Source organism: Glycine soja, chromosome 7 (genome assembly GCF_004193775.1).
Source record: "Glycine soja cultivar W05 chromosome 7, ASM419377v2, whole genome shotgun sequence".
NCBI classification, from domain to species: domain Eukaryota; kingdom Viridiplantae; phylum Streptophyta; class Magnoliopsida; order Fabales; family Fabaceae; genus Glycine; species Glycine soja.
In genome coordinates this window covers 7,791,509-7,901,691 of record NC_041008.1, presented here as the reverse complement: position 1 = coordinate 7,901,691, position 110,183 = coordinate 7,791,509, and the positions used below count along the sequence as shown (strand labels likewise).

The 110,183-nt window shown below is 31.9% G+C and overlaps 10 protein-coding genes and 1 pseudogene across 14 annotated transcripts; 5 read left to right on the top strand and 6 right to left on the bottom strand.

The window, feature by feature from the left end:
* Positions 1-3,753: 3,753 nt before the first annotated feature.
* Positions 3,754-10,345, top strand: LOC114418541 (probable plastidic glucose transporter 2). 4 transcript variants are annotated; one of them, XM_028383956.1, is made up of 14 exons: positions 3,757-3,947; positions 4,521-4,746; positions 5,115-5,226; positions 5,330-5,397; positions 5,488-5,620; positions 6,131-6,230; positions 6,309-6,421; positions 6,510-6,603; positions 7,557-7,710; positions 7,840-7,983; positions 8,076-8,149; positions 8,466-8,554; positions 9,163-9,277; positions 9,505-10,345. In XM_028383956.1, the coding sequence occupies exons 2-14, from the start codon at positions 4,665-4,667 to the stop codon at positions 9,685-9,687; spliced, it is 1,461 nt and encodes a 486-aa protein (XP_028239757.1). In that variant the 5' UTR covers positions 3,757-3,947; positions 4,521-4,664; the 3' UTR covers positions 9,688-10,345. The 4 variants fall into 4 exon arrangements, with proteins under 4 accessions (XP_028239756.1, XP_028239755.1, XP_028239754.1 ...); XM_028383955.1 differs by having other exon boundaries at positions 3,754-3,947; positions 4,650-4,746; positions 7,557-7,983; XM_028383954.1 differs by having other exon boundaries at positions 3,754-3,947; positions 4,646-4,746; positions 7,557-7,983.
* Positions 10,346-11,048: 703 nt separating this feature from the next.
* LOC114418542 (cyclin-dependent kinase F-1-like) lies at positions 11,049-14,031 on the bottom strand. Its single transcript, XM_028383957.1, has 2 exons — positions 13,459-14,031; positions 11,049-12,321 (listed from the first exon to the last, which is right to left on the bottom strand). The coding sequence occupies exons 1-2, from the start codon at positions 13,924-13,926 to the stop codon at positions 11,392-11,394; spliced, it is 1,398 nt and encodes a 465-aa protein (XP_028239758.1). The 5' UTR covers positions 13,927-14,031; the 3' UTR covers positions 11,049-11,391.
* Positions 14,032-21,477: 7,446 nt separating this feature from the next.
* On the bottom strand, positions 21,478-25,106 carry LOC114418539 (rac-like GTP-binding protein ARAC7). Of its 2 annotated transcripts, none has more exons than XM_028383951.1 (8): positions 24,792-25,106; positions 24,353-24,440; positions 24,144-24,253; positions 22,773-22,836; positions 22,604-22,668; positions 22,396-22,461; positions 22,094-22,200; positions 21,478-21,807 (listed from the first exon to the last, which is right to left on the bottom strand). In XM_028383951.1, the coding sequence occupies exons 1-8, from the start codon at positions 24,891-24,893 to the stop codon at positions 21,780-21,782; spliced, it is 630 nt and encodes a 209-aa protein (XP_028239752.1). In that variant the 5' UTR covers positions 24,894-25,106; the 3' UTR covers positions 21,478-21,779. The 2 variants fall into 2 exon arrangements, with proteins under 2 accessions (XP_028239752.1, XP_028239750.1); XM_028383949.1 differs by having other exon boundaries at positions 21,478-21,810; positions 24,792-25,100.
* A 4,949-nt stretch (positions 25,107-30,055) lies between these two features.
* On the bottom strand, positions 30,056-31,918 carry LOC114418538 (peroxiredoxin-2B-like). The gene is made up of 3 exons (XM_028383948.1): positions 31,660-31,918; positions 31,066-31,145; positions 30,056-30,493 (listed from the first exon to the last, which is right to left on the bottom strand). The coding sequence occupies exons 1-3, from the start codon at positions 31,812-31,814 to the stop codon at positions 30,240-30,242; spliced, it is 489 nt and encodes a 162-aa protein (XP_028239749.1). The 5' UTR covers positions 31,815-31,918; the 3' UTR covers positions 30,056-30,239.
* Positions 31,919-34,677: 2,759 nt separating this feature from the next.
* Positions 34,678-36,620, top strand: LOC114418537 (DNA-directed RNA polymerases II and IV subunit 5A-like). Its single transcript, XM_028383947.1, has 2 exons — positions 34,678-35,284; positions 36,303-36,620. Exons 1-2 carry the CDS (start codon positions 34,790-34,792, stop codon positions 36,426-36,428), a joined length of 621 nt encoding a protein of 206 aa, XP_028239748.1. The 5' UTR covers positions 34,678-34,789; the 3' UTR covers positions 36,429-36,620.
* Positions 36,621-37,371: 751 nt separating this feature from the next.
* On the bottom strand, positions 37,372-40,079 carry LOC114418536 (bark storage protein A-like). The gene is made up of 5 exons (XM_028383946.1): positions 39,794-40,079; positions 38,866-38,933; positions 38,522-38,677; positions 38,003-38,254; positions 37,372-37,884 (listed from the first exon to the last, which is right to left on the bottom strand). The coding sequence occupies exons 1-5, from the start codon at positions 40,008-40,010 to the stop codon at positions 37,546-37,548; spliced, it is 1,032 nt and encodes a 343-aa protein (XP_028239747.1). The 5' UTR covers positions 40,011-40,079; the 3' UTR covers positions 37,372-37,545.
* Positions 40,080-46,693: 6,614 nt separating this feature from the next.
* LOC114419916 lies at positions 46,694-47,773 on the top strand. Its single transcript, XM_028385731.1, has 2 exons — positions 46,694-46,716; positions 46,879-47,773. The coding sequence occupies exon 2, from the start codon at positions 46,899-46,901 to the stop codon at positions 47,559-47,561; it is 663 nt and encodes a 220-aa protein (XP_028241532.1). The 5' UTR covers positions 46,694-46,716; positions 46,879-46,898; the 3' UTR covers positions 47,562-47,773.
* A 5,217-nt stretch (positions 47,774-52,990) lies between these two features.
* LOC114419699 lies at positions 52,991-53,527 on the top strand. Its single transcript, XM_028385447.1, has one exon. It carries the CDS (start codon positions 52,991-52,993, stop codon positions 53,525-53,527), a length of 537 nt encoding a protein of 178 aa, XP_028241248.1.
* Positions 53,528-53,914: 387 nt separating this feature from the next.
* LOC114418534 (bark storage protein A-like) lies at positions 53,915-55,940 on the bottom strand. The gene is made up of 5 exons (XM_028383944.1): positions 55,692-55,940; positions 55,477-55,544; positions 55,235-55,390; positions 54,497-54,727; positions 53,915-54,381 (listed from the first exon to the last, which is right to left on the bottom strand). The coding sequence occupies exons 1-5, from the start codon at positions 55,900-55,902 to the stop codon at positions 54,043-54,045; spliced, it is 1,005 nt and encodes a 334-aa protein (XP_028239745.1). The 5' UTR covers positions 55,903-55,940; the 3' UTR covers positions 53,915-54,042.
* Positions 55,941-63,970: 8,030 nt separating this feature from the next.
* Positions 63,971-68,346, bottom strand: LOC114418532 (transcription factor bHLH68-like). The gene is made up of 9 exons (XM_028383943.1): positions 67,933-68,346; positions 67,450-67,747; positions 66,890-66,967; positions 66,547-66,612; positions 65,846-65,911; positions 65,520-65,576; positions 64,913-64,957; positions 64,614-64,658; positions 63,971-64,487 (listed from the first exon to the last, which is right to left on the bottom strand). Exons 1-9 carry the CDS (start codon positions 68,145-68,147, stop codon positions 64,353-64,355), a joined length of 1,005 nt encoding a protein of 334 aa, XP_028239744.1. The 5' UTR covers positions 68,148-68,346; the 3' UTR covers positions 63,971-64,352.
* A 27,345-nt stretch (positions 68,347-95,691) lies between these two features.
* LOC114417719 lies at positions 95,692-102,964 on the top strand (annotated as a pseudogene).
* Positions 102,965-110,183: the final 7,219 nt, after the last annotated feature.

Genomic DNA, 110,183 nt, shown 5'->3' with positions numbered 1-110,183 from the left:
TGCTTGGGATTATTGATATATATTTTTTCGATATAATTATGTTTTTCAGGTTGGATTGCTGAGTGCATTCATTATTAAGAAGCTCTATATTTTTGGTATAATTAATTGTGTATTTTTCCTTTTAATTTTTTTAAAATGAAACAAAACAAAAACACCTTAAGGGTCATTTAATGGAGAAATTGTGATTGTTGATTGATATTTACTATTTACCATGAGATGAATGATTCGTTGGTGGATAAATACTATGTTCATTTAACTTAACTTGAATTTTCTATTATGAGATAATTTTCTTCTTTTTTCTTGATTATTATATTATATTTATTTGCTATTTTGTGTGTTTGTGACATTATAAATTTGATTTTTCACATTTGTGACAATGTCACGTTTGTTTTAATCAATTTTATATCTACATTAGCAGGTAAGAAAATCATATACTATCACAAAACAAAGAGAGAGGTGGACAGATGAAGAACATAAGAAGTTCCTTGAAGCCTTAAAGCTATATGGAAGGCCTGGCGACGGATTGAAGGTATAATTAATTTAGAAATTTCATATCTTAGGCAAAGTATGCCATAAAGATTCTAGCAACACACACACACACACACACACACACACACATAAAATTAGTGAATCAAGAAGTATGGTATAAGTTCTTGGATCCTTTTATTTTCCTCACAGAACATGTTGGTACAAAGACTGTTGTTCAGATTCGAAGTCATGCTTAGAAGTTTTTTCTAAGGTTTATTGTTATATTCCAGTACCTATGATTTACCATGTTTTCAATATAGTACTATGAGTCACACATGAGTTAAAATTCTATCGACCTTATACGATGGAAAAATGCATATTTCCTTGAGGGTGAAGTTGAAGGGTTCACCTTAAATCAACTCTTTCACATCTCATAAATACATATCCAATATTTTTATATTTTTAATCACAATATTATTATAAATATTCGGTTCTATTTTTGTATTATTATTATTATTATGTCGACTTTAGCTGAAGGTCCTTTCTTATGTTGTGATGACAGGAGTTGCATGCTTCTTTCTGGTCACTAATGTTTTACAAACCTGATCTCTCTCCTCTCAAAAAGTAATTTTTTTTGTTGCATGTTTGTTTTTTCTCACTTTGAAAATTACAATGCTTGCTAAATAAATTACCGAATGACCCATGCATATAGCTGAACTATTGAATGAAGCAAGCCTAATCATTTGGGATGAAGCCCCCATGGCTTACAAATTTTGTTTTGAAGCACTTAATCAAAGTCTAAGAGATATTATTAAGGCCAAGTCCAGTCCTGGTAAAATCTTTGGAGATAATGTGATGGTGTTTGGTGGAGATTTCCGACACATTCCATAGTGCCTCTCATTTTAAATCTATTTTAATTTCCATACTACTTATTAAATTATTATCGATGTTAAATCTATTTTAATTTCCATACTGCTTTTTATTTTACTTCTATCTTGCAAAACAAATTAACATGCATGCTAAATAAATTACGAATGACCCGTGCATATACACGGGTTACGGACTAATTTAATATGAATGCCAAGTTACTTAACAATTTTTCTTATTTACTTCCCTACTTTAATTCCAAAAGTAAAGTGTCCATAAAAATCGGGAGACTTTTGCTCATTCTCTCTCATGAGGTGTTTATATAAAATTGTGGAAAAAATTTGGCTACTTGGTATGCAAAGTTTGGGATATGAAAAAAGGATGAAGAAAAGGTTTTTTTTTTAATTCTTAAAGTAGATTTTGAGAAGGCATGTAACTCAATAAATGGGAAGACCTTGGATTATATGATGAGGAGATTTGGATTTTGTGATGTTTAGAATTCTAACAAGAGTGTGTGTAATTTTTTATAACTTATCAATTGTTAACATTTTAGAAGGTTTCTAGCTGTGATCTATCATATGTTCTTAGATATGTATTAACAATTTATTTGATTATACGTGTGAGAATAGTGGATGCATGTTTGAATTGAAGCACCTAATACTTGTTTTAATGTTTTTTTTTTTTTTTCATTTTGACATGAGTTTAATGTAAAATGTGCATATGTTATGCAAATCCAACACACGCTGAGAAAGTCTTTGCTCATTCCTTGGCCATTAATGTTAAGAAGCCCAACAACCATCTAAAGGTTTCTAGTCCCATGTTGGAACCTAGCCTACTACCAAGTGACCACCTAGTCGAAGTAGATATCTAACTTGAAATAGAAGTCACTAGATTACACCTATAAATATGTAGACTCTTCTCAAAATTAAAGTATTATTTTCTCCTCCATAACTTGTAATATTACTGTTGAGGTGATTATTTACTTTTAGTATTGTAATCTTTAAAGATGAGATCACACTTCTTCTCCTGGGTTTGATGTTTGATTTGATGTTGAAATGAGATTTAAGTATATTTTTGTCATTTTAATTTAGTGTTTTTTTCTTTTAATTTCTATAAAATTATTTTTTTATTTTAATCTTTGTAAATTATATTTATTTTATTTTTAGTCTTTAAAACATTTTAGATAATGTTTTGAATGATAAAAAATATCATATAAAGTGTCACAAGGATAAAAAAATAAAAGAATAATTTATAAGGATTAAAAATAATTTACAAGCCCTAAAAATTCAAGAAAACGCAAAATTATAAAAACTAAAAAATATTTAAAGCTTAAAATATGACAATGAAAGTGTACCAACCTAAAGTAACTATGCATTATTTTTGTGTTATTTAGAAGAGAATTTGCAAGTAACTCCTAGAAACCTACCCCAGATCAAAATTCAATGTCCCTACCTACTAAAACAAAATGTAAGCTAAGCGCTTTTACAGCACCAAAAAATTTCTCTAATGCAACTTAACAATGGAACAAATATTTCTACAACAGAAAACATCTACAATACAAATATTGACTCATGTAAAAAATAAAAAAGAAAATAGAGGAAAAACATGGTGGGAAATGATGCACGTTGCACGAGGGCGTTGGCGTAAGCGGTGAAAGCAAGAAGAGGAAGACAAGATCGGACCACGAGTCTCCGCAGTGGGTCTCTATTCTCTTACGCAACAGAGACTGACACTTTATTTAAAGACACCATCAAGGACACGTGCCTTCATCGTAGCCCCTACACGGAATCACCGTCCATTCCCTTCTCCCACTCCCACTATTCCGTTTTTCTTTATTCATAAATATTCTCCAATCTTTAACCATTAATTAAGGGTTAAAAATCATATTATTTTGTTACTAAGTTATAATGTTTAGAAATAAATTATATTTTTAATTATTAATTTAACAATAAAATTGGTGAATTATATGGAGAGTAACAAGGATAATTATTCCCACAAAATAAATATTTTTTAATAAATATTTTTTTGTCCCATAAAAAATAAATATTGTTTCCATAACATAATTTTTTAATAAAATTATTGTAAATAATTTTGAAAGATAAAAGAGAAAATAAATTAGTATTAATTTTACTTACTTTATCTTTTAAATTTTGCTATTTTTTATTTTTTATTATCATTTTTAATAAAACATTTTTTTTGTTTAGGAAAATATTAGATTATTTTTTTGTTTTTATTGAAAAAAAAATCTGAATTCATCACTGAATTTGTCTGTAAATTAATTTGTGATACCTTTTGCATATAGGTAAAAAAAAAATTAATCAATTTGTCACACTGTCAGAAGAATTTGATTGTTTAGCCGTTAATGAATGTAATTTAGTTGGTTATTAGTAGTACTGTTTCTTGAGCTAGTGCCGTCTCTCGTTCGCGATCCTTCTTTTTCTTTATTCCCCCGGCGCACGATAGCGCCATCGCTTTCGTTTCGCGGTTGGTAACCGTCTCTCTTTCATCACCGTATTTATTTCCATTCACAGAACCAACAAACTCTCTCTCTCTCTCTGATTCTTCTTCACTGTTCTCTCTCTGAGCAAAACCGAGGATCCCTCATAGTATTGGTGCGTATTCACTTCAGCCATCACTTTTTCAGTTCAGATTTCCTTTTCTTTTCTCTTTTTTCGTTTTGCTTGATCTCGATTCAGTTTTTGTTTTTCTACTTCGTTTTACATTTTTTTTTATAGTAACTTATCATAAACTCTGCTCTGTTGCCTCTTTATTTTTTGTTTTTATTTTATTGCTTTTTGTTTCTGAGAAGAAAAAAAAAAACAGAGGAACTCGTTTGCTGCTTAGGATCATCAAATTTTCTATAGTGTTCTCTGCTAAAAACATATGTGAATACGTGATCAAGGTTAATGATAAGGATAACGAAGGAAAAAAAAGAGTATGTTATTTTTTTTCCGCGATGCATGAACCAATTGATTGACAGAGCAATCGAATTTCTAGCGTTAATGTAGTTTTTTTTTTGTGACTTTTGTTTGAATAGGTAGGGTAAACTGATGGTACTGTGGTTTGTAAGTTCTGTAGTTTGTAACGCATTACTGAGTGATGTTTGAATCTATTTGATGAAGTTAAAATTGCAAAATAGTGTTGTGAGTGTTTGAATTCAGCATCATGTCTTTTTATGTATGCAGCTGCCAGCTAGTGCCCGAGTTTCAGTTTAAGCTTGGATAGAATGGAACTATTAAGATTTTACTTTGCTTTGAAGAGTTTTCATGTGATATATTAGTTGAAGACTTTTTTATATTAATAAAAAAAGGCAGGTCAAATATTGGCTAATGTGGATGGGGCATTCATCTATGTACAAGCGCACTCCTTCGAGAGATAATTCAAACATGGAGGACGTGGAAGAAAACTCAGGTATGCACCCTTTTTTGAACCTTTACTGATGTACTTCGGGCTGTTTATATGACATCTGTTAATTCCATTATGTTGTGAAACATAGCATCTAAACTAAAAACCTTCTCAATGAAATTTCCTTCCTGTGAATAATCCTTTCAAGATTTCATTATTCAGAACTCAGAAGAATTGGCAATTCATGTAATCTTGAAAGCGACAATAGCTACGCTGTTGCTATTGTCTCTATTATCGATTGTGGATAATTTGCAATTGAATGCAATTCTGAAAATGATAGTAGAAAAGATGGCCTGGGTTTATGATGTACTGCAAATTTTTTGAGGTCTTGAATCAAGATGATAATTGACCATGCTGTTTTAAATGCCTGATAGATCTTTTAGACATCGGCCTGGACAAGGGAACCTCAAATCCTTCATTGATGCTTTCTTTACCGCATGTACTTGTGGCGACCATTTCTTCATTCCTTTTTGGATACCATCTTGGGTTTGTTTCCTAATTTCTTCTTCTTGGTGCACTCTCTTGGATTCCTTGCTTTAATCTAGAATCTGTTGAAGACTTAAATTTTGATCTTTTTCATTCTATTCAGAGTTGTTAATGAACCACTTGAGAGCATTTCTGTGGATCTTGGTTTCCGTGGAAATACATTGGCAGAAGGTGACAAAGAAGATTCTGAAACCTTTGCTTAATTTCGTTTTCTATTGTAAATGAATAAATAGAATTGATTTTTTCCCCTTTCAAATGAAGGTCTGGTGGTGAGCATATGTCTTGGTGGTGCCTTGATTGGATGTCTACTAAGTGGTTGGATTGCTGATGGGGTGGGGCGTCGTAGGGCTTTCCAATTGTGTGCTCTGCCAATGATAATTGGTGCTTCTATGAGGTTATACTTCCAGTACCAATATAATATTGTTGAGTCATTTTGTTTTTCTCATGGAATAGATGGAAACTATCCTTGCACTTTATTCAACCACTTCGTAGGTTTCTATTGTTTTTCTCAAGGTTTATTTGTTGGCTACCGTGGAAACATATAATAGTTTATTACTTCATTTTTGTGTCCTCTAACGTGATAGCATATTAACATATTTTTACTTCTTTCTTGCCAATCTCAAATGTACCTGACTGCCATCTTATGGTTTCCATATGGCCTCTTCACCCATTATGATATTTTCTTGTTTCCTCGTTTGTTCTAGAAAAGAGCATAAGCCTTTCTTCTTTCCTATGTTTCCTGCATATAATGTCTATAATAATAGAATGACATAGCAGAGCATTTCACCATTTTTATGAAAACTGATGTGTATTTCACTTTGGTTAAATGACAGTTGTTTACTTTTATGCTTTCCAATATAAATTCTTATGAATAATTTCTCATTGTAAAATTGTGCATTTTCAGTGCGGCAACAAACAACTTGTTTGGCATGCTTGTAGGAAGGTTGTTTGTTGGGACTGGCTTGGGCCTGGGCCCTCCTGTTGCCTCTCTGTATGTGACAGAGGTATGTAAATCACTAAATTGGTGCATCTGTCTCATTGACTAGACTGAAAATTTACTTGATTATTCTCTTGAATGGCAGGTTTCTCCTGCTTTTGTGCGGGGCACCTTTGGAGCTTTCATCCAGATTGCCACATGCCTTGGTCTAATGGGAGCTTTATTTATTGGAATCCCTGTCAAAGAAATATCTGGATGGTATCATATGAATCTTACTTCATGTCATGATGTTATATATTATTTATTCATGATGTTTTAAAAATTCACCCTGAATTTTTTCACATAGGTGGCGGGTTTGTTTTTGGGTATCTACCATTCCAGCTGCTATACTTGCCACAGCTATGGTCTTCTGCGCAGAGAGTCCACATTGGTTATACAAGGTTGATACCTAGTCTAATATTATTTCATCTTAGATATTATCTCTTATTATCTTTTCATTTGTAACTTACTGTTTCTATATTAGTTTGAACCCCTTGACGTCTCAATGTTAAGCGATGCTAACTAATAGTTTGTTGAGGATTTCTTTGTCTTCTGCATCCATCTCTTTTATGTCAACAATTAAGTGCAAGTATCAAGTATAACAATAGAATACTCCGAAACATACAATTCCTAGAGGATTGTATACGTATTCTTTTGGTGTTGCATGTTGAACCTGTCTATGCTGATTTAATTTTTAGCTTGTTTTTTTTTCTTCTAGTGATTGCATTTAGAATTCAAACTGAAGTGGAATCAAGATGGAAATAATTGCTCTTTACTTGGTGGTCTGCCTATTTTTTATATTTATTCTCTCCCCAATCCCTCATCTCGCCCTGTTCTTTTTTAAACTTGCCAGATTTAGTCTATGTCTTATGCTTTGTTTGGTAGAGTGGAGATGGCGAAGAAATAGGGGAGAGGGAGAAATGAAAGAAGTGAGGTTGTTTGATTGTGGGAAATAGGTGTGGAGAGGCATGGCGCAAATTCCATGGCAGTTTTTCTTTTGCAATTCAAAACCGCTAGAAAATGTGCATTTATTGACTTTTTTTGTTTGTGGCGGTTTGAAGCCACTAAATTGAGCATTTAGTGACGGTTATTAAATTGAGCATTTAAAACCACCACGATTTTTAAAAACCATAATTGATTTCATGTTTCTCATAATTGATTATGTGAATAAAACTTGATTAACAAAGGATTGTTTCATTCTTTTTCGATTTCTCTCTTTCCTATATCTTTTCTATTTCTCTCAAACCAAATGCCTGTATATCTACACTCTCTTTTCTATTTCTCTCATCCCTACATCCATTTAACTTTTGATCCTTTACTTAATCCTTGATTATTCCTCTTTGTTTTGATGTAGCAAGGAAGAACTGCTGAAGCAGAAGCTGAGTTTGAGAGGCTTCTTGGTGTATCAGAAGCAAAATTTGCAATGTCAGAGTTATCCAAGGCAGATAGAGGAGACGATAGTGATAGTGTGAAGCTGTCGGAATTGCTTCATGGTCGTCATTCTAAAGGTATGCATTTTTCCTGGTTTGTCTCTGGGATAGTTGTGACTTGTGAGTGTATTTGCCATTGTTGTTATCTGGTCACTGGTTTCCTTAGGTTTCCAAAAGTTATTTTTTATTCACAAGTTCGTTTTGCAGTTGTTTTTATTGGATCAACCCTATTTGCTTTACAACAGCTATCTGGTATAAATGCTGTGTTTTATTTCTCTTCAACTGTTTTTAAAAGTGCTGGAGTGCCATCAGACATTGCAAATGTCTGCATAGGAATTGCCAATTTGGCAGGTAATGCTATCTTCTGGTTGCCAGGATTTAAATCAAAGTTATTCTGTTATTCTATTCTCTAATGCTAACCCCCCTCCCCCCATTTTCTTCAGGATCTATCGTTTCAATGGGTTTGATGGATAAGCTTGGAAGGAAGGTTCTACTTTTCTGGAGTTTCTTTGGCATGGTAAATTATGTATAGATGTACTTATAACACTTGGTTTTTTTTTAATAGATGTTCTATTATGTAGCATATCATTATAGGGTGATTATCATGCACTTAAAAATCTGGGACACATGTGGTAGTTGTACTATTTTAAATCCTGACTTGGTGTTTGTGGTAATGAAAAGAGGGATGTTGTTTGGAATATGAACTAGTGCAAGTGCACAACAATACAAAATTGAGGGAAATTCCTTTTTTGTTATGGTGTTTGAATTGCTTTTGAGTAAAAGAAACTTTGCTCTTAATAAGGAAGTTGTTTGTTTTATTTTTTACTGTATAGGCAATAGCAATGATCCTTCAAGCCACAGGAGCAACTTCACTTGTATCAAACATGGGAGCTCAGTACTTTTCTGTTGGTGGCATGTTCCTGTGAGTATGCAACCATGATTACCAATATGGATCTTGATAGATGCATTTATGATTCAAATTATTAATAAATTTAAAATAATGTTTCTACTTGTGATCTGGTCACCGTTAGGTTATGGGTGATCTTTCAAAAGATAATTATGAAGGATATCTTCTATTAAAAAAAATTATTTAGGCAGTCAAACTCAAATAAACAAGTGGGAAGTGTAAAGGCAATAATATGCTGATGATTTTAGTTGAACTTCTTTAGTTCAGCAAGAAATATTTTAGTATTGATATCATTGTCTGAGAAACCATGGTGCTCTGCCTGTAATTAACAATGTTTGGTAATTATCATCAGCCAAATTCATCGAGTACGAGTGTATGACTGTATGAGAGCAGCCTATTACTCTGTATAAGTCTTTGTATACATGACAAATGAGGATGAAATGGCAATAAACTGAAACTTCTTTCATTCGTCCAATTATGTAATGTCCTCATTGTCCACGATCTAGCAGCTCTATGAAGTGTACAATTGTCGCTTGGAACATTCACTCTAGATTATGAGTGCATGCAGTGCCTTTTGGGAAGACACTGCTGGAATATGAACACTTAATCTATACTTCATGCAGGTTTGTCTTAACATTTGCTCTCGGAGCTGGCCCAGTTCCAGGTCTCCTTCTACCAGAAATCTTTCCTAGTCGAATAAGAGCCAAAGCCATGGCAGTCTGTATGTCAGTGCATTGGGTAATTTTCTTCTGCCGTTTCCTATTATAAAATGGTATCAGTTGGCAGGTTATGTTCAACGGTTTTGTTCAATTATATAATGTTGCCGGATGGTTGAATCAAGAAAATGTAGCCTGCTGAAATTCCCTTCTTTGCAAACTACTAAAATTGTTCTCATAATGACTTAGAAGGATGGGAAAGCTCGTAATATGGAATCCTTCTCTCATTTGATTAATGGTCTTGTACAGGTGATAAATTTCTTTGTTGGACTACTGTTCTTGCGTTTGCTGGAGAAACTTGGTCCACAGCTGCTTTACTCTATGTTTGCTACCTTTTGCATCATGGCAGTAATTTTTGTAAAAAGAAATGTGGTGGAAACCAAAGGGAAGTCACTTCATGAAATCGAGATCGCACTTCTACCCCAAGACTAGAGCATCTTATGAAGCTCTATTCATTGATTGCTCTAATTCTGCATACTTCCAGCTGAGCAGATTGTGTTTCATCTATTATGGTTGACCTTAACAGTACAAGGGGAAGCTCAACGCAGGAACTATGCATTGTTTTGCTGCAATATTTGTACGAAAGAGGTTTAGGTATTATGGCTAGCTGTGATGTAGTAGGTGGTACTATTAGCGGCTTACTTACGACACGACACCCTTCTGTTGTTACTCGAGCCTTGTGATTCTCTGATTTGGCATCCACTTAAAGGGAGACATAATTCATCAAGGGGGATCTATGCATCCCATAATATTTCCTTAAATGTACTACTTTATGTAATATTATATACGCTTCTGTACGTGACATTATTTTTAATCGCTTGAATTTTGTCCCATTTTGGATACGAAGTAGTCTAGCGTGTAAATTCTGTCTGCAGAGTTTATCGATGGGCGAAAGCTTCGTGAGCTTAAGAAATAGCTATGATCCGTAATTCACCTCATGAGGTTGATTTATGTAAATCAAAAGTTGCCTCCAAGGTTAATTGGTACTTCCACAAAACTAGTGGAATAATTATAAGAATCCTGAATCTGAGTTTGGTAGTTTAATTCAACATTGTATTCGGCTGTTTCATCAAAATCCAACCTTTTCCAAGTTTGTAAAGAGCCAAGTAAATGAGGTTGTGCATGAGTTAGCTATGGTGGCACCATTTTTTTCCTAGTCTCTATAGTTTTAATCTTATTATTCCTTGTAGCAATGAAATGAGATGAGTATGTTTATGTCAAAAAAAATAAATTATAAGAATCCTACTTGATAATAACTTCCAAAATCTTCAAATAATAGAACTCATTCGCTAAGGTAACTGATCAATAGGAAAACAAAACTAGTATTTTTGGAGGTTACTTCTCTCGCAATAAGTTTATTTATTTTTTATTTTTGTCGCCCAACTCTTACAATAGCTTTGAACCTGATTTTGGGCCTTGCTGTTTGCTTTCCCTTCGGTATGAATGAATGAATTAACAACAGAAAATAAAGAATGTAAAATTCCCATTTTAGCCTTGAACTACAGATACCGATATATTTAGGTAAAATTACTACAACTTATTTTACTTTTTAAAAAATTAACGTGTCCATCACTAATTTTTGAAGGGACCAATTTTTTGATAAAATAATTCCTGCATTGAATTCGAACTAGTTGAGTTAGAACTAGTCATCTTCATTTCATCATTCGACTTAAATTAGTCATTATACTTGATGTTATTGCTTGGTCCATAACTTAGCCTTCTTTTTTGTTCCAATTTTGAATTGTAAACATGAAAAAAAGCCAAAAAAAAAAAAACTTGTGTTGCCAGAAAGAAAAACAAAAGACACAAGCACGTTGGTGGAAATTGGGTTGTAAGGATCTCTTGTCCCTGTTACCGGGTTACAGAATTCTGGCACTTAGCAACAGTTTTACATCAAGGATAACATTACATGGTAAAACAACATTTATATTCCTCAATTATTTATCATTTGTTTACAATTCTTGCAAAAGAAAAAATTTCTTATATAAAAATTCAACCGTGGATTTCATTCAGCAAACAATACCAATCGAACAGCAAAGGACAAATTCTGTCCAAAGAATACGATGCACCTTGAATTAAATTTTTTTTATATACTAATAATAAAACAAAATTCAAAGTGCATCATATCCTTCATGTTCAAGGGATCTGTATAGATAAATCAGAACCAGTTGTGGTGATATTCAAGGTGCCAAACTCCTCCAAATCAGAATCAGAACCCATTCCATTGTGCCCACCAGGGGAATCCTGGTCTTGTCCATTTCTAGTCAAAGGAACCCGCAATTCAGAAATTGGAACAGGAAGAGGTTCTTCACTAAAGTACTTGTCCTGAAGCAACTCCATAGCTGTGGTTCTCTTTGCTGGATCATAACAAACCAATCTTTGCACTAGGGAAACTTCATTAGGGGAGCAATTGGGCATGCATGCTTCAAGACCACTTGGATTTTCCACATTACCCAATGAGATTGATCCATAATCAGGAATCTTGGAACAACCAGGCCAAGTTTCCTCATTAATGTTTCCCAATACACTTACAATTCTGCTGAGCTGATCTACATCACTTGTTCCAGGAAACAATGGCTTCGATGTTAATAGCTCAGCAAAGACACATCCCAATGACCAAAGATCAACCTCTAAACCATAGTCTGTAGATCCATAGAGTAGCTCAGGAGCTCGGAACCACCGAGTTCCGACACATGATGTGAGACAACCAAGTTCATTTCCTCCCACCTCCTCAGCTTCATATGTAAAAGAACCCTTGCAAAGATCATCATCTATGTCACTCGTTGTGCATGTTGCAAGACATGAGGTGTTTCCATCATAGATGTTTGTATCCTTATCAGTGTCATAGGAGTAGCTCTTGGTTTTCATCTCATCCAAAACTCTGAAATATTCTTCATGACTCACGGTTCCCTGATTTGGATTTTCATATACAGTTTGGTTTAAGTTAACTAATTGAGAAATAGCTTCAGGATGTTGGAGTGAGCTTTCACTATTTGAAGCATCATCTTCATATGGTGGCGGGTTCTCCTGGGGAGCATCAAATCCAGACTCCACTAGTATCCTTGCCTGAAAAAGTAGTAAAATTTACATTCATATATGTATGGAAACAGACAAAATAAAGAAAGTAAAATGTGTTTTAAGTGTCTTAAAAGTTGATCAAAATTGATTTTAGTTCTTATATTTTAAAAATGATGACTTTACGACATGTATTTTCTGAAATGTGGTAAATTTCTTCCATCCTTGAGTCAAAATGAAGTATAGGACAACTTAACAAGGGACTAAACCCACAACAATTTAGAAATATAAGGACCAAAACCATTATTTTTTAAATATAGGGCTTAAAATCAATTTTGACCGCATTTCAAGGGACCTAAAACAAATTTTATACCAAAAAACTAATCTCAGATTTACCTAAACACTAAGTCAATTCAAGGATTAGTCTTCCACCAAGAAGACCAAAAAACACACCAAAAAATTCACCCAAAAAAAACATACACACCAAACTTACCCCGAATAGAAAAACACCTTTCAATCACAAATTATTGTATAATAAGATAAGATATTGTATAAGATTGTAAGTTTCCTGATTTTTATAATATGTATCTTAAAAGTTATATATAAGATGAATTTTGATTGGTTAACAAATCATGAAAATTAACCTCTATTCCTTTTTCCTCGATCCAAATCCAAAACTTTTTTAGAGAGAGAGACAAGAGAACCACCAACTAAAAGATTCAACAACAAAACAGAAATCATCTATATTTTCAACCATGGGTAGAAGCCAATGCCACAGAATTGCGATCGATCACCCACGATTACTGATCAACCCAAACCACATCACACAAACAAATCCAAAAAGTGAAAAAAAAAAAACAAAGCAAGTCACGTAACAATCAAGTGACCAACCAACACACTCACACACACGAAGCCCAAAGTATAAAAAAGTAGTAAAAAACTAAAAGGGTCCCAAAGTATAAAAAAGTAGTAAAAACTAAAAGGATCTTCCTAACTAGGGATTAAGAAATATTTATCGTGGACATGGTAGTGTAGATTGTAGAAAAAAAATCATGAACACCATAATTTTATAAAAACAAAAACTTTTCACCAATGTCCAAAAGTTACTTATTACTATTTGTCAAGCTACAAAAGGCCCAAAATTGGATTGAAAAAGAAGCTGAAAAAACTTGATCCCTTAAATTAAACCTGTCCAAAATCCGCTAACTTGAGCACCCCATCATCAGAAACCAAGAAATTCGCGGGCTTCAAGTCCCTATGCACGATCATGTTCCTATGACACTCATCCACCGCACTCAGAGCCTGCACCATCCACCTCTTAGCCTCTGCAACACCGACACCACCTTCTCCGATCACGGTGGCAAGGTCGGTTCCGAGAAACTCGAGCACGAGAACCGCGTCCTCGTCCTCGCGCCAGAAGAACTCGTGCAGCACGACGACGTTTCGGGACCCTTTTAGAAGCCTCAGAGCCTCGATTTCGCGCGAGGCGGATTGGGAATCGTGAACCTCCTTGAGCCCCACCGCGGCGCCGTCGGAGAGGCGGCGGGCGCAATAGACGTCGGCGTAGACACCCGACCCGACCCGGCTGAGAACCTGGTACTTGGCGGTTATCTCGGAGCGCGTGTGGATGCTCCAAGTCTTGGGTGGAGGATCCATTGATGTTTGAATAGAGAATTTGGAATCAGTGAAAGGAAGTGTGTGTGACTTTGACGATGGCTGTGGACAACAACATATGAATGAATCTTTGCTTACTAGACCGGCCATATGGTCTTTCTTTGGGTTTTAACTTTTTTTTCTTAGACTTTCTTCCTCTTTTTTTTGTTTTTTATGTCTTTTTTTTATTATTAATAATATAGAAAAAAATTATATACTTACCAATCGTAACACATCACATATAATAAATTTACCGATTTTTTAAATAATTATATTAAAATAATTAATGATAATTTTTGTTATTGAATAATAATATAAAAGAGTCATTAAATTATATCCTAAATTGTTGAATTTAAGATTTAGGAAAATGTTTCTTTTAAGTTTGGAATTGTTTCCTACTTATTTCGTCGGTTGCACTTTTTCAGGTTTTCTAACCCACATGTTCGGATATTCATGTAACTTAGAATTTTCGAACTTTTTTTGCATTTTAAAAAAAAAAGAATTGAACTTTTATTTTCTTGTATGAACTTTCAATAATTGAACCTTTTTTTTACACTCAACGAGTATGTTTTTTTTCAGAAATAGGATTATGCTTTATGATTCATAATCAATATTGAGCAATACATTGGGGGACATGACTAAAGACTTGGAAGCTAGGATAAGTAGAAGCCACTTTTGCTAAAGCATGGACAACTTCATTGGCTAGCCTCCTAACAAAAATCACTTTGAAGGTATGATTACATGACAAAAATAGATTGAGATTTGAAAATAATGGTACCACATTCTGAACTGTCTAGGTTGGTGTTATTCAGCTTATCGACAATGCCTTTACATTACATTTCAAAGACCAAAGGAGATTAGAAACTGAAGAGAACTCGATAGACAGACAGTTTCTCCTTCCATAACTTCGAAGCAGGAGGTGATGCATGAGCAACTATCATGTTACCTGCATGATCGCGGATACAGCACCAAAGGCCAACACAATTCGAATCTTTGAAGAAAGTTGCATCAAGATTGCACTTGAGGTATCCAATAGCCGGAGGCTTCCACTGCTGCCACCCAGAATCTGCTATGGTTATGGTGCTAGTTGACTCACTCACATTATTCTACACTCTTGTTCTTGCTTCTCTCTCCACAAACTCCATCAATTTTGTGTATATTTAAAGTATTGTACCCAAATTTTGTATATATATATATTTATATATATATATTTAAATATATTTCCTTTAAAATAATGGTTAAGGAATAAAAATGAGTTTTATTAAAAGTGTTAATTATTAATACACTTTTACTATGGTTTTTAATATATTATCAATATAACTTTTAATTAAAACTTTTTGTTTGTGGAAGCAATGTCCTTTGAACACTAATTAATAAAATCTCAAAATATATTACTTTCTGATTTAAAAATGATTGTTTGTGGTTTTTAAAAAGTAGCGTTGAAACATGCTATTCTATTAAATAATTTATGCAAGTTATTGATTAGTAGTTGATTTACGATTGGTAGGTGTATGTCGAAGGTATAGTATTTCAAGTTTAGAAGCAATATAACTGAGTAAATAAAATGGGTGGTGTTATAAATTGATTAATCTTTTCCGTACCAAAATATAACTGATTAAATTAATGTTCAAATGGATAAGCAAAAATTGATGGCTTTTTTGTATTCAGTAAAAAATTGATGGCTTTGTCAATTTTGCATGCACATGACAGTTTATTTATTTTAAAAAAATCGGGGACTAATGTACTCTGCGTTTAATTAGTTTTTATGATGTTGAATTTTTGTCTAGATTATTTCAATATGTTTTTTGTTTTGCCTAATAGTTGTCCTTTTTGTCTAGATTATTTTAGTTAGTTATCCTCCAACAACAGTTTACTCCTAAACAAGTTTTTCACACTTATTGAATTGAGACATTCAATCAAACTCTGCAATCAATGTTACTTTCCAGATAGTCAATCAATTACAGTATATGAAACTAGAATCTCATACCAAAAGTCACTTTTTTTTTTATAGAACCAAAAGTCACTGTAACTTTTTTTTTTCCTACAGAACCAAAAGTCACTATTTATCAAGGAGGACCTGACCATGTCATCAATTGGATACATATTCAGTCATTACAAAAGTAAAAGTTAATTCAACACATTATTTTTGGGGAGAAAAAGAGTTACAAGTCATGCCAGATAGAAAATATGGCATAGTGCAGTTCTTAAGTATAATACTACAATTCTCAACTTACTGGGATTTGGCTTAGAGGAAGCATACTAGGTATGCAAGACTTGAAACTTGAAAGATAAAAATACTCTAAAAGAAGTTTCTGATTTGATTTCTGCGAAAAATATCTCCATGGCTACAATTTTTTGATAAAAATAAAATACTAAAAAGTGTGAAGTAGTTTTAATTTAATTAACAATATTGGTATCATCAAGTCTTAATGTATAACTTTGGTAAAAACAAAAAAGTCTTAATGTATAAGTATATTAAATATTTAGAGAAAGGATTTTATCACTTTATAATAACTTTACTAAACTAGAATAAGATTGTTTTTTTTTTCATATATCTATTATTTGTATCAAGAAAAAAGTCTAATTAATATTACGTCTTAGTTACCGCACATAGTTTTTTGTTCTTTCGGCTAATTGCTTATTTCACTGTTTTTGACAATTGCCTCTGTACCCAATAACCTTTTAGTTTACCAAACTTGAAACTAATACCAAATGATGCTGCTTTTCAAAACGATGTTCCCTGCATTGTTATTTATGACACACCAACATCATATAATGACAATATCATCAATGTGTGGGTCCTTGGGAGCTTGCTGACACATCAGCACGTGTGACATAATTCTCCCCCAAAGGTGCCACAGGCCCACAGACCTCCACTGCAATCACATGGGCTCCTCGACGTTGTAACAAGTGATTGCCAAAAGCCCACAATGATATGGCTTTTCCAAATCATGATAAGGAATCAGTGACAGGAAAACAGACTCTGCTGGCAGCAGGAGATTCAAGAAGGACACTCTTCAATTTCTCATTAATACTTAACTATAGCACCATTCTTTATGGTAATAATAATCTTATTCTTTTAGTTTAATTTATCAAAAATAATTGAGATGATAAATCACCTTCATTGCTCATTGCATCTATTTGGATGATGCTCTCACCAAGGTTTTGAGACTGCTTGATCAGAGACAGACAGAGAGCTTCTTATAATTGGTGAACTTATCTAGTCCTAAAATCAAGAAAGATGAGCATACCTCAAGTATTTTTATTTTTCAGAAATATCTCAAGTAACTTCTTAATGTGTGTTTTTGTAGTTTTTTATTTTCATTTCTCAAAAATATTCTTTCTTGGATATAATCTTCTATAATTAAGAATTACAAGGTGGTCAAAATTATAATTTAAATTTTTTTAATTTTATATTTAAATCATTTTCCCCTCTTTTAAATCCATGTATGTGTGACATAACAAGGTTATCAAACAAATACCTCCGGTAGTCATTAGAATAAGCGTTCACGTTTACTATCTTCAAATAAAATTATCTTCATTTTATGAACGATAATTGCTGGAAAAAACAAAAGTTTATTACACCGAATAAAGTATCCGGTCAGGACGACTGAACACCTCACATGTCCAAATTAAACACACCCTTTGACCACATATCGACATATGCCGAACAGTACATCTCGACCTTCGGCATATGTGTTAACTCATTTGTAAGTGTATCAAATTGCTACAAGTAGTAAAGTGAAAATGGAAGTCCGAGTAACTTAAAAAATGAAGAGGAAAAAAGAGACAATAGAAATAGAAATTGCATTCAATTGATAGCAAGAGAAGTTACATTACAAGGGTGTTGACTGTTAGGCTCCCAACAGAAGGGTTTTAGCCTCTCATTGTCATGAGAGGCTTTATACTTTAGGGACTGATGTGGATAGAAGAAGAGGGATGGATAGAGGAGGAGGGGATAATGAAGATAGAAAAAAGATTTCTCCTATTAGAGATACTCAGACTTATGATGTATTCATTAGATAACTCTGAGTCTCGGTGTGTGTTTCTCCTTTGCTTCCTACTTCTTTTATAGGCTTAAGGTAACTTAAAATTTACGCAACTTGGCGCTAAGCAGGCCTTCTGGACTTAGCAGGTATGGTGGTGATCACGCGCTTAGTGTGGGATTCACGCTAAGCACGCCTTTGGGCTTCTTTATGGGCCTTCTTCGAGCTAAGCGTGAGATGACCGCTAAGCGAGGAGACGCACTGAGTCTATCTTGTGCGCTAAGCGAGCTGTCCCAATCTCCAACTTTTCTTCAATGTTTTTTCTTCAAGTTTTTGCATCAATTTTCCTCCAAAGCACTTGAAATTTTCTTCTTTTGAATCCTGCTGGTAAAAAATTACAATGATATTAAATTTATCATTATTTCATTAAAAACAACAGTGAAGTGAAGGAATTCTAATCATTCTTAGCCAAAATTGATTATCAATTAAACTCAAATTTCGTAGTTATCAATAAGCAAACAACAGACACCATTCGATCATAATTATCATCACTAAATCCACTTAAGAATATTTACTAAATTAAAGATATCTAAGCATGATTAGGAAGAATATTACTCAATCGATAATCATGATGTGACTGGCTAATAGATCCTAAGTGCAAGGTTAGTATAAAAATGGGTGAATCCCGAACTCTCCAGGTAAGGAGACTAATTCATTCTCACATACTCATTATATATCATTGATAGTTCTGAATCGAACCCTCTTTTAAGTGTTGGAGTATCTTTTGCAGGTAGCCTCTCCTTCGCTCTGCATGAATACTCATGCACCTGAGATCTCAGCAAGGAATGTCAAGCAGACGATCCTTTGGCTCAGTAGATTCTTCGGCACAGCAAGAGACCCTTCGACATAAGAACAAGTACCCGTTCCATTTGTGACAATAACAGTTACGATGCAAATTATTGAATGGATTAACTTGTAAAAAAAACTTTTATTTGATACTTGGATAGATTTTTCTCAATTTGCATATGGAAAAAGGTTTCTCACAAATTCATATGGAAAAGTGATGTATACTTTTACTCACCAAAATCTTATGAGGAAAAGGGATTAAGTAGTACTTTATCATGTTTCTTAAGAACAAATTCCTGGTTTGCAGGAAGCTGCTATTAATAAATACCACACATTGCATTTACAAACTGTATTTTATATTCAAAACACTAATGTGGGCATACACATGCAGCAAAGTAAATTATTCAGCATGTACTATAAATCGATTCCTAGATTGTCAATGACAAGAAAATATAAATTGTTGCATGAAACATGTTTTGATATAGTACGTGTTTGGATCAAGAAAATATATTTTTTAACTAAAGCAAAAATTACTCACATATTTAAGTTTATTATACTAAATCACGTTAACAGTTTCAAACATATTAATCAAAGCCATAATCAAGTCTAACTAGCTCTAGACTCAAATTTGATGGTTTTATATGTGTAACCAAACAAACTCATCAATTGTTATAAAAGTGATTCCTAAATTGTCGATGACACAAGAATCAGTAAGGAATCCAGGGGACATTTTGGGATACATAAAAAAATTTAAAATTTTAAAAATATTAATAAAGAAAAATAGAATTTTGAATTCATATATACTTAATTTTCTATTAGTTCTAGATGGTATATCTAGTGTTACATATAAAATTAATAATAAATATTTTTATTAAATTTATTATTATTAAATAATTATTTATTAAAATATTAATCTTTTTATTAAATTTGTTATTATTAAATAATTATTTATTAAATTTTAAATATTTAAATAATTGTGTAAAAAAAATTCTTAACCCCTTTACTAAAGGTACGTCCTGACGAGAATATAAGGGGTGACGTGATTATAAATTAGAAAGTGGTCTTTACCTGTGATGAAAAGACACGAGTCCGAAGTCTTAACCATGCCTCTTAAGTAGCATATCTTTCACTTAGCATTAAAATGTGTCATGTTATGTCTTGCAAGGGGCAAAGTAGTTATGTACTAATGAGATATCTTTGACTACCAAAATAATATCAAATATTTTTTTCACAGGCTTTTTAAATTTAATATATATATATATATATATATATATATATATATATATATATATATATATATATATATATATATATATATACAAGAGTAAAGTACCAGATTAAAAAAGCATTACCTCTTCTCCTACATGATACTTGAAGTAAAATAAATTATGTAGGCTGAAACATATTAAAAATTCCTGCTAAATAATCTCTTAAATATTAAACTCTTCAAACTAGTCCTGGGAATATATCAACTTAGAGATTAAACTAATAAATACACTTCAAGAATTACTTCAACTAGTTAAATAAGTTATAACTAAGTTTGAGAACAAAATGTCTTATTTACAAAACTCTAATATTCTAGGAAAAATACATAACCATTTGTCATTTGTCTTAGTTACTTCATAAAACACTACAAACTACTAAATTAAGTTTTTTTTAATTAGATCTAATTTGATTAAACAAACTTTTAAACAAGTTAAATAAGTTATAACTAATTTAAAAGTATTTTCAATCACACTCTAATAGTGTGTTTAGTTACACATTTGGGATGTGGTTATTCACATTTTCAAGCAAAAACTCTCAGATATGGCTTCCTCGTTCTTTAGCAAATTGGTTTCTCCCAGTTGTAAAGTGTGACCACACACACACACTAATAAGTTGCTTCATAGTTCACTTTTTGTTCTCTCAGTTAGTTTACTGATTTAGCTGTTTACCCTATTGCACTAAAATCATACATATGTATTCTACCTTTTCAAAATGATGTCCCCACACATTGTTATTTATGACACACACCAACATCATCAATCCGATGAGGTTCAGTGGGGCCCTTAGGACCTTGTTGGCAAATGTGACATAACTCCCCGAAGGTGCCACAGACCCTACAGAAATGAAGACAAGTGGTCACATGGGCTCCTCGAAGAGGTAAAACCAACCAAAAGCCCACACTTACATTTCTGCCACCCTTTCAAATCACAAATTTGGACCAATGACTTTAAAAAGTAAAAACAGGCTTTGCAGATAGCATGAGATGAAAGATAGAGTCCTTCATTGACTGTATCTCAGTTCTCATTTACACTCTCAGATTCAATACTCATAACAACCAACACATGAAAATGCAGAACCAACTGCAGACTCAGAAAGAGACATAAATGGATGTCTTTTTTATTCTAATGCAAAATGTCAAGGAATGAGAAATTGTTCTTCATAGTTTTCTAAATGACAAATGTTAACTTAATCGTTAAGAAACTAAAAGGGTAAAACTTTTTATTGGGATCTGTAGAATTATGTCACACATGATTTTTATTTTTTTTACATTTTCCTATAATTTTTATAATAAATATTTTTTTCTTTTAATTCTTTAATCAAATGTCCTAAGTTAGCAAGACCCTTTATAAATTAGCAGGAGAACAAGTCAATTTTCATTTTTTTTTCCCTTTAAAAGTGGATATCTTGAGGATTTTGGAATGCTGCTGAGGAATCATTATACATCCCTTTGAAAAGATTTATAGGGGCATGAAGAAGCATTTCAAGGAAAAAAATAACAAAAATTGGTAATATATAATAAATACATAGCACGCCTAAGTAACAACTGAGAATGAAAAATTCCCTTCACTGTGCCTAATAGGGTCCTGTAAACTGTAAAGTGAAAATAACTAGATATTACTATCTTACACCAGTTACAATACAAGCATAAGGATACATTTAGACATTGTGATCAGATGTCAGGGTTTCCACTCTTGGACCTTGAAGCTTTTGCAAAACAGCATCCATATCAAAAGTAAGTCACGGTGCAATTGATGTTTATTAAGCAGCACAGCCTCCACACATGATACTTCTGTCAAACAGTAAATATACGTGTTAACAAACATAGTCAAATGTCACTGGTGTGTGATGAAATTTCAGAATGAATGGTGGGAATTTGCATTTCAAATAATAAAAAGACACTTTATGATAAATTATGTGTTTCTCTTTTCAAATAATAGCAAGCTTAAGTAGTGATCTAAGGTCAAGGATTCAAGGGCATTAACATTCCTAGTTGAGACTCAATTTAAACGGGTTCACTTTGCAAAAATCAATGACTATAAGTATGATTCACAGTATAGGAGCAAGGCACTTACACAAATGAGCAACCAGACCTCCTATGCCTTTTCTTCCTAGCCATTTCTTTCCTCCTTGGAGGTTGGAGAACAACCTTAATTGCAGTGTCAAACACTGCTTTGACATTCTAAATCATGAAAACATAACTATCAAATTCTGTGTGCCAAACCATCACAAACCATCATATAGGCTAAGTTTACTGATTTTAATAATAAATATTTTAAAAGTCATATCAACAATAATTTTTTAAGTGATAGACAATATAAATTTTTACACTAATAGTGCATAAAAATTCAACTCATTAAATTTAAACTCGCTATACCTGTTGAGTCTTTGAACTGCACTCTATGTAAGCTGCTGCACCAATTTGTTTCCTCAGTTCTTCCCCCTATTAGCAATGTGCCACGATTGATAAATGATATCCTTTTCTTTACTTATATATATATATATACACACACACGTAATACATAAAGTGCTTCATACTTGTCAAATAGAATAAAATGAAAGAAGCTAATGTAAAGAATATAAACCTCAGCAGATGTTATGACGCTAGATCCCATGTGATCAGCTACATAACCCCGGTCTTCACGAAGATCTAGAACCAATAATTCAATACTTTATGTCATTAACTTCTTCCCTCTATTTAGTTAGAAAACCAACAAAACAAAATTACAAAATTTAGCATGCACTACTGCTTACCTAACTTTGTACCAACAAGAACAATAGGAACATTAGGTGCAAATCTACGCAATTCCGGCATCCACTGAAACAGAAAAGAAAGAAAGCAGAAATGAGTAACTCCCAATAGGGGGAGCATAAATGCAAAAGTTTAAGTGCACATAAATGCTATGTTGAAAATTGTCCATTATTGATAACTCCCAATAGGCTAATACAATGAAAAAATGCACGCTCCATAGTAGTAAAAGTCACAGGCCTAAACAATAATATAACAGCTACTCCATGCTTAGGCTTTGTTGGAATATGGGAAGAGAAAATTAGAGCAATAAAATAAGACAAATTTGTTTCCTTTTCTAACTCTTCCTCATAGTAATGTCAGAAAATATTATCTTTAGGAAAAATTTGTTTCCTTTCCTTCGCCTTGACTCATGCTCGATCTGAAATTTAATTTTTGGAATGTCAAACCCACATGTTATAAACCCATGTAAAAAGAACAAAACTAGAAGCCATAGCATCAACTACCACTAGTAAAAAAATATATACAAAAATCAATAGTTATAAAAAAAATGTTGGACATGATATTAAACAGTTATGAAATATAAAATTACTGTTTAACAATTAAGTCGTATGTTGCCTTAGTACCTTACTGGCTTACCCAAAGTGAATTGTCATACATTTAGTGCTGCTAATTTTAATGTTTGAATATCATGACGTCCAATTAATGTTAGACAATTTACATTATAAAATAATGTACCCATTTAATTATATATTTTTCCATTTGGATCAGATTGAACCGTTTGTTCCCCACCCTCATTCCTACGGTCCTGTTTCTTTGCCTCTTTAGTTTTCTAGGGTGATTTCATTTTCCTATCTTTATGTAGCCATCAATAGCCAATATAGTCAACAAAGGCATTGTGGCGAAAAAGACTCTAAGAGGAGAACATTAACCAGTGATCATTGGAGCTCCTTTCAACCAAATACTCTCATTAGTCAAATTGATTTCTTTGGCCTGTGATCTTAGTTGAATATTGAAGCCGTTAATATATTTGGTACATTTTCAAAAATTAAATTGCACACTTTTACATTTGTAATTTGTAACAGGATACTTCACAAATATTGCAAACAACATTTTTCTATAAAAAAAAGGCAAGGAAGACACAGTAAAAAAAGAAATTGTTATCCTTCAATTCGGTTTTATGTACTACCAAAGAAAATGATTTTCATCGTAAACTTTCTTCTATATTTTCTATTTTCCTTTCGTCCCATCTTATCCCCTCATCCACAGGAAGCTTAAAGGAAAAAGACTCTCACTTTCAAAAACTTGAATCCAAAACTAAAAACAAGAGAGAATAATATGTAAAACAAGAGCAAGAAGAGATAGATATGAAGAACCTTCTTGAGAACATTTTCATAGCTAGCTCTGCTAATCAGTGAGAATGCTAAGACAAAAATGTCTGCTCCTCTATAACTCAATGGCCTCAACCTGCTGTAGTCTTCCTGGCCTTTTAAACAGTGAAAAATGCAACAAAAGGTTAGAGAAAGATGAACAACCAAAACACAGTTTCAGGACTATAAAAGCTCAAGTGGGAAGCTCCTAATACCTGCTGTGTCCCATAGCCCCAAATTGACAATGCTTCCATCCACAGCAACATTGGCACTAAAATTATCAAATACTGTTGGTATGTAATCCTGCAACCCAAATAAAAGAGAAACAAAAAACACTAGTGAGCTAGATGATAAAAAGAGAAGGGTTTCATTTCATCACCAACAGTTGAATCTTATACAAATCAAATCAGAGATAATGAAACACATCAACACACAGGAACAAGAACCCAAATGCTAATATTGTGTCTAACATTAAACCTAGGTACTATTCAACCCCAAAAACTCATCTTGTTCATACAGTGTGAGTTTGAATATAAAACACCATTCAGACGAAATACCTCCAAAGTAAAAAAAAAATGGTAAGAAAACAAGGCAACTTAGTGGATAAAAGAAGCATTTTTGATGGATGGGGTCTTTTTTTTTTAAGGGACTTACAGTGGGGAACTTGTTGCTGGTGTAGCAAATGAGCATGCAGGTTTTCCCAACAGCTCCATCTCCAACAGTAACACATTTAATGAACTTTGAAGCATTCATCATATGAACACTGTTAGCTAAGACTAACTCTTGTGTTTTTAATACAGAAAAGACCCTCAAAAAGTTGAGTTTGAAACTAAGAAAGTGGTATTTTGATTCTCTCTGATCTCTCTGGGGTACATTAAAGGGTATGAGATGAGATAAATAGAAAGAGAGAAAAGACCCTTCTTATAGTTTCAAGAAACAAGACATAAAAAAATAGTGAGAGAGAAAAGAGTTGAGCTGCAATGCATATAGTGTAGTTTAGTCAAATGGTGTTCGTTGCTGCACCTTTTCGTCCCACTCAATAAATTTCAAATCCAACAGAATTTTTTTTTGAATTGCACAAATGGGCCCCTCTCTCAAACGGTACCTATGCAAAGCTAAAGCTCTTCATTTGTTGGTTTCCAACTACATCTCATTAGTGACTGATAATTGCTCATTACTTGCTCCACGATACAATACTTACTGCAAATTAAAGTCAGTGTTTCGACATTCCAACTGTATCCTGGGCCGGCTAATAATCATATTTGAAATAATTTGAATATCATGCTATTTCTGTGAAAATTTTGCTCTACGTATTTGAATGCATGATTGAACACTAATAATCCATGACAATAAAGTAGATAATAAATTCTGCACTTTAGCTATACATATTCTTTATCTATTTTATCCTTCAAATGTTATTGCAATTGCACAAATTCTCATATTTTATTCACCATCTTCTTAGGACATTATCACGTGTTCTATTTTGATCTTTGTAGTCGGTAGTATTAATGAAATAGTCATATATATATATATATATATATATATGAGAACATCTCTCGTATCATAAATTAGTCTTAGAAATTAAGTTAAACTCATTCAAATTTTAAAATAATATTATAGTTCATTTTAATAGATGTTGTTGAACCTATTAAACTATCTATCAGTTATAAAATCGTTATTAAACCACTCATATATGTTTAATCTTGCAAACTTCATATTCCAAATGCCTAAATTTTAGTATGAAGAAGTGCCTTAGAGATTCAATGTTTATTAGTGTATATAAATGAAAATAAACTTTCACCTCATCCACACAGAGAGCTTTTGAGTTAGTATTTAAACACAAAATTCTAATAATTTCATTTTTATCATTCAGCCTTCTCCCTCTTTCTTTTATTTAAAAAATAAAAAATGGACACAAACACAATAGTATCAGTCTTCCCACTACTAATAATAATTATGCGTTGAATCAAAATTAAACTCACAATTACATAGCAAAAATTACAATTAAATGTTGTACTGTTTTCTTGGCTATCTCGCTTTTGACTCATTATTACTTGGAGAAGAAGAATTCCAATTTTGAGACATGAATAAAGTTGTGACAGAATAGAAACGACGAACAAAACGCACACATGTCAATACTCAACAGTCAACAGTAATATAATAATGACTACATATTATGAAAAGTTTAAAATATTTGTTTCGGTGCATTGATAGATAGTAATTTAGTCCTTAATCTAGTTTTGCTAGAGAAAGAAAAAAGAGGGAAAAGGACGATATTCACAAGATGATGGTTAAACAAAAATAGGATAGAAAATGTGGATAGTTTGTTGTCTCTGTAGATGAACGTGCATAACATTGGGAGGGATGGACCCACGTGTCTACTACCCCACCACCACCAGGTTTCCAGAAAAAACTCACATCCCGACAGATTCAAATTGTATTCAACCGTTTGAAGCTGTTGTTTTGTCCGAATCTGAACACTGCATCTGTCTCAGAAATAAAAGCAATACCTGAAGGTTAGGTAAGTTCTTCATATCCCGAATTAATCACATGGATGAATATATGCTTGATGATTTTCAGTTATATTTTCTTGTTCCTATGTGCAAACATGTGATGTGAGCATACAAGTATTTATTTAACTGATGAGTGTAACTCAATAAATAATAGGGTCAAGTTTCATAATAAAATCTGATTTAATTCTTCCTTAATATATTTTTGAAGTGATACCAGAAATTAAAGGGTGACTAAACATGAGACTGATAGTTAATCTCATAGTCGGTAAAAAAAATTTGAACATGTAGAAATACCTTGTATTCACCAAAGAATCAAAGGTCTTAACTAATTATTACTATTTCTTTGGAGCATGTAGATACAAGTTTGTCAAATATAACCCAAAGAATTAATTTTTTAAGGATACCTTGGATTTTACTAAAGAATGAAAGGTTTTAATTAATTATTAGTATTTCTTTAGAGCATGTAGATGCAAATTTGTGTTGGCTTACTAGTTAAAGTAACTCCTTAACTAAATTATTATCATTTATATGAGAAGTAAATAATAAAATAAAAATAAGTTCAGTTTTTTTTCTTCTATAACTAACTTTAATTTGCCTAAAGCGTGCCATAAGAAAAATCAAAACTAAATGATTCTAACTTTAGTGTCTTGAGTTTTGACACCAGATTAAACATTTAGATAATGTAATTCCTAATGTTTCTTTTGCTTTTATACTTCATTGAGATACATTTGGCAATATGGTTGCTTGTCTCAACCTTTTTGTCATTAGCATAGCATTTTTCAATCTAGTAAAGAAACTTTTAGATATTCTTTCTCTCAAATTTAGAGTTCTGAAAAGTCTTTAATGAAGTTGTTAATGATCATCAAGCACACTCAATTGGATTGATACCACTTCTCAATTTTCACCGTATTAAGAATTATTTATCGTGAAAATGGATTGATCTAACTTAAGTGTCATATATATTCAATTTCAAGAGTTGAAAACAACTTCAACTAACCCCCTTCTAAAGCTTAATTAGAGTTTGTACCATTCAATAATGGAATACCATAAGGACATTAGCAACAATAGCACTTGAAACTAAATAAGAAAAAAACAAAAAAAAGTTAGATGTAATCCATATTGGAAAATAAAAGACCCAAACAAAATATTAACATAATATAATTAAGGATTAAAATAAATACTTGAATTCATAGTTATTAATTACTTGATTAATGCAAAAGACTTACTCTAATAACAATCATGAACAAAAGGGTTTGTTCTCATGATTTTTTTTTTAATTAAACCATTTTATTCCTTAAAAGTACCTTTACAACCCTTTAGGAGTGTATTTGGTTTAGAGAATAAAAATAGAGAAAATAAAAATAGAACAGAAAATTTTAAATTAAAAATAAATATAAAAGGTGTGGGTCTAAAAAAATGCAATACTCCTCTCCAATATTATTTTTGTCCTTCCTTCAAAACATACCCTAAATGGAAAAAAGAGAAATAACTTCACAAGTTGATATCTTAGGGACTATAGTGAAAATTTCTTATTTATGGACTCTCCTAAGATTCTAATTTTGATGAAGTGGACTAATAATGATATTCACTCATTAAATTCATATCCATTGGTAATCTAAGGAATTCACTTAATCATATAACACAATATATAATTATTATTAAAAGGAGTTTACATTGTATAACGAGAGATACTAAAAAGGTTAAATTAAAATTTCTAGAGTTGATAGCAATGTAAAATACTAGTATGTGAGATCACAATTTACACCGTACTACTCGAATCCAGCTTAGTGTGCCCACAAGAGCCAACACTATTAATCAATGTCAAATCAGGACATTTAAGAATTTTTTAAACTTATATTAAAGTGAATTAATACCTGCAATTTCTTGCTTACTTTATAATTTTTCGTTGTCATCAGAAATGCAACATCAGTACCTATTTCCTTTAGCGTGGTTTCATTAAAAGAAACAGAAGAATGTTGACGATCATCCGAAAGTCTGAATTGAATTCTGCTAAAGTTATGAATATTCCTACAATCAAACATTCAAACCGGATTTCAACAGTATCCAAACAGACACACTATCTGATTACGAGGATGTTGAACATTTTTTTTAATAAAGTAACAAGGTAAATTCTGCAACCTGGTTCAATGAAAGCAGGCCTATTTCAATTGACTGAAAACCTTTGTAGATGAAACTATTCACGACAAGTTTCCAAACTAAAGTGCTCGTGGGTTGTCGCAACTAGCAATTAACATGCATGCGCACTTTATTTCCCCATGTTTGCTCGTCTAATGTTAACATGTCCAACTTTTGTTAGACATTATTACAGTGGAGATTGGAGTAAAGTTTGGGTAGCTAAAAGGCACATGCATGGTTATAAAGTTCAAAATGCCATTTACGCAAAAATGCACCAAATATTTGGACCCATATAACAAAACTTTTTACGAAATTATCATAATAAAGTACAATAAGTTGACATCCTGAACAATTCAATTGTAATTTTTCACTTCCTAATTCAGAGACTTAAACTAGAGAGGCAATAAACAGAGAACGTAGACTAATAAAAACTAGGATGACAAAGTTGAAAATAAGAATACAAAAAACATATAAGAATAAGAAAACAAGTTGAAAAAAAAAAGATTATATAAAAAAGTTGAAAATAAAAATAAGAGAAATTAAAATAAAAACTGCTAAATGAGTTACTAGAGTCATCAAAGGGTCGCTCAAGGTGATGGAATAATTGCAAAATTAATAGAGAAAAGAAGTGAGACACAAATGCAAGATAAGAGAGGAAAGAAGGGAAGCATAGGACAACAATATTTTGGACACTGAAGTGTCTACACCTAAAGAGATAAAAAAAAAATAGAGATAAGTAATATAACAGTGATGCATTAATGTTATAAGAAAAATCAAAAGTTTATGAAAAGTGTCAATCAAACGTTTCATTTATTTGGATATCCAAAAATCATCACATAGTTAATTATGAAATATGAAAGAGTGTTTTTACAAGGTGAAACATCTTTTTACTCAAAATCCCAAAATTACCTCCATCAAATCCTCTCTAACATTAATATTAGAGGGCATTCTCTGGATTTTGAACACCTACTCACTCTACTTAGCCGTATAGCGCTGTTGCAGACGCTACAATGAAGTGCCATACCAATGCATTTAGCGGCAGCAGACGCTACAATGAAGTGCCATAATAATGCTGCTATAGTGCACAATTGACAAATGTACAAATGCAGATTTTACATCGACCCGTCTTGTGAGGCACAGTAATTAATAGGCCAAATATTGACCAGGCCTTTTCAGGTTGTATAAGTATCCAATTTTACCTTTCTCTTATGAAATGAAGAGTTTACTACTATTTATACCAAAACAAGCAACCATCAAACTTGGCAATAATTGACAGCATTTGAAGCAAGAAATCTTATTTATTTCCATAATATGCACCATATCATGGTCCTTTCCAGAGCACATAACACAATTACATCTATGAAAAGGGAAAGGATTCTAGTATGTTCAGGCATCAAAAGAGTCACACCACACATTAAAGACGGCAAAAGAGCAAAGAAGAGGATTCAAGGGTTTAGAGGGCCTTGATGATCTCTTCAGCACTGGAGATGGTGAACTCTCCTCCACTTTCAACATTTGCAACCTTCACCTTGAGGTCTTCCACCAGCAAAGCAAACCTCTTTGAGCGGACGCCGAGACCCTTGTCGGTGAGGTCAAGCTCAAGACCGAGGGCATTGGTGTATTTGGCTGCACCATCAGCAAGGAACTTAACATGCTTGTTCTCTGGGAACGTTTTGGCCCATGAGTTCATCACAAAGGGATCATTCACTACAAAATCAAAGGCAATTTCAGATTAGCTATTTAACAAACGAACTATCTTCAAGACTTTGATTACTAGCACCATGAGTAGTTTCTTTTGTAGCTCATAGTATGAGTATGGTCCAACACATTTTATTCACCACACCACACAAAAGGTCAGTTCAATCCATGGAGAATTCTACCCATGTTAAAAGCAAATCAACACTCAATAGCCAATAATTATATTAACAATCAAGCAACAGACTATTTGGAATCCATGTCTAAAAACAATATGGAGACTCAACAAGTGCAAAAATGTTGGTAAATTTCAAGGCAAGTACCTTGGAAGTTTAGATTAAATCATGCAGCAATTGAGAAGAATTTTCAAACACAAGTCAACACATACCACGGTATACATCACTTGGCCGCCATCATTATTATCAATTGATTGAATAATCGACCATCCCAAGTCAAATTAACCAACAAGTACACCCCTTCATATTCTTATGCTAACATTAATTCGAATTACACATAATGTGAAAATAACTGACCACAGGCATGCACACATGGAGGGGGAAATTATGATATGTTTAGAGTCTCACCGCTGATACAGATTATTTCGTCCACACCCTTTCCTTTCAGCTCTTCTGCTCTCTCAATGAAGCCAGGCACGTGCTTCAAGCTATTACAGATTTACAGTTAGATCAAAATGTTTAAACACCACCATCTCTACTTTAGGAACACAAAACCCTAGTAACAATCGAAACAAAAACAAAGTACCCCAAAATTTGGGGATTCAACACTAAATCCCATAATATAAGCATCATGAGTCATGACCCTCCAATATCCAATTCATCATATCACTCCCACGATTTTATTATTTTTTTTTTCAATTTTTCTCCCTAGGAAAACAGATTTTTTATTTTTTATTTTTGCTTTCGTTGACACCAACAAATTTTACTGAAAAGGGAATTTTTCACTTAAGAAAACAAAATTCAAAAGAAAAATAAGAGAACTTTGAGTACCCCAGTTACAAAAATTCACTTGGATCAACAAAGCAACAGTTCATATCTAAAAAAATAGAAACTTTGGGGGTAAAAATGCTGAATCTCAAGTACCCATGAATCTGTTTCAGTTTATTTTCTGGTTAAAAATTGAAGATTGGAAGTTAGAAAGTGAAAAGGGAAAGTAAAGACCTGCATGTAGGAGTGAAGGCACCGGGAACCCCAAAGATGATGACTTTCTTGCCGGCGGCGAGAGAGTGAATAGAGATAGTTTGGGGTTTGTTTTCTTCATCCAAGTAAGCCAAAATGCCGTCTGGAATGACATCTCCCACTGCAATTGGAGCCATGATGCTGATACTGAAAATAACACTGTGCAATGAATTTTGTGTTGTTTGTGTTTTCTTACATCCTCCACAAAATCCAGCCCAACTTATATAGCAAGTAGTCCCGTCTTTTAATTAAATACTGTAATCTGTTGTATTAACTATTAAGGGGGTTTCATGAAAATTTGAAATATAAATTATTAGGCTGTGGCCAGGGTAACCACCTTAATAGGTGATCTATAATGAATTATAATTTTGAACCATTAAATTAATTTAATCTTATAGATTAAATTATAGGTCTTTCACATCATATCTCAACTCTCTCACTAGTTCTATGGCCAATATGTTCTTTGATAAAAAATAAAATAAACGTAAAATTGTAAATTTGGTTTTCCTATTTATCTTAAAATTTGATTTTGGTTCCTTTATAATTTAATTTATGAATTTAGTTTTCTAATTTTTTGTAATTCCCTTATTTTAGTCCTTAACTCAAAAATTGGAAATTGATGATTAATTGCTTATCTTGACCGTCATGTGTCACGCTTTTATTAGAGATTGACATTAATTAGGTACACGAAACTAATGTTCAATACACGTGACGGTCAAGGTAAACAATTAACAGTCAACGTTCAATTTTAAGGTTTGGGACTGAAATAATGAGATTAAAAAAAATGGAGGATTAAATTTATAAATTAAATTATAAAGAGACCAAATTTACAATTTTGAAATAAATAAAAAGACTACATTTGCAATTTTACCAAAACTAAAAGACCTTCTTTCGAGGAAAATGACATAGTTTCACCCATTGTCTAGGACAAAAGTGAAGTTGTATGGCAATGGAACACCAAAGTGGTAGACGACGTTGCAGAAGGGAGAGAAGAGGGTGGGTTTATTTGACGGTGTTGTAACCATACCTAAGGGTTTCTTCAGTGATGGTGACCTTCATTTTGAGAACCACCATTGCCATTGACGTTTCGAAGTTTGTCAAGGTGTGAGAGATTTGTAATTCTATCACCCATTGATATACCTCCATTACTCAACTCAATGTTGAACTGCTTTAAAAAAATTATGTATATGAATGATTTTGATTTTCTTATAGTTTATTCACATGGATTTGAAAGCTTGCATTTTTCATCAAAGTTTATCCCCTAAGTAAAACAAGAACACAACATTGCAGAAGGGAGAAAGGGGCGTAAAAGGAATCCAAGTGTGGATTTGTTGTTTTGTTTGGGCATCTATTGGGCTTCGCATGAGTGGGACAATTATGGTTTTGATTTGGTGATTCTCAGGGCTTGAGATAGTGGCGTTGTCCAAGGCCCATCGGAGCAGAGGTGGTTCATGATGGTGATCTATCGTATCTTCTCATCAATAGAGGGCTTAGCCATGAAGTGGAACTCGTTGACAACAGAGATAACGTCGGAAAAAAGGGTGGGGGTGGCAACGAAAAAAAATGTTCCATTGTAAATTGCCTTTGGTGGCAATGAACAATAGTTGTTGAAAAAAGATGAGGAATCTAGTGTGAAATGACCTACTGTAATAAGATTAATCTAACAAAAAAAAATGATCCATTATGGATCACTTATGATACTGATCTAGTGAAGTAATGATCAAATTATTAAATAAAAAGATTGAAAAGTAATTTTTTTCATATATTAATTTCTTTCTTATTTCTTATACTATTGTTTTGTTTAATAAATATTTATATGAAAATTTTTATTGTCTGGTATAATTTTATTTGATTCGAGTAAAATTATCTCTAACAAAAGATAGATACTATATTTATAAAAAGGAATTAGTATATATTTACAAATTAAAATATACCACATTATAGTTAATAAAAAATTATCATATGTGAAAATCTTGTTACTTTTATATTATATCTATCTTTTTTTTATAGGAATATTATATTATATCTATCCTAAAAATTATTTAATATGGTTTTTTATTGATTAACAATGTAATTTTTTCATGGTTATAATGTATAAAAAGTATACTCTTAACATACCCCACTTGTTCTATTATAATTGTTATCTAAAAGAAAAAAATTATCTCAAAATAATTATTGTTTTAACTTTTTAAAATAACATTAATTATCTTTTTTCACTTATATCCCTTGTACTATTAATGGTGAACAACATAAATTATAAATGAATTAATGATGATATAAGATTAATTTTATAAAATTACTACTTTCTTTCATCTATTTTTTTCTTGGACGGTGTAAAATAACAATGCAGTAAAAGAAAATCTCACGTTATACCAATATTTAGTTTCAATAGAGTAGGTGGAAAAAAAATATTTCCATGGGACAAGAATACCTCTTTACGAGTAAAATTTTATATATACCCTCTAATTAACCACTAACTCCACTACCCTATCATTTTTCCTTCATGATATATGCTTAAAATTTTTTCAATCCCTTCATTCTTGTCCAATTAATGTCCCCATTTAATTTACTGTCAATTTCATTCCTACAATATTTATTTTTTAATAGACAACTATTTCTCCTCTTTTAATTATCGTATAACATATGAGGAGGAAACAAAGATTGTAATGAGACTCATTTTTATAATAAGAATATTTTAGTAACCATAATATATATTCTTATTAAAAAAAACTCAACTAAACACATGTTTTTAATCATCCCTGAGATATAAAAAATAGTCTCAACCAATCTTAATAGTTAACAAAACATATTTTTCTAGTAATGCCTAGAAATAACATTGTGAAGAAAAAATATTTCCAAAACAAAAAAAATTATATGCAAAACAAATGTCCCGCGAGTACAAATTAAAACCAATAAATAAGTAGACAAGAACTTAATGAAGTTGGAGCGGTTGGATCAAAACCCAAAATATATTAGACAAGAACTTAATGAAGTTGGGCCGGTTGGTTGAAAAGGCGTGTGTGTGTTGATCCCTATTTATACTTTAGGGCTAATAAGCTTAAAGGGTAGCGTGTGTGTTCCCATTCCCTGTGGTGAAAGGCTAAGGAGGAAGATGGTGCTTTCGGAGGAGGAAATGGGTCGTCTGTACCGAATAAGGAAGACGGTGATGCAAATGCTTCGGGACAGGGGTTTTCTGGTGGGTGACTTCGAGATCAACATGTCGAAGCATGAGTTCAAGTCCAAGTACGGCGAGCACATGAAGCGCGAGGACCTGGTCATCAACAAGTCCAAGAAGGACAACTCCGGCGACCAGATCTACGTCTTCTTCCCCGACGAGCCCAAGGTCGGCGTCAAGACCATGAAGACCTACACCAACCGCATGAACTCCGAAAACGTCTATAGAGCCATCCTCGTCACCCAGACCAACCTCACCCCCTTCGCCCGCACCTGCATCAGCGAAATCTCCTCCAAATTCCACCTCGAGGTCTTTCAGGAGGCCGAACTTCTCGTTAACATTAAAGAGCATGAGCTTGTCCCCGAACATCAGGTTCTCACTGACGCCGAGAAGAAAACCTTGCTCGAGAGATACACTGTCAAGGAAACTCAGGTAATTCTCTTTTTAAGGGATTTATTTCACATTTTCTTAGTTTAAGGGTTTCATGTACTTTCAGAAACTAAGCTCGTCCTTGGTATCAGTGTTATCTGTTTTCACTTTCAAAGAAAACAGACAATAAGACTCAAAATACGTTTTCTTAAACTTTAGAAAACATTTTTTCTGAAAATATTTTAAGAGCAGGGATAAAACTGAAAACAACGAATCAACTTTTGCCGGCTTTTTTTGAAGAGGTGAAAACACGGTGTCCTGTGTCCGCCTTCAGAGTATTTTCTTGTCTGTACATGTTCTTCAAATCTTGAAAAATTTGAAAATAAACACTCAAATCAAGTGTCGACTAAACTGGCTGTTTACTTGATTATTAATTGTTTTAGTCCCTTGGTGTTCTGATAGACGACTCCCTCATATGCTATCCTACACCTAGGTAGAGAAAGAAAAAAGAGAAAAATATAGGCATAATAGGATTTATGACTTGATAGGAAGAGAGAGATACAATGAAATGAGAAGTGTTGATTAGGTCTTTAAAATGAAGAGTGATTCAAGTATGATTATAAGGAGTAAAATGATGGAGCATCAGTAAATTCAGATACTGAAATGACATTTTTTTTAAATTTTTATTTTGGGAAACTCAATTGCATGAAACAAATGCCTTCCAAAAAAAAAAATTGCATGAAACAAATGAGTCTGGGAATCAATTTAGTGTGTTACTCAAATTTTTACTTTATTTTACTAGAATGCACTGATATATATATATATATATATATATATATATATATATATATATATATATATATATTATATACTGTTATCTGATCATAGATCATCATTGTATGAGAAAACTGTTCTAATTGGTTGACAGTGAAAGATTTTAAAATGTTAAAAATATTGAAGTCAAATTTCATTTTCTGCATTGGGTTGGACTTAGGATTGCAATTCTAGTATTTGCCTACAACTTTCTGCTGAGATATTGACATGGTGCTTTATTCCTAATTTTTGTGGGGGTGGTTCTCAGCTACCTAGGATTCAGGTCACAGATCCTGTTGCAAGATATTATGGATTGAAGCGTGGACAAGTTGTCAAGATTATCCGGCCAAGTGAAACTGCTGGCAGATATGTGACATACCGATTTGTTGTATAAGAATTTGCTTTAACATATTTGGTTATACTGTCATAGTGATGGATAGGGATATAAAGCCTTCTTTTTGCAAGGGGGGAACTCTTGATTTACAAGGAAATGAAATGTGTGTTTGTTTCTGTTTATTATAGACTATCAAGTTCTTTTGGTAATTTAGTGACAAGGAGAGCGGAGGGAGGTTCATTTCTTTTGTCATTTCTGTGCATGATGTTGTCCCGAGTCTTTTATAAGTTGGTGGGTTCTTCCTGCTCCATAATTATCTATTTAACCATATGATTTAGGTGCAAACCTTACCGGAATTATGATAAAGTCATTCTCATGTCAATTGAGATGAAATTCCTTCATGAACGATCTCGAATTCGTTTAGTTATACACACATAGGAGCATATTAAAAGTGAGAGTAAAATGAATTGATTTTGACCATGTTGTCATACATGGATAGTGAAGATTGGTTTTATTCAAATCTAATTTTGATCATATATATCTGTATGTCCATTTGTAAAGAACCCTCTTCCAACTATTCCTTGTTGCCGTATTTCATGTCATTGTAAAGGGAACAACCATCATGAAGACATGAACTGAAACAATTGCCAGACTTCAATTAACAGTGTGTTGTCTGGGAAGTAGAGATGATTTCTCATTGTAAAATTCAAAGTTTTACTGAATTATGTCGGTTCCCATAGTCCATCAGAGTGGCTGTTATGGCCTATGGGGATTGATTTCTTATGTTGTAATATTCCCTGTTTGCTCCTTGCATATGTCTCTATCTGTGTTTTAAGAAGTGTCAGCTTCTTGAACTGTGCTGCATTTTAACCTTTTTAATGACTATATGTATCTTTTTTTTATGTCCTTGATTTGGAGCAGGAGTGAACTTGAACCCCCTTTACAACTGTTTTGAATCCCATTTATTTAAATTAGTTCAATATGAAACATCTAGACTGCAATATTCTCTTCAAATGAACTGAGTTTAGCATATCAAAAAGTCTTAACCTGTTTGGTTATGCTTTTATTTTGAAGTACGATGGAGTGCATACATGACATAGACTTTTAAAATTTTAACACATTATTTGCCCATCTCAAATACATCCCTTGTTAACATTTTTTGAGAAACACATTAGAGCTACTGATTTAATAAGGAGATAAATCTGACAACAACATCTAGAGCGTTTTGCGATGCTAACGAGGCAAACACATCCACTTCATTAGACAAAGTAGAACTGTCACCAGCTAAATCAGATAGTGATCTAATGGCAATGAAGGGTTTCTTTTGTTGGAGACAGATTAAAGCAACGGCAGCACTTTCCATGTCAATAGCAGTGACATCAAATTTAGAGTGCAAAAACTCTCTGTAAGCTTTGTTGTCAACAAACACATTAGCACTAACCCCTTTCTCTACTCTCACCACAATAGGCCTTCTTGGCAAGCAAGTTGTATTGACACAATTACTTAATTTAACATTCTGTAGTAAATGAACAAAGCAACAACTCAGGTTAATTAGATTTTATTTTATTATTTTTAAATTTCCTTTCAGAATTAAAAAATTAAAGATGAGATAATCAAGAGGGATTGAGATTCACCTTGAGCTCTCTTGCAATCTCAAAGTAAGTTTTGTCAACTGAAACCCAAAAAGCATGTTGCCTAACTTCAGCAGTTCCATTCACGGGGAAAATTTCCTCTGCTTGAAACCAGACGTTGTTCAGAAGATTTGTCGCTGACTTGGAATGTTTTGTGTTGTTATTGTAATCGGCAAACTTAAGATAACCAAATCTTCTGCTATAATCTCCACTGGCTTCTAAAGCTAGTGCATCCTTAGGACCATCTCCAAATCTCTATTCAATTGAATAAAAAAAAAGTCAAATTAAGTTATAGTAGGTTTGGCTGGTTTAATATGCTAGTCTTTATGCCTGTTTACGTATATAGTAATTGCTTTTGACATTATGAATTAGAATGGATATAACTTTCTTCTTTTCTATTTATCCTAGAAAAGGTGAAAATAAGGGCAGAGGCAATAAAGGAAGATAGAAAATTAATCTCCACTTTCATTATTGTGTAACAAGTTGTGAACGAGAGAGAGTCAATAGACATTAACGCCTTACCTGCCAATTCCAAAGTCCCGTGTGAGCCCAATACTGGGGAATAGTAACATCTCCAATTTGGAGTTTAGGATTTGCGTTTCCTGCAATTCCATAATGAACAACTCCTTCTATATCTAACAGAGTAAGCAACAATTGGGTAGAAATGCCTGCATTTAGCTACAACAAAGAAACCAAAACTTTTTTTTTGAAAAGCCAAGTGAAATTTATTAATAATGAAACTTAGATTAGAACACAAGATGTGTCCATTTTACGCTACACACTGATACAAAGAATATTGACAATTTTTTTTCTTCATATCTAACAAAAAAGTTTTAAGTAAAATGCACAACATAAACTCAGCTTACCATACTCAATCCTGTCATCACAACTATAACTCTCTTTTTTTCCAATACACCAATGCGAAAGTGTTTTCCTGCAATGTATTGTGAAGTTTACCAAATGAAAAGAGATGAGAAAGATCATGCATGAAATCTTCAAAATTCTACTCCGGCTGAATATGTTCGATCTCTAGTGCTAAAGAGATCATCAAGGCTCTTTCAAATTCTACTCCAGTTGAATATGTTTAAATGATCAACAGTGGATTCAAATCCTTCACACCAAAAGAAACTAACAAACTAATAACTAATAAAAAAAATAACTATCCTTTTTCTCTCAATAAGGTCCCGATCATAAGCAGAAAAAATCAATCAATCAGACTCAATTATCAAAAAAGAAAAAGCCAGCTTTGCAATAATCATTAACCATAAAAAAAGCTAAAGAATTAGCGTGGACAAAATATGAAGTAGAGAGAGTATACTTGGATGAATAAGAGGCGCAAAAGCTCTGTAGTTAATTTATATGGTCAAGAACACGTAGCCAGCCACTTTAGCTGCAGTGCCTATAGCTTAATTCCCAAATCTACAACTTCACGCTGAATCAACTACAACGAATGATTTTGAAATTGTTGATTTATGGCTGATGTGTCTATTTTCATGCAAAATTATCAATAATGATTATGGGGGGAGTTGCAGAGAGTCTAAAAGGATTCAAAATCAATGCAGATTTGTTTCAGTTCATGGTTACTAATTATCAACTAAAACAAGAAAAAGAGATATAAAGTTGATCTACTGGTTAATGAAGAAAGGGGAGATTGTAGGTTCAAATTCATCTACTAACAAAAAATCAACCATTAACATTTGTTGATATAAAAAAAAAACAAGTAGAAGAAAGGATATATATTTGGGTAGAAGCGTATTACAATATAATTGAACAACACATGGTTGTATAAGTTACCGGCAAAATCAAAGTAAGGAAACTTGTTATGTGGCACAAAGCTAGGTGAACGAAGAAGAGGATTCAGCTCAAAGGCATTTGGAACCACTATACCAACGTATGGTCCTTCCCTATTGATTTTGCTGATTTCTCTCCAAGAAACTTCAGAAACTGCACCATTGGCACTGATTGTACTGCCCAATACCAACACAAGTAAACCTAATAACTTCATCTTCATTCAATGCTTATGTCTTTCAAGTTTTCAAAAGTGAAATGGTTTAAAGCCCCTTGATATAGGGCATGGAAGTAGAATAGTCAACCAGCTAGTGAAAGATAGATGATACTAACATATAGAAGAAACATACAAAAGGAAGAAAGTATAGCGTGTCATACAAAAATGTAAGTAAAAAATGTGGGGTTCAATATTAAAATATTTGTTTGGAATATAAAAATTTGTTTAAATGATAAAGTGTATTTTAATAGCAACTTAAAATATTTCATTATCTTTTGTTATTGAAAAACTCAACTATTGATTAAAGTTATTAAGAAGTAAGGACTGTAGAATTTTTTTAAGGAATGGTTAATTAAAATAAAAACTTAACTTGATTTGGTGTTAAAACTTAATTAAGAGAAATATATAAAATTGGAAAGGCTCATAATTACATGGTCTGGGGTTCAATTTCAAGTTCATGTGTATGAAAAAAAATGTTTGAATAAATTAGCTCTTTAAATAGATATCAATATTTCTAAAAATTAGTGTTTAGCTACATGCTGAGAATTATCTCCGAATTCATCCGAAAAAGAATAGGTTAGTCGACTCTCAAAGAATAATCTTAAATCCATTAAAAAAATATAGATCGTAAAAAAACTTCACATTATTGCAACAAATTGCTCAAGAAAAAAAATTTATAGAAGTAATTGATTTTGATTAAAAATAAATTAATCTAGCTTATAAGGGTGAGATTGTTTTTAAACTTTAAAAAATAACAAAGTAAACACTTTTTATATAAGTGTCTTTTTAAGAAACAGATAAAATTTATTTTTTAAAATAAGCAGAGAACTATCTTTTTAAGCCAAAACAATTTACGTAAACACATTTTTAAAAAAAATAAAAAAATGACTTATTTTATTAAAATAAAGGCTTATTTTAACAAAAACAAGTGGATCCTAATTTAATAATCAAGGTCCTAATATATTGATTATATGGACATAAGAAATGAATCAGTCGTTAATAAGTTAAACAATCCAATTTGATTATACTACATTAATAAATAAAAAAATAATGTCCATAATAATGATGTTTAATTAAAATAAATATTTATTTTAATAAAATAAATAATTTTTTATTTTTTAGTGTGTTTGTCTAAACTAATTTTGTTTAAAAAATAATTTTTTGTAGAAATATGAGATTGATCGCATGGTTAGAAAAGAAAAAAGGAAAAGAAGAGAGATTAGAAGTTTAAATCCCACCCATTCACATTTTAACCAAACTAACTGGTTAACATTAAAAAAAGTAAGTAATTTTTTGAGTATTTTAAATTAAGAAGTAAATTCTTTTTATCCAATATATATTCATGATTGACTTAATTAACAAGATAATACATTTTAATTTGATTGAATATTCTTTTTGGGTGGGTGGTGGGGGTTATTTTATCAGTTATATTTGTTAAATTCTATCTCAACATTCTTTTTCTTTCTCACTTCTGTTTTTCTTTATTTATATGCCTATTTTTTATATATCTGAATTCTTTTTTATTTTTATATGTTTGGGGGAGGGGCGGCGTTCAATGTAGCGTGCTTTGATCATTCAAAGTATTAGTAAAAGAATTGACTGTCTTTTCTGCATAACTTATCCATTCAGCTGATTGGGAATAGCGTACGTGGTTCAATCACCCAAAATATTCTTACTTCTTACAACAATTTCCTTCTCTATGTACAACTCTTACATTCAACTATTGACTTATACAAATGTCTCTAACAAATGAATATTAATATTGTTAATAGAATTAAAATAATAATTGTGTCCTGCAGTTGTTTTTTAAATACTTAGGCGTGTTTGGTTTGATTGTTTTCTGTTTTCATTTTCACTGAAAACAGAAAACGGTGATGAAAATGTGTTTGGTTGGATTTCTGAAAACATTTTCAGTGAAAATGAAAACAAGAAACAACCAGAAAATAAAAACAATAAATTCTCGTTTTCAGTGTTTTCAGTTGAGAACAGAAACCTCATTTCGGGTAAAATGAAATTGCGATGACAATAAATATAATTTTAAGCAAATCTAAAAATACAAAAAGACAAGAAGTCAATACATCATAAATTTTCAGTATTTTTATTTCATAAAAACAGAAAACAAAAAGTCAAACCAAACATATTTTCAGAAGTCTAATCTTTTAAAAATGAAAACAGTTTTCTGAAAATGAAAACAGAAAATAAAAATGCAAACCAAACACACCTTTAGAATCTTATTGTGTTGTTAATTATACAAGTCAATAATATATGAAGATCAAGGTCGATTAATAAATATTCCGTGCGTTCTGATACCAATACTTCACTTTTAATAAACGAAATCCGGTAACCTTTAAAAAAAATCCGGAAAATAAAGAAAGATATAATTAAGTATAATTAAAAAAATATTTACTTTATATACATATACATTTATATCTAGCATGTCTGCATGTATATAATTAATTTTTTTTAAAAAGATATTAATAAACATAAAACCATAATATATATAGTTAAGAGAATTAATTTTTGAATAGCTATACAAAGTTGGTGTAATTCACTAATAATTAAAACAAAGTACTGTTTACCTTTCCTTGTCAATGGTAAATGTGTTTCTTTTATGATCGTAAATTATTTTTATGATACGAGAAAATTGTTTTAATTTTCTTATTTGTTCACAATGTTTTTAATGATTATTTCTTTTCTGTGTTTAACGATTAAATAATTAATGTTCTCTCCACAAAAATTTAACTCAGTTAATTAAGAAGCTGATTTTGTATCTAGTTTTTATATTGTTAAAGAAACTTAACAAACACTCATCCGAGATATAAAAGCATACTTAAGTTGAATGTATAAAGTTTTTTTTTTATTTTTTACATACTTCATTATAATAAATTATATATATGAAAGTATTATTAACTTTAATTTTGTAATTATTATTTAATTTTTTTTATTTAAAGTGATTTCTAATAGGTTGACAAATATATAATCGAATTTGGGTGCTTATTATATGATAGTTTCCGATGCTAATTAAGGCGGCCTAAATATGGAAGAATTAATCAATAATGAAATGAAAAAAAACAATGATACACGAACACAAAAATAGAGAAAGGTGATTTCGAAAATATGATAGAGAGTTAGATGCTATGCAATTAAATTAGAGTGCGAAGACTATTCTGCTATCCAATTATAATTTAAATAAACTTTAGTAAGAGTATCTGCATGCGACAAATAGTTATTAATTATTAGGTGGGTTTTTTTGACTAAAAAAAAATATTAGGTGGGCTTTTAAAGTTAAGAACCTAGGTTTATTATTAAATAAAAAAAGAGGATGACACGTGGATGAACCGTTCTTATATAAACTAGACAAAAAATAATTGTAATAAATGAAATGAGATGATAGATTCAATAATTAATTTCCATTTCATTCTGCCAATAATTCATATAATGTCAACTTACATTTCTAAAAAGAGTAAAATATATTTTCAGTGAAACTTAATTTTAGTGCAAACTTCAATTTTGATTATAAACTTTACAGAAAGTAATTGATTTTTTTTTAATTTCATTTTCACTTTAAAAGTGAATACAGTCTCTAACGAGAAATGAAAATCATCATTTTCTTGAAGTTTAAATATAAGTTAAAGTACGATAGTTAATACTATTTTTCACTGAAATTATAGCGTCTAATATCATATTTTACATAAAAAATTTCATTTAACGTTTTCCAACGGGAAGGATGGTTTCAAATAAGCCAACTCAGCCCACCCATGCATGACGCATTCTTCCAGGAAATACTAGTCCAAAGTCCAAACCATGCATAGTTTGTGTTGAAGATATATATTTTTGTAATTGTATAATATTTTATTTTTTAGTTTTTAAAATAAGATTTAGTAAATAAGTTAGTTTTCTATACTTTAGGAATAAGTCGGTTTTGATGGATTAGCTTAGTCAATAAGTGATTATTATCTTTAAGGAGTAAGTTAGTTTTAATATTTTGTTTTGCTAATATTTTGTTATCTAATTAGTTTATCTTTTGTTATTTATTATATCACTGCTGAGAATAATTTAAATTAGAATAGAATAATTCTATTTCCTCTGCATACATATTGTCTCTCTTCTTTCCTCTATTTTTTTATAATTTTCTCCCCAAAACCAACAATTGGTATCAGAGCCTTATTTTTACGGGACCTGTACCATGGAAGGTGAAACAAGTTTTTTCCACATAACTCTTCCAATCTTTGATGGAGAGAAGTATGATCTTTGGGAAGTGAAAATGCAATCCTACATGGAGTCTTTGGATTTGTGGGATGCTGTGGAAGAGGATTATGAAATATCTCCGCGGCCTGAGAATCCCACTATGGTCCAAATTAAAAATCACAAGGAAAGAAAGATGAAGAAGGCAAATGTGAGGTCATGTTTATTCACTGGTGTTTCACAAATGATATTCATCAGAATCATGACTCTTAAATCACCCAAAGCAATTTGGGATTATCTGAAAGAGGAATACGTTGGAGATGATAGAATACGAAACATGCAAGTGCTGAATTTAAGGAGGGAATTTGAGCTTCAAAGGATGGAAGAGTCAGATATAATCAAAGAATACTCAAACAAATTGTTGGGTATTGCCAACAAGATAAAGTTGTTGGGAAGTGATTTTGCTGATTCGAGAATTGTAGAGAAAATTTTGGTAACGGTGCCGAAGAGGTATGAAGCATCTATAGCTTCATTGGAGAACATAAAAGATCTGTCAAAAATCACATTGGCAAAAGTGCTACATGCCCTGCAAGCTCAAGAGCAGCGAAGGTTGATGAGGCAAAATCGTGTTGTTGAAGGTGCTTTGCCCGCCAAACATCATGAAGTTGATGAAAGTAAAAAAGATTTTTTCAAGAAGAATCAACCAACAAGCAGCGAAAATAGTGCAAACAACCAAAACAAAGGTAAGGATAAAAAGAAAAATTATCCACCTTGTCATCATTGTGGCAAAAAAGGTCATGCACCTTTCAGATGTTGGAGGAGACCAGATGCAAAATGTAACAAGTGCAACCAGATAGGGCATGAAACGGTGATCTGCCCCAACAAAAATCACCATGATGAGGGAGCTCAGATTGTTAATCAAGAAGAAGATGACCAACTGCTTGTGGCCACATGCTTCTTGAGTAGTGAATCAAGTGAAAGTTGGTTGATTGATAGTGGTTATATGAACCACATGACATATGATAAGACTCTATTCAAGGATTTGAAGCCAACTAATGTCTCAAAGGTCAGAATTGGAAATGGTGGCTATATTCCAGTAAAAGGAAAAGGAACTGTTGCAATTTCAACGTGTTCAGATATCAAATTAATATCAGATGTTCTTTATGTACCTAACATTGATCAAAACTTGCCAAGTGTAGGTCAGTTGATTAAAAAGGGATTTAAAGTGTCCTTTGAACATCAACATTGTTTTATCTATGACATTGTTGGCCAGGAAGTTCTAAGGGTTAAAATGAAAGATAAAAACTTTTCATTTGATTCAGCAGAGGAGGAGCATACAACCTATTTCACTCAAGTCACACCCATGGAACTCTGGCACAAGAGACTTGGTCATTGCCATCTTGAAAGAATGCTAAACATGAGAAAAATGAATTATGCAAAAGAAAATTTGAAGAAGTTTCAAATGGAGGAATGCAAATCTGTTAGCACACCAATGAATCAAAAGGAGAAGTTTAGCAAGGAAGAAGGTGTTGATAACATTGATGAAGGATATTATGGGAGCTTGATTGGATGTCTAATGTATCTCACTACGACAATGCCAAACATTCTATTTGCTCAAAAGAACAAAACTGGAGTTTTTGTTGACAATCAAGTAGTCATTGCTATTGCAAACAATTCCGTGTGTCATGGGAAGACTAAAGATTTCAACATCAAGGTATATTATTTGATAAAGATGCAAAAAAGTAGAGAAGTAAACTTAATTTACTGCAAGTCTAAAGATCAACTGGCTGACATGTTTACAAAGTCACTACCTATCAACAAACTTGAAGTCAAAGAATTAGAATTTGCAATTCCAAAAGCAAGGAGGAGTGTTGAAGATATACTTTTGTAACTGCATAATATTTTATTTTTCAGTTTTTAAAATAAGATTTAGTAAATAAGTTGGTTTCCTATAATTTTGGAATAAGTCAATTTTGATGGATTAGCCTAGTCAATAAGTGGTTACTATCTTTAAGGAGCAAATTAGTTTTAATATTTTATTTTGTTAATATCTTGTTATCTAATTAGTTTATCTTTTGCTATTTATTGTATCGCTGCTGAGAATAATTTGAATTAGAATAGAATAATTCTGTTTCCTCCGCATACACATTGTCTCTCTTCTTTCCTCTGTTTTTTTATAATTTCCTCCACAAAACCAATAGTTTGTGTTACAGGTGCTTAGAGTAGGCTAGTAATTAATTTCTTGTAGTTGAAGGGTGTTTATGCTTAAATCAATCTATCAAGTGAAAGAATGAAGAATCAAACAGCTAAAAGCAATGGCACTAGCTAGACAAAGAAAAGTGGTTTTGAAAATATGGTAGAGAATTAGATACTATGTGAGCAAATCGATCTGCGGAAGAATAACACACTTCCCAGCTTGCACTGAGAGTGCATGCATAGATTATTCTGTAATATATGTGTATTTATAATTTCGGCATGTGAACATCCCAATTAACCCTGCTAACCAGAGAAACCCATTATTTTCTCAGTAAGTGCACATGCACATACAATGCATTAATATTCCTCATATTGCGTACCCTTCTTCAATTCCACTTGAGTTATTCTGTGTTGCATGATCTATATATAAATAAAAAGATGGGAAATAGTATTCGTGATGCTTTCAATAATTCTCGAATTCCTTGTGATATAGAGCTCGGGAGATCTGCCACCATGGAGTTGTCCACAAAGACGAGGAAGAAGTTCGGTGATGATGGAGGATTTTGGGAAGATTGGTATGTCACATACACCGTACATGGCCAAACTTGTTCCCTCTGCTTAGTAAGAGATTATGACAAACACGATAATCTCAATAAGGTATCCTTCATTCTCCTAGACCTTGGACTTGGATTTAGGACTTTATGCTTGCACATAGAAACAACAAGTGAAACAGGTTTTCTTCGGATAAACTCGACACAATCCATCCCGTGGACGAAGACAAACAGAACGGTTGATGCACGGGACGATGTTGTGGACACCAAGGTTTACTTGGATGGCAATGCAAACCAGAGGAATGATCTTATTGTTTTGGAGTGCAAGAAAAATAGCACGGATCATGATGAAGAGACTAATGTGGTCACTGTGGCACACTATTTTGCTGATAGTAGAGGAAGAGCTTTTAACATAGATGATGAATTAGGTATTGGCCTTTCGGTTGTGGCAAAGGTTCGTGTATCCAATGGCCAATTAGATATAACGGTGGAGGGTCCTGAGCAACACCCTGCATCTGCATTATTTTGCATGTTTGATCAAGTCAATAGAACAGGGATTTGGAAGCCTACCATGTGCCCTCATTGTGCACAACCCAGATCTTCTGCCTCTGCTCCTGCAGCATGATTTTGCAGGAACCCTAGATGCATGTCTAAGTTGTGTCTGCATGCAACCTACTAGCTAGTGCTTTGTAACCTTTGTTTCTTTAAGTTTCCTTTCTTTGACAATAATAGATAGATTACAAGAGAGGAAATTAAAGAGGGATCTATACTAAAGTGACCAATACAGAAATTTGGAGTTGTGGTAATAATACTCATAAAATTTTGTAGTATTAAAGATGTTGCATGTTATTTTTTAAAGTAAAAATATATATCAATTTTTTCTTTACGAGTTTTTATATTTCAAAAACAATAGATAATTTTCTCATTTTCATATCCCATTTTTTTATGATATTCAAGAATCAAGATCTATCATTTCAGATTGAGGAGAAAACCAACCACAATATAACAGGCAAACCACAATATATGCACATTTTGCAAAGTTTGTTTTCAAATTTTAGTTCAGCAAGCTTAGCTTTTAGATACATGAATATCCTTCGAATATGAGCCTCGGACAGCAAGGGAAAATAGGATTAACAAGCATAAAAAAATGAGTTGCTTGAAGAGAAAAAAGTAAATTCACATGAAAGCTTTGAAATGGTTTTTCTTTTTTTAGAAATGTGAAAGTAAGTATAACCCTTTACATTTTGCACGAAAGAGACAAGGAAATTGTAATAAATAATTAAGTATCACTATCACAAATAACTTGATTATAAGTTAAATAAAATGTTAAATATTAAAAAGTGATAATGGAAAAAAGAAAAGAATCCAAATATGTATTGATTTGCGCATTTTAATTTATATTAAGATTGAGATTATAATTATAAAATCATGGTTTAATTATCCATTTAGTCCGTATAGTTTTTAAACTTATCCATTTTAGTCTAATAAGTGACTTTTTTAGTCTTTGTAGTTTACCTTTTAATTCTCAATAGGTTCTTACCGTTAAAATTGTTTAACACCGTTAAATAATGTTTGTCAGGACCTTTTTGTTGCTCTTCTCGCACCGCACCGACGACTGGTGTGTTTTCGTTACTCTTTTCGCACCGCACCGCAAAACTCTCTCTGCATTTTCAATTAGAAAATCCTGTAACAAAATTTGTGGAAAACTTTACTTCAATCCTTTTATCAGGTTCTGTATATTGTATAATATGCTTATCATACCTCGGCCAATAAATCCTCTTTAACAAAGAAGAAGATGAATTTTGAGCCCAACCCTCATTACTCCCTGCCAATTCCCATTCTTTTTGTTGACTCTACCGGATAATGAGTTTGGTCAAACTTAATTTTGCCTCTGATTTGGGGCAAGTATATTGTATAGTTGCACATACTTTGCAACCACATCTTGTAGTTGTTAGAACCAACATTGATGTTATTATTTGTGAGTTTGATGCTAGATCTCTTCTTCCTGTTGCTCCTCTACCAACTCCATCAGACAGTAGAGAGCATTCTACCATATTTGTAATTGAAAGGGAATTGAAGTTATTAAATTTTTAGTTAAACAACTCTCTAAATCCATCACTTGGAAATAACAGCTCCTCGTCAGAAACAAGAAGACCCAAGAGAGATTTTTTTGAACCATTAACTGTCAAGCATCAAGCAAAGGAAGAAGCACATTAGTACTCTTGTTCCACATGATTGGTATTTAGTTCTTTCTGTCAGCAGTTCACGAAAGTAAGTTGCTACTAATTTTTGCTACAACTCGATTGATGTTCTTTCCTGTAAAGAAATGAAGACCCACTTCTGCTCATGACCAAATTCTTTCGAGGTATGATAAGCAAACTGATAACAGGATTTTCTAATTGAAAATGCAGAGAGAGTTTTGTGGTGCGGTGTGAGAAGAGCAAACACACATGTCATTGGTGCGGTGTCAGAAGAACAACGAAAAGGTCTTGACACACATTATTTAACGGTGCTAAACAATTTTAACGGTAAAAACCTATTGAGAATTAAAAGGTAAATTACAGGAACTAAAACGAATAAGTTTGAAAACTATAGAAACTAAATGGATAATTAAACCTAAAATCATCATATAGGGGCAAAATAGTACTATTTGTATATTTATTAAAACAAACTAAAAAGGTAGTGCCCCCACTCTCTATAAGGTGGATTTGTTTCATGGTAGTTGCGCTTACTCTCAAGTAGGTCATGACTTTGTTGTTTTTTTTCCTTTAATTTTTGGATGTTTTTCTCAAGCAAAATATTAAAATGAATGGTCAAATAAGTTATTTATTTATGTTTATCACATAAGAAGTAGGAGGAGATGTTACCTTATGTAACATAATGATGGTTTTTTATATTGGTGGTAAAAAAATTGATGACAAAAAATACTTTTTTACATCATTTGTAAGATCAACCGATGAAAAAAATTCTTTTAAAATATTCATAAAATAACCAATATAAAAGATTATTGTACCACCACATAAGATGATACATCTTGTATCTTATATAACAAAAATAATCCATGACAAAACAAAAATAATCCATGACAAGTAAATAACTTATTTGATCACTCATTTTGGTATTTTATTTTAAAAAAAAATTAAAATGATAAAAAAAGTCATGCGGTGGCAGTGATATATATGTAGCATACTATTTTGCAAATTATATATAGCACAATAATTTTTAAAGTGTGTTTGATTTAAAGGCTGGAAATTAAAAAAATAAATGAAACTATAATGTAAAAAGTGTGGGTCACAAAAAAATACAAAATTTTTCTCCTTCCTCCTTAAACTAAACACAGCCTTAACATAGCCGAGACAGATATTGGCCTTTCTGTCAAAGTGTCAAAACATTCTGACAATCCGAAGTTTGGCAAAATGTTTTTTGCAATCTGACAGTGATGGTGTTATCATACCACCACGTCGTAGCAGCTGGCAAAATGCAAGAATTCTAGAAATATTTCCAATAATGGAAGGTTCAGACTTCAGGGGGATCGAACGGTATTGGTAATTTCATTGACACGAGTTACATGGATTTTAGAGGAAAATCATAACTTGATGTAACAAAATATATGTTTACTCTACTCTTGTGCTTATAATCCCTTTTCCATTGTTAAGAAGTAACTACCAATTGTGTTGTCAGTCTCACACACACAAGACAGCGACGATCTTGGAGGAACAAAATAAGTTTAGGTGCCTTTTCCATTTTTGTACACAATAATTTATATATAGCCGGTTTATTATCCATGTAGATGTCTTGTGTCTATTTGTAACCTACTAATGTTTGCAGTTTTGTTTCTCAATAGCAGATAGATTACAAGAGAGGCAAAAAAAGGATACCATGTTTTACCATTCATGAACGTGTTTATATCTTGTTTCGTTAACTTTGTTTCTATGATTACGACTTTGACAAGTGTATTGAATCTTTGCATGTAAGATTATAGAATCGTCGTAAATAGTAGATTAAACAGGGTATTGATTTTAGCTAGAGATCGAGGAATTAGCGATTTACAGTTTATCAAACACAATTTTAGTAGGAACCAAGATAACATAATTTAGGATTGATTAGTTTAAAGAAAAACAAGAATTGAAGTTATAAAGAAAAAAAAATAAAATATATATATATATATATATATATATATATTAATACTTATGTAACTTTGATAATTATTATATTATTTCTAACTACTACTGAATAATATTTTTATAAAATTTATTGTTATATTAAAAATTATTTGTATTCATATAAATTAAAATTAACATAATATAAATAATTTAAAATATTAATTATTTGATTATTTTTTATTATTTAATTTTGATAAAATTTGATATAAATAATATGACGTCCTGAATTAAGGGTTAATCATATAATGATCTAGAATATTAAAGTTAAAAATGTTATCTTTTATATATATATATATATATAATAATTTTTCATTTTGATCTTTAAATTAAAAATTTATAATTAATTAAAATATAAAAATGAAATATAATCATGTTTTGACTAATAAGTATGTGTGATACATATTTAGTGTTTTAAACATAAATCTCTCCTACTGTAAAAAAAAAGAAAGAAAGAAAGAAAGACATGAATCTGTCCTCTTGTTGGGCATTAGATGAATGATTAATTAAATGCATTCATGGCTTTAAAGTAGTGGGTACGGGCAATATAGCATGTTTAAAGATGTGTAACGTGCTTACTCTAAAGAAATTTTAAATTGTTCTTGCTAGCTCCTACAAACAAAACTATCGTTTGCATGCAAATATTATTTATTCAAAACAATTCCGACTTGCCCGGGGATCAATTATCTCTCAAGTAGCGTTACGATTTTAACTCCCCGTCTTCCTATATGTACCGTTTTCAACTTTTACTCACAAGATCATTCATTATGTAAGAGGTCTCATCAAAATTACTGAGGAATTATTCATATACAGTAATTTTATCTTTTTTTTCCACCAATCACATTTCATTATTTCTCTTTATTTTTTTTATCACACCATTTATTATATTTATTTATTTGTTCTCTATTTTTTTCTGTCTTTCGTTTTCTCCAACCTAAAGTGGGGTGGACATTTACAATTTTAAAAAATTATTCATCCAAATATAAAAATTTATAAAAAAAAGGAGCTAAAATACTTTTTTGCCTCTTAATTTTTTATTTTAGTTTGACCTCCTAAATTTAAAAAGTTTCATCTTTGATAGTTATATTAAAGTATTTTTGTTAGATCAAGCTATAATTCTCTATCTCTGTATATATAAATTTTGGATTTTCTATTTTAACATGCTAGAACACAAGAATACTGACGCAAAGAAAGATTGATTAAATGCAAGCACATAGTACTCGTTGATGAAAGAGTGATGTCGTTAAGGTGTCTGATAACAATTCAGCGGATACCAACACAAGCATTTTGCTATTCAACGGATACCAACCCAAGCATTTTGCACGTTTTATTATCATTACCATTAGTGACAATATTCACAATTTTGTTATAACAAATTATAGGATATTTTGTAAGAAAATCTATAAATAAGGAACAGAGGAAATAAGAAAAGAAGAGAACAATTACCTCAATTAGCTTTTCTTAGTTCCTTAGCTTAGAATAAAGTAGCGCTATTCGTATCAATTGATCCGACCTGTCCCTTCTCTGTCGTTCTTCAATGGCAGATGCCGACCCTCTCGACGCTAGCCTGGACCGGCTCGAGGCAGCCATGACCAACCTCGTCGCAATGGATTTCGATCTCCATGCATCTCACCTTCGTTTAGACGCGCTCCACGCTTTCATGCTCTTCAAACTAGATCTCATTAGCCTGAAATTGAATACCCTAATCTCCCGCCAACGCTCCTCATCACCTTCTCCGGTGCAATCACCACCGCCACCGTCACCATTGTTTCATCCTTCAGCGCAACCACCACCACCATCACTACCGCTACCGCCGCCACCACTGTTCCCTCCTTCAGCGTAACCACCACCGACATCGCCAGCTCCTCCGCCTTGCTCTCACGTGCCTCCTCCCATGGCTGGACAACGAGATAGTCCTATTATTGGAATCGATTCTAGCATCGTCGACTTCCCTGTCAGTGTGTGGCAGCACCACCGTGCCAACATCAACCGCCACTTCCAGTCCATCCAGCCGTGGCCTCTGCCGCTCCGCACCAACACCCGCCGTTACCGCAAGATTCCCTACGACAATGACATCTTCCTGCTCGGGGACGCTGCCGTTGCGCATCGGATTCGTCCGAGTTGGATTTGGATTCTATTCGCTACTGCGACTCCGCTTTGCTCCGTTCATCATCGGCATCAACGTTCGCCGCCACATCCATCACCACCTCCTCCACCATCATCTCCGCCACCGTCTTTAACACCTCCCTTGATTGCTCCACGGCGCGGGTCACACACCCACTCCTCTCCTTGGCCGTTCAGTTTCGTGGCACGGGTCACACACTCGCTTACTGCTTCAGACATTAATAATGTTGGGCCCAAACCAGCCCACAAACAAAGTAACTTTCCTAATGTATCTCCTGTTTTCGCTTGTTTTATTGTCCAACCTTGAGGACAAGGTTGTTTTGAAGCGGTGGGTAATGATAGCAATTCAGCGAATACCAACACAAGCATTTTGCACATTTTATTATCATTACCTAATTAGTGGCAATATTCACAATTTTGTTATAACAAACTATAGGATATTTTGTAAGAAAATCTATAAATAAGGAACACGGGAAATAAGAAAGGAAGAGAACAATTACCTCAATTAGCTTTCCTTAGTTCCTTAGCTGTAGTAGTAGAATAGAGTAGCACTATGGGTGAGGGCAACGTGAAAAATACACATATTTTAGATGGTGGCATATCAAATTTTAATTGGTGAGACATAAATTGAGACATAATTATGAACTAAGTAATTTGGATCCCTTCTCTCGATGGGCTATAATTTTACCATATATTAGAAACTCTTAAAAAGATTTTGGTTATGCATTTATTTTCTGGTACACAATAGTGTACGCGAAATCTATGAATTGGTAACACATTATTTGAACCACCCTTGCTTTCCCTTTAAGAAAGACACTAGAGCTACTGAGTTAACAGGGAGATGAATTTGACAAGAACTTCAAATGCATTTTGGGATGCTAATGAGGAAAACACATCTACTTCGTTGGACAATGCAGAACCTCCACCAGCTAAATCAGATAGTGATCTAATGGCAATGAAGGGTTTCTTTTGTTGGAGACATACTAAAGCAACAGCAGCAGTTTCCATCTCAACAGGAGTTGCATCAAATTTGGAATACAAAAATTCTCTATAAGCTTTGTTGTCAACAAACACATTGGCAGTAACCCCTTTCTCTACTCTTGTCACAATAGGCTTCCTTGGCAAACAAGTTGTGTTGACACAACTTTCCAACTTAACATTCTGTAGAAAATAAATAACGCAACAAGTCTTATATAATGAGTTTTTTTTTTTTTTTGGCATTTTCCTTAAGAAGTGAATTATAGTAAGATGGTAAAGTAGGTTTTTATTAACTTACCTTGAGCTTGCTTGCGATTTTAAAGTAAGTCTTGTCAACTGGAACCCAGAAAATCTCGTGCCTAGCTTCAGGAATTCCATTCACGGGATAAATTTCCTCTGGTTGATACCACACTTTGTTCAAAAGATTTGTATTTGACTTGAAATCTTTTGAGCAGTTATTGTAATTGGCAAACTCAAGATAGCCAAAGTCTCTGCTGAAATCTCCGGATACATTTACTTCTCCTAACCTCTGCTCAATTAAAATAGAGAAAATCAAATCAAGTTATTATATGTACTATGATTAGTCTATTATTATTTCAATATATCTTTTTTAAAAAATTTCTAACCAAAAATGATTGGAATAACTTTGACCGTTAAATACTGTCTGATATGCCACTTGGACCATTTGGTTTGTGTCAGCTGTAGCATCGATCAAAGCTTGGTTTGTGGGAAAGTTAGTGGTTGTTGCATTATTTTAGAAGTCACCTTAAGATTAGGTAGGGGCTGAAAAATAGTATAATGGTTCTTACACCTATTGCATATATATAGTGATTGGTTTTTAAAATCATGTACCATTAAAATGGATATAAATTTCTTCTTTTTCATATAATTCTAGATCGAAATTATATAAGAGCATGTGTATAGAGAAAAAAAAAGTTAATTTCAACTTCCTTTGTTGTCCCAAGTTACTGTATATAGAGAGGATGGAAATGTCAGAAAAAGCAAATAAAGATTAATATATTATCCAACATAGTACCTGCCAATGCCAAAGTCCTGTGTGGGCCCAATATTGAGGAATAGTAACATCTCCAATCTGGAGTTTAGGATTTGCATTCCCTGCAATTCCGTAATGGAGAACTCCATTCACATTAAATAAGGTAAGCAGCAATTGGGTGGAAAGACCTGCATTTAGCTACACACAAACCAAAAGACTGAAAATTTAAAAAAGAACTATAACAGTGAAAGCTTATGTAGAATTTAGAACAAAACCATGCTCACCATTCCCAATCCGCACATAACAACAATAACCCTTTTCTTTTCCAATACACCAATGCGAAAATGTTTTCCTGCATTTTAAAGTTTACCAGTGCAAATACAAAAAATGAGAGGAGCCGAGAAGCATTAAGAATGTACATTAATTAATTATTAAATAAACATTTGCATAGAAGTATCAATTATGAAATGATTGAACAACACATGGTTGTAGAAGTTACCGGCAAAATCAAAGTAAGGAAACTTGTTATGAGGCACAAAGCTAGATGAACGAAGAAGAGGACCAAGCTCAAAGGAATTTGGCACCACTATACCAAGGTAAGGCCCTTCACTATTGATATTGCTGATTTCTCTCCAAGAAACTTCAGAAACTGCACCATTTGCCATGATGCTACTACCCAATAACAACACAAGTAAACCCAGTAACTCCATTATTCTCTTCCAATGGTTATGTCTTGCAATTTCTCTCAGAAGATAAATTCCTTTTTTATATATTAAAACAAACAGGCTCGTGGAAAATGCATTATTGGTCAACCGCGTGAAAGATAAAAATATAATGCCCAAAATAGGCTTTGAATTAAAAAAAATCCCAATTGATGCCCACCTTTAAAATAAAATCAATCAGGGTTGATTAAAAAATAAATCATGATTAATTAGAGAATCAATGCTGATCTGCTTGCATGCGGGTAAAAGCAACGTACTCGTTTTATTTTTTCCTTTTTCAGTCCACGTTATATTAGTTAATTACCATTAGCTACACTCTCTCTTTCTTTATGGAAACTACTCTTTATTGAACTCTATGCATATATTATATCACAATTAATTTTCTACTTTTCTACCTTTTGCTTGCAAACATATAACAAGGATTGCTTTTGAATGTGTGTTTAACAAGATAAATAATTACTTCTAACTTGTTTAATTAAAGTGCAAATATTTGGTAAAACTGTAAAATAATTTATTTTATTAACTTGTTACACTTTTTCAAAATACTACTTCACATAGCATTTGAATCACTTATATGCTCTTAATTTATTCTTTTTCTTATTTTTATTCTCACAATTTTATTAGAGCTTCTCCTTTACTTTCCTATATTAAAAAACCTTTATCACTCTGTCTTACTCACTCTCATCATATCATTCAAATCTCATTTCTTTATAATATTAAAACATTAAAAATATGACATAAATTAATCTATTTCATTTCCATTTAATGAAAATATTTTAAAATGGGAATGAAATTTAAAAAATATATAAAAATTCAAATATTATAGAAAAAAATAAAGAATAATATGCAGTATTAGTAGTTTCATAAGTATGGGTTGTATTTTACTAGATAAGAGTAGATTAAAACACGACTATTATATTAAGAAAATTTTAATTATTTTTTGTAATTTTAAGATACAATTATTGTCCATTCTGTAATTACTAAATACAATAGCTTTCTTTAAACATGGTATTCGACCGGTTTGTACATATAAAGAAAAAAGGGAAAAAAACGACAAGATAAGTATTGGAAAAGCTTTATCCCCTTAATTAAGTAGATTGATAATCTGAATCAACTAAGATTAATTTTAAATGTTTAAAAACAATATCAGAGATTAAATATGACATTTTTTCCCTAGCTGCACATTCTCTTCCTTGTTTTTCCTAAATTACACCAGTTTGGAAAGCAATTTCCAATCTACACCACATTCTTTATTCAACGGGAAGTGGGGTTGTGGCCACCCCGACTTCCCAACGGGCCTCTTATTTTCTTTTATTTTTTTTGTTTTAATTTATATGTTTAAGTTCTTTTAATTTAAATTATTAAAATAATACATAAAAATTAAAACTTTTAATAATAAAAATTATTAAAATTATCTAATAATATATTTACTTTATTAAAAAATTAAAATTTTTAAAATAATTATTTTCTCCAATTTTTTATTAAAATAAATTTTATTAGTTTTTAAGAGATATATATAGATAATGAAAAATAAAAAAATTGAGAAATTTATAGTATAATTTTTTAGTTAGATGTATGTATTTTTTTTAGCTAAATTTATGTGTTGTTGAAATTTTTATTTTGTTATATAAGTTAATTAAAAAAATGAGAAAATTAGTTAGTAGTATTGAAATAAATTAAAAAACACAATGAATAAATAATTGATACACATAAAATTAAACAGATGATAAACAATAATAACAAAACATACTAAAAATACAATTGTAACATAAATATGACAAAACTAATGATAGTTAACAGATATTGTGCAGGAGATATATCTTCTTTCTGGTTTGTTAAAGATAATTAAAATTTCTATTGAATAGTTTCGAGTAGTTGGACCGCACTAACACCTTTAACACATTATTGTCATTTTTTAATTCTATTATTTTATATTTGATTAAATTTTCTAAATACTTAACATGACTTTGTTGTCGAAAAAACAATCATCTGAATCAATGTGTCTTTCCTCCTTGACTCTTTTTTTTAAAATCAATTAAAAATATATTTATATAATATAATATTTGTATTATTTTAATAATTTAAATTAAAAAATTAAACATATGAATTATAAAAAAATGTCCATACGAAAGTGGGGGTGGTGAAGCCCTACTTTCCATTGAATAAAGAATGTCGTGTAAATTGACAATTGTTTTCCAAATTGGTGTAATTCAGGAAAAAGCAAGAAAGAGAATATGCAGCGTGGGAAAAAAAAACCTTAAATATGACTATTTATTCTAATATAAATTTTTTATCGTAAATTTAAAACATAATTTAAATGTTTAAAAATATTTATTTATTATCAATTTTAATTATAATATATATATATTTATTATAAGCTTTAGTTATATTAAATAAATATTTATCTATATATATTTTAATATATTTTCGCTCTAACAACAAGATATATGCATGAGCTTGTAATAACAAGCGTTTTATCAATCAAAACATTGGTTTGACACCAGGAAACCTGTCATTGAATACAATACACAGGTTTTGAAACTTCTGAATACTATAATCCACCTAATATTTGAATGAAACACTGACATAAGAATGTTGATTTATGTTGTATGACATTTGACGCTAGCTAGACTATTTTATTTTTAGGATGCCACTTTTTTAATTGTACAATAACATCAAGCAAGCATTATCGTTTAACGCGAGCGTCCCAGTCAACATCACACTGACAATAATAACGTAATAGTTAAAAATTATTATGATTATTACTTGTACCCTTAAACTGGAAGAAATTAAACAACAATATGACTTGTAAAACCAAACGTCCAATTCAGTTTACCTTTTCTGCCTCAATATGAAATTCCGTGTTAATTAGTTGATTGTTATCTTATTTATCTATTGTTATCTTAATTTCTTAAGAACCGTATTTCAACTAAAACCAAGTCCGTTTTGATTCTAAAGTAGCTAGGTTGGAATCCTTTAAATCCTAGAATTATAAGGTAATGAACTTATTACATCCAGAAGACAATATTTGAAAAGGTAATTTCATTGCTTTTTTGGGCCAAGCAGAGACCATGCATTAATTAAATAATTAAATGACCCGAAGCCGAATAAAACCAAACATTACCAGATATTACTACAACCTGCTTGAAAGGTATTGTGTCCATAGTACACTTGTGTGAATCCACCAATACAATAATTCGTGTAATTTTCACTGAAGGAGTCTTGTTATTCTATTTGGGCTAAGCATCCCCCACATGTAGTTTACTGCAATCGAAATGCAAGCCCAAGGAAGCATGTGGGTCAAAGTAATTGGGTTGAATTGACGAAAGTAAAAGTCTGGGGCTGTTGCTTTGGACACTCATCATTTTTGCTGGGACACCCCTCTCTCACAGTGCATTCTATAAGAACTTACTAATGCTAAGCCATACAGTGCGGGGGTTGAGTCCTCTCTCATTGAAGAAGGAGGTGGTCGGCAATTACTCAACTCCTAAAGATGTCCAAACATCCGCGATTAGTGATACAACTTTTACAAGGATTCATACATAGATACAACGTTTATTAGATTAATAAACTAATTATGTTATAAATAATTAAAATATTTATATGTAATATTAAATTTTTTCATGTATATTTAATGCACATGTAAATTTATATAATAAATTTTGTGATAATTAATTTTTATCTAATAATTAATTTTTTTACATATATAAATTTTAAATAAAAATAATAGATTTAATAAAAATTTACATATGTAAAAAAAATATTAACATAAATCTACTAATTCATTTTTTGACTTTATTATAATTAATTTTGATCTAATAATGTATTTTTTACATATATAAACATCTAAATACATCATTCAATTAAATACCAAATTTGTTTAATTTTCAATCACTGTAATAAACATCTAAATACATCATCCAATTAAATATCAATTTTTTTAATTATCAATTATTGTAATAAACATCTAAATACGTCATTCAATTAAATATCATATTTGTTTAATTTTCAATCACTGTAATAAACATTCAAATATATCATTCAATTAAATACCAAATTTCTTTAACTATTAATTACTGTAATAAACATCTAAACACAACATTTAGTTAAATATCAAATTTATTTAATTATCAAATTTTGTAAATAAATTAAATGTATAAAAAAATTTCTAAATAAATTATAATTTTTAAAAAAATTCAAAACATACGGATTAACAATTCGTATGATTCTGTATACACACCACTTCTCTTCCGGCGACAAAAAAACATCGAACTTCACCGTATATTTGTAAACAACGCATGTATACTACCGACAACAATAAATGCTCACAAAAGAACGCTAACAGAAGCAAGTTTCACTAAGTGTGGTTTTACGAAAAGAAAAACACTGCAGAAATGACAAAACTAATATGTTATTTATAACCAAAAATACCCATAAGGATATTTTCAGTATTTTGAAAAACGCTGGGTGTATGAAAAAAAAAGTTAGGTGCCCCAAGTAGTTTCCAAAGTCTGGCCCATTGCTGTTCTTTTTATTTAGTTTTTCTTGGCATCGCATTATGTTAATTTTTATTTTTAGCTTTTCATCCTTCATTCTAAAAACTCTTCAATTATTTGACATGTCCTAGCTAGGTCCTATTAGAAGGTGAAACTTGAGCTAATGATCAAAAGAAAACAAGAAATATACATCACATCGAGGGCAGATGCAAACGGGAAACAAGAAAGAAACTGTGATGGACGATGCATGTCACATCTTAGAAGATCAAAAACGAAGAATAATTGGGTTGTGGAAATGACGAGGTCTCGCGTGGTGTTGATATTTGGGTCTAATTCTTTACCTGCAAGATGATATATGCTTTGCTTTGTCAACCCTATGCCGGTGCCGACCATCATTGTTGCTACATTTTTCTCATATATTTTTTCTTGTTGGGGCCTCATTTGTTCCTAAGGGCAAACCAAGCATGGAGTTTCTATCAACATATTCTTGCAAAGAAACAAGGATGTTTTTGAAGGGAAAGAAAAACATGGCCAAAGGGTGTACACACTATTTTGATATATAAAATTAGATGTAGATGGTGGGTTGCTATTTCATTGTCGGTGACCCTTATTAGATGTTGTGTGTAAGATTAGATATCGTTGATTTCATACATAAATACTGGTTTTCAAGTCACGTGTAGCTGTTTTGTCACATCCTTGGTAGTTGATTCATTTGTGTCTAAACAACTCGGAACAAAAGGACTTTAAGTTTCAATTATTGTTGATGATCACCTATATGTGGCTAAAGATAGATATGTAGTAGCCTATAAAGCCTATTGCATGCTTGTATAAATTATTATAACCAATGGCTTAAATTTGTAAAGTGGTTAGTTCTTTCACAAATTATTAATGCGGCATTGTGTTTGTCCAATCAAGTTATTATTAGTCCTTGTCATCATTATTTGTAATTAAAAAAGGAAAAAAAAACTAAATTTGACACGATATAAAGTAAACAATGTGTGCTAGCTTTAACTCTTTATCATTAATTGTACAATTTTATAAGTTCTTTCACTTAAAATGTTCCAAATTAATTCAAATAATTTTGGCGTGATAGACGTAAATATACCTCTATAATGTAGAATTTTTATAGCACATAAAAAAATGTTCATGAAACAAACATTTAACATATCTAAAACTACTTTAATTTTAGACACTTTTTTTTTCATTAATATCATCTTACACTTCATTACTCTTTCAATTCTTCTGTTTCTTAGTTGAATTATGATTCTCTCACCTTAAACTCATCTTATTTTTTTCTATTTCTTTCTTTTGTCACATTACACCATTAATCATATTAATTACTTTTTTTTTTCTTTTCTTATATCTAAATATCTAAACTCTAACTTAAGAGATAGGGATGACAAAGCCGGCGAATTTGAATTTGTCTTCACCTACTTTCAACCCGCCTTAGACATAGCGGATGAGTGTACGGAGTAACCACCAATTATAATGGAATGGGAAACATAACCTACCCTGCTCAGAGGCACTTGGCAAGTGTACATGCCATCTGCGAGTCATAAAATAGATGGTTTGCAAGATGACTTGGCAAAATTTGTAAAAAAAAAATCGTCCTAATATATTCCAAACATTCTTTGTTATCGGTGTGTCTTTATTTTTACTTTTAAAAAATGATAAAAGAAAAAAAAAAGTTTGTGTATATGTAGAGACTAAAAGAGATATGAAAATACCTGTACAAGGACTAAAAATGATGATTTTTAAGTAAAAACTTAAAAGGTAAAATTTGTATAATTATATAGACTAAATAAGTAAAAAAAATTCAAACATAAACTTTGAATGATAACTTGTCTTGTGATCATCTCAAACAAAAGAAGGCATGTTTTTAATTTTATTAAATAAAATGAAATATGATATATATTATTCCAATCTTCAATAAAAATGAAACAGATACTATATTTTACTATATTATACTCCCATCACCCTATAATAATTATCGTGTGAGAAAAAGAATAATTTTAAAAATAATTATCATTTTAACTTTTTAACGTAACATTGATTACATTTTTTTTTTACTTATATCCTTTAAAATATTATAAACAATCTACAAAAATTAAAAAAGAATTTATGATGATAAAGTTAATTTTATAAAATTATCATTGTTTCGTCTATTTAATAATTTTCTTGATTGTGTAAAACAACCTACAACAACCATTATAATGAGATGAGTGAAAACTTAGATATGTGATACTTGTTTGATTATTAATTTTACAAAAGATAAAATTATATTAAAAAATGATTTTGACAAGTTAAATTAATGATTAAATTGTAGGTCAATCTGCATTGACCTGCCTTCAACCCACCAATTTGTAGGTCAGACAAATTGATGTGTTTAGTCACCTTACTCGTACTTGCCCGTACTTGAGTTGACAGGTTAACTCGTTTTGTCATTCTTATTTGTAATTATCAATTAATATTTTTCCTTTCTTGTTCATCACTTATTATATCTTCTAATTTTCTCTTTTCTCTTTTCATCTCTTTATTTTTCGGTGTGTTCATCAAATCTTTTTCTTATATGTAATATCCCTCAATACAAAAAGAGCAATGATTTTTTAATACTTAAGTTTTTCAAACACCTAATCAATAGTCTTCATTTCTTTCTATTTTTTTATTTATCACAAAACAGACTATAGGGTTATAGCTATCAGAAAATTTACTACCTGAAACTCTTCTTTGCTTTGAATAGGAAAAATCCTTGAATACGGGTGAAGGCAAGAAACTATATAGCTAGTGTTTGTCCTAGCTTGGCAAACTAGGGTTAATTATTAAGCTCTAACCGCTGATCCATATGCAATAATATAGAAAAGTGCATTCAGTGTGTAATTGATGCATATTCTATAGGGGCTTTTTTATCCTTGTATAAGGGTTTGGAGTACCCCCCTAGGGCTCCTTCACTTAATAATTTCTTTGCTTATAAAAAGAAAAAAAGGAAAAATAACTATAGACAAGGGCAGGTGAGTATGTATCTGCGTGTTTGAAGCGAATATATGAAAACTTTTACGTCCATTCATCCACGTTACGAGGAGGATAATGAAGGCAACCGTAAAACAAGATCAACAAGCAAAAGTTTGTGCTGATCACTTCGACTCTTGATTTTCAAATGCTCGAGTACGGTACTATATGTGCCCCCTTTCTTAACTTTTTATTATATATACAAATTAATGACTCGTAATTATTTGTAAATAATTAACGATGCTGTGTCAATAAAATAAAATAAAATAAAATAACGATGCTGTATGCAAAACGAACGATTCATCAACTTGACTAAAGAACTAAGTACTCAGAATATTAGCCAAACTTTCATGGCGCGTATCTCAGACATGATCAATGTAGTTAGTTGGATTTACTTAAATCGATTGATCCTAAAATTATGGCTCGAGACGTATATAAGATGCTTTGATCTGCTTAATTATTAATATAACGTTCATGACTTTTTATCTTTACCAAGTTTACCCAAAGAGACAGAATACTTTGCTAACTTGAAACAGTAATAACAACATATAAGCTAGTGAGCATAATGGTAATCAGTTCAATTAATGCTGCTAAAAAAGTAGCATTCAAATGATTAATCACACAAATGTTGCATATACATCGAAATATAGCGCATTAATTAGTACCATCATCTTAATTAATTAAGCTAAATGAGAATAAAGAAAACTAATTAAGCTTGATTTCCATGAATTATGAAGTCTTCAAGGGCTTGCAAATACTGTCACGGCTAGCTAGCACACATTTTATTCAGGAATAATGAAGTATAGCATCATGAGCAATCAGCCTTAGATTTTTTTAGCAGATTGACTGCTCATGATGTTATATCATTTCCATGAATTTACCTCTATGCATGCTACCATATTTATATGTATATGCTGCCCCATTTGTAAAAAACTCCTAACGAAAGCCCCCTCCTAGGGCTGGAGCCCAATAATCTGCTCCATTGTCACTTCCAACTTGCAGTGTGCATGACACTGGCACCAGACACAACCCTCTACTCCTCAGCCCCTTCTTTGGTTCTTCTTGAGTATCCTAATAATAATATTAACCATATAACATTCAATGCAAGTGGGGTTAGAATAATAAGAAGAAAAAAGCTGTATTGTAATTATAAAAGAAAATAAATAAAACTTCATCGAACTTTATGAGAACAATTACCGGCTCTCCAGCTGCTTTCCTCTTCAAGCAGTTTTCATCCAGCAGCTACACCAGAAAGTAATATTTACAACATGAGAATTTAATGAGCATACTTTACATTTAGTAATGTGGTAAAACAAGCCACTTGTTTTGATTCTTTAACTTAATAAATAATATTATATCTGATAAAGCTGATTACAATTCTCTTGTATGCTTTTTTTTTTTTTTCATTTAATAAAAGAAATGTAAGTTTAACTGGTGGCTTCTCTGAGAATGCAAAATCCCTAAACCCTTTTAAATGGATCCAATGAAAAGCATACCTGACCGGGGTCTTCAGGGAATATACATCTCTTCTCTCCTTGAACCTAGCATTAAATAGTTACAATCATCACTCAATTAGTATCACATAATTACCCATTAATTAGTACCCTCGTGCACATGAAAGAGAAGAAAGAAGCAGAAAGGGGGGGGGGGGGGGGGGAGAGAGAGAGAGAGAGAAAGTGTGAAAGTGGTTATTCTTGCTTTGGGTCGTGAAAAATGGCTTTATATACTTAAAATATTTGTCCCTTTAAAATATTAAAAAAAACATTTTAACAAAGATACTTAATTTAGTTAAAAAAATTATTGTATGATCATGATTAGTATGATTAATAATGTATTTTTGAAGCTGTATACATTATGTTAAAAGACGAATAATATGAGACAAGCAAAGTATATGCTAATTTTTATCAGGATAACTTAGACACAACAATATAATTAGTGTTGATTTCTATATAAAATCTACAATGATTTATTTCGATATAATTTCTAAACCTGAAATTGATAACAATTATAAAGATAAAATGCTTGTTAAATTGGATGGAAAATAACACCAACAATAATTGCCCTTTTATATATAAACCAGAAATGGGTTTATGTATTTCTTACAGAATGTTGCTGCCTCGTGTTCCCTGATCCACCGCTCAAGTATGGTAAGCTAAGAGCCTGCATCCAACGACGGAAAAAAAGATGGTATTTAGGAACTTAAATAATTAAAGAGTATGTACGAAGAATACAATTGTGAACACTTCAATTATTCGCATGACATTTTCTCTTTGTAATAGTAATTTCTACAATATATATTATTTGCTTTTTAGTGTATATTTGGGTGTGAAAAATGTATATAGATCCAATCTCTCTGTGTGAAATGGACCATTAGGCTTTAACAGCGTGCAGCATTCCATCACTTGCTCGTGGAGGAGGAGAAACATCACCTCAATTTGACTCTGAAGGAATCTGATATACCCAATAGCTTCTAACAAGACAGAGGCCGTGTCAGTCTGCAAAAGTGAAATATGCCACACCACAACGTTATTCCCACTCATTATTTATAATATTTTAATTTATGCTATAAACGAACCCTTTTTCTTCTGTAAAATAAATAATGCAGAAAAAGTGAACAATGAAATGAAAGAGAAGGAAAAAATTATAACTAAAAAAAGTGTCATTTCCAGTTTTCTTAAACATGTGGATGGACAAATTTTTATTATTGGATTTTCTATATAAAGAATGTTGAACGTGTGTGTCTATATATATATATATAAATTAATTAAGTTTATGCACATTTAATTTTAAGAGGAATATTAGTAATTAATATATTTTTTAATACCCTCTTCGATTGTAAGATAAAATTTATCAAAAATTAAAAAATTGAAAAAAAAGTCATTAAATACAAAATGAAACCAACATAAATTATAATTTCCAATAAATTTTGGCAAACAAAACTATAACATGTATAAAGAGTATTTGAAAGGAAAAATTATTAAATGGTTCATCTATCAATCTCTATTTGACACATAAGTGTGGACAATAATGGTCACAAATGCCTAATAATTTATCAATTAATTAAAGAATTGTTAAAGTGTATATGGTTAATATTTTTTAATTTTAATTGAATAAGCTAGGATCTTATTACCTTCCCAAATGGGGAAACGAGCTGATGAAGGGCCGTAATTCTCTCACCTAGCTTTTCCTTCCTAACCTGAAATTGAGAAGAGGAATTAATATACATGTGTCGTACACGCACATGCTAAAAATTTGGTTATATTTTGTTGTTTCATTTGGCTGGTTTCGATTCTCATTGAGAGACGGTAAAATGACGATGAAGCAAGTGAAAAAGAATAATCATGATTGGGAATTAGACAACCAAGAAAGACAACAATTACACCCCCACATGTGTTTGTGTGTGCTTATGTGTGCTTTTATGCCTGATAGAGAGTTGGGGGTTGGAAGCTTCTGCCTGGTAGTTTGCATTTTACCTTGAACGTAGTCTGCGTTGTAGCAGAGGGTTGAACCCTAGCTTTCTTGAGTGCCCCACCAGCTGCAGTGCTGTTGCACTTTGAGAAAGAAAGAAATTATTTTGGTTAAATATAAAAAAAAAAAATTGAAACAGAAAAGTGAGAATTTGTGTATTAATTATTTGTAAGGTTCATTAATTAATGTAAAAACAATGGTCAAGTGTATGTACTATATCACTCATTTTAAACTAAAGTAGACTATAGAATCGAAGTAATTAATCATGTTTTCTATCTACAAGATGTAGAAAGAATTAAAAAGAGAGCCAATTGTGATTCGAACCAAAAAAGATAGGGAACGATCTTGGGAAATATAATAATTTTAAATACTCTAAAATAATAAAGCTTTTCTCTGGCCAAATTTAAAGGTCTTAATTAGTAAAGTTTCATGAAAAGTGAGTTTGTGCCTCTCATTGACCAAGAACAAAAGAAAAAGGTGATGAAATAAGAAAATTGGGCAGATTCTCAATTAGTCATGAAGGAACCTTAATGGAGAGTGCAATGAAATCTAATCTCTTCCTTACCTCAGAAGATAGATCTGGTGGTGGATGCCTTGCATCTGTCTTATTGTTAGAGAAATCTAACATGTTGCTACTGAAACTTGTTGTCACACATGATTTTGGAGACCAAGATGGCTTTGATGACTGAAGTTCTTCGCTTCCATGCCCATATGCATAGCTGTTAACCAAGTTTTCTTGTTTAACATCAACAAGAGAAGCGTTTGGAGCCTGACCTAGCATTTGATCCTCCCAGCTCTCCAACTTCTTAGTCTGAATAAACTGACCCATCCCAGCCTTACCTTGTTCATCCACCACTCCACTCCTATAACCAAAACCATATATGCCAACAAGGCAAAAACAATTAGATTTTGATCCTTCAATAACCAAACATATATAAGCTATTATAATTAACAAGGCTTTCCATGCAGCCATGTTAACGCGCGTATGTGTGTATGTGTGTGCCTGCATGTATGTATGTATAAGAAAGAGAAAGAGAAAGAGAGATACATAAGTAGCTGGCTCCATGACTCTGGAAGATCTTGATTCTCATGCCAAGAAGGAAAGGGAAGAGAAGTGGGAGCACAAGGGATAGGAAAGTTGTTAGGAGTGGACAAGAAAGGAGGAGCTTGTGGAGCCATGCTATTGATATTGATGTTCCACCAGTTAGGGTTTCCAGTCATCATTTGTTGCACTGGTGAGCTCTGAAGAACACCTCTATTCATGCCTTCTTTCCCTTTGAGGTTTTTAGCTGTTCGCAAAGAAAGATGAATTCTCTTTCTGTGATCTTTCTCTTTCCCTTTCTTAGCTTGATGTCCCAACCCAAACACTGCCTTTGTAGAAAATTTGAGAGGTCCTCCTTGGGTTGATTAAGTAGGGGCTTGGACCCGTTTTGAAAGAATTTGAATAATAATTATGGAGTTTTGAGAACCTTTGTCTTTGTTTACGCTCTTTTCTTTCCTTTTTTATTGCTTTTATTTTCCCTTTCTTTCTTCCTTTTGTCTTATTTCTTTTATTTCCTTGCTTTTCTATTCCCCCGCTTGCTTTTGCTTTATCTTAAAGTGGGACAGAAAAGGTGGTAGGAATTCCCATAATTATAAAATTGCAAAAATATGTTGATATCCCGCTTGCTTTTGCTTTATCTTAAAGTGGGACAGAAAAGGTGGTATGAATTCCCATAATTATAAAATTGCAAAAATATATTGCATATCAAAAAAAAAAAAAAAAAACTCTGGAGAGCATGATTTTTCTATCATATCTACCAACGTGGCGCACTATGAGGGCCTCATACACTACAATAAGTCATTTAAAGATGAACCTCTAAAATTTGGAAAAATTAACTTGTACAAGCCAAACACTCACACCTTATTCGTGCTTGACTCAAAAACCATTACTCACTCATTAAGTGGTCATGAATTAATGGATTTAGTATGTCTCACATTTTTTATAAATTAAAAAGTTAAAGTATATTAGGTCTAATTATTATGATGAATTGCAAGTCATCATAGTGGGTTGAAAATTCATTTTTTTTAATGAATGTAACAAATAATAATAAAAATAATCAAGAGAGTGATATTTTTTAATTACATATCACTTTTTAATTTGGATAGAGAAAGAGACATAAAACAAGATAATAATTTCAATACATTATAAAAACACAAAATTATATATAAAAAATACAATACAATTGTTTGGACCTTTTTAAGGAACTGTTTATATTAAAATTTCTATATTTCTATGTGTTTCTTTCTATAATTAGACACGAGAAAATGTTGTTTCGTATGTTTCGTTCTATATTTCATTTATGATTTTTCACATATGAGATGTGATTTAAAAAATCTAATTGTTATATAGCTTCTATATCTTCAACGTAATCCCTTCTTATATTAACATGTTTCCAAACATGCTGGCTAGTTATGCATGACTCGTGTGTGTCGACAAATTAAACATAATATTTCCTATTTTCATTTATATTAAATTATGAATATTAAGGATTTTATATTCTCTCGGATGAAAATTTATTCCCGACATGTCTTTTAAATATTGTTACATAAACTAAGAATTTTATCATAACAATTTATGATTAGATTAAAATGTAAAAAAAATTACTGTTAATGTATTTTAACTAAAATCTTTTTAATAAAATATATATGACGTTTGCTTGAAGTTATCAATTTTCCTTTACATGTAATTTTCTTTCCTTTTTCTTTTTCAACAATGTGGTTTGAAAGTATATGTATAATCCATTGTAAAAGCCATAAGTAAGTCAATGAAATCTCTTGGTTAACGATTCTATCATTGACCAAATGAAATACAAGTCAATGACCAAACTGTTTATGACGAGAAATAGGCTCTTGGAGTAACTTCAAATACACGTATAAGCATATTGTCAATATGATGACTGAAAAAATTACACAACTCGATCAAGTAATTAGGTCACTATATTTTAATTCAACTGGTTAGGCTGATCCAAATTTTATAACAGAAATTTAAATTTACATATTCTTGTTCATGGCCATTAGTCCTCCTGACGTTTTAATTTGTAGATTTTGAGCTTATGTAACTCGTTTTATTTATCCTTTAAATGTACATGAAACTGGAGACAAATCTACTTACTTTACTATTTAAAAAAACAAATTAAACAATATGCAAATAATATATATGGTAACACGAGGATGCCAAACGATGAAACTCGAGATAGAGGAGAGGAACGTACAACTTCAACTGACATCACACTTACCAAAGAGGTCAATATCTAGGGCATGACATCGCTCATGTTTGTTTCTCCAAGAATATATTTACCAGTTTCCAGGAATTTAAAACTATCACCAAAAACTTTAGACATTCTTTTTGGGTATCCCAATTTAGAATCTCCTTTCCAAATCAGCTAAAGTAAAATCCATCAAACATGATTATAACTTTATAAGGTATTTTTATATTTGATAGTTATTTTCTTCATTTCTTTTTTTATCTGCCTAATTTTAAAAATAATTTTATTTGTTTGTTTTAAAATTTAAGATAAAATTAATTATTATATTTTAATTATTGTTAACATACTTAAAAGATTCAACTATTTATTAATTAGGTCAGACGTTGTTGCTTCCATTTAACTTCTTTTTTTAAAAAAATACTTATTGCATTTCATTTATGATAGTTGCTTCCATTTAACTAGTGACATTAATTAATTATAAATCTGATAGATTTTATATACAGTATATGTCGTATATTTACTCATAACGTCCCAGCTAACGTGTTAAATACAGATAAAATTAAATCAAGAGTTAAGAGTATATTAACAATGTCTTATTCTTGATTGCTTGAATATTTAAAAGATGAGATCGAAGATCCTGACCATAAACAATGTCATGACTCTAGAGAATTTTCTTTTCACGAGTTGTTGAGTATTGGGTATATATAATTTGCCCTTTCCAATATGGAATTACCCATGCATGTTGAAAAGGAAGAAAAAAGCCCTATTTTCAAGCACACACATGCATGCGACTTCTAATTTCTATGAACATTCTTAATCGAATACTATAAATAAAAAATCAATAATGAACATAAACCAATGGCGGAATTATTCCTTTGGCTAGCAAAAGCCATCACAAATCAATTACAATAATATTATTGTGGAGTTCAATTCCACAGGCAAACATTCCCTCGTACCGCATTTTGATGTCACTAACAACAAACAAACCCTTAAATTTCGAGCTAATTTAGACTGTCATGACCAGAGACTATGGGGGAACAATTTATAAATTATAGAGATGATGGGGGCAAGGCCAATACATGAACTGTCAAAGAAGGAAGGAAAGCTAGAATGCTACAATAGCTGAGAATGGTCTTGTCTAGACCTTAATGCCCATATCTTTGTCGTAGGCTCTGTGTCTTTTCTAACATATTCTTTGCCATCATTTTCTTATTTTATTTTTTTTGGCTTTCCTCCATGTCTTCCCGAGAAACAAACAACTGTGATCAACATTTCCTTCTTGTCCTCACCTTCTTCGTCATATATTCCCCCCTTACAACCTTTCTCTTGTCCCTTATTTTGGTATTTTTAATTCCGACTTGCAAACTATTGCTAGATTGATGCGTCTCCATGATCAAATTATTAGCATTCGTTTATGGTCTGATTTTTCTACTAAAATTCCCCCTCTCTTCCTCCAATGATGAATTCCATATCGTGCCTATTATACTTTAGCGCTTGATATTTCTTTATAATTATTTAGACTCTATTGTATGATTTAGGCCATTTTTCTAAATTAAGTCAGGGCCAAATACATCCAATCCTACAATTAATTATCATTGTTAATATATTTCAACTTGAATAAGTCTAATTTTTTAAATTATTAAAATCACATTTCAAAGGCAATAAGTGTAAAACCAATTTATCCCACTTAGCCGAAATTTTGAAATATATTTTTAAAATTAGGATTTTTTTTTTAGATCACGTGTATCCTTCACTGGAGGAGTAATGAATTCATTCATTAATTAGGGGGTGCCAATGCACCTCCTCAATTTTAAAAAATAACATAAAAATACATGGAATGGAATGTGTATATTTTGCCTCCTAATTTTATATACTTGAACTCCTACCCCTATTTTTCACTTCTTTCATGATAATAATTATTGATTATTATTTTTAAATAGATTATCCCCCTAACTTAAGGTCTCAGGTCTACCTTTACATGAGAGATAATCTTATTTAAGTCGAGTGGCTAAAATCACTATGGATGACATTTTTTTTCCTCAAAGTATTTAACGTAGCTGCGCACATCCAAAATTCAAACTCAAGAATATCAGTTAAGTTGAAACAATCACACACGAGTTGATTTATGTGTTTGGTGGTCAAAACCTTGTTTTCAAACTTATGTTTATGGTTGTTTATGTGCTTGAAACAACTCCTAAGTTTAGTGTAAGAGGTATGTTAGTAGCTATTCATGAGTTAGTTTTATGTTGAATATTTGTAAGGAAATAGCGCCATACCTCCAATTTATGGTTCTTTTTGTAGGAATTACATATTTTTATGTTTAGTGTGATTTTATAGAGTAGATACTCCCATTTTGTGAATTAATGTTGAAACCACTTCAGTTTCAGGCCAAAAGAAAAGAAGGTTCAAGTAGCTGATGACTCGCTTAGTGAGTGGCATCCGCTTAGCAAGGCATACAGCTCGCTTAGCGGGTTGGGAAACCCTAAAAGAGAAAGAGTCAGAGATGTGTTCGCCCAGTGCGCAGCCAGCCAACCCATCGAGGATGGTGTCTCTTCTCGCGCTTAGTGTGCCTAGTCTCGTTAAGCCAAAATTCACATACTCTCGCTTAGCGAGCTAGTTTCGCTAAGCGAGCCTTCGAAAGCTGAAAGGTCCAAGAACCTTTAAAACAATGAAGTTGGGGGAAATAAAGGGGGAGTAAAAAACAGAGCACAAGGAGAAGCTGTTGCGACAGAAAGAGAGCAACAAAGAAAGCTTAGGTTAGAGGAGTGAAGTTTAGGGTTTAGAGGCTGTAGGAGACATCTTCAACCAACCTTTGCCATTTTCTTTTACTCAAAACTCAACCTTTCTCGTATTGAGAGTATATTGCTTGTAATGGAAGGTTAAGCCTCTTTGTTGGGAAGTTCTGCTGAAACCTTGATGTAACACTCTTTCACTATGTATTTAATGTTATTTTTATGTGTTTATTGCTTCTATCTATGCTTATTTTACATGTTTTTGGCTTGATCACCCATTTGTATGTATAGTTAGGATTTTTAGCATTGGGAAATGTTTTAAAGCCTTAGAACTTGGTAAAACAAGCTAGAAATCTGTATGTCTAGGAATGGAGTGCAGTGATCTAATTCATATTATGTTGTAGACATAATGCAACTCTTTTAGACTAAGTTTGTTAAGGAATCAATGACGAAGTTTAAAAAGGGTTAGACTCATTCACTAGAAGGATCTTGGTTTGAGTAATTTCTCAGCATTAGAACACTAGGACAACGTTAGATAGAGAAAAATACATTTTAACATCAAGAGAAATTCAGTAGAACGACCCAACGCTTTTTACTTGACTGTTTTCACTTCCAAAATCCTAGATATTTAGTTTATATTCATGTAGACTTTAGTATAGGATTCAAGTTGATATTTACCTTGTTTTTAATCCATACAAATGTTTGCATATTGAATGTATAATGTCTGAGTGAAACAAATTCCCTGAAGATACGATACTCGGTCTTACTATTTTATACTACTTGTGTGAATCGGTACACTTGTCGACCACCGAACAAGGTACTATGATACGAAATCAGAGTGTGGTAACGGAAGCAAACAACCAATAACGAAGGTACTAGGTACCACCCTTATTAGTCGAATTCCTTTAAGTATTTTTGGTATTTGTGTGTTTGGGTTTTTACGAAAATCAGCAAGGAAAAATAAGCAATATTAAACTACACCAATAGCTTAATACGAGATTAGCACTCAACACCAATTGAGCTAATCGGACTATTTTCAAGACGACGCTTGTAAATAATCGGGCGAAAATGTAAACACAATTTCTAATTGGACTGAATTGTTCTTGTTTTTTGAATGATCTGCAAATGATCAAATTACATCCATATATGGCCGAAAAACAGTAAGGCCTAATTAAACACAATAAAACTAGTAATAAAATGCAATTAAGGCCTAATTAAACACAATAAAACTAGTAATAAAATGCAATTCTTAATGCAATCAGCTCATGATATTCCTTTTCCATAATTAGCCACACGCCTATTTAAGGCCTTGAATGTCCCATTTATGCTTCTTTTGTAACCATCTTGGAAAGGTTTTGAATGGCTGAATTTTATTTGTCTTAACTGATGAAAATGCTTAAAATAGCCAAGTAATTAAACTCAGCCCTTGATGAGGATTCCAAACAGCCCCCACGCCATTAACTTCCCTTTGAATGTCACTTGTGTTGATTTTCAACTCCTCTTGGTCAATTTTCGTACCATCCCCTCCCCCTTTGAAAGGAATTGCCCTCAATTCTTGAATACCATCATCATCTAAATACGGTGAGAGATCTCCAACATTGAAAGTAGCATGTACTCCATATTCTTCGGGCAAATCAATCTTGTATGCATTGTCATTGATCTTTGATATAACTTTGAAAGGACCATCCGCTCTAGGCATGAGCTTATTCTTTCTCTTGCTTGGGAATCTTTCTTTTCTCAAATGGACCCACACAAGATCACCTTCATTGAATAACTTAGGCTTCTTATTCTTGGACCTTTGCTTATAAACTTCATTCACGGCCTTGATTCTTTCTTGCACTTGATTATGTAGCTTGATCATTGCTTTGAGTTTGGCCTCTGCATCTGGATGAACTAACTCCTCTTTTGGCATAACTATCAAATCCAATGGCAAGTAAGGATTCACACCATAAACAACTTCAAAAGGAGAATGATTAGTAGCATATGTAGGGGACCGGTTGTAAGCAAATTCAGCATGGGCTAGCTTCAAGTCCCAATCCTTTTGAGTCTTACTAACCAAACCACGCAGCAAAGTACCAAGAGTTCTATTAGTCACCTCGGTTTGTCCATCGGTTTGAGGGTGATGGGAAGTACTAAACAGCAACTTAGTACCTACTTTCCTCCATAATGTGTTCCAAAAATAACTTAAAAACTTTGAATCACGATCGGAAACAATAGTTTTAGGAACTCCATGTAAACGCACAATCTCACGAAAGTACAAATCAGCAACATTACTAGCATCATCGGTTTTGTGACAAGCTACAAAGTGTGCCATCTTTGAAAACCTATCCACAACCACCATAATAGCATCTTTACCTCGCTGTGTTCGGGGCAAAGCCACAATGAAATCCATACTCACATCCATCCAAGGACCACTAGGCGTTGGCAAGGGAGTATACGCCCCTGGTTTGAAAGAACTCTTTGCCATGTGACAAGTAACACACCTGCTAATGACTTTTTGCACATCTCCTAACATCTTTGGCCAATGAAAGTGTTCCTTCAAAATCTCCAAGGTCTTTGTAATGCCAAAATGACCAGCCAAACCTCCACCATGAGCTTCACGAACTAGTAACTCACGAATTGAATGCCTTGGGATGCAAAGCCGATTCTCCTTGAATAAAAATCCATCTTGCACGATATACTTTCCAAATGCTCCATTCTCACAATTAGAGTATATTTCACCAAAATCCACATCTTCTTTATAATAATCTTTCAAAGTCTCAAAACCAAGTAAACGAGTTTCAAGAATTGAAATTAAAGCATACCTCCTTGAAAGTGCATCAGCCACCACATTACTCTTACCATCCTTGTATTTTGAAGAGAAATTAAAAGATTGAAGAAATTCAACCCATTTAGCATGCCTTGGACTCAACTTCTGCTGCCCATTGATATACTTCAATGACTCATGATCTGAATGCAATATAAAGTGATTAGAACGCAAATAATGATTCCAATGATCAAGAGCTCTCACAATGGCATAGAACTCTTTGTCATAGGTGCAATAGTTCAATCTGGCTCCTCCCAATTTCTCCGAGAAATAAGCTATAGGCCTTTTGTTTTGTATCAAAACAGCCCCAATGCCAACTCCACTAGCATCACATTCAACTTCAAATGGTTGAGTAAAATCGGGTAAAGCTAAAACAGGAGCTTCACAAAGCTTTAACTTAATCAATTCAAAAGCCTTTTGTGCTTGTTCATTCCACCCAAACGCACCCTTCTTCAAACATTCGGTCATAGGACTTGCTATAGTGCTAAAATTCTGGATAAAGCGTCGATAAAATGATGCAAGACCAAGGAAAGATCTCACCTCCGAAACTGTTGTAGGGCTCGGCCAAGTCTTGATAGCATCCACTTTTGTTTGATCAACGGATACTCCATCTTTAGACACCACATATCCAAGAAACACCACACTTTCAACCAAGAAATCACACTTTTCCCTCTTCCCATAGAGTTTTTGTGCTCTTAGGGTCTCAAATATTTGTTTCAAATGAGTGAAATGCTCCTCTATAGATTTGCTATACACCAATATGTCATCAAGATAAACAACAACAAACTTACCCAAAAAAGGCTTGAGTACTTCATTCATGAGCCTCATAAAGGTGCTAGGTGCATTTGTGAGCCCAAATGGCATAACTAGCCATTCATATAGACCATGCTTAGTCTTGAATGCCGTCTTCCATTCATCACCTTCACGCATTCTGATTTGGTGATATCCACTCCTTAGATCAATTTTTGAGAAGATAACCGATCCATGTAACTCATCAAGCATATCATCTAGTCTTGGAATGGGAAAACGATATTTGATGGTTATGTTGTTCACTGCCCTACTATCAATACACATTCTCCATGAACCATCCTTCTTAGGAACCAACAATGTCGGAACAGCACATGGACTCATTGATTCACGCACATAACCCATGCTTATCAATTCTTCAATTTGCCGTTGCAACTCCTTTGTCTCCTCCGGATTACACCTATATGCAGCCTTGTTTGGTAATGGAACTCCCGGAATTAGATCAATTTGATGCTCAATCCCACGGATAGGTGGCAAACCCTTTGGTAGTTCACTTGGAAACACATCTTCATACTCACCCAAAACAGCCTCCAATTGTTGTTTAAAAGGAGTCTCTACATCGTCTTGTCTAGCATTCTTTGCAACCAACACGTAGACTAATTCACCATTATCAATAGCATCCTTCACTTCATTTTCAGTAGCAAACATAGTGAGACTAGGCTTTTTACCTCTTTTTGTAATCATGGAACGGACTTCATTTGATGCCATTGGTTTCAACACAATCCTCTTGCCATTGAAGTTCAATTCATGCTCATTGGACCTTCCTTTATGCGTCACATCCCTATCAAATTGCCAAGGGCGTCCCAAGAGTATGTGACTTGCATCCATAGGTACCACATCACACAAGATTTCATCAACATAAGATCCCATGGTTAATCCCACACGCGTCTGCCTTGTAACATTTATGCTACTTCCATTGTCCAACCAATGTAGCGCATAAGGCTTAGGATGTTTTGTTGTGAGCAATCCTAATTTAGACACCATTTCAGTTGAAGCCGCATTGGTACAACTACCTCCATCCACAATGATACTACACCACTTATCTTTCACTTGACCCTTAGTGTAGAAGATTTGATTTCTTTGATCTCCTTCCACGGGTACAGCCTTGACTTGCAAAGTTCTTAGCATCAAGGTATCATACATGGGAGGTCCATATACTTCTACCTCATCATCATCATCTTCAACAATTTCAACTCCATCACCTTCAATATTGCCACCAGATTCTTCTTCTTCCTTCATCAACTCATCACGCATGCTAATTGCTTCTCGGAGGGTCACAACTCGTTGATTAGGACAAGCCCTAGCAAAGTGTCCAAAGCCTTGACACTTGAAACACCTAACCTTTGACAGATTAGTCTCCTTGGCCGTGGCAATGGGTTGTTTAGGAGCGGCCTCACTTTGTTTCGGTTGATTCTCCATTGGTTTAGTGCTAGGGGCTGGATTTGCACTACCCGACACACCTCCCTTGGACCAACCACTAGAACTCCCAGCATTATATCTACTCTTGTTTTGATTTTCAATCTTCAAACACAAGGTGCACAAAGTGGTGAAATCTGTGTAGTTACATAGCTCAACAGCAAAAGCTATGTTCTTATTCAGCCCACGAAGGAAACGACTCATTTTTTGCTCTTCATTTTCCTCCACTTCACCCATTAGGCATAGGTTCTCAAACTCATCAATGTATTCAGTAACACTCATTTTGCCTTGCACCAAATCTGCAATCTTTTTATACAAATTCAGTCGGTGATTTGATGGTACATATCTCTTGCGCAACTTCTTCTTCAAGGACTCCCAAGAGTGGATTTTCTCCTTTCCATCTCGTGTCCTTCTAGCCTTCAATCCCTCATACCACAACGATGCACTTTTGCTAAGTTTCAGGATAACATATTTGCAACGTTTCTCATCATCAAGATCCTTGAAGTCAAACATTCTATCAATCTTGCGCTCCCATTCTAGATAAACCTCCGGGTCTGCACTACCATTAAATTCAGGTAGTTCGGTGATTTTGAACTCATCCACGTTTGGACGTGGTTCACCCCTTCTAGGCCTCCATCGTTCATCTCTCAAGTCAACGTTCCTTAAGGCTTCACGCAATTTGTCCATGAAATCATCACTGTTGAAATCCATTGTTGTCACGTAACACGGAATCAGAACCGTGCTCTGATGCCACTAATGATACGAAATCAGAGTGTGGTAACGGAAGCAAACAACCAATAACGAAGGTACTAGGTACCACCCTTATTAGTCGAATTCCTTTAAGTATTTTTGGTATTTGTGTGTTTGGGTTTTTACGAAAATCAGCAAGGAAAAATAAGCAATATTAAACTACACCAATAGCTTAATACGAGATTAGCACTCAACACCAATTGAGCTAATCGGACTATTTTCAAGACGACGCTTGTAAATAATCGGGCGAAAATGTAAACACAATTTCTAATTGGACTGAATTGTTCTTGTTTTTTGAATGATCTGCAAATGATCAAATTACATCCATATATGGCCGAAAAACAGTAAGGCCTAATTAAACACAATAAAACTAGTAATAAAATGCAATTAAGGCCTAATTAAACACAATAAAACTAGTAATAAAATGCAATTCTTAATGCAATCAGCTCATGATATTCCTTTTCCATAATTAGCCACACGCCTATTTAAGGCCTTGAATGTCCCATTTATGCTTCTTTTGTAACCATCTTGGAAAGGTTTTGAATGGCTGAATTTTATTTGTCTTAACTGATGAAAATGCTTAAAATAGCCAAGTAATTAAACTCAGCCCTTGATGAGGATTCCAAACAGCCCCCACGCCATTAACTTCCCTTTGAATGTCACTTGTGTTGATTTTCAACTCCTCTTGGTCAATTTTCGTACCATACTATATGTGCAATAGAACAAAAATGACAAAAATATAATTTTTAATATTTTGGTGCGCTCAATTTTATTTTCTTGAAAAAAAATAAGATTTAGTTTGCTTGTGCTCTCGAATAATCAATATATAAAACCCTATTCGGGGTGGTTTGTCGTTTTTAGTTTTGAAATTTTAAAGAATCAAAATCAGTTTTAAATTTGAGTTTGGGTTTATTATTTGTTTTTAGTTTTTAAAAAGATGTTACAAATGAAAGATAAATAAAATAAGTCAACTATTTTATCTTATTTTGCTCTACTAAGAAATAATGGTTGTAATAAAGGTAATGGATGAGAGTAGTGATGGTAACGATGATGATGATAGTAGTGGTTTCAGTAGAATGGTGGTGCTAGCAATGACAATAGTGGTGGGGGTGAAATAGTAGTAATGACAATAGTGATGGTGGTGATAATGTTTTAAAATCTAGACCAACCCAACCGATTGAACTGGTTTGACTGCGACTCAAAAGTTTGACTGAGTCGAGTTGCCTATCAGATTGATAAAGCGTTAAACTTAGTGTAACCCAATCAGGTTTGCAATTAGTCCAGTGACTCACTGACTTAGGTCGAGTCACACCCAAGGAAAGAAACACATTGGGGGTTAATTAAGGTTGCATACATAAAATATTAATTATTTTAATGAAGACCGGGTCTTGCGGGTCAATTAGTAACCCTCTAGTTGACCATTAATCCAATGACCAAATGCTTTGACAAAGTCAATCATCGGTTTGATTTTAAAATTTTGGGTAGTGGTGGGGTGAAATAGTGACAACAACAATAGATACACGAATGATGATGATAACGGTGACAATAATAGTAGTGGTAACATTGACAATGACGATGGTCATGAAATGGTGGTGGTGTGATTGTGGTAGAATGGTGGTGACAACAACAATAACAATGTGATGATGACGATAAAGGTAAGAATGATGATGGTGGAGACGGTGATGGTAATAATAGTTAAGAATGTATTTCTTAAAACTAAAAATTAAATTAAAAAAAATATTTTGTTAATAAATATAAAATTATTTTAAAATTGAATTAAAAATCAATTCAATTCCATATTTATCAAATACATTTTATTTTAAAAATTATATTTGAAAATTGAAAACAGAAAATTCATCACCATCCCATACAGAACGTAAGCGAATACCTTTTTTCCCCAAAACCTGCATTTAAAAAAGATAAGACGTTCCTCATTGGATTCCTCTTATCACACGGATTAGCATACTGTTAAAAATCAATCTCATTATTTTTCGGCTTGATGATCCCAAGACGGCTTATTTAACAGCTAAATAAACTTGGCTTTTAATGCAATCCACAAAAGCTAGATATAGCCCTCTTAATACTTTCCTTTCATAATTTAAAGGACAACCCTAGAATCATTTCTCCCCTTTCTCAAGGGACACCAAAAAGAAAAGCTATGAACGGATCAATGTAACAAGTTGGTTATCTTCTTAGGTAAAAAAAACAAAAAGAAAAGCACGCGTATATGTTCCTGCTTTCGCTTCATTTTTCTTGTGATTTCCTATATATATGAGATCCACTACTGATCGATATCTAGCTACTTTAATTTTGTATGGCTCGTATTTTGCTGCTCTCCTAGCTAGTTATGGTTTGGTGTTCTAGCTAGCTTAGTTAATTCGGCACAACATATATGAACATTATATGAGCGTGTTTTCTTTTTTGACACAATATGAGCGTGGTTTATAGAGTAAACTCAGGTATTATTAAATTAGCTAGTTTATGGCGGGTCATTTTCTGTAAATTAATTAATTAACAGTTATATAGGAGTATAATGTTTTCTTTTATCCATATGCCTTTGTGTGCATGCACGCTTTTTCTTTTTATTTCCGAACAAAGTTCCTAGCCCAGTTGCATTGATGATTAAAAGTTGACCAGTTTAAAAAGTTAAGCTTTTCTTTACTTTGGATTCAGTTTTTTGCACGCATGTTTGTTTTCTAATTTACACGTATTTTCTTACAAGCTAATTGACTATGACAAGAAGGATACGTCATTGTTTTTAAATGAGACATGCAACAATCAACCTTTATCTTTTATCTTTCTTTTCTTTCTTTTTTTTTTTTCTAACTTCGGGATGACGGTAGATGAATTGAAAACAATGTAGCAGAAGTCTCCTTTGAAAGATTAGAAAAATAAGAGTGCAAATGTAAAATGCTATCATATTACAGATCATTCCGGTTGAATGGCCACACTATGAAATTAGGAATTTCATCTGTGTTTGAAAGTTAATTTGTCTGCGATTATAGCAATGTATTATTGAAAATAATTTCAGCGTATAATTAATCTTGTTATGTTTCATGGAGTACGTGTACTAGTTGACATAATCACTCCAACATAATAAACGTTTTAAAATTAATTTACAGTAATTTGTTTGTCCAATCTTGAATATCAGTTAGATTGTGAGAATATTACCTGGTTAATGATTACCACTTTTAACTCCGATACCATTCTATATATAAAACAGAAAATGTCTAATTGAAGGTAGTTAGAAATAAAATATGTAATTATGTTTTTCTAAAATTCTTTGCACTTTAAAAACGAGCAAATATCACTTTCCCACAAAGAGGGACTAAAAATAGTGGCCATCAAAACGACTGATTGGGAAGGAGTAAGTGAGTAATTTGTAAAATAAATAGCATACCAACAACAACACATTTAATATAAATTTAGAATACTAATAAAATAAGATTTATTTACTTGTTAAAGATATAAGTAGTCAACAATGACAAGAATTGTCTATACATTATGCAATCTCTCCGAATTCAAAAGTTAAATCTTTTTTATGATCACATATTTTAATTTTAAGATTTTTAATAAAGAAAATCTAAAAACTATCTGCAAACTAAACAAAAAAATCTAACTAAGTATTCAAATTCTATAAATAATTAATCATATATTATAAATAAACTTAAGTATCATGAAATGAAACATAATATTAATATGTTATTTTAAACAAAATATTACGACTGATTAAAACCCAAAAAAAGTACAGGATAATTTAAACATAATTAACACCGTCAATTACTCAACTTTTATAATTTAAAATATCATAAATGTGTTATCTTTGTTGGATTGATTGATGTTCCAAGTCTACGCAAAGGAACGAGGATTTGGTACTAAATTTAAGGTGCAATCAGGTCATGTCATATACTATACTCATTATTGATTCGATTTATTACGTAAAATAACTATTTAGAAATTAATGAGAGAGAAAATATTGATCAATATCTACTTTATTTTTGTGGATTTAAGTGATAGGAAGAGATAAGAAGAAGGAAAAAAAACTATAATAAATGATGTAATAAAAAATAAAGTAAAAATGAACTAAAAAAGAAACCGGATATGTTATATATTTTTAATAATAATCCTATAACAGATAACTCGGACACTATAATCAAAAGACCAAGAATTGAAAAGGAATTGTCACAGGTGGTTTAGGAAAATGATACTTTCGCTACATGTACATGAAGTCATGAACATGAACTTTGACAAACTTATGATTGTTGGCTATGCGTGCACGCATTTCAAGGCTTCCAATCAGTCTTATAAAGATAGGTTTTTGTTTTATTTAGGTTTAAATATTTTTTTATTCATGTAATTTAATGTTTTCATTTTTGTTTATTTTTAAAAAATCATTTTAAATCTTATAAGATGTGTTATTTTTTAATTTTTTTAAAATGTTTTAGTAATACTTTAAACATTAAAAAATATTTTTAGCCGTGAAAAAATGTTATAACAAATGATAAAAAATAAAATAAACACATTTTATAAAAATTAAAATAAAATTAAAAATTACAAAAATAAAAAATACTAAATTACAACCATGATCAATGTATTTAAACCTTTGTTTTATGTGACAATCATTCCTAACGTCTACCAATTTGCTAGGATACAATTCCATTCAAATCAGTTTACATTTACATAATATAGTTTCACTTTCAAATAGATACAGTCATATAGTGACCATTAAGTGCAGTGACTCGTCATCAAAGATGATAAATATTTAGCTTTGAATCTTGCATACATGTCGTACGTTCTAATTAAGCATAATGTAGTTCAACGGTGTTTTGTCCTAGGTCAGATGTTAGACTTGGTTTAAAGTCAAAAGGGCAGTGCTTACTGCTTAATCTTCTCTTTCTAATTAGTGTAGATATACGATAACTTGTTTTTATGTTTTCTTTGGATCTGACCTTGTGAGATTCAATTCATATATATGGATAAGAATAGAGTATCCCTTGTATTCTGATTTATATATAGTAAAACAATTCCTATAAAGCATAAACAGAAAAAAGAAAAGCATAATGCGGCTCAAAAGACCCTTCTCTAGTTTATTAGTGGGAAATTGTTTTTATTTTTTAAACAATCTCATTTCTAGATTATTTAGAATTATTCAGAACAAATTTTGAATTCTAATGTCTTGTAACTCTACTTATCTCAGAGAAAAAAAGACTATACATTAATTATCAATATAAAATAGTTTACTAATTATCAATATAAAATAGTTTACACTATTATCTTTTGATAAATGATAAATTTATTGATTTTTATAATAATTATGTTTAAGTTATGTAAATGATAATTTTCTATTAGGTGATACCGTAAATCTTTTAAATATGTTTTGTCAATTGTTTTACTTTTTAACAAACTTATGCCTAGATCAATTCATGAATGCTATGCTAATTAATTATCTCATAACTACACAACTTGAAATTAATATATTTCTCCAATTCCTCTTACTTTCATTTGCTAAAATGAGATGATGGAACATGATCGATCTATTCGATCTTAAGAGACTCTTAGATAAAGTATTTTGTTTTTTTGAACAAATTGTTTTATGATCTGATAGGTTTAAATAGATACATGTCTTCCATAAAAAAATGGCTAATTAAGTGTGAGAAAGTACTAATTAATCAGCATAAAAATCAAAGATCTCTTAAAACAAATACGACTTTACTTAATTGAACTTGTTTTGAAGAGGAAAAGTACATGTTAATTACCATTGTGTTAGACCATCTAATGGCAAAAGCTTTATATATATTAACAGCGATAGCTATATATATTAAGAGCTTTCACGGGTGAGTCTAAAGTAAAGGCTTTGATAGCCTTATACTTTAGTCGGACTTGATTGAATTGATGGCTCTTGAAAAATTATTATAGAATATATACAAATATGTGTACGTCACAAATAGGGGTGAGAATAGGTCAGACTGACCTACAAGGGTCTACGACCTGATCTACATAAAATTTGACCTGAATTGGCCTATTTAATTAAAAGATTAGGCTTAGACTTATTAAAAAGCTTTATAAGCCTGATAGACCGGCTTATATATATGTATATATACTTATATTATTTTTTTGGTACAACTAATTATTTTTTTAAAACTAGCAGACTTTGATTACAAATTATTGTTCCATAACTTCTATTCCTATAATTAAGTAAGACTTTAATTACAACTTAGGTGTGAATCATGTGTCCCTTTATATTCCTCATTATTTTTATTGGTTTTTCTATTACCGTTAACATTTCACTTTCCTATTACGTTCATTCCTATTTCAGAGCAAAGGAATATTAAAGATTTAATGTGAGGAAAGCTTTTAAAAAGACTATCAGGCCAGACTAGGTTTTTTAAAAAGTCAAGCTAGACTTTTAAAAAGGTCAGACCAAACCAAAATAAAAGTCTTTGATAGGCAATAGGTCAGGCCCAAACCTAAAAAATTCATCGTAGACTAGACTCAAGCCTTTTGAAGCCTGTCTGACCTATTCCCAACCCTAGTCACACAGGCTGTCTAAAACCATATAAAAAAACCGGTTTCCCCAAAATAATGTCATAATGTATTTGACAATGAATCCGATTTTTTAGAAAAAATTATATTCCTTATTGTATATTTTATTTAATCAAGCTTTCCCCAAATTAATTTTATTAGTTAGCTTGTACTAAGATTCTCAATTATGTGTATTGATTCTGTTTCCTTCAATAATTTAGTTTAAACTCCACCACTTGATCAAATTCTGGTTGTCAAATAAATATTTAACCGAATCTCTAAGTATTAACGACTTAAATTATAAAATTGTTTTTATGATTTTATTCTTTATAATATACTCTTTTTATGTTTTTAGTCTCTATAAAAAAGTTAATCCTTAAAAAATTGTAAACTTTTGATATTAGTTCCTCTTATATTAAAGTGTATTTAATTTAGTTCCTACACTATTTAAAATTATGTCATATAAAATATATTCTCCAATAAATTGCTGGCATGCCATTTAGTGAATAGTAACAAAGACTAAAATCATAAAATAAATTTTACAGGAATCAAAATCATTAAAAAATTATGATAACTAAAAACATAAAATGAGTATATTATAAGGATTAAAAATATATTTAAATTAATTTCCATTGTTACTTAAAAAATATAGAAGGAAAATGATGTTGGAAGACAAGGAAAAAGCAATATCTAAGTGAATTATAAACAAAACCAACAATCGTTCTCGGTGGGAAAATTTTTTTGTCGCATCTTTTCTCTATTAATTTTTTTATATATGGTTACGATTCCCTATATCATTCACATATCATTCTATTTTGTTGTACTGTATATAATAATCTCTGGTCATTTTGTCCTCTTAAATGTAATTTGGAAACTAATACTTCTTTATCTTTTTTAATTTCTAACCCGGGGCCGGAAAGTGTATTATTTTAAAATGTAATTAAAATATTAGAAAGGGGCTCATTTTCTAACCAGCTTTTTCTAGCCTCACATCAAACGTATCAAAAGGTGATTATGTTTAAAGAGAAACAAAGTCAAATGACAAAAGAACTAATTAGGGGCTGTTGTTGCGAAGTAACCAGCACTAGATTCCGACTTTTTATGCAATGCCTTACGCCTAATTTCAATATACGGAGAGATAAAAATACAAACAAAAAAAAAATAATCAGAAAATTCAAAACATCCATCTCATTTCGGTAGATTGGGATGAATAAGAAAGTGATTAATTTTTTTTATAGATGTGATAAGTGAAACTATTGACATGTTTTATATCCTGCTCGAAATAAAAAGGATACAATTGAATGATCCTAATACGGCTAAGGATATACAAACTTAGAGTATAAATTATCATACATTAGTATTTTTAAAAATAAACAAAAGAAAATGCTACATATCGGAAATTGAAGATAAAAACAATACTCAAATTAAATAAAAATATTTAGAAATCAAAACTAAACTTAGAAATATTTATTAAAAAAATAAAGAAACACTTAATCCATGTGAAAACAATGCATGACAAATTAAGGTTTCGTAATTAACTTGCTTTTTCTTACCTATTGTTAAAAAAAAAAAAGATAGAGACGGTTGGAATGATATAAGATGAGTTTGTTAAAAATAATTTATTTTAATAAAATAAACAATTTGTTGTTTTTTAGTATGTTTGATTAAATTATCTTTTTTTAAAAAATAAATCTTATCTACTTATCAAACAAATATTTATTTTAAGTGTAAATAAATTTACTATGTTTATTTTAATGAGAGTATGAGACGGTTTGTGGTCCCGGGAGAGGCTATTATCCGTAAAAGAGTTATTTACAAACAGAACTCTTTCCATTTGAGCTTTTTTTCATTTCTGACAGCGACTTCAAAATTTTGGTCGCTACTTCCTAATTCATATTTCTAGAGACGTGGGCCCCACTTTGCCTCACTTTCTAAAAAGCAAAAGGACACCGACCCCTATCCTTCCCTCCAAAATCAACAACGGACCCACATTGTAATTATTTCTCATACTTGTTTCATTTTTTATTTATAAAAAAAGTTTTATTTTTATAATAATGTGTGATTATTATGTCATTCTTACGTCATACATAACATCACATTATTGTTATTATGGATCTTTGTATTACATCCTAAGTCCGTCTATCTAAAAAAATGATAATAATATTCATTTATTTATGTTTTGAACATTACTATCATCTTTATATTATAGTTTGTCTTGGCATCATAGATTAGTTTTATTATCAAATAATAGGCTTTACAAAACTATTGTTTAGATATGTGAGAATATAATTTTTAATGAAAGATCATGATTTGAATATAAGTGAAAAATTATTATTTTAATGTATAGAATCAAATCGTAATTAACAAATTCTAATCTAAACACACTCTAAGTTCATGTTTAGACTATAATATTTTGAATGAATAATTATTTGATTAAGTATATTTTTAATTCTTATAAATATTTTAAAAAATGATTTTTAATCTCTATTGTAAAATGTTGATTTTTGGTATTTTATTTTATAAAATGTATCACAATTAAATTCAATTATTGAGTCTCGCAACTAGTATTAATGATTATTTAATTTTTAGCAGTAAAAATACAAAATGTGAATAATAGATTATAAAATATCATAGATTATAACCACCACAAAAATCACAATGTTACATATTGATTACCTTTGTTCACAACAACAAGGATATCAAAGTTTGTTTGCCGTGATTTTTGTAATGATTAAAAATGGTCACATTTTATAATTTATAGATTGTATTTTTTAATACTTTTTTATTGCCAAAAATTAAATCATTGTTAACTTAGTTGACTGAGTCAACAATAGGATTCAATTGTTACAGTGACTAAAAATTAATAATTTAAAGTAAAGGAAATAAAAATAAATTTATCAGTATTTATAAGGACTAAAATTATGTTTAACAATTAATTATATCTTATTGAAAGTCTTTTTAATAAATTGTCAAAAAACGTTACTACTTAGTTTCTCCAAGAGATAAATTAGTTTATTTACTTGAGAGAATGTGGAGGTTAGCTATATATTCAACATAGCCAATGACACTTATCACATCATTTACAATAATTATACAGGTCTCAATGCTTTATGATCTCTTTTCTTACAACTTATTTCAGTTATTTACTATAAATACGTTTTGCGGGTGAGATTAGTTTAGAGAAGATAATACATAACCATGCTCATAGCTTAATTTGGTCTCTTAGCATTGGAAAAGACACTTATTGTATATCATCATTTTTTTAAATTAAGTAAGAATATTTTCAGGCTGAGTAAAATTTTGATTATGCTTAAAATCCTTCTCTGAAGAGTTTGAAGAGTGTGCCTCCCACCCAGTCTAGTAAATTTTGGAACACTTAATTCTCTCAAATATTTCGATAAAGTTGAAATCAAACCAACTCCACTTGGTCGCAGTGGAAATTATGAATTATACCTGTAATCAAATTCTTGAGTCATTGTTTAGTAGAAAAATAAGATACCAAATGGCCTTCTCAGCCTGAGAATAAATCGTAGTTTTGTGGACGGGAATGTCAGATCAATAAAAAAAATCAAATTAACCATGACATGGAACACGTTTCTTTAATTAATTTCTAGGCTAAAAAGTTACATCTACGTTTTGTTGATTGCCATGTTTTTTATTTAGCCCATCCTTTCTCCCCTATTTGATGAAATAACATATGGGAAATTTGATCCTGCACGTGATCTTACATAACAGAAATGATTAGCACCAAAAACAAAAAAGAAAAGAAAAGAAATGATTAGCACCATTAATAAGTGGGTAATATTAAAATATATAAAGCTAATTAAAATATAGGATATTGACCTAGTTAATAAAATTGAATAGCAATAACAAAAATAGTCTTAAATATAAAATTTGTTAATGATTTTTCATTGACAGATAATTTATAAGTTTTTATTGAGATTTGTGAGTTTTTGAAATGAGTACTAATCTTCTTAAAATAAACTGAATTTACTATATTTATATTTTATCCTTCCTCCATGAAAACAACAAATTCTGGGATGAGGATGTCTCTATAGCACAACACTGTTCATTATTACCTTAGATGTTGAATTCTAGTGTAAAGTGATCATCGCAGTGTTTACCATTATTTCCTCCACAGGGGCACTTATGAAGGTAAGAAACTAGTTGCTTGGTGCGTACACATCTTAATTGCCAAGTAACACAATGCCAAATTGTCTATGCTCCCCACTTCAACATAGAAAAGAAGATTCAGTATTCAGTGTACGTGCTATTGTTTATCTTAAACACTAACCCTAATAATAAAATCAATCAATATTAATATTTCTTCGTGTCACGGATTTTTGTTTTGACTTGCTACAACATTACGTTTGTCACGGACACTCGAGGACTCTTGTTGACTTAAAAAGTGTTTCACTTTCAAATTGCTTTTTATAGTCTAACCCTACTTATACCGTTCTATTAATTCACAATAGTGCATACACAATATATATTGAGACTTCATCTGTATGATGCATGGTCAAATATTTTTTTAATGAACAATATATATAATGTTTTTTAAAATAAAAATTTCATAAATTATTAACTCGGTTCTTTATTGAAGTTTTTTTTTTTTTAGGTAATCATGTTATTGATACTAAATATTTATTAGCTTCATTGATAATTAATCTCTACTAAAAAAATTGACTAAGGTTTTAACCATATCGAATCAAATTAGTTAAAGGTGTACGTTCATGAGTCCATGTTAAAGTTTCAATCAATTCCTGCCAATATCCGTGCCAAGAAATTAAGAACATAAATCCAGTAGTCCAAACAAGATGTCCAAACAAGAACATTCATGCTGAGACTATAAACTATTCATACCAAAAGGGTTATATCCGTTGATAAATTGTGAAGAATTCAACCATAGATACAAAGGTTTGAAGTATTCTTAATATCAACTATATATGATTCCCATATACTTCTTTCGTCTTAATCAAGACAAATAAAAAATAAATAAAAAAGAACAATAATTAATTTTATAAAATTATCCTTATATCATTATTTATTTATTTATTATTTTTATAGTTTATCATAAATATGATAAGAGATATAAATACAAAAATAATTAATATTATATTAAAAATTAAAATAATAATTATTTTGAGATAATTTTTTTATTCGATAATTATAATGAAATACAGAAAATACTTTTTATTATTAGGCAATAATGTATACATATGGAGAGAAAAAAAACGAACGAAGAGGCCTACCTTCAAAGCTACCGGGCAGACCTAGGAGTGCATTTAAAAATTAATGAAATGAAAGAAACTGTGCTTAAAAGATGGTTCTCAATTGAAGGCAAGCATGAACATGTGTGCATTTTAAATTTTCTTAATATTTCTTTTGTGGCAGGAGGAAATTAAAGGATGTTTTTGCACATCCATTTTTGCATTGTGACCTAGATTAACTTCAAAGATTCGTAAAAGTAAAAGTTAAATTTGTTGACTCCATCGAATTCTAGTACGTGAAACCTTTTGACATTAATTGTTAATTAATGGCAATATACCGTTAGATAGTTTCAGTATTTGTATTTTTAGCTACCTAATGTAACAACGTTACTTCCATTACGGAATGAAAGTCTACGGTAATTAAATAAAAAAAAAGCTTTATGTTTTATATATAAAGTATAATAAATTAATTTTACCCGGTTTGAGAGTAAATAAGCATGTTTATAAAATTTGTCATTCTTATCAAATTCTCAAATTAACTCATAAATTCTTACGAGTTTATGAGTTTACTTATTTTTTATGAATTGACTCTGTGTAAATTTTTTGTTTTAGTAGGATCTGAATAGACTTGATAGACTATAAATAAACTCGGTAAAAAAATTAATAAGGTAAAAAATTTAGATCAAAACACAAATTATTTTGAATTATTTTTTGTTTGTTGAGTGTTCAACACACTTCCATTTGATGTATTATTTTTGAACTAAAAAATTCTCATCTCTGACAAAATCAAACCCTTATTTTCTAACAATATCAAATTTCCGATGAGAATGTTCTACCAGATTTGTAAGTTATTATATAATAGTGATATATTATTAGATTAAGTTATTTAAGTATTGTGAAATTTATGATTTATTATTTTACTTTATTATGTTATTGTTAAAATGTTTAACTGATATATTATTTAAAGATATTTTATTATTATTTTTATATAAAATACATTTTTATAATTTACATAAACTTTCGAGTTTGATAACTTTAAATTTTGTTGTATGATGAATTTACTTGACTAATATGATATTTTTTTAATAAGAATTATATGTGGTTTCTTATGTATCATTCAATTAATTCTGATGTACTCAGTTAATCTATTTTGAGATAAAATAATATCTTGATAATTTATGTTTAAGTTAAATATTTAAAGAACTCAAGTATTAAATGAGCTGTGCAAGCAACTTTGAAGCCCGTCTTTATGTAGTTTGAATATCAAGAAACTAGAAAAAAAAACTTATACTTTGCGGTGAGAGGGTTTTTTTTTTTTTTTTTAGATTTCTTAAGTTTGCCGTGAGTTCAATTAGTTACTATTGTTTGTGTCAAAATCACTTTTAAGATAAAAATATTTAAATATAAATCATTAAAGTTTAAACCCACCTTTAATCAAAATCAATAAAATATAAATTAAATTATAATTTTATTCTTCCATTTTTTAATTCGTAATTTTAATACTCTTATTTTTAAAACTCAACATATTTAATCTTTTTATTTTTTAAAATTAATAAATTTCATTCTTCTGTATACAAATGATATATGATGTTTATGTGACAAAGTTAAAAGAAATGAAAACTAAAAAATATTTTCATAGAATTTCAACCAATAACTTTTAATGCAATAATAATAAAGCCATCGAGTCACTTGTTTGGTTTTATTTGACTTGCAAAAGAATATTTTCTATGTATCAATATGTCATGAGTAATTAATTTTTCTTTCTAATTATAAAATTCATAAAATAAACCAATTTATTTAATATATCCGACTATTATTTTTGTTTTACATAATTTTACGTATTTTTAATTTGAACAATTTACATATTTTATTTTAATTACAAAAATTTAATTTAATATATGAAAATATTATTTTTTATTCTAATTATATAAAAATTGACAGCAAATTATAAAAAATAATTGAATTTAATAAATTAAAATGGAAATTATTTACATAAATTATTTTATATAATTGACTGTAATATATAACTTATTTTTTACTCTAATTATATAAATCAATTTAACTGCATTAATTAATATGCAAATTTTTTGTGTAATTTATAAAAATTATGTAAATTATTTTATTCTAATTATAAAAATTAATAAAATTTTAATAATTAATTTTTTAGGAAAACTTGCTGTTAACATTTTCAATTTAACTAAAAAAATTATTTAATAAATAATTTTTATATTGAAAGTATATACATTATGAAAGTTACATAAATTAATATATAAATTTTTTATATAAATTATTTTATATAATTTATACGAATTATGTAAATTTATTTTAATATGTAAATTATACAAAAAAATTCATGAAATAATATGTATATTAAAATGAATATATATAATTTGTTTAAATTATTAATTGATGAAATTATATTGATTTAGATAATTAGAGTAAAATTATTTTATGTAAATTATTAATTTATGAAATTCAAATATTTTTTATAATTAATATAAAAAGAACACTTTTTTCATATTAAATTGTGTAATTGAAATAAAAACATGTAAAATTATATAAAATAAAAATTATATATTAAAAAAATTTATAATTAGAAAAAAATTAATAACGCTTGTCTTAATGATACATAGAAATCATTGTTTACAAAATATACTAAACAAAGCAAGTGATATAATGATTTATTGTCTTTCTATTGTATTAAAGCTCATGGGTTTAATTTCTGTCAATACACTTTGTTTTAGTTCATTTAACTCCTTAGAACATAAGTCTCTATGTAAGTGAAAATGTCTTAATTAGTCTCTATGTGCTAATTTAGAAATAGGAGATAAAATTTACCTATTAAAAATTATAAACGAATTCAAATTACAATTTACCTCAAATTTAAAATTATATTTGTAAACGCTTACCCTTGTGCACACTAAAAACATTTATTATTTTTCCCTTTTGCATAAGCATATAGATACGGAACTCAATAATTTTCTTTTACAGGTCTCGCAAATCAATAAACTTGTTAGTTGATAGTCAATTTTTATTTTTTTATAAAAGAAAAATGAAATTTTGATACTGAACTTGTTTATCTTATAAAATATCATCAGGCCCAACTCTATATGGACTCTTTAGGTTCTGAAATAAGCCTAGCGTAATTTTTCTTGAAGCCTATGAAGTGGTTTAAATCTTGGCCCATAATCGTATCTAACATTTTCTGTTTCTCCAATGGTGTAGCCTCATTGAGTTAATTTAATAATTATAATTTTTATACAGTCCTCATTATTCATCATATTTTTATTTTCTTTTTGTTGTGAATTAATGTATAAAAACTCGTTTCTTATACGCATTTATTACCTTAGGCCTTAGCTGACTCTAATAATGCAGCCGAATAAAGTACTAGTAGTATTTTTGTTCTATGAAAAATATATAATTAATATCTTTTTTTTTACAAATTAATATCTTATTTTATGAATACAAGAAATGACTTCTTTAAAAACAGATGCAAAATCATAATTTATAAATATTAATTAGATATTATTGTCATCCTTTTGTTTTCAAATTAAAGATTTTAATTTTTATGCACTAAGAGTATGAAAAAATTATTAATTTAGTTTTTATAGTCGCACGGACTTTATTTTTAATCTTTACACATGAAAATCATCCCTTTTAATTCTATAACACTTTCTATTCTCTTTTAGTCTCTATTTTACACAAAGTTTACCTTTTAATCTTTGTCATATTATAACAACACACTAAAAAATATCTCAAAGTGTTTGTACATGAACCTAAAAGGATGATTTTTAAGTGTAGGAAATAAAAGTTAAAAACTATAAGAACCAAATGAGTAAATTTTTTTTAAAAAAATAATTACACTTTTAATCAATAAAAAATCATGGTATCTATAACTTTTAATCTAATTGGTTAAAGTTAATAAACTTATTATTATATATAATAATTTATGATTAAACGACAATGTAAAAATATTTCATACTATTAGTGTATACAACACTTACTCTAAATTAATTTTAAAAATAATATCATTGGTTAGTGAAAAAAAATTTAAAACAATATCAAATTAATTATTACTTAGTAGCCATGTTTAAACATATTCTAAAATAAGGAAGAAAACACCTTATTGTTTTTCGTGATTATTTTGAACTTGGCCCAAAGGAGGTCCATTCAGACCTAGCAGGCCCTTTCTGTTCATAAACAAGCAGCCCAACCAAATAATCCCAAGATATAGCAACTGATGCAGGGTAAGGGATCCTAACAATTGGAAAGTTGACTTAGCACAAGGAAGAAATTCCCATCACTTTGACTTATTCTATCAATTCTATATCAGAAAGCGTTTATAGAACAATAGAACCCACAAACTAGGTACTACTGCAATTTCTATCCTAATCACCTTACACCTTTATCCCAAATTGACTTGAGCATTTGAGTCCTTGCACCTTCACTTTTCACTAGGTTTGTAGCAATCTAAGGACCAGTTTGAAGTCTTGTGAGAACCACGTGTTGTCTAGCTACCTCAAGCTTGATGGAACATTGAAGCTATCTACAAGAGCAATTAGTTTTAATTTCACTCTTAATTTATTTAAAGCAACCTAAATCAATTTCTTGCAATATTGCCAAGTTTAATTTGTATTCCTCAATTTTTCAAACAAAGTGAGCATGAACGAAATGAAGAAAAGCTACTTCAGTTATGAATATAATATAATGCTTCAAAATAAAGAGTTTCCCAAATAAACTGAAGGATTTAATTTCGTTCCTTTGACTTAGTTAGCACTTGTGATCCTCCAAGAACCGCCATTATGGTGGAGACTCGAAGAAATAGTTCCAATTAACACCACAACCATCACTTAATCATAAAGAATATTAAGACAACTAGACAAGAAAAATTAATCCCTACAAAGAGCAAAGGAGAATGGAAGAAGTCTACATACTACACAATTCAGCTTCTAAATATTCTATTTTGTATTAATTTTAAACTCTTGCTAGCTGTTGAGCACTTCCAAAACTCGAAGTTTTGTTAGCAGATGGAGAACTACTTCACTGCACATTAATTAGCAATCCGCCAAGGCAAAGACAAATTTCAAGAGGTTGAGGTTGATCACTTTACAACTCTTTTGCCAATATTATGATGTCATTGTCATTGCATTATTAAACCCTTGTGCTGCTGTCCTCTCTCCTAGGTTAGCATTTGTGGAAAATTAATTATTATTACTATGACAGAGAAATAGTAGAATTTAGTAATCAGAGGGTTTATAAAACAAATAGAGAAAAAATAGTGCTAGAAAGGACTAAAACTCAAAGAACCAACAAAATTGCATGGTTGAGACACAACACATGTATAGCAAGCCCCGCGTTGACTTCTAGTAAGAGTTCATTCACTTTGTCTGCAATGTTTGTCTTTTGGTGTTGGAGCTGTACACTCCACCTTAATTTTCTTTCATCAAAAACTCTGATTCTGAAGAGAAACAACACACAAAAAAAATGGATTTTTTGTACACCCTGTTGAGTTTGATAGCCTTTTCTTTTCTGGGTATCTTCCTAGTCTTTTGTTTCATCTTGTTGAGCACGATCCTGGGAAAATCAATAGGGGACCCTGATTATGCTCCAGTAAAAGGCACAGTGTTTAACCAGCTGTTATACTTCAACACACTCCATGACTACCAAGCTCAAGTGGCCAAAACTAATCCAACTTTTCGGTTACTGGCTCCTGATCAAAGCGAGTTGTACACCGCGGACCCACGAAATGTTGAACACATACTGAAAACCAACTTTGGTAAGTACTCAAAAGGCAAGTATAACCAGGATATTGTGACTGATCTTTTTGGTGAGGGGATTTTTGCTGTTGATGGTGACAAGTGGAGGCAGCAAAGGAAGCTTGCAAGTTTTGAATTCTCCACAAGGGTTCTTAGAGATTTCAGTTGTTCTGTTTTTAGAAGGAATGCTGCCAAGTTGGTCAGGGTTATCTCAGAATTTCTCCATCAGGGTCAGGTTTTTGATATGCAAGTGAGTGGTTATATTTTCCTAGAAAATAGTATATGATTGTGGAAGGAAGGATTGGAATTTTTGTTCTGAAATTTTTGAGGAGGCTTTAATTTGGTTCCGTTAAGTTTCTCGTGTGAGCTAAAATCAACTTATGCATTTTAGTTTCTCCAATAAAACCATTCACGTGTCTTCTTCAGCCTAGCTGTTAGAGCAGAGGTTGGGATAAAAGGGGTGAGGGAAATCGAGAGAGAGAAAATGGGCCTTGCTTCGAGGGAAGGAAACCTCCTGTGAGAGAAAAGTCACATAGACTTCTTGCATGCTTTATTTACTGCACGTGTTCCGTATTTATACGCTGCATGAATGACTACAAGTAGCGTAACTAACTCCCTAACCATATTAACGGAAATAACTAGCTACTTAACTGTCGTAACTAACTGATCAACTAAGCTAGTTCATCAATCGCGCCTCTGGTTATATCTCGTAGTCTTTTAGGTAACTGGGCTTCGCAGTTGAACGTTTGGGCCTGGTCTTATTGTTTTGTGGCGCAATACTTCCAGCACCCTCATCATCCTGCAGGCTGCTGCTATCAAGAAGCATGCATAAGGATTTGATGAAAATCTTGTCTGAGGTCCAGCTTAGAGAACCAAGAAGCATGGCCTAGCTCATCAAGTAGCTCGTCTATTGTCGGGATTGGAAAACGGTCCCGAACGGTGGCTGAGTTGAGTGCACGATAGTCGACACACATCTTCCAGGTGCCATCCTTCTTCTTTACCAAGAAGACTGGTGAGGAGTATGGGCTAGTACTGGGCTGAATCAATCTAGATGAAAGGAGCTCCGACACCTGCTTTTCTATCTCAGACTTATGAAATTGTGGGTATCGGTAAGGACGTACGTTGATTGGAGCTGTGTTTGGGAGAAGGTTGGTATGGTGGACTATCTGTCGTGGAGGGGGTAGGCTAGATGGGGTTTGAAATAATTGCTGGAATTGGGTGAGGAGGGCTTCGATTACAGGTATCGTGTGAGGAAGAAGGTGTTGTGGGTCTGGTTGGGTGGGTATAATGCTCAGGTGGAATAGGGCCGAAGCTGACTCGGTTTGGATTAAGCGCTTTACCTGTGGTGTCGAAATTGATTGAGGCCCATTCGATATGTCTGCATGAAGCTCAATTAGGCGGCCCATATAGGTGAACTTCATAGAAAACGAGGTGTAGTCAGTGGTTATTGGCCCAAATTGCCTTAACCATTCTATCCCCAAGACCGCGTCTGCGCCACTGATCGGAAGCAGGTGGAATGTCGCTGTGAACTGATGACCTTGGAGTGAGAGCATGGTATCAGGACATACTTTGTTGCAGTCAAGGATTGACCCATTGCCAACCAAGACGTGGAGAGGGCTCGTGCTCTGAGTCTTCAAATGGCGGAACTGAGCAATACGTGGCTGAAGGAAATTATGGGTGCTACCGCTGTCGAGAGAATGGTAAGGTTGGTGTGGTTGATGATGCCATTGATGATGCAATCCTACCCCGCAAGGGCATTGGATAAAAGAATCCAAGTAGATTGAGCCAGAGATCCAAGGGAAGGCCCTAGGGTTCTCATGAGTCTTAGGGTAGATTTCGAGTCCATGGGCTAAGTATGAGCCCGCTTATCGTTGTAAATATTAGAATAGTTTTTTTCTTCGTTTGGGCCTTGTATTTTGGTCATTCTAGTAGTATAGGATTTTAGCCTTGTATTTCGAGGCATTTTGAGTAGTCTTTGTAGTAGGGAGGCCGAAGAGGGCATAAAGGCTTATGTGGGGGTGGTTTGTGTCTATGGTCGAGTCTAAGATGAAAGAAGTGGGTGGTTCCTGGTCTAGGGGAGGAGGTGATGGTGGGTCTAAGGTGGGTTCGTCTGGGTTATCAGCGATAAACAAAAGGACACGCCCCTTGCAACGATGAGAAGAGCTCCACTTCTCATCACAATTATAGCATAATCCTTTCTCGCGTCGTAGGGCAATCTCGTCGGGGGTTCGTTGAACGTATGTGGATTTCTGCTTCTGGTTGAGATTGGAAGGGTGGCACGAAGGAGATGGGGAAGTGTGAGAACGCAGGGATGGTTGTCGACGATCTCGCAACTTATCTTCCTACAATTTTGCAAGGGCCATTGCTTGTGGCAAAGAGATAGGCTGTCGTGCTAATACTTCACGACGAATATCTGGTGTTAATCCAGAGATAAAGCAACTTAACAAGAAAGGATGAGGCAAACCTATCACACGATTTGCTAGCCGTTCGAACTCTGTTAAGTATTCATTCACCGTGCTTCGTTGTGTGAGTTTGAAAAGAGTGCCTTTTGGATCATCATAGTATGAAGGAGCAAATATGGATTCCAAAGCTTGCAAGAATCCCGACCAAGACGTGATAAATCCATTTCTAAACATCTATTGGTACCAGCTTAAAGCGGCACCATCGAGGTAAAACGAAGCTACTGTTATTCTTTCTTCTTCCGACGTATTCTGGTATTCGAATAGCTGGGATATCTTGAATATCCAGCCCATGGGGTCGCGGCCATCGAATCTCGAAATATCCAGCTTGACGGAATTGCGTTGGTGGAAGTGGTTGTTGGGCGTGGAGTGTATCTGTTTAGGGGATCTTAGGTGGAGATGGTCGAGAATGGAATCCACCTTGCCGGAAAGCTCTGAATATTTGTCAACAAGGTCCGTGTGCTTGTCGATGAGGGTGGATTGGCTGGTAGAGAGGCTAGCTATTGCGTCTTCAAGTCTGTCGGTAGTAGTCTTTCTGGTAGTATGGTCTGCCATGGTGGAGCTTGGGCGTCACGGCGACAGGTCGGACCAGTGTTAGAGTAGAGGTTGGGATAAAAGGGGTGAGGGAAATCGAGAGAGAGAAAATGGGCCTTGCTTCGAGGGAAGGAAATAGTGAGAGAAAAGTCACGTAGACTTCTTGCATGCTTTATTTACTGCAGGTGTTCCGTATTTATACACTGCATGAATGACTACAAGTAGCGTAACTAACTCCCTAACCATATTAACGGAAATAACTAGCTACTTAACTGTCGTAACTAACTGATCAACTAAGCTAGGACATCAATCGCGCCTCTGGTTATATCTCGTAGTCTTTTAGGTAACTGGGCTTCGCAGTTGAACGTTTGGGCCTGGTCTTATTGTTTTCTGGTGCAATACTTTCAGCACCCTCGTCATCCTGCAGGCTGCTGCTATCACTAGCCTTATCGATTAGATCATGGTTTTCTTTGAACGATCATCAAAGATCAATTTTAAGCTAGTATTTCATAGCTTAGTCTTTCATCAATAAGAAAAGTGGATCAAAGAAATATATATGTTAGTTAAACTATGCTAACATTAGATCGGTTAGAATTAGGAGTTATTTGAACAAATTTTCTTTTCAGTTACTATCGTATAATCTTTCAGTTGAAAGCAATGAAGTAGATGTGAATTTTTTATTTTTATTTTTCTAGGACATACTAATGAGATGCACTTTGGACTCCATATTCAAAGTTGGGTTTGGAACAGAATTGAATTGCTTGGATGGATCGAGCAAAGAGGGAGTGAATTCATGAAGGCCTTTGATGAGTCAAATGCTTTGATTTATTGGCGATATGTTGATCCTTTCTGGAGGCTCAAGAGGTTTCTTAACATTGGTTGTGAAGCTACCAAGAGAAACGTGAAAATGATAGATGATTTTGTCCATGGAGTAATTAAGACCAAGGCACAATTGGCATTTTAGCAAGAATCTGTGAGTAGATCAGTTACTTTTGTTTCCCCCTCAATATCTTTCCGTTTCATTTTGAATAAATAACATATGTAAATAAATATTGAGTGGTGTTGAGCATATTAATGATAGAGTTTAATTTTCAATCACATCACTTTTAGTATAAAGATTTTTACATTTTCAATTAATCAAAATAAAAAACCACTAGTTATTATCATGATAATTTGTAATTGAATGACAATTCAAAATATTTGTACAATGTGAATGCATTTTAATTAAAATCAATGATATAAATTTTTTATTGGACTAGATTAAGGGTGAGTTTGTTTAAACTTAAGGAAACATTTGTTTCTAGAAATAAGAAACGGTTTTTTTAAGGAGAAAAGAAACAGTTTATACAAATACACTAAAATGATTAAAAGAATTAATTATTTTAATAAATAAGTATTTATTTTGACAAATAAGTTTAATCTGTCAAATAAGTTTAAATAAACTAGTTCTAAGATGAACTGTAATGTTGTAGTATTTTTTAGAAGTCTTTCGGATGATACCTGTGCATTTGAATAATCTGGTTTTCCAAATTTATCTTTTCTACTGCTTTAGAACTTACATTTAAGGATGACTGATGTCCTTCAAATGATTGCTTTGATTTTCAGAATGTCAAAGAGGACGAGGTTTTTGATTGAGAGCAAGAAGGACCAAAAAACTATGACTGATCAGTACTTGAGGGATATAATTCTGAACTTTATGATAGCTGGCAAAGGCACAAGTGCAAACACTCTTTCATGGTTCTTCTACATGCTCTGCAAGAACCCTCTTATAGAGGAAAAGATTGTGCAAGAAGTGAGAGATGTCACTTGTAGTTGTAGTCACGAAAGTGAACCAAACATAGAAGAATTTGTGGCCAAAATAACAGATGACACCCTTGATAAAATGCATTATCTTCATGCAGCATTGACAGAGACCTTGAGACTTTACCCTGCAGTCCCGGCGGTACCTTCTATAGAATTTTCTCAAAATCATATTGAATTATATCTTCCTTGGTCTACAGAATTTTTTATTACAGTACCATTATCACGTGTTACATAATCATCCAAATTAATTGTGCTTTTGATAGTTGCATAATCTGATTTGATTCTTGCTTTGGGTGATTGAGCCAACTCAATCATCCCATTTTGGTTACTTATTGATATATTTTTGTGTGTGTATTTACATTTCTAGTTAACAGTTGCAGATCAGAGATAGCTTGGAATTGATAGAGATAAAATCATTTATGTGTCTTTACATGATATGTTAAGTTTGAGTTCTTGACATGGTATCAGAGATTCTATGACTAAATACTCTAGAGTTTGATTCTTACTGCCCTTATTCTTATAATAAAAGTTGAAATTTACACAAGATAAAGTTGGCCTTACATGTTCATGTCAGTTTCAAGCCCAAAGGGCTCTTGCTCGAGAGAACATGTTAGAGATAAAACCATTCATGTGTGTTCTTCGCCTAATAGATTAGGTACATGTTTGTGTTAAAGTGTGAGAACGTACTTTTGAGTTCTGAGGATAACAAAACATGTCACAAAAATAAGTTTACTCCCCAGACTTAGTTTGTAGCACCCCAAACGAGAATCTAAACATGCTCTAAGTTTTTGAAATAGTTGGTTTGTGACAAATATCAGTATATACTATTCAGCTGTAAAGCAAAATGCTTTAAAATTTTACATGGCTTTCACTTCAAGTGACTCTAATAGTATAAACTTGCCATGTTAGGATGCTATTACTTGTTATGTGGATTCTGATTATATTATCTTTGGTATGATTTAAATTCAAGGATGGGAGGACTGCAGAGGCACATGATATTCTTCCTGATGGCCACAAACTGAAAAAGGGGGATGGAGTGTACTACTTGGCCTATGGTATGGGTCGAATGTGTTCAATTTGGGGGTGAAGATGCTAAGGAATTTCGTCCTGAAGGATGGCTCAACAATGGAATTTTCCAACCCGAATCGCCATTCAAATTCGTAGCTTTCCATGTTTGTACCTTCATAATCTCCTCTAAATTAACTTGCTTGCTTCATCCCTTATATAAGAAACGATCAATTTACGCCACTATAAGATAAACTAACACTTAAACTATCAATTATTTTATATAGAACATGGTTTACCCATCTTATGGTTGAATTATAAATCTTATTGTTTCGATCAAATTTTGTTAAAATTGGACAATTATAAGTTTATATAATCAAATGATTCTTATTTTTTATATATTTTGAAAGTATATATTAATTACACTAATTTTGTTGCACATCAATATAGTTCTAATATGTGTCCAACTCAAAGCTCCCAATAAGATTTTATAAAATATAATCTGTATGGTAAGAACTTTTAATTCAACGCAAAAATTTTAAGATGAAATTATCTTAAATAAATTTATTATATAGTGTAAGAATTGATGTAATTTAATGTCTCATTGCAGGCTGGACCAAGTATCTGCTTAGGGAAGGACTTTGCATACAGGCAAATGAAAATAGTAGCAACGGCTCTTGTTGGTTTCTTCAGGTTTAAACTGGCAAATGGAACACAAAGTGTGACTTACAAGGTCATGTTTACACTTCACATGGACAAGGGTCTTCCTCTATGTGCAATTCCAAGGTAATGAATAGGGTGACATATGAACCAATTGCAAAGCAAATCACTTAGCATAGTATCTCTAGTGTCATTTCAGTTTCACTTTGGTATATATTTTTAAGATCTTATTTGCAATGCGACTCTGCCGTACGTGTTGCTAGGTGAAGAAGAGATTATCTTATGGTGTGTTTATAAATGTATACATGTCCATACTCCAAAAGCCTTTTTTTTTTTTAATGTTTATATGAAACTTCAGACCTTGTCAATCGATATGATGAATTTACTGTGGATGACTTGTTGCTTGGGTTTGTAAGGAAGAATACTCAACCCTGGTTGAGATAAAATGTAAGGAGGAGGAGGAGATGATGTAATTAAATGGTGTTAGGCGCGCAGAGTGTTCCCGAGTATTGTTTATCCTCCAACACAAATTGAGCCAAATAGTTTAGATTTGATTTTTATTTCTTAGTGTGTTTGAATTGAATCCATTGATAGTAAAAAAGGAGGATATAAAAAAGGTTAGCCACCAAAATCAAAATAATTCTATTTTATAAGTATCAAAAAATTATTTAACTCTAAAATAAAATAAAAAAATTAATTATATCCGTTATTGTATCATACGAATTTTTCATTACCTTCTTTTTCTTCCTTTTTTTTTGGCCTGATACTCCTTGAACCCTAGACTTCTTGGATAGTACCGGAAAGATTATGACAATTAGGAGTGTTGGTGGTATAATTTGATTTGATTTTTTTTATTAAAAAATCATTTGAATCAAACATGAAAATTATATAAAATTCAGTTTAGTTTGATTTTAATATATTATTCAATACAAACCAAATCAAACCAATCTTTTATAGTTTGTTTTATATTAATTTTTACAATTTTTAACATTTTTAATTTAACCAACACAAAAGTTGATGCTATCATTGCCAAACATTTAGAACCTTATTTGCACCTTAGAGGCCATCAATACCTAATAGGTTCATACATTCAAAAATTTAGTGTGTTTTGATTTCTTGTATATAAATTATATGAAATAAAAATTAGAAACTAATGCTCTAGTCAATACACTAAAGTATAGTTACGCTCAAATTATGTTTAGAATGAATTAAAATTCAATCTTATATATATGCAAATAATAAATATAAATATTATAATATAAATAAATATTTACAGTTTGGTTTGAAATATAAATATTATAATATAAATAAATATTTACAGTTTGGTTTGATTTGACAAATAATCTGAACCAAATCAATTCGTTTATTGAAGAACAAATCCAAAAAAAATATCAATTTGATTTCATTTTCGATTGTTATTTTTGGATCGACTTGGATTTAAATATCCTATACTAATAGCAGCTCTTTGTGGTAGGGACCATAAGTTGTAATAAAATCTTGTGGTCTAATAGTTACAAACATATGATGTTGAGTCATCATAAATTACGTTATCAAATATTTACTGAACATATCATCACTTAACTAACAGTAAAATATAAAATAAAATTTTTAAATATAAGGAGACAAATGTAAAGTAAAAATTTATTTGGGAACAAATATAAAATTCATGTATTTATTAGAGATAGAATACATTTTAGTCTAGTTATTACATATAAAATAATTACTGATTTTATAATAATTAATATAAGAATTTATAAAAAATAAACTCTAATATCTTTTGCTGAAGTTGTATTTAATTTGTGCTTATCTGTGTTCCATTCTATCCATCACCCTTTACACACATCACGCTTCTGCATATTCGAATCTAGGTTTTGGAAGAATAGATCCCATGTTTCTTAGCAATTTAACGTGAGTCGTCGGGAATCAAACTCCAAACATGCACGTCTATCTGTATTTGGTTTGGTCCTTCTCATCCACGTCTCTGTTCATACATTTATCTTCTCACATGTATTGTTTGTCCTTGTTCATATAATTAAAAAACAACTTAAAAGGAATATCCCCATTCTCCCACAGATTAATAAAATTTCAGCGATTTGTTTCTACCCATATTAAAATAAATTTACCGCACTGATGTGTACTTTTGAAAAGGAAATTCCGGGTTGATAACTTGAGATAAGTCATGTGAGAAATAGGAGAACACTAAGAGAAACACACTTTTTTAGGCATAAATATAAAAGTAACATGAGTGTTGCTTTTGGAAAAACGTCCGTTACATAAACAGAAAGTTCTATCAAATACACACCAAATAGTTGGATTTTCTGTTTAATTGTGACTTATTTTTTAAAATTAAAAACCGTCAGAAATTACTTGAATAATTTGTTTGAAAGGTCTTAAACATATTCTAGCGGCTAAGAGTCATTAGAAATTGTTATATCTCAAATCCAAATGAAATTAAGGGGGATAAAATTCAAAATTGGTTGAGGGTAAAAAATTCATATAGTTTCATGAACGAATATAAGAAAATTGAGAAATTTAATTTTCTCGCAGAATCTTCAAATTTCAAATTTTTTTAATCGAATTGCTCTCACATGGATAATTGTTTTCCAAAATTGATAGAGGACTTTAGTAGATCTATTGATTTCGAGCATAACCCATATTTAAACTTTGTTTTTTGTTAAAAAAAGAGAGATTATTTTAAAAAATTGATTCTGATAGTTGTTCGCAAACACGATTTCGACCTTCCTAGATTTTGATTTTTTGTTTTTTGTTTTCCATGCTGTCTTTGTTTAAGTCATCTCTTTGTTCGACTAGTTTATGTTTGTTTTGTCTATTCATTTTTTTCCTGGTTCTATTCCTGCATTCTTTTGTCTCTTGTCTCTATATTTTTGTGCTTTGGGTGTATTATGAAAAAAAAAAAACACTTCTGTTTTAGTATTTCAGTGTTCTAGTTTTATAAAAACAGATCAAAATTAAAAAAAAAACAAGTGCAATACATTTGTTTTAACTCAAGAGCTGTTGGATTGTTCTTGATGCATTCAATATGATTTTGTCCAAAAACTTAAGAGGATACTAGAGTGGTAAAAGATAAGAATGTAGTACATTTATTTTAAAAGTCATATTGAGTACAAAAACATGAGGGCAACCATCCGATTGAGTGAAAACATGTTAACTCCTTAGCAAACATATCAATTCATCTGAGTAGTAATTAAAACAATAAGTTTGAGTGTCGAGTCCACAAGAACTTTGACTGTACTCGGAGTTTGTATATTTCTAATTTTAAGCGGATAATTGACCAAATTCGATATTTGTCTAGTAATGATGCGAAAAATATAAAATTCAACATAAATAAAGATGATTAAGTAGAGCACATTAAAGAGACAGAATACAGACGTTTGGGGTGGTAATTGTCGATTGATGCAGAGTTTCATGTCCTGTTGGGTGCTCGGTCTACTAAAACTACTCTTGATGCAATGTTAGAGATTTTTCACCATTTAACGTTATTCCAATCATTATCTTCATCTGCTAACCTGCCCTAAGCATGATCCCTCATGTGAAAGAGCCTAAATTACCTAATTTCATTCCTGATCCCTTAAGAGCTACATCAAATAATTTCCTTTAAGAATAAAGATGCATAATTAAGGCTAAATAATACCATTCTATACCTAGACATGGATTACTTAGATGCTCTTTTCAATTTCTTAGGGTGCAAACATTTCCCAATGAGTAAACCCTATAACATACATGCGCATGGGTGATCAAATCATAAACAAGACAATAAACTCATAAAAGAAGCAATAATATTGAAATAAAATTAAATGGACAGTAAGACTCATTACATCAAGAGTGTTTGGTTGTCAAGCTCTCAACAATAGGTGATTTGGCTTCTAATTGTCATGAGAGACTCACAAATACAAAAAGAAAGCAAAATGAATGGAAGAAAATGGAGGAAAGTGTCCCCAAGTGAGTGGGTTTCCTCTTTTCTCTCATGCCCTAGCTTTGTTTCTATTTGAATATCCCCTTCTGCACGATGCTCCCCCTCTCTTTATCTTCAAAATGCTCAATCATATTTTTTGACAATGACTATGCGCTAAGTGTTAGTCGTTATTCATGAGTTAGTTTTATGTTGAATAGTTGCAAGAAAATATCGCCTTACCTCCAATTTATGGTTCTTTTTGTAAGAATTGTACATATTTTTTTGTTTAGTGTGATTTTATAGAGTAGATACTCCCATTTTATGAATTAATGTGGAATCCACTTCAGTTTCAGGCCAAAGAAGAGAAGGTTCAAGTAGCTGATGACTCGCTCAGCAAGGCAGATCCACTCAACGAGTGGCATCCGCTTAGCGAGGCATACAACTCGCTTAGCAGGTTAGGAAACCCTAAAAAAGAAAGAGTCAAAGATGTGCTCGCCCAGCGCGTAGCCAGCCAGCCCAGCAAGGATGTTGTCTCTTCTCGTGCTCAGTGCACCCAGTCTTACTAAGCCAAAAATCACTTACTCTCGCTTAGCGAGCCAGTCTCGCTAAGCGAGCCTTCAAAAGTTGAAAGGTCCAAGAGCCTTTAAAACACTGAAGTTGGCAGAAATAAATATAGAGAGTCGAAAACAGAGCAAAAAGGGAAGCTAAAGCGACAAAAAGAGAGCAGCAAAGAAAGCTTAGGTTAGAGGAGTGAAGTTTAGGGTTTAGAGGTCGTAGGAGACATCCTCAACCAGCCTTTGCCATTTTCTTTCACTCAAAACTCATCCTTTCTTGTATTAAGAGTATATTGTTTGTAATGGAAGGCTAAGCCTCTTTGTTGGGAAGTTCTGCTGAAACCTTGATGTAACACTTTTTCACTATCTATTTAATGTTATTTTTATGTGTTCATTGCTTCTATCTATGCTTATTTTACATGCTTGTGGCTTGATCACCCATTTGTATGTATAGTTAGGATTTTTAGCATTGGGAAATGCTTTAAATCCTTAGAACTTGGTAGAGCAAGCTAGAAATTTGTATATCTAGGAATGGAGTGCAGTGATCTAGTTCATATTATGTTGTAGGCTTAATGCAACTCTTTTAGACTAAGTTTGTTGAGGGATCAAAGACGAAGTTTAAATAGGATTAGGCTCATTCACTAGAGGAATCTTGATTTGAGTAATTTCTCAGCATAAGAACACTAGGATAACGTTAGATAGAGAAAAATACATTGTAACATCAAGAGAAATTCAGTAGAAAGACCCAACGCTTTTTACTTGACTGTTTTCACTTCCAAAATTCTAGATATTTAGTTTGTATTCAAATAGACTTTAGTACAGGATTCAACTTAATATTTACTTTCTTTTAATCCATACAGATGTTTGCATACTGGATGTACAATGTCTGAGTGAAACAAATTCTTTGAGGATACGATACTCCATCTTACCGTTTTATATTACTTGTGCGACTCAGTACACTTGCCAAAGAGTGAGAACACTAAGCTTGCATGTTCGCACATGCAAAGTCCAGCTGACTTAAGTGATTGCGTGTCAAGCTGCCAGATGCGCGCTTAGTGCGCATGCATGTTACAATTGGCTTCCAAATCGGCTCTTCGTGCTAAACGGTTGCTATGGTGTTAAGTGCATTGCTCTAATTCTTCAACATCTTCCAGACCTCCTGCGTGTCACTTTCTACAAAAAGAAAAAAAAAAGAATCGAAACACTATAAATTTACTAACTTTAGCATCCACTAGGTAAAAACTCAGAAAAAGCTAAATTCCTAACTTTTTAACTCAAAAGAAGCATTAAAAGAGAGGAAATTAGATAATTGCTATGTGATTTAAATATACAAATTACATATGCATACCAATCATCAAAACACATGAGTGGAGTGGTGATGATCATTTTTGTTAACCTTGTAATTTCTATTTGCTTTTCGAAATATAGAAGGAGCATGCAGTCATGACCCTCTTCATCTGGATAAAGTTTAGAGGTTGTTACTTGATGCTATGACTAAACAAATGCAAAGGATAATGAGACAAAATAATGAGGAGCTATATGGCAGGTTTGAAGGAATAAAAAATCAATTGAATCGTGATGTTGGAGGTCCTAATGTCGATAGGAGGTGGCAGGCTAGGAAAGGGATAAGATATGAAGAAGGAGGACTGAGACAAAATAGAGTTGAAGGAGTCAAACTAATTGTTTCCCCATTTAAACATGAAGATTGAACATGTGTTTTCTTGTCATGACTATACTGAGGAGTAGAAGGTCAAACTGGTAGCAGCTGAATTCTCAAAATATGCAGTCATCTGGTGGAATAAATATCAAAGGGAAAGGTTGAGAGATGAGGAACCAGAGGTTGATACTTGGGCTGAAATGAGGAGAGTTATGAGGAGATATGTGCCAACCAGCTATAGTAGGACTGTGTGTCTAGAACTCCAAAAGTTGTCCCAAGGCAATATGAGTGTTGAAGAGTACTATAAAGGGATGGAAATGACATTGATTAGAGCCAACATAGATGAAGATAATGAGGCAACAATTGTTGTTTTCTGAGTGGATTGGACCATGATATTATAGATGTTGTGGAGTTGTAGGAGTATGTAGAGTTAGAAGATCTGTTGCATAAGGTAGTGCAGATTGAACAACAACTCAAGAGGAAAAGAGCTGTGATGAGGAATTCTTCCAATTCTCACAATCCGAATTAGAGGGACAATCCCAAAAGGAAGGATCTTTAACCAAGCCAGCAGTGACTTCTCCACATTGGAAATCACCAATGAAGCCTAATACATTTAGCTTCAAGCACTGGAACCAGAGACATCAAATGTTTTAAATGCTTGGATAGAGGACACATTGCATCCGAATGTCCAACTAGAAGGACAATGCATGGGGAAATCACCAGTGAATCCTTAGCCGTTGAAGGAGAACAGGAGGAAGAGACAGAAGAGGAAGCATTAGAGGGTGATTTACTGATTATCAGGAGGTTGCTTGGAAGCCAGATGTAGCCCCTAAAGCATACCTAAAGAGAAAATAGTTTCCACATCAGGTGTTCAATCAATGGAAAGTTGTGGTCTTTGACAATTGATGGTGGAAGCTACACTAATGTGGCTAGTTTCAGATTGGTGTCCAAATTAAACTTGGAGACTAAGCCACATCCTTGGCCATTCAAATTTCAATGGCTTAGTAAAGATGAAGAGATGATGGTGAGCTAGCAGGTTGAGGTGTGCCTTTCAATTGAAAGATACAATGATAGGGTGTTGTGTGATGTGATTCCAATGAAGGTAAGCCATATCCTCTTAGAAAGACCATGACAGTATGCCACAAAAGCAGTACATGATAGATTCATGAATAAAATTTCTTTCAGGCATAATGAGTAGAAAATTGTTCTAAAACTGCTATCTCCTAGAGAGATGTGTGAGGACCAAATAAAATTAAGAGAAAGAGAGAGTGCAAGAAAAGTTAGAGAAGAGTGAAACACAAAAAAAAGTAGAAAGAAGAAAAGTGATACACTTGTGGGAATGAGTGAAACTCTTAAGAGAAAAATGAATTGTTTGGAAAAAGAGAGTGAGGTGAGAAAGATGTTTCTTCCTAAGAAACCACTTTTCTTGTTGTACTACAAAAAAATATTTTTGTTGTTGATAACCCA

Coding starts and splice junctions, on each gene's coding strand:
- LOC114418541 (XM_028383955.1), top strand. CDS start 4,665: ATGTGGATGGGGCATTCATCTATGTACAAGCGCACTCCTTCGAGAGAT. Junction 6,422..6,509: donor GTCAAAGAAATATCTGGATG/GTATCATATGAA, acceptor TTTTTCACATAG/GTGGCGGGTTTGTTTTTGGG. Junction 7,984..8,075: donor AGGAATTGCCAATTTGGCAG/GTAATGCTATCT, acceptor CATTTTCTTCAG/GATCTATCGTTTCAATGGGT.
- LOC114418542 (XM_028383957.1), bottom strand. CDS start 13,926: ATGGATCCTCCACCCAAGACTTGGAGCATCCACACGCGCTCCGAGATA. Junction 12,322..13,458: donor AGTTAGCGGATTTTGGACAG/GTTTAATTTAAG, acceptor CTACTTTTTCAG/GCAAGGATACTAGTGGAGTC.
- LOC114418539 (XM_028383949.1), bottom strand. CDS start 24,893: ATGATGAATGCTTCAAAGTTCATTAAATGTGTTACTGTTGGAGATGGA. Junction 22,837..24,143: donor ATGAAAATGTTCTCAAGAAG/GTTCTTCATATC, acceptor TTTCTGTTTCAG/TGGATGCCGGAATTGCGTAG. Junction 22,669..22,772: donor TCTTGTTGGTACAAAGTTAG/GTAAGCAGTAGT, acceptor TATTGGTTCTAG/ATCTTCGTGAAGACCGGGGT.
- LOC114418538 (XM_028383948.1), bottom strand. CDS start 31,814: ATGGCTCCAATTGCAGTGGGAGATGTCATTCCAGACGGCATTTTGGCT. Junction 31,146..31,659: donor GCCTTCACTCCTACATGCAG/GTCTTTACTTTC, acceptor AATCTGTAATAG/CTTGAAGCACGTGCCTGGCT. Junction 30,494..31,065: donor CGAAATAATCTGTATCAGCG/GTGAGACTCTAA, acceptor TTGATTTTGTAG/TGAATGATCCCTTTGTGATG.
- LOC114418537 (XM_028383947.1), top strand. CDS start 34,790: ATGGTGCTTTCGGAGGAGGAAATGGGTCGTCTGTACCGAATAAGGAAG. Junction 35,285..36,302: donor ACACTGTCAAGGAAACTCAG/GTAATTCTCTTT, acceptor GGTGGTTCTCAG/CTACCTAGGATTCAGGTCAC.
- LOC114418536 (XM_028383946.1), bottom strand. CDS start 40,010: ATGAAGATGAAGTTATTAGGTTTACTTGTGTTGGTATTGGGCAGTACA. Junction 38,678..38,865: donor TGATGACAGGATTGAGTATG/GTAAGCTGAGTT, acceptor TCTTTGTTGTAG/CTAAATGCAGGCATTTCTAC. Junction 38,255..38,521: donor CGGGACTTTGGAATTGGCAG/GTAAGGCGTTAA, acceptor TCAATTGAATAG/AGATTTGGAGATGGTCCTAA.
- LOC114419916 (XM_028385731.1), top strand. CDS start 46,899: ATGGAGTTGTCCACAAAGACGAGGAAGAAGTTCGGTGATGATGGAGGA.
- LOC114419699 (XM_028385447.1), top strand. CDS start 52,991: ATGGCTGGACAACGAGATAGTCCTATTATTGGAATCGATTCTAGCATC.
- LOC114418534 (XM_028383944.1), bottom strand. CDS start 55,902: ATGGAGTTACTGGGTTTACTTGTGTTGTTATTGGGTAGTAGCATCATG. Junction 55,545..55,691: donor TCCTTACTTTGATTTTGCCG/GTAACTTCTACA, acceptor TTTAAAATGCAG/GAAAACATTTTCGCATTGGT. Junction 54,382..54,496: donor AAATCGCAAGCAAGCTCAAG/GTAAGTTAATAA, acceptor TATTTTCTACAG/AATGTTAAGTTGGAAAGTTG.
- LOC114418532 (XM_028383943.1), bottom strand. CDS start 68,147: ATGAATAGAGGTGTTCTTCAGAGCTCACCAGTGCAACAAATGATGACT. Junction 67,748..67,932: donor TCATGGAGCCAGCTACTTAT/GTATCTCTCTTT, acceptor TTTTGGTTATAG/GAGTGGAGTGGTGGATGAAC. Junction 66,613..66,889: donor CAACGCAGACTACGTTCAAG/GTAAAATGCAAA, acceptor TCTCAATTTCAG/GTTAGGAAGGAAAAGCTAGG.